General features: G+C 38.8%; 1 protein-coding gene and 1 non-coding gene across 2 annotated transcripts; one reads left to right on the plus strand and one right to left on the minus strand.

Moving 5' to 3' along the window:
• Nucleotides 1-33,799: 33,799 nt before the first annotated feature.
• On the minus strand, nt 33,800-84,511 carry MTPN (myotrophin). The gene is made up of 4 exons (XM_054495367.2): nt 84,119-84,511; nt 58,530-58,643; nt 57,612-57,695; nt 33,800-37,080 (listed from the first exon to the last, which is right to left on the minus strand). Exons 1-4 carry the CDS (start codon nt 84,188-84,190, stop codon nt 36,994-36,996), a joined length of 357 nt encoding a protein of 118 aa, XP_054351342.1. The 5' UTR covers nt 84,191-84,511; the 3' UTR covers nt 33,800-36,993.
• LOC129041755 (U6 spliceosomal RNA) lies at nt 68,341-68,447 on the plus strand. Its single transcript, XR_008503911.1, has one exon. It is a non-coding gene; the product is annotated as a U6 spliceosomal RNA (small nuclear RNA).
• Nucleotides 84,512-144,179: the final 59,668 nt, after the last annotated feature.

Here is a 144,179-nt window from a genome sequence, read left to right on the forward strand (position 1 = left end):
AACCTCAAATTGAAAAGAGCCAGCAAACCAATCCAGACTCCTCAGAGCTCAACAGTGTTTCCTTTTGCCACAATAAATACAAATCAAAATTAGCTTTACTGAAGTTAGTTACATCCTACTAGATGCTATGGACACATTCAAAAGTGTCTGCCACTGCATAACTGTTGATTCCTGTTTAAAGTAACATATGATCAGTGGTTACATTCACTTCTAGGATGGGAACTAAGCACATCAGGGATTTCAGACTCGATTAACTCAAATGTACTCAATTAACTCAAATTCTTTTCTTATAGAATACATTGTAATTTTTAGTAAAGTCACTCACATAATCCAACACCTAACTTTTTCCTTTGAATAGTTAATACTCTAATTATGTGTCAAGAATAAACTTTTCCATACCAAAGGTTCTCTGTTCCCATAGGACCTATTAGCAAACCATGCACAAGTGCTAATTAGCTCATTAACACTTCACTGTTATTCTGGGAGATGCTCTCAACTTTTTTTTTTTTGTTTGTTTTTGTTTGTTTTTTTTTTTTGCCTAAATTGCAAGGTCTGAAGCTTTCTGTTTCTCTCTCTTTTGAGACAGAGTCTCGCTCTGTTGCCCAGGCTGGAGTGCAGTGGGACAATCTCGGTTCACTACAACCTCTGCTTCCTGGGCTCAAGCGATTCTCCTGCCTCAGCCTCCCGAGTAGCTGGAATTACAGGCGTGCGCCGCCACACCCAGCTAATTTTTGTGTTTTTAGTAGACACAAGGTTTTGCCATGTTGCCCAGGCTGTCTCAAACTCCTGACCTCAAGCGATCCACCTGCCTTGGCCTCTCAAAGTGCTGGCTTACCTTACCTTTCTTATAAACGTGGACAAGTTGTACCTTACCTGAACAAACCACAAAATGGGACTAACAGTCCACTCCCTACCCAGTTCCCCAGAGCCTTCCAGGGTGATGAAGATTTAGGAATCTCAGGTGCAGGAATTCTGATGTGCATTACAGGCTTCAGTCCGCCTGGTCACTCATTGTCCCTCAGGCATGGGTGTCAACACAGAGCCCAAGGACAGCTGTGCCCGGTCAGCTTATAGTAGACAGGCAGGGACCTTCTCAGCATCTTAGGTACTCGGAATTCACTGCTGCTTGAGCTCAGAGGTTTCTCCTTCACATAAACCCCTTAAAGACTCCAGAAACCTCAATAGTCCCGTCACCTGAAGGCAGATAATCCACCTTGCTGAGAACAGCTCTCACTCCCTCCCTAGAAATCTTCAAAGAAGCAAGAAGTGGCTCTTTTTCTGTAAAACCTATGGGAAATTATCGAACTGCCTGCTTCTTAGGTTGAGGAAATGCATGGTGAAAATCAAATGATTCACGCCGGTCGCAGTGGCTCACGCCTGTAATCCTAGCACTTTGGAGGCCGAGGTGGGCAGATTGCCTGACATGGTGAAACCCTGTCTCTACTAAAAATAAAAAAATTAGCCAGGTGTGGTGGCACACACCTGTAGTCCCAGCTACTCAGGAGGCTGAGGCACGACAATTGCTTGAACCTGGGAGGCAGAGGTTGCAGGGAGCCAAGATCTTGCCACTGCATTCTAGCTGGGTGAAGAACAAGACTCCATCTCAAAAAAAAAAAGAAAAAAATCAAATATTTCATTTTTAAAATGGGAAAATTTACTGCAGGGACAGTGGAGTGAAAACAATTATTCTCTTTTGCTGTTGTTTTTGTAGAGTCTGTGTGGGATGTTGCAGAGAGCAGTGGCTAGAGATAGGGTTCTGGATCTCGTTCTCTTTGTCCATACTTGTTAGCATTACGTTCTTGTCACCTCTCTTGTCCACAGTGTTTTCACTAGATGGCCTCTAGCATCCCCTCTAATCCCATCATTTTAGGGCTCTTTATTTCTGTTTTTCCTGGTTTTTTTCTTTTGTTTTTTTTTTTTCCCAGGGAGAATTAAAAAGTGAATTAACTCGAGCTCTGACCCTCTCTGAGTATCTAAAAAATTCCAGGGATTCAGTAGCCAGTGGTGGTGTGCTGGTAAATGCTTAACCACCAGTGCTGATTTGTAATATTTGCCAATTTTTGTGGTGTAAATAATCTCATCATGGCTGATTTCAAGCTCTCAAGATGATGTTAACCTGCTCACAAAATTTCTGAAAATTTATCAGTCAGCTCTTGCAAGCTGGGATGAGCTGTCTCCAGCACACCTTTGTGAACAAGCCTCGTTGTATGTTATTCTAAAAGGAGCAGGACTTATACAGCAAAGGGCAGGGATGCTTCCCCATTGTCTTGGCTCTATGCCTGGTTATGGGGAAATTTAGGATGAGCATCAGAAAATTGCAGAAGGTTAGCACTGACATGTGTGGCCACACACCGAGAATAGGAGTGATTCCCATTTATCAGGATGTCTGACAACTCTCCGGGGCCTTCTGCCAGGAAGTCATCATACCATTCCTATATGCTTGGAAAAGGGCACGCAATGACACTCAGACACTGGATTGCCAATAAGAATTATTCAAAGTAGAGAGGTAGAGTCTTTTCCATGTGCCAGATATGAGAAGGTCTGGGAGTGGGGTGGGGCTTAATATTACCTTCAGTGTAGACTCTCCTATTTAGTTTTGGGCTCATTCCCTGAAATCAACTTGAAATTGTGGGCTGGCACTTCTTTCCTGCAGGTACACATTCATCTCTTGTTGCTATTTCTGATGACTACTACCCTAATTTTCCTACCTTTGTAAAAAAAAAAAATCATTTAGTTCCCAGGATATGTTCAGAGAAATATTCATATTTTATTTTTGTTTAACCACAATTGAAAGCATAATGGAAGGTCATAGGTTTAAGTGTGGAGTAGTGAGTGAGTTATACTGAGAATAATCTCATCCCTTGGCCATGAGGTGTGTACTGTTTCATTGTAAGAACTTCAAGTAGGAAGATGTTCTGAATATATTCTGTCTTGTAAGGGAGACACCAGCATCAGATGAGGCCCAGCCCTTAGCAAAGTTAAAATGTCAGTAGACCCAGAGCTTAGCAGATCTATAATATCAAGACAAAGCTTGGTGTTCAGATGCCAAGTGCTGATATGAATGTTTTGGTGAAGACCGGGCAGGAATCCGAGTATAGTGTATAGCGCTGAAGTTCTTTGTCTTCTTCCCAGGACAGCATGAAGCGGCCACTAGTGTTCATGATCAGGGCATACTAGAAACTAACCAGGTGAATTATGGGTCCACATCTAGGTTGATTAGGAGGCAAGGAGCAGGAACACAGGCCCAAAAGTAAAAAATCATTGACAAACCCAAAGCGTCTATCTCATAAGTGAATGTTGTTGGGCTCAAGAGAGCTATGACAAGACTAGGTGAACTGGTTCAATTATCCCATTTTCTTAGTAGACAGACACATGCCCCCAGAAAGAGCCAGGCTCAGTGAGGGAAGGTAAAGAGCAAACCCAAGGTCACATATCTAAGAAACAGCCAAATCAAATACTAAACGGGAGTTCATTTGGGATCAAAATTCTCCAGAGAAATAGAACCAGTACAATGCATACAGACACACACACGTATGTATGTACGTATGAATGTATATTTGTATGTATACACACACTCCATATATATATATATATACACACACACACACACACATGCACACATACTGTATTAGTCTGTGTTCACACTGCTATAAAGAACTTCCCTGAGACTGGTTAATTATAAAGGGAAGAGGTTCATTGACTCACCATACCCCATGGCTGGGGAGGTCTCAGAAAACTTACAACCATGGCTGGAGGGGAAGTTGGCACCATCTTCACAAGGCAGCAGGAGAGAGAAGTGAGAGTATAGGAAAAAACTCCCACCATAGGATCTCATGAGAATTCACTCATTTATCATGAGAACAGCAGGGGAGAAACTGCCCCCATGATCAAATCACCTCCCACCAGGTGCCTCCCTCAACACCTGGAAATTACAATTCAAGATGAGATTTGGGTGGGAACACAGAGCCAAACCATATCACATACTTACAAATATACGTTTATATATATACACACACACACACACACACACACACACATATATATATACATACATACATGGAATATATATACACACATATTGACCATGGGTTGCCCAGATTAAACACTGTGTGTGTGTGTGTGTGTGTGTGTGTGTGTGTGTGTGTATTTTTACTATATATGGAAATTTTTTTATATGTCATGAGAAATATATTCATATATACATACAAATATATATTTCTGTGTGTGTCAAATATATATTTGTATATATATGAATATATATCTCATGACATATAAAAAATTTCCTTATATATAGTAAAAATATATATTTCCTTATACAGTAAATATATATATATTTCCTTATAGATATATAGTAAATATATATTTATATATATTTCCTTATAGATACATAGTAAATATGTATTTATATATATTTCCTTATAGATACATGGTAAATATGTATTTTTATATATATTTCCTTATAGGTACATGGTAAATATGTATTTATATATATATTTCCTTATAGATACCTAGTAAATATGTATTTATATATATTTCCTTATAGATACCTAGTAAATATGTATTTATATATATTTCCTTATCGATACCTAGTAAATATGTATTTATATATATTTCTTTATAGATACATAGTAAATATGTATTTATATATTTCCTTATAGATACATAGTAAATATATATTTATATATATTTCCTTATAGATATATAGTAAATATATATATTTCCTATATACAGTATATATATTTTACTATATATGTAAGGAAATATATATATTTCCTCTCTACATAAGTGTATATATATTTCTGGCCAGGCACGGTGGCTGATGCCTGTAATCTCAGCACTTTGGGAGGCCAAGGTGAGTGGATCACGAGGTCAGGAGTTTGAGACCAGCCTGGCCAACATAGTGAAACTCCATCTCTACTAAAAATACAAAAGTTAGCTGGGTATGGCAGGTTCCTGTAATCCCAGCTACTCAGGAGGTTGAGGCAGGAGAATCACTTGAATCTGGGAAGCAGAGGTTGCAGTGAGCAAAGATTGTGCCACTTCACTCCAGCCTGGGCGACAGAGTGAGATGCTATCTCAAAAAAAAAAAAAAAAAGAATATATATATATTTCCTTATAGGTATAATACACATATGTTTATATATTTCATTATAGATATATAGTAAATATATTTCCTTATAGATATATAATAAATATATATTTCCTTACATATATAGTAAATATATACTTATATACTATATATAGGAAATACATATTTATACTATATAAAAATAAATTTAATACTGTATAAAAATATAAATTTATACCATATGTAAACAAATTTATACTATACCCAAATTTTTCCTGTATATTGTATATAGTATAAATTTCCTATATATAAGGCATTTATATTTGTATATTTTAAACATATATATTTATATATTTCCATATATAGTGCAAACATATATATATTTCCATATATACAGTAAATATATATATATTTCCTTATCTATGTATATATAAGGAAATTTGTCATGAGAAATTGGCTCATGGGACTATGGAGGCTGAGAAGTCCCGTAGTCTGCCATCTGCCATCTGCAAGCTGGAGGCCCAGGAAAGACAGTGGTGTAATTCAGTACAGGCATGAAGGCCTGAGAACAAGGGGAGCAGATGGTATAGATCCCAGTCTGAGGGCCGGAGAGAAGATGATATGTCCCAACTCAAGAAGTGAGGCTAGAAAGAGGAGGTGAATTCCTGCTCCCTCCACCATTTGTTCTATTCAGGCCCTCAACAGATTGGATGATGTCCATCCACATTGGAGAGGGCAATCTCCTTTATGGAGTCCACTGATTCAAATGCTAATCCCATCCAGAAACACCCTCACAGGTACACCCAGAAGCAATGCTTAATCTGGGCACCCTGTGGCCAGTCAAGTTGTCACATCAAATTTATCATCACATCCCCCACACAAAAGCACCCATTCTGCCTTTTCCGGAGCATGGGTGAGGAGTCCTGGAATAACCTGTGCAGGAAGGATGGCAGTGACGACGATTTGCCTGAATGACGGAGATGCAAATTAGCTTGTGTGTGAAGAAGCTTTTTAATGAGAAGAGGAACGCTACAAAATGGTGTCTATGTTAGGATTATAAGTGTTGCAAATATTTATACATATGGCTTATATTTGGAAAGGGATAAAGAAAAATGAAAATTAAGGTAGGCTGGTAAGGTTATGTGTGAATATTTTATAAACCTTCCTTTCTTGACTTTGTAATGTTTGAATATACTGAAATCTTTTGTGAAAAGGGTTTTCTATTTTATGGAGAACAAAATGAGCTGGAATTTTCCTGGAGGAATTGAAATCAGGCAGAAGGAAGAATTTATTTGTGGGATATTTAGACTTCAGGAAGTGCTTATGAAAGAGCTGGGACACCATCTGCAAGAACATGGAGGGCATTGGTGGCCCCTGCAGCAGGGGACAAACCAGGTTGCTGCCAAAGGATCTTCCCATCTGGAGATTCCCATATTATTCCCATTTGACAGATGGGAGGGTCTGGTTCATAGCATTAACTGAGATGCAAACGTGACTCTGTGTGTGGGTGGCATGGAGAGGCCTAAACAGCCAGGCTCATGACATAGGGAAAGTCCAACTTTGGTAACTGCTACCGATCTTCTCCAGGCGTGTTCATTCCTATAACTGATCCAAATCCTACCAGCAGCTGCAGCAGTTAGGCACCAGGTTCCCCAATTCCTCAACAGAACAAAGGTTGTTCTAACATCAGAACTTTGCATCAACTTTTGCAGTCATAAAGGTCTTAAACAGCCTTAAAAACAAAAACAAAAGCAAAACAAAACAAAACAACAAAAAGACCTGTTGAGTGCAGGGAAGACAATAGGAGCAGCTTTCTAGGTGGGAAAGTTTTCTTGACACGATGGCAGGGCTCCACCTCTGAACCCCCAACCTAGCCAGTCTTCTGCTCCGAGTCAAAGTTCTCCAACATAAACTCCTTTTTTCTAGGTAGGAAACTTGTTGTTATTGCTATTTTGGTAACTTGGATTGCACTGTGGTCATGTCTGGTTTGAAACACATTACAGTTGAGCCTTGAACAATGCGGGGTTAGGGCTGCTAACCCCTGCACAGTTGAAAATCCACATATAACTTCTGATGCCCCCAAAACTTAACTACTAGTAGCCTACTGTTGGCTGGAAGCCTTATAGATAACATAAACAGTCGATTAACAGATATTTTGTATGTGATATGTATCATATACTGTATTCTGACAGCAAAGTAAGCTAAAGAAAAGAGATTGTTATTTAGAAAATCATAAGGAAGAGGAAATACATTTACAGTACTGAACTGTATTTATCGACACTGTAAGTTTACATGGTCTGTTTACACGATAAATCATCTGTCTGAAGTGGTGGCAACTGCAGCTGCAGACCTCAGACCTCAATCTACAGTGCATATCAAGCAATGCAACTTTTTCTTGTAATGTCATGACTTTTTTCTGCTTCTTGGGAGCATTTCCAGCATCAGTCCCATCGTGTTATATGGGTCCCATCGTGGGTCCCATCGTGTTATTCAAGGTTTATGGAATTGCACTAAACATGATGAAATATACATGAGAGCCACAGAAGATCACTGTGGCCTGTGATCAGCAATCTACTGATGGAAGAAACTGCTCACGTGGAGATGATGAGTGTCACATGGTGATTTTTTTTATTTTTAGAGAGAGGGTCTCGCTCTGTCACCCAGGCTGGAGTGCAGTGGTGTGATCACCACTCACTGCAGCCTCAAATTCCCTGGCTCAAGCAATCCTCCCACCCCAACCACCTGAGTAGTGGCTGGGACCCCAGGCATGCACCACCACACCTGCCTAATTTATTTGTATTTTTCGTAGAGATGAGGTCTCCCTATGTTGCCTAGGCTGCTCAATTCATCCTCCCGCCTCGGCCTTTCGAAGTGCTGGGATTACAGGTGAATGTCATATGGTGCTTTAAGCAGAGATTCACAGCACTGGAGCTCATTGCAATGGCAACAGAGAAAGTGGTTACAAAATTATTACAGTAGTATAGTATGTACCACAGCGAATTTTATGCAATTATGATTTAATACAGCACTTCAGGAGGCTGAGGCAGGAGGATCTCTTGAGCTCAGGAGTTCAAGACCAGCCTGGGTGACATAGGGAGACCTCATCTCTGTTTAAAAGAAGAAAAAAAGAAAAAATACTGCATCTTCACATTTGTTTACATTTCTCTTGACTGCAAAGAACACCATGTACAGTATGTAAGTGTATACATATGTTTTGATAATTTTTACTTTTTATAATAGATTGTATATATTTTATGGTAGTAAATGATAAAACAGACTAATATCTACATACATTTTATATATATATAAATGACATATTTAACTTTTTCTTAGTTTTTTTTTGATATTTCTAGGCTACATGGTTCATTTGCAAGTTTTAAAACATTGTCACAAATCTCCAAAAATGTTTCTAATATGTTTATTGAAAGAAATCAGCATATAAAATGGACCTGCACAGTTCAAACCCATGCTGTTCAAGGGTCAACTGTACTTGCCTGAGATACGCATTTCTCCCAGAATTAAATAACTCTTCTCTTCCCATAAGGCCCATTTGTGTAGCGGGAGGTTCATGTCTGAGCTTAGGAAACAGACTCAGGTTGAAGCTGAGTCTTGCCATGTGCAACTCTCTGAGTCAGCGTTTTCTCATTTGCAAAGTGAGACTATCAATTCCGACCTCACATGGTTCTGAAGATGAAGGGTGTGGAAAAAGCACAGGAAAATCATAGACCCTCACCAAACCGTAGGCACATCATAGACCCATCATAGACCCTCGCCAAACCGTAGTTCCTTTTAAATTGTAGGAGACAGCGGAGATGATGCACATTTGGTGCTCCTGCATTGCTTCCTGCAATGAGCCACAGCTCCTTCTCACCGTTGACCAGCACACAGGAGGTGTCAAATGACAGACCTCACTAGCTCTGAAAAGCTGCCTTTGTTTTGATGATTGGCACCCCTCATGATGACACTTGGGTTTAGCCAACCAAACACTGTTTCAAAGTGACTGCAGTGGCCTTCTCCCCTAGAGCCACTGTGAAATCCCATAAATGCATTTATTCCTGGTCCCCAGCCAGACTCCACAGGGCTGGGTGTTGGCCCAGAGTGCTTGGCACACTCTTGGGACATGATGGCAGCTCTAGACTTCGGGGCCAGGGCACCCCAGCCCTTGCCTGCTGGTGGATGAGGATGGGCAGCATCAACACTGCCACCTGGTCTTGGAGCTCAGAGTAGAGGCTGGGGAGGAAGAGAGAATGGGAGGCCACAGTTCCCAGAGTTGAAGTCAGCTTCTCCTTATTGGGTTGGGAAGAACAAAAGAGTCCATCAGAGCAGAATACCCCAGGACAGCCCAAGGAGGGAGGGGCCTGACTATCCCAGATTGTGATAAGACCCCTTGATGATAAGTTTCATCTTTCTGGAGTAGTGGTTAGGCACAGTGGCTTTGATCCCAAATGAGCTCCAGTTTAACATTTGACTTGGCTGTTTCTTAGATATGTGACCTTGGATTTGCTATTTACCTTTTCTTGCTGAGCCTGGCTCTTTCTGTGTAAAAGGGAATAATAATAATAATAGTAGTAGTAGTAGTATTTCCCACATTAGGCGATTGGGAGGATTAAGTGAGAGAATGTCATATATGGCAGTCCAGCATATGGCACATTGGAGCAAACTCTCAATCGACGTTACCTGTTCCCATCAGAATCCAGAGCCCAAGCTGTTTTTTCTATGTCAATAGTTATTTGCATGAAATGTGCCTCATCCTCCCCACCAAGCCATTGCTGTCCTCTATTTTAATGTTCAGTCTAAAAGGCCCATCCTCTAGAAAGTGAAGTTTATCCCACCTTGCATAATGCATGGCGAAGGTGCCCAGCACTGCCTAGACATGCGTGCACATGGCAAACACAAGCTTACGGGCACAGGGTGCAGGGAGCAATGATAATACATTCATCAGAATGCCTGCTAGGTGCCAGGTTCTGCTCGAATTTGGGGGATGCAGCAATGAAATAAACAGGTAAAAATCTCCACGTTCCTGGAGTTACTATATTCTAATGGCAAAAACATAAAATACGCTAATTAAGAAAATGTGATAGTATATGAAAAATGACAGGGCCTGGTGCAGTGGCTCACCCCTGTAATCCCTGCACTTTGGGAGGCTGAGGTGGGAGGATCACTTGAGCCCAGAAGTTTGAGACCAACCTGGGTAATATGCAAAACACTATCTCTGCACATTTTTTTTTTTTTTTTAATTAGCCATGTCTGGTGGCATGCACCTGTAGTCCCAGCTACTCAGGAGGCTGAGGCAGGAGGATCACTTGAGCCCACAAGGTGAAGGCTGCAGTAAGCTATAATTATGCAACTGCACTCCAGTCTAGATGGCAGAACAAAAATAAATAAAATAAGATAGACAAGTGCTGGAGAGAAAAAATAAAGCAGGGAAGAGGAATATAAAATGTTGTAAGGGCATTTGAAATTATATGTGGAGTGGTGGATTAGTCTGCTCATGTTTCCATAACAAAATACCACAGACTGGTGGCTGAAACAACAGAAATTCATTGCCAGGCGCAAGGTGGCTCATGCCTGTAATCCCAGCACTTTGGGAGGCCGAGGCAGGTGGATCACTTAGGTCAGTAGTTTGAGACCAGGCTGGTCAACATGGTAAAATCCCATCTCTACTAAAAATACAAAAATTAGCCGGGTGTGATGGCATGTGCCCGTAGTCCCAGCTACTAGGGAGGCTGAGGCAGGAGAATTGCTTGAACCTGGGAGGTGGAGGTTGCAGTGAGCCGAGATCATGCTGTTGCACTCTAGCCTGGGTGACAAGAGCGAAATTCCATCTCAAAAAACAAACAATCAAAAAAAGAAATTCGCTGGGCTTGGTGGTTCACGCCATAATCCCAGTACTTTGGGAGGCCAAGGTGGGCAGATCACTTGAGGTCAGGAGTTCGAGACCAGACTGACCAACATGGAGAAACCCTGTCTCTACTAAAAATACAAAATTAGTCAGGCATGGTGACACATGCCTGTAATCGCAGTCACTCGGGAGGCTGAGGCAGGAGAATCGCTTGAACCTGGGAGGTGGAGGTTGCGGTGAACCGAGATCACGCCATTGCATTCCAGCCTGGGCGACAAGAGCAAAATTCCATCTCAAAAAACAAAACAAACAAACAAACAAAATTCATTGTCTCACAATTATAGAGGCCAGAATGTGAAATCAAGGTATAGACAGGGTCAGTCTCTTTTGAGATTTCTCTCCTTGGCTTGTAGATGGCTGTCTTCTCATGGTCCTTCTTCTGGGCCTGTCTGGTGCTAATGATCCCTTCTTTTAGGGACACCAGCCATATTAGAGTAGGGCCCACCCATATGACCTCATTAATTAAGATAATTAACTTTAATTACCTCTTTAAAGACCCTGTCTCTAAATACAGTGACTTTCTGCAGCACTGGCGGTTAGGACTTCAACATATGAGTTTGGAGGAGGGGACACAATTCAGCAATTCAGTCCATACATGTGGCAAGAGAAGGCTTTACTGATGTGTTACCTTTCAGTAAAGGCCTGAAGGAAGTGAGGGAACCAGTATGTGACTCTCTGGGGGAAGAGCATTCCAGGAAGAGGGAATGGCAGGTGCAAAGGCCCTGAGGTAGGAGCATGCCTGGCTTGGTTCACAAACAGGAAGCTGTGTGGCTGGAGCCATGAGAGAAAGAAAACGAGCAGTGGGAAAAGTTGGCATAGAGCCAACAAAGAACAGGTCATATAGAAGCCAGAGAGTGACAAGGTCTAACTTACAGTGTCCCCCTGGCTGCTGCATTGAAAGAGACCAAATGGGGCAAGGGCAGAAATAGAGGTGGCTGCAATGGATCAGGGTGGTGGCAGTGGGCTGGTGAGAAGGGTGTGTTTCTAGATGCGTTTTGGAGGTAGAACTGATAGGATTTGCTACTGGATCAGATGGGGTGGTGTGAGAGAAAAAGTCAAGGATGTCTGCCGGGGTTTTTGCCTGAGCAAATACATGAAAATAAGGAGTAGCCATTTATGGAGATGGCACTCCTAGCCCACTGGAGGAGAAGGAGGGTTTGGGGGGGATATCAGGAGCTCAGGTTGGGACATGTCAAGTTTGAGATGTTTATTGAAATTCCAACTGGAGATATTGACTAAACAGGCGAATATTTAAGTCTGGATTTTAGGTGAGAGGTTCAGGTATAAAGATATAAATTTGGGCACCAATGGCGTGTAGATGTTATTTAAACCATGAGACTGGATGAGGTGACAAGGGAGAGAGAGTAAATAGAAAAGATAACAGATTATCTAAGTATGAGCCCTGGGGTTCTCCAACATTTTTCTCCAACAGAAAAAAAATCCAAATTACAGACGCCTAAGACAACCCCCTTTTAGGTCTCCATGTTGAATCTTTAGCTGAGGCAGTTATTATTATGAGGCCAGGAATAATTTTTTGGTTTCTTGTTGTCTTAACATTACCACATCTCCTAGAAGCCCTCCTTGGCCTCTTGGCCAGCAGAATTTGCTCTTACCAGTATCATTGTTGGAGTGAGTCATGGAGGGCACACAATGCAAGCAACAGAGAGTCTTCGAGTCTAACACCTGGCTTAGTCTCACCAGAGAATATACTCAGTGCAGGATTAATATTTATGAAGTTGCAAATCTCGGTCAGGGTCTAGCAAGTCTTTGATTTCTGGAGGCCAGCCACTGGGGTTGTGTTAACACAGAGGAAAACCACAAATGTTGCTAGAGCCCTAGAGAGGGCCATGAAGCTACCATTTACATGTAACCCAACCCTGCAGGGAGAGGGCCTGCAGAGGCCACACTGTGGGGTGGCATGCTGAGATGATGCACGTAAACTTGGAGATGCAAATGGGGATTGGTTGAAGTAAGCCCCAGTTTGGGCCCACAAGAGGAAACCTGCCCTTCTGCAGAAAGGTTTAAAGTTTTAAACCTGCCCGTCTTTGAAGAGCAGAGATGTGCAGGTTTAAAAAAGCAAAACAGGGTTTAGTGTTCCTGTCTGGTCTTAGCTGTTGGCCTGGTGAGGTCTCAAGCTGCCTAGTGCTTTTCTCTACATAGGCACAGGCCACCCTGTTATCCCTAAGCCTCATTAGAGAGTGGGACATGGCCTCTGTGTGTCCTTACAGTGCAGAGTTTCCAAGCCGAGGAGCTGGTGGAATGACCGGGGGTGTGGGGGTGTAGGTGGTGCACTGAGGCAGCATTATGTAACGTTGACTCACACAATTAGTCCTTTCAAATCTCATTCCATCTTTCTGATGACATCAAAAGGCATATCAGGCAGTGCTGGTCTTTAACACCTCTCTTATCCTTTCTAATCTTCCTGCATGATACAGAGAAAGCAGGCTGTGAGCTCAGAGTTTTGGGAAGCAACAGGGGCCACCAGGAACTTGAGATCATTGTTTTGCTTATTTATTTTTTCACTTTATCTTTTCAGTTACTTCTTATTGATCACAAATAATAGCTGATTTTCCATAATAAATTCCATAATTTAATTAAAAACAGTGACTCAATTTAAGAAAAAAATATTAAAAAATAATAGGCTGGACACAGTGACTCACACCTGTAATCCCAGCACTTTGGGAGGCCGAGACAGGTGGATCACTTGAGCTCAGGACTTCAAAACCAGCCTGGACAAGATGGCGAAACCTCATCTCTACTAAAAATACAAAAAAATAGCCAGGCGTGGTGGCACGCACTGGCAGTCCCAGCTACTTGGAAGGCTGAGGTGGGAGGATCGCTTGAGCCCAGGGGCAGAAGCTGCAGTGAGCCAAGATCATGCCACTGCACTCCAGCCTGGGTGACAGAGCGAGACCCTGTCTCAAAAAACAACAAAACAAAACAAAAAAAAAACAAGGGCTCTGTGGTTATGGCAAAAATCCTGATGCTAATATGGGAATGACTGAAGTATTAGAAAAGTGGCTCCAGTGAAATATCACATTTGGCTGTATGGAGTACAAGTGCCTTTAATAATAGCAGAGATTTCTAGGTTGGAAATCGTTGTCCCTAGGAATTTTGAAGACATTGCTCCATTGTCTTCCAGTTTCCAGAGTTGCTGGGGAGAAGTCAGAAGTCACCCTGACCCCTGACCCTTTATCAGTAATTTTGTTCTCCTCTCTCGGGAAGCCAGGAGGGTCTTCTGCTTGTTCTCAGAGCTCCGAAGTTTCATGGTGAGGTGCCTTGGCGTGGACCTCCTTTCAGCCTTTGTGCTGTAGACTCAGTGAGCCATTTCCCATATGCACCAGCTCTGGGACATTTTCTAGAGTATAATAATAATTTATTTTTGGTTATTAATATTAATTTTATGATGATTTTCTGTTCTTATTGTTTTCTGTTTCTCTGTTATCTGCAGAGCTCCTGTTTCTTCAGATGCTAGCTCTGATCTTCAGTTTCTCTACTTTTTTCTCTTTTCCCTCCTGTTTTTCATCTGTTTGCCTTACTTTTGATTTTCTGGGTGATTTTCCTCAACTTTTTAACACTTTTATTTATTGAGCTTTTAATTTTTGTTCTTATACATTTATTTTCTAAGAATTGTTCATTTTTCTGTTTTGTGAAAATTCTTTTTTAGAGCATAGTATTCTTATTTCCTAGACAATATCTTCTTTGTATCTTTCTTAGCATGCATATATATATATATATATATATATATATATATATATATATATGCTTTCCTTAAGTGTCTGGTGATCCTTTGCTGTCACTTCATGACTGTGAGGAATTAAAAAGTGATTAGGGCTGGGTGTGGTGGCTCACACCTATAATTCCAGCACTTTGGGAGCCTGAGGCAGGCAGATCACCTAAGGTCAGGAGTTCAAGACCAGCCTGACCAACATGGTGAAACCCCATCTCTACTAAAAATACAAAAATTAGCCAGGTGTGGTGGCGGGTGCCTGTAATCCCAGCTACTCAGGAGGCTGAGGCAGGAGAATCACTTAAACCAGGGAGGTAGAGATTGCAGTGAGCCGAGATCACACCATTGCACTCTAGCCTGGAAGACAGAGTGAGACTCCATCTCAAAAAAAAAAAAAAAAAAAAAAAGATTAGAATATACAAAATAACTGAAGACAGGGACTCAGATATTTGTATGCTAATGTTCATAACAGCATTATTCGCAATAGTCTAAAGGTAGAGACAACTCAAATGTCCATCAACTGATGAATGGATAAACAAAATATATTATCTATATAAAACGGAATATTATTTAGCCATGAAAGAAACGCAATTTTTTTTTTTTTTTTTTTTGAGACAGGGTCTGTCGCCCAGGCTGGAGTGCAGTGATGTGATCATAGCTCTTGGCAGCCTCCACCTCCCTGGCTCGAGTGATCCTCCCACCTCAGCCTCTTGAGTAGCTGGGACTATAGGTGGACTCCACCATGCCCAGCTAATATTTTTGTAGAGATGGGGGTCTCACTATGTTGCCCAGGCTGGAACTCCTGGGCTCAAGCAATCCTCCCAACTCAGCCTCATGAGTAGCTGGGACTACTCATGAGGTGTGCCTCTACACCTAGCTAATTTTTGTATTTTTGTTGTTGTTATAGATATAGGTTTCCACCATGTTGTCCAGACTAGTCTTGAACTCCTGAGCTCAAGTGTTTCACTGTCCTCGGCTTCCCAGAGTGCTGGGATTATAGGCACCGTGCCCGGCCAGAAATGCAATTCTGATACAAGCTACAGTGTAGATGAACCTGGAAAACATTATGCTAAGTGAAATAAGCTAGGCACAAAAGGAAAAGTAGTGTATGATTCTGCTTACATGATGTATCTAAGATAGGCAGATTCCTGGACACAGAAAGCAGATTTAGAAGTTACCAGGGGCTTGGGGGAGAAGAGATGAAGGAGTGATTGCTTAATGGGTACAGTTTCTGTTTGGGGTAATGAAAAAGTTGCAGAAATAGATAGTGGTGATGGGTATACAACATTGTGGATATACTTAATGCCACTGAATTGTAAACTTAAAAATGGCTAAAACGGCATATTTTATGTTTTATATATTTTACCACAACAGGGAAAAAAAAAAGTGAATGGAAGCCCTGAGGTAGGAATTACTGAATATGAGGGCCACTGTGAGTTCTGGCTGGGCCACTTCCTTAGGGAATCTTGGATTTCAGAACCTTTAGACTGAGATGTCCCAATGAAGGCTCTTTCAGTGGCTTACCTGAAGCACACAAACCTGCCTACTGGTGTTTTGAGAGGCAGTGAGAGGAAGAGGCTGGGAGGAGAGCGGGCTCAACCTTTAGAACAAGTTTCTACTGAATCTGCTGTTTTCAGCATGACTAACACCTACACCCAAGCCTGGTGTTCCCTGGCCCAGAGGCCTCTGCCTTACTTGTTCCAGAAAATACACTTCCAGGCTGCCTCTGGAGAGAGGGAGAGGGGCAGTCACCTGGTTGTGCAGAGGGGAAAGGCACCTTGAGGTCAAAGTGTTTCCAGGATGAATTTCCAACTGTCAAAGGTGCTTAACCAGAGCAACTCCATCTTGAATAGGAGCTGGGTAAAATGAGGCTGAGACCTACCAGGCTGCATTTCCAGACAGTTAAAGTATTCTAAGTCACAGGATGAGATAGGAGGTTGGCACAAAATACAGGTCATAAAGACCTTACTGATAAAACAGGCTGTAGTAAAGAAGCTGGCCAAAACCCACCAAAACCAAGAGGGCCATGAGAGTGACTTCTGGTCGTCCTCATTGCTACACTCCCACCAGTACCATGACAGTTTACAAATGCCATGGCAACGTGGAGAAGTTCCCCTATATGGTCTAAAAAGGGGAGGCATGAATAATCCACCCCTTGTTTAGCGTATCATCAAGAAATAACCACAAAAATGGGCAACCAGCAGCCCTTGGGGCTGCTCTGCCTATGGAGTAGCCATTCTTTTATTCCTTTACTTTCTTAATAAACTTGCTTTTGCTTTGTACTGTGGACCTGCTCTGAATTCTTTCTTGTAAAAGATTCAAGAACCCTCTCTTGGGGTCTGGATCTGGACCCCTTTCCTGTAACACAACCACTCCTTTTATTTTCAGACCTTTCTCCATCCTCACTTCCAGAAGTTTCTGGTTCCTACAATGTTCAGATCTTTGGAAGTCCTAAAGTAAAAAAGTAGGCTGCTTCTCAGCTGCACCCACTGCAGTTTAGGGATCAGATTTTGTGGATGTATATCGTGTTTTTAAAAAATCAATTTGTTGTTTTAAAGAGACCTAATTTTTTTTAACCCAGACTTATTTATGGCCACATTGAGTTTAAAAAAAATTCAACTCTCTTTTAATAGCTGCTTTTGGACTTATTGCATTATGGCCAAAAATGTGATCTGTCTATAGCGTTTCTGACATTTTAGGAAACTTCTTTGTGATCTACTCTATCTTCAACTTCTGTAAATGTTCTCTTGTGTAATTGACTCTTTGAAGTAGGAAAAATGGGATTATTATTATCCCTGTATTTTAGGCTGGTAGTCAGGAGTCCAGAGAAGGTTCAAGACTTGCCCAAAGTCCCACAGTAAAGCTGGACCAGAACAGAGGAATAGGGAAGAAAGTATCAGAGCATGATGTGAAGCACACAGACTCCAGTCCAGTTGCCTAGGTATGCAGTTAGGCTGTGGCATGTACCAGCCAACTGACAGCTGGAGATCATGATAGTTCCTACTTGCTACCATTGTTTGGAGGGTTTCCTACGTGGCGTATAGTGAACACTCAGAATCTGTTATTATTATTCCTTTTTACTCTTCATCCAGGTTTCACAATGCTTCTTGTATAGAGGAGTCATTCCAATAAAGATGACGTCATTAGAAACTTTTGCAGCTACGCTTCAGCCCTACCATTTCTATTATATCCTGGCCACTGTGTGTAAGAGAGATTATGGCTACAAATACCACAGTCTAAGCATAGAAAAGCTTCCTGGAAGGAATCCATAGAAAGGGCACACCAGTCAATTCAGCAAACTCTGTATCGAGGGCCTACCATGTGGCTGGTGTTCCATTCTTATCAGAGTTATTTTCTGTCTTTTGGGGCTCATTTATGCCTTAAAAAATGTAAATGTTCGCCAAAACTTTTGTGTAATAAAAACAACAAAAATGCTTACAGAAAAGGTTAAAGGTAGCTGGGAAAGTGGGGCAGTGGTGATGGGAGGTAGCCGTTCATTTTATGGCAGAAGTTTTCTAAATAGAAGGAATTATCTGGGCTGCCCAGACTGTTGGGTGCTAATCCCTACAATAATTAGCCACAAAGCTTTCAGAGACACAGAATCCACCAGCTGGGAGGGAGCGCGGCCAGTGGTAGATGTCCATTGAGCTGTTTGTGTTGAAGCCGAGTTCTCTCTTTCTCTTTTGTGGACAGAAACAGCTGACAGTCTTAAAATAAAGGCACTTTGCCTGCCTCTGATCTGGATGCCTGGAAATAGGCCAGCCCCCATCTCTCTTGTTGCAGACCCTGTGCTCCACATCTGTCTCCATGAAACCAGCTTTTACATCTGTTCTTTACTTTGAGTCTTCCCAACTTCTGGGACAAAATGAAAGCACTGTTGATGACTTATTTCTCTACTCTCACCACTATTTCAGGGAATGTGATATGAAGGGACGTTTAAAAACACTTTTTATTTCGGAATAATCTTAGACTTTGAGAAAAGTTGCAAAATAGCACCAAGCAGCTTGGTGTGGTGGCTCATGCCTGTAATTCCAGCACTTTAGGAGGCCGAGGGGGCGGGTGGATCACCTGAGGTCAGGAGTTCAAGACCAGCCTGGCCAACATGGTGAAACCCTATCTCTACAAAAAATACAAAAACGAGACAGGCATGGTGGCATGTACCTGTAATCCCAGCTACTAGGGAGGCTGAGGCAGAAGAATCACTTGAATTAGGAGCCGGAGGTTGCAGTGGGCTGAGATTGCACCATTGCACTCCAGCCTGGGCAACAGAACAAGACTTAAAAAAAACAAAAAACAAAAGAAAACAAAACCAAAATTCCCCAAAACCAAAACAGCACAAAGCATTTTCCTATACCTTTCACCTGGCTGCCTTAATGTGAACAACATCTTCTAGAACCATAGTACAATGGTCAAAACCAAGAAATTATCATTGGTACAATATTAGTAACTCAACTATAGACTTTCTTTGGAATTGACCTGTTTTCCCATTCATGTCCTTTGTCTGTTACAGAATTCAATCCAGCTCCAATGTTGCATTCAGCTGTCATGTCTCCTTATCTCCTTCAATCTGTGACAGTTCTTAGGTCTTTCCTTATCTTTCATGGCCTTGACACTTTTGAAGAGTAGTGGCCAGGTGTTCTGCAGACTATCATTCAATTTGGGTTTGTCTATTGTTTTTCATGATTTGATTGTAGTTGTGTATTTTTGGCAAGAATATCTCAGAAGTGATGTGTCTTTCTCAGAGCATTATGCAAGGGGGTACATGATGTTGACAGGTCTCATTGCTGGTGCTTTTTCCTTGATCACTGGGTGACGGTATATCTGAAGGGCTTTTCCACTGTAAAGTTATTGTGTTTCCTTTTGTAATCAATAAATATCATGAGGGAGATACTTTGAGATTATGCAAATATTTTGTTTTTCCTCAAACTTTTGCCCACTAATTTTGGCGTCCTTTTTTTTTTTTTTTTTTTTTTGCTCAGGCCGGAGTGCGGTGGCACAATCTCAGCTCACTGCAACCTCTGCCTCCCAGATTCAAACAAGTCTTGTGCCTCAGCCTCCTGAGTAGCTTGGACTACACGTGTGTGCCACCATACCTGGCTAATTTTTGTATTTTTAGTAGAGATGAGGTTTCCCCATGTTGTCCAGGTTGGTCTCAAATTCCTGACCTCAAGTGATCTATCCCCCCTCAGCCTCCCAAAGTGCTGGGATTACAGGTGTGAGCCACCATGCATGGCCATTACTGTGGAGTTTTAATGGTGATTGTGTATTTCTTTCTTCTGTATTTATTAAATGAAATTATTTTGTAAGGAAGAGCTATGTCTTATTGCTAATTTTCTTACTCAGTTTTCTTATTTCTATCATAATAGATTCATGTATTCAAAAACCACAATTACTTTTGCACCTATCTAATTTTTTTTAAATACTATGTATTATAATTCAGGATTATTGTTATTTATTTTATTGTGAAAATTGTTTTACCTTTGGCCTTTATGAGCCCTTTCATTTTGGTTTTTATGCCCTTTCAAGAGGGTCTCATCCATTTTTGAGCACTTCCTTACTTTTGGGCGCAAGATACTCCAGGATCACTTTGCAGTTTTCCTGTCCAGACCTAGAATTAACCAATCCTTCAAGGAGCCTTGGTTCTTTTACTGGAGAATGATGTTCAGAAACCAAGATCAGGGTGCTGGGTGTGCTCATAGCCACTGGGGTGCCATTGATCAAGGAACGTTTTCCCCCTCTAAGTTTTTTTTTGTTGTTGTTTTTGCTTCCACCTGTCATATAGTGCCTAGAATTCTGGGTCTCCTATAAACTTGTGTGATCAAAGCCAAGTCATCCTGATATACTCCAGCTACCTCAGAGATGGACTGCTGATAGAAAGTTGTGGAGTCTCCTGTTAAAATGCAACCATGCCTGGGTTATAGGACGATGTGATGATGTAACACTAAGTGGAAGTAGGTTCCCTGTGAAGGAGGAGAGGAGCAGTCCAGGGCTGAGGACAGCCATGGCCTTGGGGGCAGGAGGGGGACATTAAAGAGGAAGTGGGTAATCATCTGCAACTGTTCTGTCTTACACACTTCCCTTTTTTACATTTCCCACACAGAGAGTAGCCTTCTTTCATTCTTTCTTTTGGGAATGTGAAAAGTGCATGAGTATTTTGGGTCGGAAAGTTGCTGAGGACAGCATATTGGCAAAAAATATCTAGGGAATCCTTCAATTACTTATTCTGAGCCCACATAGGCCTCGATACCCACTTTCCAAAATGAGTTTCCCTGTAAAAGTCTGTCCTAGACTTGACCTACTGCTATAATTCTGGTCCTTTAATTGATCTCTCCTCTTCTCGTCTTTCTCAAGTGCATTTGATCAACTATAAACTTCTGATAATCTATACTTCCTTTCTTCTTTGGCTTCTGACCACTTTCCAAGGTTGGATTCCCCCACACTGCACCCCTTTCCCCCTCCCAACCCTCCAACATCCAACGGATGGTCAGAGCATTTGTATTCTGAGGGTCCAGGTGAAAACCAAGCGAATATCCATATATCTATCAGGGAGGCTCATTCCCAGCTTTGGAGATGGAGGAAGAAGAGGTGAGGTGGGAGGAAAAGGAGCAATGACAGAATTGGAACAATGCTAACCATCTACTCTTCCCCTTGCTGAATTCTGATGCCCCAGAGTCCTGCTGCAGCCCCTGCAGGCTCTCTGGGCACTGGTACCTTGGGAATCTGAATGGCTTACCTGCTGAGCAAAGGTCCTCCACCCTGCTAAGTCTTGGGCTATTTGAAAAGCACACGGTGTGGTTCTTTTTTCTGGAGACTAGTGACAGCACATTAGTCTGTCTGACTCTGTTGGAAGGAGCTGGCACTTTGAATTATCAAGTGTCTCTATGAATAGGAGAGGACAGGGGCTCTCCCACTTGGCATTTGTAGTGGCAAATCATGTCTTGGCAAGCTGTCAGGATTCTCAGCACTGACAAAGTGCTGGGGAGGAAGACCAGCCAGCTATCATTTATTTATGCTTTCAAAGGGCTCTGGAAGCACAGGTAATGATGGGGGTGAAGGACAAGCCCTGTCATGTATTAATAAATAGGAAGCTGTTCACTGGGAGGAGGGCTCTCCTTTTGGATGGGTCATATGGACTAATAAGCCTCCCTGTGGCTCTGGGCCTGGACCTCCTAATGACTTTTTAGTCAGAGGAAGAGAATGATATTTCTCCTCCAACCGCTTTTCAGCAAACTTTGTCTGAATAACTTCAAGGATTTTCATTAGCAAGTTCTTTAAAAGAAGGCAGATATGGTGTTACCTGGGAGGGACTCAGAACTTATGCCTAGGGGCTGGATTTTAAAAGCAAACTAAATGAATTAAAAACCTTTATTGTTTGTCCATGAAATGCCAGACACTGAGCTAGGCACTGGGGACACAAAGATTAGACCAACGGTCCCTGGCGTGCAGTTTGCTGTTGACCCAGGTGTTCTGGGTCAAGGGCAACGTTTGTACAAAGGCTACTGGATCAAGTCATCTGTGAGTACTTTTAGAGTATTTGTGTACTCAGGGGAGATTGAAAATAAAAGTAATTCATAGCCCAGTTTTCAAAGGGTGTATGGATTGATAGGGAAGGCGGAAAGAAACATACTTGATATGGTGGGAAGACAGTTTAGTGGAGACTGATGCAGCAGGACTTTCAAGAAGGAGAGGCAAGTGCAGGCTGGAGTTTGGAGAAGGTCATGAGGAAATAGTGGGAGATGCATTTGTGAAGAGGGGATGAGATGGGGGAGGGCAGGGCCTCCAGAGCCAGGCCAAAGAATTGAACATGACATGATGGGGGATAGGCAGCCCCTGAAGGTTTAGAAAGGAAGGGGGATGCGTTAGTTTCCTGGGGCTGCCATAACAAAATACCACAACCTGGGTGGCTTAATACGATGGAACCGTATTGTCTCACAGTTCTGGAGGCCAGAAGTCAGGAATCAAGGTGTTGGCAGGGCCACGCTCACCGAGACTCTGGGTGGAATCCTTCTTTGCCTCTTCCTAGTTTCTGGGGGTGGCCGTCAATCCTTCACATTCCTTGGCTTGCAGTTGCATTGCTCCAGTCTCTGCCTCCATCTTTACATGGTGTCTTTCCTGTCTTCACATTGACTTCTGGTAAGAACTCAAGTTGTATTGGATTAAGAGCTCACCCTACTCCAGTATGACCTCATCTTATTAATTACATCAGCAATGACCCTGGGGCTTAGGACTTCAACACATCTTTTTTGGGGACACAATTCAACCCATAGCAAGGGTAAGTTGGTGCAAGTGGGATGTCGGTGAGATTAGTCTGAATGGAGTATGCTGATGACTGAGTGGGAAGGACTTCCTGCTGGGAATAGGGCAGCAGTGTGAATGGAGAGGTAAGATTGGCCATGGTCGGGGTGGATTATAAAAGAAATGCCTGCAGGAGAAGGTGAAACTAAGAGAGTAGTCATAGTTGAAATACAGGTTTTAAATCTCTGTGGTTAAAAGAATGATACTGTGACATACATTTAATTAATTAATTTCGTAAACATTACATTTAGAAGGAAATAAATGTTTCCTTTGTGTGAGTAGGAGGGCTGTGAAGATTGCAAGTTTAGCTTTGGATGTAGAAGGAAGCCGTGTGCGGTGGCTCACGCCTGTAATCCCAACACTTTGGGAGGCTGAGGCGGGCAGATCAGGAGGTTGGGAGATAGAGATCCTCCTGGCCAACATGCTGAAACCCCATCTCTACCAAAAATACAAAAAGTTAGCCGGGCATGGTGGCATGTGCCTGTAGTCCCAGCTACTCAGGAGGCTGAGGCAGGAGAATCGCTTGAACCCAGGAGGTGGAGGTTGCAGTGAGCGGAGATCGTGCCACTGCACTCCAGCCTGGGTGACAGAGCGAGACTCTACCTCAAAAAAAAAAAAAGGTAGTTGGAGGTAAGGGCCTAAGCATAGCGAGTTTGCAAGAAAGATGTGGATGTAGGAATCTTCCCCTGGAGGTGGTAGTTAAGCCCAGTGAGGAGCCCTTGAGTTGTTGCCTGCCTCCCTATCTGGCATTTGGGTTGCTGTTTCTAGTTTTGATTTAGAGCATCTGTGTTGGAAACTCTTCTAGTTGTGCACAACTTCTTTTTTCCAGTGGGGGCAAGACTTCTGTCATAATATGATGCACATTTGTTGAGGGTACGATGGGCTTTTTTGGTGCGGATTGTCTCCTTAAGAATTAGATAAAAATGCCTTAGGAGTTGGGATGCAGGAGGACGATTTCAGGCTGGCCTAACATTCTCGTTTCCAGGATATTCTTGTTCATGCCTCCACACTCCTTGAACCCTGTTGGGATTGGAAACAGGGTGCTTTTAGATCTCCTAAAACTTAGCACAACTGCTTTTTTGAAATAGATTACTCATCTGTTTCATACCTTTTCTTTTTGTGCTCCAAAATCGATGTGATGTCAGGGCTCTCAGCACTTTCTTCTTGCCTGATTATCTTTAAACATGCTTGACTCGTTTAGTAAGTGATATGGTTTGGCTGGGTCCCCACCCAAATCTTATCTTGAATTATAGCTCCCATAATTCCCATGTGTCCTGAGAGGGACCTGGTGGGAGATAACTGAATCATGGGGGCAGGTTTTTCCCATGCTGTTCTTGTGATAGCGAATAAGTCTCAAGAGATCTGATGGTTTTAAAAACGGGCATTCTCCTGCATATGCCCTCTTGCCTGCCGCCATGTAAGACATCCCTTTGCTTTTCCTTTGTCTTCCACCATGACTGTGAGGCATCCCCAGCCAAGTGAAACTGTGAGTTCATTAAACCTCTTTCCTTTATAAATTACCCAGTCTTGGGTATGTCTTTATTAGCAGCATAAGAGCGGACTAATACAGTAAGTCTAGTTGAAATCGGGCTCACCGATGCTGCTCATCAAACTCTTGTATTATTCTGTGGAGGTCTGGGTGGTCTTAATTATACCTTCCTTATTAGACCCATTAAGCATCCTCAGGAGAGGGAAGCAGGAGACAATGAGAATCTTTATATTTCATTTCCATTGGATGGTGATATGGTTTGGCTTGGTGTCCCCACCCAAATCTCATCTCAAATTGTAATCCCCATGTGTTGAGGGAGGGACCAGGTGGGAAGCGATTGCATCATATGGGCAGTTTCCCCCATGCTGTTCTTGTGATAAGGAGTAAGTTCTCACACGACCTGATGTTTTATGAGGGTTTGGCAGTTCCTCTTTCTCTCTCCTGCCGCCTTGTGAAGAAGGTCTTTGCTTCCCCTTCGCTTTCCACCATGATTGTAAGTTTCCCGAGGCCTCCCCAGCCATGTGGAACTGTGAGTCAATTAAACCTCTTTCCTTTATAAGTTATCCAGTCTTGGGTAGTATCTTTATAGCAGTGTGAGAACAGATTAATACAGATGGATATAGGTATAGTTACTGGTGTTAGAATTATCTCTGGGCCTCTGGGCCTCTGGGAAACACTTTACAACTTGGCCAACTGTGAGCACAAGAAACATGGACAAGTTCTTTAAGGATGCAAGTTCATCTGTGTGCTAAGGACTGATGTCTCTCAATGTGTGCAGGGGAGAACATAACACAGTGTGGAGGAAGGAAGTGCTCCTCCTCGGTGGCCAGCCCGAGCACACCTCCTGCAGCCCAGCATCCTGTATTTGGAATCTGCTTCCACACCATCCCCTTTGACGTAATGAGCCCACAGCCTTATGAAAGCATACATGTACTTTCTTGTTCACAGGCAGACAACTTCAGAGGGAAAGAGTGGGAGCAAAATACAGATGTGATTTTTGGCAAAAAGGTTGTCAAGTTCATTCACTACGTGGCAAAACTCTAAAAAAAAATCCTTTCCTAAAAATGTGTCAGGAAACACGAGGCAATCCTCAACCCAAATAAAGAACTGTGGCAAGAGAAAAATAATAATAAACAAAGATACTTTCTCTTTGTTTAATCCTTTGTAACTTAGCAGGCATATTAAGTAATGTATTTGACTCGTAATAAAAATCATGACTATTTCAGGAAAATGGAAATAAATTTCATCAAATGAGAATGTTCTGGGCCACAGGTATGTGATTTTTAAAAAAACTCCCTAATTTTTAACCAGTAAAACTTCCTTTTGAAGTCATGCCTTTTCAGCTTTCTGAAATAAAGGAGTTTAAACTTTTAAAGGGTAACCTACCTGGGTCACACAACCAAAACATTCTGCATTTGGTTTGGTTATCCTCAGAGAGGAATTCCTTGTTCTCCCCAGCACCATCAAAAACCACAGCAATACTTTTTCCCCTGGCTGTGGTCAAGGGGTGGCAGCTGTCTGGGTTTTAACTAGGGTTTTTATTGATTATTACCATTATGGAAAGAATTGCTAATAATGACATGAAATGAGATTTAAACTCAAAGCTATAGAACAAGATGAACTACAGGATTTATGCAATGGTACATTCAAAAAGAAAATGAAGGAGTGAGAAAAAAATGAAAACCAATCCCTATTACCCCTGTGCTTAGGGAGACGAGGAGATATTGGAAAACACAGCTTCTTGGTGTGATAAAGCCCAGGGACCATGTTCCTGTTCCATAAGAGAGCCAAACGCAGGTGCAGCTCTCTTCCTGGATCTAAAGTATTAGTAGGTCACTGCAGAGACCTGGGAGAGCTGCGCTTCTGTCTCCTATGTGGTCCCATGAGGATAGTCCAGTTAGAGAGCTCTGGAGTAGAACCCGTCAGGGTGGGGACCCGCTGCTGGCCCCTGATGAGTGGGTGCACCACAGCACAGAGAGATGGCTGGGGACCTCACTTCCCAGGCCACCCTGCAGGAGATGCACTAGCAAGGGCAGGCCATTCCCCAAAGACTTGCTTAACCTTTCCTCTGGTCCCAGTGCTGCTGCCATCTGTCACCTTCCCTCCCGTCGCTCAGCCTGCGTCAATGTTGCAACCCCATACATTGAAATAGGGAGAAGATCTAACCACATGGAGCTTAGCTCTCTGAGGCTACAACATTGCATTCAAATGTAAACACTGCGAGAGGCACACACCTGAGGAAGACGCAGGCACTTACCCTCCAAGAGCAGGTGGCTCCTCTCCGCCATCCCATCTAGTTTGTCTGTTTCCTTCATCTGTCTAGTTTGTCTGTTTCCTTCTAGCACACATCATGACTTGTAATTCTTTTATTTACAAATAGAAATTTTTTCCCCTCTCCTACTAGGAAATAAGCCCTACGTGGCAGGAGTCATGTCAGAAATGCTGTATTTATTGCAACATCTATAGTGCCCACAACGGGGCCTGGCACACATTTAGACACTCCATGGATATTTCTCTTTCTCTTTTTTTTTTTTTCAAGATAGAATCTCACTCTATTACCCAGGCTGGAGTGCAATGGTGCGGTCTTTGCTCACTGCAGCCTCTGCCTCTCAGGCTCAAGTGATCCTCCTCCCTTGGCCTCCCATATAGCTGAGACCAAAGGTGCACACCACCACACCCAGCTAATTGCTTTTATTTTTCATTTTGTAGAGGCTGGGTTTCACCATGTTGCCCAGGGTGGTCTTGAACTCCTGGGCTCAAATGATCCACCTGCCTTGGCCTCCCAACGTGCTGAGATTGCAGGCATGAGCCACTGCACCCAGCCATGAATATTTGTTGAATGAACGAATGAGCTTACAATGTAGAGGCTGACTTTCCTCACCATCTACCTCCATTAAATGCATTACAAGCTGAAATGGCCCAAGTTTGTTTTGTAGCTGTATTTTTTTGTAGCTGTTTGTTTTGTAGCTGTATTTGTAGCTGTATATAGTAGAAATTTTGGTTCTCTTTATTATTTATGTTCCACAAATCATGCCTCTCCTTTCCCTGCCCTTTAACTTCTCTCTTCCTTCTCAGTCCTGTACCTGGAGGCAGTTGTTAGCTTCTGGGGTGACCATGGGCTAGTATGGACCTCAAGGGAGCTGCTTTGAAATGACTGCTTGGGTCTGGGTTGAGAGAGAAAGTGCTGATATGAAGTGAAAGCATGAAGTGTGAGGGACCCCGTGCTGCTGTACTGTTCGGGACACCGCCTGCATACTCACACCTTGCTGGCCATGGACAAGGCTCCCCTTGCCTTCTCCTCCTCCAGCAGGAAGGCCAACAGGCTTGTCCTGTGGTTAGCATGGGACTCTTGGCGAGGATGTCAGCACTGTGGCTTGGCTTTGTTCCATGATGTCCTGCTCCCTCTTTGCACCCCACAACTGCTATTTAAGCCACAACCTTTTCTCATTATTATAATAATTTGCCTTAAAGTCACTGGCTTGTCAGTTACTTGGCTCATACCAGCTGTATTAGTCCATTTTCACACTGCTGATAAAGACATACCTGAGACTGGGTTATTTATAAAGATAAAGAGATTTAATGGAATCACAGTTCCATGTGGCTGGGAAAGCCTCACAATCATGGCGAAAGGTGAAAGGCACGTCTTACATGGAGGCAGGCAAGAGAGAATGAGAGCCAAATGAAAGGTGAAACCCCTTATAAAACCATCAGATCTCATGAGACTTATTCACTCCCATGAGAACAATATGGAAACCGCCCCCATGATTCAATTATCTCCCACTGGGTCCTTCCCATAACACATGGGAATTATGGGAGCTACAATTCAAGATGAGATTTGGGTGGGGACACAGCCAAGTCATATCACAAGCAAATCCCTACCAGCCTTTGAATCATCCAGCAGGCAGAAAGAAAAATCTACAAGGATTTGAGAGACTCTATTCTGTCTGGGTAGATAGAGAGGGATAAAAAGGATTCCACAGATAGAAACACAAGAGTTGATTATTTACAGGACCTAACCATTCCTAGATGGAAGGCAAAAGTTTTTGTTATTTAATCTATTTTTCTTTCCTTCAAGAGTTTAAAGAAAAGGAAATCCTGGGTCCTTAATGGTATTTGCTTGGTATCTCATGGGTATCATTTTTTGGGTCATTTTTAATATTTAGACATATTTTCCTGTCTGTAGGTGATGCTCCTAATTTCTCATCAGACGTCTGTCAGCTAGGGTGCTGTGTCAGGTATCTATTGTTGCATAAAAAACTGTGCCTAAATCTGGTGGCTTAAAGTCACCTCTCTGTATTTGTTCACGGTCTGCAGTTTGGACTGAGCTCAGCTGCTGGTTCTCCTTCTGGTCACTCATGCTGCTGCAGTTATCTGGGGATTGACTGAGGCTATCAGTCAATAGCCTCAGGACGGCCCCACTTACATGTCCGGTGGTTAGCTGGGGCTGTTGGCTGGGACACCTCAGTTCTTCATGTGGCCTCTTCTGCAGTGTGACTCCAGACTTCGTTCCATGCTAAGATCCAAGAAGGCAAGCTCTAATGAGGAAGCACTTGTCAAGCTTTTCCCGGCTTCATGCTTGATGGGCCAGGCAAGTCACACAGTCAAGATCAAGAGTGAATATACAAAGGGATTATGTAAGGACACAGATACCCATAGGCACGATTCACTGGGGACCATTATTGTAACTGTCTACTTCAGGCACAAAGAGTGGTGTGTTATTAATGGGTTTGGCCTTTCATTTGCTTCAACTAACTCGTTACATTCTTCCATGATTTTGCTAACCCCTCTGTAATGAGGTGCTGACCAATCCTTGGGAGTATTCCTCAACCTATGCCTTCTAAATATCTATATCTTGGGGTTGGCAAACTTTTTCTGTGAAGGGCCAGATAATAAATATTTTGGGCTTCATGAACTACAGTATCTGTTGCAACTGCTCACCTTTGCTGTTGAAGTGTGGAAGCAGTCATAGGTAGTATGTAAGTGAATGAGCATGGCTGTGTTCCAATAAAACTTTATTTATAAAAACAGGCAATGGGCCAGATTCGGCCTGTGGACCATGGTTTGTCAATTCTTGATTACATCACAATTTTCTAGACTGTCAAAAAAATTGTTTATTACACTAAAGTATTGTTACTTCTCAAACTTGAAAATTAAATGTCGTCTTTGTAGAATCTGATTTCATCCAGATCAATGCATAAGATTTGTAACTGTTTAAAATCATAAACAAGTCCATATAATATTTTCCAAGTTATCATTTAAAGAGTCTTAGAAAAAGCTGTGTTCATAGAATAAAATGTAATTAGTTGATTCAGTGAGAGTTGGAGAGGCAATGTAAGTGTAGAAAGCACAAACTTTACAGCCAGACTGCCTGGCTTTACCACTAACTAGTTGTAGTGACCATAAGCAAGTCACTTAACCTCTCATTTTAGTTTGATCATCTAAAAATAGGGATGGTAATATTCCCACCTCATAGGATTATTAGGAAGATCAAATTAGTCAGTTCACATAAAATATTTAGAATGGTCCCCAGATCATAGTAAATGTTCAGTTAAAATGGTGAAACAAACATCAAAATGTCATAAAACCCTAACTCCCTTAAGTGATCATTTTAAATAAGAATGGTTATATTACAGAGTTTCTAGATTCATAGTGTTGTGGTCTAATCTCATGAACTAACTATTAATTGACAAATTACCGTAAGTTAGTTTCGATCTGAAGACTTTCAAACCTAATGAAATTTGACTAGCAAATCACAAAGTAGTAGTGAGGTAGTTAGATTTGGTAGCTTGCCACAGGGGATGTGTATAAACACACAGAACATTATTAGATACTAGGAAGAGGATATATAGGTATACAAGACACTTCCAGATTTGTAAGTAAAACCTTAGAAAAATGGGCGTGGTGGCTCACGCCTGTAATCCCAGCATTTTGGGAGGCCAAAGCGGGCGGATCACCTGAGGTCAGGAGTTCGACACCAGCCTGGCCAACATGGCAAAACCCCATCTCTACTAAAAATACAAAAATTAGCTGGGCGTGATGGTGGGTGCCTGTAATCCCAGCTACTCAGGAGGCTGAGGCAGGGAGAATCACTTGAACCCGGGAGGCAGAGGTTGCAGTGAGCCAAGATTGCACCATTGCACTCCAGCCTGGGTGACAAAGCAAGACTCTGTCTCAAAATAAAAAAAAAAAAAAAAGGAAGAAAAATACAGCTTATTTTAAAAAAGTCTATCTAGTAGTATTCTCAAAACCAACATCTGGTGGCTAGGAATTGTCTATGTATTATTTTCCTTTGTGTGACAAGATGCTGTTGCTACGAGTGTTGCCAAACACGTGATCCACTGTTCTATCAAAACAGTGGAAATAAGACCATCCTTGCTGCTTCAGCTGCTGAATCATAGAAGTTGCTGGAGTGGCCTGACAGTGCTGTTTTGCTTTGTCATGTATAGCTGTGCCTGAGTATGTGTCATGATGGCTCACAGTGAGCTGCATTTGACCCCATGCTCAGCATTTCCTCAGTGAATTGTTGTGACTCTGTGATATTTGTCTTCACATCATTGATTTCGGTTTGCAATCAATTATCAGTACTACTTATGAGGCTCCATGGTCAATATTTGGGTACACGGACACAGGTAGCCTCATGGCTCTTCTAATAAGTCTTTTCTAGGGCAGGATTTACTGAATCAAAGCTGTTTTCACATTTTACTGTATAATGGTTTTACATCATCATTCAGAACAAATGCAGTGAAATGTCTATCGAGGGCCAGGTGCTATTAAAGCTGTTGTTAAATTCTCTTCTCAATCAGCAATCATATTTTAAGGAAGTAAAAGCCTTGGAGAAAAATATCCCATGGCTGATGTGTGATGATCTGGCTGGTATCTGGGTAAGATCATTGACCTGACACGGGACCTAGTGAGTTGGATAGGATGAGTGGCCACCCATAAAGAAAAACAGAGGGCAAAAGCCACTCCACTGTGTGGAGAAATTGGGACACTCCACTCCAGGGAAGCTGGCCCCAAGGCTGTTTCCAAGCCAGCAGCACACCCATTGCAGTGGGGAATCCATCTTCACAGCACACTGTGATGGCAAACGGGGCATTGGGCTGAGAAAGCAGCCTTTGGCCTCCTCCCACTGTGGCTCTGCCTGCCAGTCCTGCACCCCACAATGACCTGCATATAAAACGCATGAGACTGCAGTTCATGTCATAAGTCCCAAGAATTCTTTGCATGTCTCTCCCAGCCCTCCACTTTTTTTTTTCTGAGAGTTTCATTCTGTTGCCCAGGCTGGAGTGCAGTGGTGCGATGGCTCGGCTCACTGCAACCTCTGTCTCCTGGGTTCAAGCGATTCTTGTGCCTCAGCCTCCCAAGTAGCTGGGACTACAGGCATGCGCCATCACACTCAACTAATTTTTGTATTATTGGTAGAGATGGGGTTTTCCCGTGTTGGCCAGGCTGATCTCAAGTGATCTGCCTAACTTGGCCTCCCAAAGTGCTGGGATTACAGGCGTGAGCCACTGTGCCCGGCTTCCACCTTCCACTTTATCTTGGAATTCAAGGAAAGGTAAGGTAAGGGTAAGGCTTGAGTCTCAGGAATCCAGCTTTGGGGACATAAGGCAGAAAAACCCCCTAAGAATAACTAAGGGTCATTTTCACCAGTATTACACCTTTGGAACCATTGTTACATTTTATCCTGACTTCTTTTGGCCAGAATATACCTTTGAAACTCATTTTTAAAGATTTTCCTGGGCATCTGGAGCTTCAAAACTTGGCCAGTTTTGCTACATTTCACGTGTTAAAGGCTTCCATTTACTTTCTCTTTAGCAAGTCATGCCTGATGGCATCTATTTATAGGCTATTTGACTATTTCTTGCTCTTATGGTCTTATTCAATGGTCCTCAAACTTCAGCACGCATCAGAATCACCTAGAGGGCTTGTTACAACATAGACTGTTTGGTCCAGCCCGAGTTTGATTCAGTAGGTCTTGGCTAGGGTCCAAAAGCTTGCATTTTTATCAAGCTTCTGGGTTATGGCGATGCTGTTGGTGTGGAGACCACATTTTGAGAATCACTGATGCTACAGAAAGAGAAAAAAAAAATCTTATGGTGGTCTGGTATACTGTGCTGCGTGAAAGTTCTATGACAGCTATTCTCTAATGGCAAACTAATTTCCCTCTAAGCTCTTTCTTTCCACCAGATGTGTGCCTTCCATCCACATATGCTGGTCTGTTGTTCTTCAATCATTGTATAAGGGGACTCTATTCCCTTTAAAATGTATTTAACCAGATTTAAACTTTCTTTACAGACCCCAGTTCTTTTTTTGAGACTGGGTCTCGCTTTGTCGCCTAGAATGGAGTGCAGTGGCACAAACACAGCTCACTCACTGTAGCCTCAAACCTCTCGGTCTCAAGCAATCCTCCCACCTCAGCCTCCCAAATAGCTGGGTCTACAGGCACTTGCCACCATACCCAGCTAATTGTTTTTTAATTTTTTGTAGAGACTCAGTCTCCCTCTGTTGCCCAGGTTGGTCTCGAACTCCTGGGCTCAAGTGATCTTCCTTGCCTCAGCCTCCCAAAGTGCTGGGATTACAGGCGTGAGCCACTGCGCCGGTCCTAGATTCCAATTCTTAAAATGAGAACTTAAAAAATTTTCTGTAAACACTTCCACCTAAAGCCGCACATGGTCCCCATTTATACTTCAGTCAACAACGTGAAAGTTCTAAAATACAGCTTTTGCTGTAACTTAGTATCTGCACATATATTTTTTTTTTCTATCACTAAAAGTAAACTGCAGAATAGTCTTCTGGTGTTGACAAGATTACAACACAATGAAACTGATTTTGTATTTAATTTTGTTCAGTTTTAAGGTTCAAAGTGATCACTCATCCCGAAAATTACACTCTAATAAAGTGCTCGTAGTTGAGTTTGGGAAATGCAGATCTCCAAGAAATGTGGAGCAACTTAGATGAGCAATGAAAGGATCAGAGGTTTAACCACGACTCCATTTTCTTCAACCCCCCTGAAGATCCTGACGATCTGGGATGTGCTGGCTACACCTTGCTCCCCGCCAACCAGGAGCGTTACTGAAGTTATAGAAAAACAAAACAATGTCAGGAGACTGACACAAAAGCAAATCCTTTCAAAGACTGGTAAGGTTTATTTCAATTAAATCTTTATGTTTCATTTTCCCTCCACTCATTTTTTTCTAGAAGTGGGATAAGATTAACTAAATGTTTGAGTCAATCAAGCTTCTGGTATAGCTGTAGAGATGACTACAAAAGGAAAGTGATAATAACCGAGAAAAATGCTGCTGACACATTAGCTGTAGCACAATTCAAGTTTATTCCATTTGTTCTTGCAACACAAAACTTAAAACACAGTATTATTTAGCATTCGGATGTACATGAACTAGGATACTATGAGAAACCCAATTGCGTCAAAAGTATGACATTGTGGAAAAAATGAACTCAAATATATCAAAATGCACAATGCACTAGTCTTCCTCCATTACTGCTTAGAAAGATATGATTGTTTCTCCATTTACAAAATAGAATCAGGACAATTTAAATTTTTTATATTTTGCATGCAAAAACACTGCAATTGCTTATTTATGTAGGAGGGCACTCTCACCAGCTTCTTCTATACACAATTGAGTATACAATATTGCATGGAAGAAAACAGCAGCTCAATTGAAATATTAGAAAAAAATCAAATAGATACATATAGATTTAAAATCCAGTACTTGGGAAAAGAAATCAATGAATAAAAGGCCTACTTGTTTGCAGCTTCCACACACTGCACCTACCTACTACCTCTCTTCCATGCTTAACTGGGTTTAGAAAGGTGAGCTATGCGTAGAAGAACTACTTGGGATATTCAAGTGCTGTATTTGAACGATAAGCCTATAGATACCAGTCTGAAGCTGCAAGGGAGACTTTGTTAGTACACTACTATAAACAGGTAAACTACCTGTTTGTACTTGATATAGTGCATATGAAATGACTGATTTGATACAAAACTACAGAACATGCAAAATTTTTTCTGAGATGTTAAGTATTACTTCAGTGGAGAACGAAACTTACTTAACCTTTCGCTAATGCATGTAGTACCAGAAAGCAAACATGGTTTTAGCTTTCTTTACTCAAAATATGAACATTAAGTGTTGTGAATTTGTCTGCCAAGTGGTTCAGAAATACATTATAAATAACCTAGTTAAAAAAAGAAACCGTGAACCATCTTGGTCAGTCTATTCTATTCTATGTTTATATGTTATTTTCTCAAGCAATTGCTTCATAATTATAGGGTTTACAAAAAGGTTGAGAAAGAAGAGGGAAGGCGAAATAGCCTCTACTGCATTACAAGGAACATCAGGATAAACTGTACAAAGAATTACATGGTTTCCATACCATGAATGTAGAAAGCAGACCAGGTTTAGGAATGATAGGACAATGCACTCTCTGCAATAGCCAACTACAACAAAACACTTTGAAAGTAAAGGTGAAAATTATATAAAGGGAAAAATTCAAGCCTTTAAATAGCATTATGTCAAGAGGTGAAAACAAAGGTATCAAAACACCCTGTTGCACTACGTTGATAGTTATAGACTGATAGAGTGCCCTCCATTTTCAATGAGGATGTCTCCATATTTTAGTTCAGTGATGTAATAAAGTACTGATTACTGATTTTTAACCCAACTCTTAATAGGCTGCATTAAGACAGCAAAATTAGCCAAATACAACAAAGTATTTAAACCACTACTTTGTGATTGTTTTCTTGGATGTAGGAAAATTACAGGGTTAGGCTAGTTGTAAGTGAAAAAGCCACAGGATTAAAAAAAGGACTCATGGGGAAAAATACACACACACCCACACACACCTACACACCCACACACCCACACACCCACACACCCACATGCCAACCAACCAACCAGCAACTGATCAGTTAAACTTGTTATTAACCAGGGTGACTGTTCTTGGTACTAGTTTAACCCTGCTGTAGAATGCTATGTTGCCTTTAAAAATCAATTCAATTATTATCCACAATCTGAATATCAGTCCCTAACTCACCCTCCCCTCTCTAAAAATTTGAGGTACATTCAATTATTGCATGACTTGGCTAAGAAAAAACTCTTAATATTTTTAGCAAGCTTATATGGATGGCAAGTCAAAGGAATCTTAATATTTTAAATGTAAGATATAAAATTTAAGCTTATATATTTTAATTAGCTGTACTGCTCATGAAATAAATATTTGGAAATATGTGTAAATATTTTCTGCAGGTCATAAGAACACCATTTTAGGGCACTGTATTCCAAGAACAGAGAATACATTTTGAAGTTGTCACACTTTATGCAATGCATGATTTATAGAAGCAACAAAAATATATTATGCAGGTGGGTTGGCATATGTTCAGCAAAAGCCTATCAACAACTCTGGGAAACCTGGTTACAAGTGTATTTTTGAAGGGATGGGGCTAAATTTGTCCCAACAGTAAATCTCACCCCAGTGATAGCTTTGGTGCAATAAGTAATCAGCCTCCAAGATGGGTCTGAGAGAGGCATTCCAAAGAATGTTCCTTAATTCTCAACACATAACCAAGGTCAATCCATTCAAACAGCAAATAAAGAAAATCCATAGGTACTAAGATAACTGTTCTCTCTTTATATGATACTAACAGGCTTATGGCTATGATTCTATTTTTAAATCCCCTTTTACTACCAGCAGGAGTTTGAAAGTGTTTCAATGCTATATGAATGTATGAATCTAGAGGAGAAAAAAATATGCATACTGGAATGGTTTCTCCTTTAGACTTCCAAAACTTAAGATTTTATAAATAAAACTAGTCAGTTTTATCTAAAGAGACATGAAATCCATGTGAAAGGGGAGAGAAAATCCAAAGTTCAGTCATCCAGCAATTTAGGAGTGTGCCCCTCCTCACCTTAACTAAGCTTTCACATAAAGCTTAAAGTCACTGAGGAAAGATTTGGTCACCAACCTTATAGGCAGCGCTCTTAACTATGCCAGGAAATCCCCAGTAGAGTGCATTCTTAAGGCAGAAGGCTAGAGCTAATTGCTTATCTCAGCACCCTAAGTTTACATCACAGCAGCCACTACTGCTCAGACAGTTAGGGCTACCAAATATGTAGAGTTGGCCTTTGTAGAATCAGACCTTCAACACAATCTAATAAATTAGCTAGGGAGCTGAAAAGGTCAAATGTTACTGGTGTATTTTGTCTTTGCTCTCCCTTGGGTATAAGGTGTATATTTTATTAGAAAGGGAAGAGGCTTACTTGATCAGGAATCCCAGTAAAAGCCTGATCATGGTTCTTTTTGCCCCTCCTCCAAAACAACTTTTTTTTTTTTTCTGGTAGTCTGATTTGTTAAGAATTTCTCTCTCCCCTCACCCCTCTTAAAGTATTTAGCTGAAGAAGCTGGCAGATAGAGAGTGACAGACAAACAGGCAGCAGTGTGAGGCCACAGGAGAGTCATTCTTCCGGAGTTATCAGTCCATCCATCCATCACTGGAGAAGAGCTTTGATTGCCTGGTTGTCAGTGGCTTCAAAGGCGGTCAGTCCATCTGGGCCTTTCACAGTCTTATCAGCACCCTGGAAAAGAGAGGAAAGGGTCCTTATCATTAAATGAGACCACAACTGGGGGAAGGGAATGTAAGACTAGATCGCATGGCACAGGTTAATGTTTACATCAAGAATTAAAGTGGAGTCTATTCTACTGCAGAAAAACAAACAAGTTGGCAACGTTATGGATTAATTGTAAAAATGCCACATTATTTTTCAGGCATAAGAATTGTAAGGTACAAAATTAACCCAGGCAATCACTGGCTTTTATTTATACTATCATATATTTATCTAATTAGGCTTTAAAAATAATATCCCTATGCGCAGTATGAAATGGGGAAAAAGTAAATCACTTTGCTAAAGTATTCCTGTGACAAATTATTTTTTTCTTCTTTGAAACACTTTTTGTAGAGGGCATTCAGTATTATATACATCAAGAACATATACTGTATTTGTCATTTTACTTGTAAAAACTTCGCAGTAAATGCCTGAGATGCGGACTATAACAAGGTTCCCTGCGATATTGTAGGGAAATATTCAGTGCAGACACCAGACTGCTCTGAACACTTAACCTGGAGAGTGCTGCCTCGGAACATTTTATCTGCAACACGGCATTCTGGTTTTGAGAGTGTGTATGTGCCCTTTTGTGCCTGTATGTTGTTTTATCTGTCTGCCCTTTCTGGATGAAAGCTCCATGGGAGCAGTAATTCACCACTGTACTCCAGCACCTGGAAAAGTGCCTAGGTGCATGGTAGGTTAATCTGCTCCCAAACCAGGTCTGATTCTTAACTCCCAGAGACAACATCCTACCATCTGAGGGTTCTGTTTACCAGCTCTAGCTCCAGCCAGTATTTATTCACCACACAATCTCTAGAGTCCTGACCCGCTCCCCTTGCCAAATCTCACACATTCTTCTGCTTGTTCCTGACACCTACAGAATTGTTTAAAGTTCGCATATATGGTCCTTTAGAGGCTAACGCTGGTCAACTTTACCAGTCTCTTCTCCAGTTAACCGCTCCATGCTCTAATCCTACAGAATTTCTCACCAGTTCCTGCTGTGTTTCATGCCTTTATCCATGCAGGCTCTAGATGGGATGCCTTATCCTTTTCTCTGGCAAATCCACCCATTCACTCAACAAATATTTACTGAATGTTTAATGTGCGCATACTGTGTAAAGGACTGGAGAATCAAAGAAAAATAAGACAAGAGTCTGCCAGTCTGGCTGGTATGAGAGTCAGACAACTCAACCAACACAACACCACGGGAAGAGAACAGTAACAGGGATGAGTGGCCCGTAATCGGAACAGGATGTGGCAGGAGGGTGTTTTAAGGGAGAAAGTCTTCTGGGATGAGGTAAAATGCCTGAGCTGAGTCTTGACAAGGAAGTACAGGCTGATTAGGTAAACCAGGGAGGAGATGACATTTTAGGAAGTGTTAAATTATCACAAAGTCCTCCTCAGTATTATTATAAAAGTCTCTATTTCCTCATTTTCTAAATGAATTCAGCTGCTTCATGGAAGACATGGAATTCAGGGTCAAGTGGGAGAGACGTCAGTGCGTGAGAACTTCAGTGCTGTGAGTCCCGACACAATTCAAAAAAGTTATTTCTTATTCATTTTGATGGCTATTTTTATGACTAGCATTATCAACTATAATTCCGCATTAACAGTTACATATTATAGTGAACTTCTGTTGCTTTTTAGCTACCAGAGTTTATTTCCCTCCATTTGATGGCAGCACCCTAATTTCATCTTGGGGAATCGTTTGTCCCCTCTTGCTTTTTAAAATTTTAATTCTTAATTATTATGGGTACATAACAGTTATATATATAGGTGGGTTATGTGATGTTTTGATACAGGCATACAATGTATAATGATCAAATCAGGGCCCTTATCATTTCTTTGTGTTAGAACATTCTAATTCCGCTCTTTTACTTATTTTAAAATACACAGTAAATTGTTAACAAATGTAAACAGTAAGTTGTTAACAATAGTTAACAATTTACTGTAGCCCTGTTGTGCTACCAAATACTAGATCATATTCATTGTAACTGTATTTCTGTTCCCCTTAACCATTCCCAGTGTCCTCTATAGTCCTAGGACTATAAAACCGAGATGCTTATTTTCCTCACCAAATTTCAAAGATTTGAAAGCGGAATACTCTCTCCTAGATTTTGAATCTTGATTGAAGCGATCAAAAGAGAACATAAGAAGTTAGAACTCATTTCTGGGGCACCACCTTGATGAAACAGCTGAGAAGTTCCTGCTACCCAGGGCCCTGCAGTTGCCACAGCTCAATGTCTTCTCAACCTGGTGCCCAGCTTTTCCTGTTGATTCTGCAACTAGGCCAGTATCTTTTCAAAAATTCCTTTTCTGCTTGTTGACTATCTCTGCTATTTGCAACCAGAAGTATTTAGATAAAATATTTTTAAAATGTATGTCACCTTTTTCCTGATTATGATGCAAACTTATTGCAGAAAACTCATAATTCTATACATTAGATACAACTAATGTTAACATCTTAGTGTTTCCTTCTACTCTTCTGTTCTAAATATGTATACATATATATTTCTTTAAAAATAGTTGAGTAATTAGAAGTAGAGTGACTATATTTATATCAGACAAAAGAAGCCTTAAGATTAAAAAAAATTACTAGAGACAAAGAGGGACATTTCATAATGATAAAAGGTTCACAATTCAAACATGTAATTTAAAAATTCCATTTGTAATACCATCAAAAGGGATACAATACTGAAGAATAAATTTAGGGCCAGGCGCAGTGGCTCACAGCTGTAATCCCAACACTCTGGGAGGCCTAGGCAGGTGGATCACCTGAGGCCAGGAGTTAGAGACCAGCCTGGCCAACATGACAAAACCCCATCTCTACTAAAAACATAAAAATTAGCCTCATGTGGTGGCACACGCCTGTAATCCTAGCTACTCCGGAGGCTAAGGCATGAGAATCACTTGAACCCAGGAGGCGGAGGTTGCAGTGAGCTGAGATGAGATCGTGATGCTGCACTCCAGCCTGGGCAACTGAGCAAGACTGTCTCAAAAAAAAAAAAAAAAAAAAAAGATGAACCAGTTTTGAAGTAACTGAAGAATTTAAGTATATCTGGCCCTATCCCTTCCTTGAAGAAACCATTTTTTTAATTGTTTTTAATTATTTGATAGCTTTAAATAATATACTCATGCTGATATTTGAGCTATAACTTTAGATTTTATCTTTCGACTTCCTGCTACATACATAGGCCTTTAACTCACCACTACCACTCTTCCCCAGACCTTCTCAATTTCTTATACTTAAAATATTTTGTTCTTTATAAATGTAAACGATATTTATTGAAACCTGTATTTCTTGTTCCATCAATTCTCATGAAGTAATTTTATAAGATACTTTCTCAACTTTCCCATCACTCCCTCCACCTCCTAATTTGCCAGCTTTTCTATTTTGTCAAGATTAACTTTTATATTCTGGTCTGTAAAAACTGTGTTTTTATCAATTCTTAAGTAAGTGATGTTCAAATTACTTCTAGGTAAATACTGCTCTTGGTGGCACCTAGCAGACTAATATGACTAGTCATTTTCTCTCTGTTGTTCCAATATTGCAACCCTATGCAATCCTCACAAATGACTGAATCAGAAGGTAACACAGTAACAGCCTGAGTTTTCCCCAGTCCCACAAACTTATGAATTAAAATGGCTTGGCTCTGTGTCCCCACCCAAATCTCAAGTCAAACTATAATTCCCAGTGTTGGAGGTAGGGCCTGGTGGGAGGTGACTGGATCACGGATGCTAATGTTTAGGCACCACCCCTCACCCCCTTGTGCTGTCTTGTGATAGAGTTCTCATGAGATCTGGTTGCTTAAAAGTGTGTAGCACCTCCCCCTTCACATTCTCTCCTGCCACCATGAGAAGATATGACTGCTTCCCCTTTGCCTCCTGCCAGGATTGTAAGTTTCCTGAGGCCTCCCCAGCCTCAGGAAACTTGTACAGCCTGAGGAACTGTGAGTGAATTAAACCTCTTGTACAGCCTGAGGAACTGTGAGTGAATTAAACCTCTTGTACAGCCTGAGGAACTGTGAGTGAATTAAACCTCTTCTCTTCATAAATTACCCAGTCTCAGGTAGTTCTTTATAGCAGTAATTCATGAACCAATCTGTTACTCTTAAGGTAAATTGCTACCACAGAGAGAACCTAAAACACAATGAATTGAACTAAGTTAATTTATTTCTTGCTTATAAAACAGTCTTAGTGCCAAGCACACAGAGGTTGGCAGGGTGGCTCTGTCCTTTAAGGTCATCTAAGGACCTAAGTTCCTTCCATTCTGTTGATCTCCCATGGGTACACTCCTCATCCATATGTCTGGAGCTGGCTCGTCCTACATCTGCTTCTAGCCTTCTAGATAAGGAGATAAGTCCACAGCAAGTGGCTTCATATTTTGTAATGATTTGGAAGTGACACACATCATTTGTGCATATCCCATTAGCCTAAAAGTTAGACACACAGCCATAATTACTGCAAGGAAAGCTGAGACACAAGGATTACCTAGGCTGCCATGTGGACAACTACAACCTAGGGTTTTCTTTCTAAAGCACAAGGAAAAATCAGACATGACAGACAATTTGCAACCTGACCTATACTGTTCTGAAAACACTTTGAAATAAGTCACTAACGTCCTCTAAATGCCAAGTCTAGTCAACATATATGGTATCTGAACAGTGATATTCCTAACTCATTATGGTCCTAACTCTCAAGACAGTATTATCTCCACATTCTCCTGTCTAGGCTGCCTCTCCCTCCCACACCAACTCCTCCTACTCTCCCCTGCCTTCCTTTACTTTCTCTGGCTGTCCTTTATACAGGATTCAGGTCTTTAACACTCTTTATAACTTGCTCAACATGCTCTTCCTAATCATCTGATCCATGTCCAACCTTTATTGTCCTCATTCTGAGGACTGGCTTTGAGACTTACCTACTTTAAGTTCCATAAATACCTTGAATTCAACCTCTCCCAAAATGAATCTGTAATCTTTTCCTATAAACCTTGCTCCTTTTTCAATATTCTCCAACAAGGTGAAGAACACTACCATCTTCCAGAAGATGTGGAGACAGTATGCAGTTCTTGTTTACTTAGTCTTCAGACCATACTATTAACATTTCCCATCTGTCCTTGGTTCTCCATTGCTACCATCACTTTTTTAGTTCAGGTATAAACATTTTGATGCAATGATTTCTTTTTTTTTTTTGAGATGGAGTCTCGCTCTGTCACCCAGGCTGGAGTGCAATGGCACAACCTCGGCTCACTGCAACCTCCGCCTCTTGGGTTCAAGCAATTCTCCTGCCTCAGCCTCTGGAGTAGCTGGGATTACAGGTGCATATCACCATGCCTGACTAAATTTTTTCGTATTTTTAGTAGAGATGGGGTTTCACTGTGTTAGCCAGGCTGGCCTCGATCTCCTGACCTTGTGATCCGCCCACTTTAGCCTCCCAAAATGCTGGGATCACAGGCGTGAGCCACTGCGCCCGGCCTTTTTTATTATACAACTCTAATTCAGACTCCACATGTTTGGGTGTTCTTTCTCAAATGCCAGTCTGATCATACTGTTCATATACCTAAAAGCCTTTAATGGCATTCTCACGAAACAGAATAAAGATAAATAACATGACACATAAAGGCATAATCTGTTCACTACCTACCTCTCTAGTCATAGGCCTTGCTAAATAAATCCTTTCTACCTGACTGTGTGGCTATGCCAAACAATGTACTGTACTCGAATACATCATGGTTTCTTTCTTGTCCCTGTGACTTTTCTCGTTGTTGCTTCTGCTTGGGATGGTGTTCCCATTCTCTACTGGACTCTTAGACACTAAGTTTCTAAGGTTCAGCTCAAGTGTCAACTGCTTTATGAAATTACAATTGTGGTACCTGGAGCTGTAATGACATTCTTATTTATAACACACTATCCCCTTAACTTCCAAGACCACAATTGCCCTCTTCTTCCTTCAGGTCTTTACACATTGCATATAACTCTTGTCACAGCAACCACAATGCTTCAATGCACTGATTGTTTTACATATTTGTCTCCCTTTACCAGACTAACTATGTTGAGGGCAGGAACAAGGCTCATTAGTCTTTGCGATCCCAAAGCCTTGCACAGGCCCAATAAGAGGTAATCAATAAATGTTTATTAATTGATACAGGCCGGGCACAGCGGCTCACGCCTGTAATGTCAACACTTTGGGAGGCCAAGGTGGGCAGATCACCTGAGGTCAGGAGTTCAAGACCAGCCTGGTCAACATGGCAAAACCCCGTCTGTACTAAAAATGCAAAAATTAGCCAGGCATGGTGGCAGGCACCTGTAATCCCAGCTACTGGGGAGGCTGAGGCAGAAGAATAGCTTGAACCCAGGAGGTGGAGGTTGCAGTGAGCCTAGATTGTGCCACTGCACTCCAGCCTGGGTGACAGAGTGAGACTCTGTCTCAAACAAACAAACAAAAAAAACGGATACAAATAGGAACTAAAAATATATAATAAGGAACTTGATAAAATAATTATAGTATTAAATCAGGCAGATTTAAAGACAGACTGCTGTGAATATATCAACAAAGCATTTCCATTGTGAACAGGCTGCCTGCCTACTAGCACACTATATAACATACTCACTTGTTTTCAGGTAATTTCTACATAGAAGTCCCTTTATTGCTGACATCTGATTAGAATCAGAACTAGGTTCATTTGCCTAGAGCATGATTCTGCTGATTTTTCTGAAGTTTTCTGGAGGAGAAAAAGGTTGCTATGGCCAAGTTAAAGTGACCCAAACAGACAGGTTGGTTGTCATTCTAGGCAGTAAACGTTTTTAAGGCATTGCAAGTAATTTATTGATCTTCAAATGCCACACTTGTAGATAATCAAGTATTATTTGATAGTGTGAGGTCAAACACGGAGAATGTTTAAAAAAACTTCAAGTCATGCTATCTCCACCCATAAATAATTTACAATCTAGCTGGAAAGATAAGATATACCCACATGAAACAACAAGAACATATCTTTACCTGCTTGTCACCTTTATCTACTTCTTACTTCAGACAGCCTAATTCCCCTGTACATTATCAGTTCTTAGCATGTAAAAATAGGCCAAGAAAACTGGATTAGTAACATTTTAAGGATGAAACTCTCAAACTCCTCAGAGGTTATCTGACATTATCTTGACAAAAGGCTTTTGTCAAGGTTTTGAAGATGCTGATTATAGTTATACTGATAAATTGACAGAATAACAAACAGCTTTGTTTCCATGCAAAATTTATAAAATTCACAAAATTTATAAAATCAGGCAAAAAATTAGTACTTCTATATATATATATAGATCTCCAAGTGCTAACTGGATACACACACACACACACACACACACACACACACACACACACACACACACAACCTCTCTCTCTCAAACCAAATATAAACACAGTCAACTACAGATATAGTCATCCCTGTGTGTGTGAGGGGGATTGGTTCCTGACTCCCTCTTGGATACCCAAATCCCTTATATAAAATGGCTTAGATTTGCATATAACATACACACTTTATATACTTTTGTATACTTTAAATTATCTATAGATTACTTATAATACCTAATACAACGTAAATGCTATATAAATACACTTGACCCTTGAACGACATGGGTTTGAACAGTGCAGGTCCAATTATAAGCAGATTTTTTAAAATAAAAGTTACATGGAGTGTGCCTGCCTCTCCTGTCCCTCCTTCCACCTCTTCCTCCACTGAGAAAGCAAGACCAACCTCCAATTCCTCCTCCTCAAGCTACTTGAAGCAAAGAAAATGAGGATAAAGGTCTTTATGGTAACCTACTTCCACTTAATGAACAGTAAATGTATTTTGTCTTTGTAATGATTTTCTTAATAGTCTTTTCTCCAGCTTACTTTACTGTAACAATGCAGTATATAACTCATACAAAAAATATGTGTTGACTGTCTGTTTATGTCATCTACATGCTTCCGGTCAACAGTAAGCTATTAGTTTTTTGGGAGTCAAAAATTCTATGTGGATTTTTGACTGTGCAGGGATTGGCAACCCTAAACCCCTGCATTGTTCAAGGGTCACCCAGTTGTTATACTGTATTGCTTTTTAATTTATATTATTTTTAATTATTGTGCTATTAATTTATTTTTCTGAATCTATTTTTGATCTGTGGTTGAATCCATGGATGCAAAACCTATGGCTATGGAGGGCAAACTGTGTGTTATCTCTATATATGCATATGGACTTACCTATCTACATATACACATAGATAAACACACACATACCCTTCCCCCTTGGAATATAACCAATTACTTCAGAAAATTTTCTTTAGCAACCATGGTTTTGAATGGTCAATTCACTTTGGAAAGAAAGCAATTTAGAATCAAATACAAAACGAATGTCTGAAAGGACTAAGACTGCAGTTGAGGATTAAAGGCAATTCAAGGAATATTGGCAATGTTTCTAGTTTAACATTTTATGACAGATACTTATCAGGTCAGGATTCTAGCAACCTTCTGTTGATTTGAACTGACAGGAAGTGAATATAAAACTTTAAAAAGCCACTGAAACAGCTTTACAGAGTTCAAGCTCTTTATCATTCCATAGAAGCATGCTGATGTCCTCACTGAGAAATTTTTATTTCAAACACAGACTTTCTCAGTCAAAATCAAATCAGAAACAGAAAATAGAAAGGAGAGAAGGCCTACTGAAGACGGTCACACTAACAACAGTAACATCCGACAAGAGCTTGACATGACTATACTAAGAAAGAAACCAAGACTGAGCCCGGCTAAAGCTTAGCTAGTGTAAGGACAATTAACCAAAACTTCAACAGACCCCCGAGGGTTGGATGCCGCTAAGTCTTCAAGGAAATCATCATGTCTTGTTACTCTGCTTAAGAGAAAAGTATATAATACCCTTAAGAAATTTTCTATCCAAAATAGTTATTTTTTACCCTTATAAAGGCTTTTTTCTCCCCCCCACAGTACTTGTTACTACCTGAAATTAAGTTACATTTATTTATATACCTGTTTACTCTGTCTTCCCTCTAGAAAATGAGGTGTTACTCTGTCTTCCCTCTAGAAAATGAGGTGTCCAAGAGGGGAGGATCTGTTTACCTTGTTAAGTCCTATATCCCCAGTATTTAAATGAATACAGTGTGTACTTCCTTTTGATATTAAATGTCTCATGAAGACTTGGAAAAACGTAAAGGATCAAAGACATTCTTTGTTCTTTCCCTGGAACCACCCAATTACCTCTCATTCAATTGTTAGATTCTCTGTGAAGCCTGCTGGGATTTCCCAGGCAGCTGGTGCCCTGGAGATCACAGGTCAATACTGTAGCTCACTCAGCATCTGACACAACCCACTTCCAACCTGCTCTTCTTTGCTTTCCTCTACTACAGAGGCTGAAAATAAATGAAATCCTCAGACTCCCTTAAAGCTACAGGTGACTGACTATCTGACCTACTTTTGGCCTTAGCTCTTTCCCCCCTCTTCCTGTTGTCAACAGACACAATGCCTGGCGGTTCAGTAGTTATCTTGTGACCATAAGGATTGGGGAAAATGCGGCGGGTGCCCAGTGTGGGTTATCAACAACATACACAGTGGAGGCAGTCACTTAGCCTTGGACTGCACACCTTCAGACTTTCTTGTTTAGATCATTGTAGTAAGGGTTTTTGTTACTCATGGCTGAACTCCACCTTTCTTAGGGAACTTACCACAGTCTGTAATTAACCATTAACAGGTACGTCTTCCCCAAATTAGGCTGAGCTCCATGAAGGAAGGGGTCCTGTTGTATTTGTCCCTGTGGCTTTAATACCTAGGATAATGCCTGGTAGCCAGCAGATGCTCAATAAATATTAAATGAAAAAAATTCACATCTGGGTCATAGTAACAGAAATATTACCCTTAGTGAACACAAGCATCCAAATTAAAAGGAAAAATTATTTTTTAAAAAATACTATCTTGTCTAAGTATGTACTACTATATCATTAGAAAGAATACTGTCAATTATTTTGAATCAATTTATATGCATTTTAGAACAGTCTTGAGAAACTGTACTATACTCACAAAGAACTCCATTATCTCATGATTTGAGGCAACTGTTTGTAGCTCCATGGTACTATGAGAAAATGTTCAGAATCTGAAAACCTTACACTGTTTAAATATATACTTAAATATTACCATTACCATAGAACTTAAACATATGATTCAATTTCGGAAACTACTAAAAATGGATTTGGTATTTAGTGACATTAAAAATTATTCAAATACCTACAATTATACATACTTTGCAGTTTTATCTACTGGTGCAGTATGATTTCATAGCACATTTAATTTCATATTTAATTTACATATTGATACAGGAGACAGAGTAAAGACAATTTCTGGATACCCTATAAGGTCTTAATATAATACAAAACACAGTGATTGTTACCTCCCTTACATTTTTCGTAGCAGTTTTGAGTTTTTAATGTAACAGTAAAAATATGTAACTACATTTTTCTCACAGCAGTCCACTGAAGTAGGCATTGTTAACTCCATTTTGTAGACAGGCTCTCAAGCTCAGTTAAGAAACTTGCCCAAGGTCAGTCAACAAATACGAAAACTAGAACCATCTGACTCCAAATTTTGTATTCTATACCACATTTAGCTGAAAATTACCCATGGCCTCTCCCCCCAAAATGTTAGGGACAAGACTAGATTTTGGAATTTATTACCTTTAGATATCTGCAGCTTATTTTTATCTTACAGAAAATGAAAGAACTGTGGGATGGCACACATACGACATGTCATCTGTTGCGCACTCTGACACCACAGCATCTTTTCATAGACACTCAATTCACAAGTCCATTCCGTGAATCTTTACTGAGTTTCTGTTAAGTGGCAGATATAGCTTTGGTAAATAAAATGTTACTGGAACATAGCTAGGCTCATTCATTTACATGTTGCTTATGGCTGCTTTTGCATCACAGTAGCAGAGATGAGAAGCTGTAATGGAGACCATAAGGCACAGAAAGCCCCAAATGTTTACTACCTGGCCCTTAACAGAAAATGTTTGTTGCCCACTGTTCTAGGGCATTAGGGAGAATCAGAGACTAGTTCTCATATATTTCATAGTGTGGCAAGTACTAAAAATAGGAAAGACCATTACCTTCTTTGATTCTTAGAATAATCCTGGGGTATGAATACTATTAAACCCACTGAGTTCAGATGTCAAGTGATTTACTAGCTATGAAGTTACAGAACCAGGCCTTAAATCTAGGTTTACTAACTTCATTGCCAAGCTCCTCTATCTGCACCACTCTGCTTCTCCAACAACGTGCTAAGTATGCAATGGGGAATGTCATATGAACCAAAGCATTTGTTGAGAACTTTAATTTACCAAGTGGGCTAAGTGTTGATGCTGTTGTCTAATCTCTTTAACTTTTCCAAAAATTCAATTCTTAAAATGTCAATTAAAATCTAAAGAGGCAGGTACTTCAAGTTTTCCAAGAAGCGGCTCAAACTTACTCAAATGACAAAAACTAACAAATGAGACTCATACACACGTGAGCAATAAGACATTTTATGTTTCGTTTTATTCCTTATTTGAACACAGTTAACTATAGTTCATTTTCAGTTGCATATATAATGGTCTTGGATTTGTTCTTATGGTACCCCTAGTAAAAATATGACTTTAATATCACTATAGCAATCATATTTAACATGAATAGAAAGATCATTTCAAGGTTTCAGAGAAAAATTCATCATGGAAATAGGATGGGTTAAAGCACAAGTGAGCCTTCAAATTACTCCTCTTTAAGGACAGTCACATATTGAGCTGTTATATTACTTTTTTTTTTTGAGACGGAGTTTCATTTTTGTTGCCCAGGCTGGAGTGCAATGGCATGATCTCAGCTCACTACAAACTCCACCTCCCGGGTTCAAGCTATTCTCCTGCCTCAGCCTCCTGAGTAGCTGGGATTACAGGCACCTGCCACCATACCTGGCTAATTTTTTTTTGCATTTTTAGTAGAGATGGGGTTTAACCATGTTGGCCAGGCTGGTCTCGAACTCCTGACCTCAGGTGATCCACCCGCCTCGGCCTCCCAAAGTGCTGGGATTACAGGCATGAGCTACTGTGCCCTGCCGCTGTTATATTACTTAAGAGGTGGTACATCCTAAGTTTCAGACAAAAAAGTATGTCCACACTTGAAACAAAGTTCTTCTCATAAAGTTTTTCTTCAGGGAACCCTCACTCCTACAGCAAAGCCTTTCCTTTCCTGAGAAGCACATCAATCCTAAAGTCTTCGTACTTGCTGAGAATTCATGATGTGCTCGGCATTTCAGCGAGTGGCTTATACACATTATCTCACTTAAGTACTTGCTATACTGAGAGGCAGTATAATGTAATGGTTACAGACACAGGCTCTAGAGCAAAATTGACTGGATTTGAATTCCAACTCCCCTTCTTATTGTGTGATGCTGGGCAAATTTCCTAAATCATTTTGTGCCTCTGTTTCCCCAATGGTAAAATGGATAAAAAATATACTTACTTTATAAGACTACTGTGGTGATTAAATAAGTTAATATACACAAAGCCCTCAAAACTGTACTTGTACATAGGAAATGTCATCTAACTGTGAGCTATTTTATCCTCATATCAACTCTATGTGATAAATACAGGCCTATGTTACAGAAGAGAAAGCTTAGGCTGAGATATTAAGAAACTTGCTCAAACCCACAGAGTTATTAAGAAGCAGAACTGAGAACTAAACTTGTGTGTGTGTAGGTGTGTGGCACCCCAGCACATAGCATAGATCACTAACAGAAGCTAAAATGATGTGCTGTAGTCTAAAAGAGCTAAATAGTTAACGACAATGAACTTACACCGTGGGTATACTTGTGTATGAGATTTGTGAAACCTACAAAACAGTCTAACAATTGGTTCTTCAGTTATTTATGGGGTAAATCTTGTAGATATATCACTCTGGTAGGCCCTTTATGACACAGTTTCTTAAAAATAAGACAATTCAGTAAGGCACTGCTGAGCTCTTTGAGGAAGACCAGTCCTAAAACTTTTTTGAAACCCAACTTGACCATGTTATATGGAACAGAATTTTGGGGTTCCAAATAATCCTAAAATGTGAGTGGGGGAATATCTGAAGCTATTCAGATTTTATTGGAGGTATGTAGTAATTCAAGTAACAAATAGTAATTCAAGTAAATATTTGTTCTGCCTGCGGGCACACCAATTTGCTTATGCTGAAAAGGGCTGACTTTCAGCCCTTGTATCTTACACATTTGATTCCCAATTCAAGTAGCACATTCTGCACCACAGACACTTCCCTGAGGAGTCAACAATGCTCATACTTGAGAGGGATATTCAAGTTTTACTAACTGGCTGCGTGATTAAAAAGAAAAAGCACAGAAAATACATTTATCAAAAACATGAATGTTACCAGACAAGATGGTTTTTTCTATTTCCTCAGCAGACTGAATTTCAGTATTTTTAAATCTCTATAGCAATTATACATAAAACATAAAACATTTTGACTTCCTTTAAATAAGAATGCAGTTGAGTATACCTTTGTTCTCAAGCCAGGAATAGTTAACTTACAGAGTGGTCTGAAGCAGCTGAGTCACTAAAATTAGTGTTGCATAACCATCAGTGGTATATTATATATAGTCGTTGTTGTAAGATTAGAGTTGGCTTCCTGAGGAGATAAATTCTTTTGACACAGAAGCAGAGAAAAAAAGGAAAACAAAAAAGCAGTTCTTTTGGGCTTTCTCCTCTCAGGTATAGCTCAGTATGCTAAATATCACTAGTAACAAAATGATAGCTTATAATAACAAATTAAGTATGCTGTCAGCTTATTTTTGTAATCTAAGAATAAAATTACAATGTTTTGAAACTTTCATTAAATTCTCAACTCATGGGATTTTGATTCTCTCATGCTGGGGTACAACTTTTTCTATTTATAAGAATTCATATTTCTATAGGCGATTGAGAGGTCATTTTTAATAGCAGTATATACCATGTAAGGCATGGAGTGTAAACACACCAGCATAAATGACTGAAAGCTTATCTATCTAAATTCTAAATTATAGCAAATATAACATCTTTAAACGATTGATAAAAGTAGTAAATATTTAGGATATTTCCCCACAATACCCCATAGTTGATTATTTAGAAATAGTATTCCTTAGGATTAGGAATACTGAACTTCTTAAAATTCGTTATTAAAATTATAAGGAATTATGTACATTATATGGAATTTTAATGAGTATTACAGAAAATATAATCTTCAATATTACATGTATTATGTTAATATTAGAAATGTGCAACATGAGGCGTGGTGGCCCACGCCTGTAATCCCAGCACTTTGGGAGGCCGAGGCAGGCAGATCACCTGAGGTCAGGAGTTTGAGACCAGCCTGGTCAACATGGCAAAACCCCGTCTCTACTAAAAATATAAAAATTAGCTGAGTGTGGTAATCCCAGCTACTTGGGAGGCTGAGGCAGGAGAATTGCCTGAACCTGTGAGCTGAGATCCCGCCATTGCACTCCAGCTTGGGGCACGGAGGGAGACTCTGTCTCAAAAAAATAAATAAAATAAAATGAAAATAAATGTGCCACATGATAGTGTATTAATGCTATAGGCAAACTACTATTATTTCTCTTACAGAATTGTCAAAACTAGATTAAGATGTCCAATTATATGTAACTGTGAAAAATACAGTAGTCTCCTTTTATCTGTAGGAGACATATTTCAAGACCTCCAATGGATGCCTTGAAACCACAGACAGTAATGAACCCTAATATATACAGCCACATGTCGCTTAACAAGGGAATTTCGTCATTGTGTGAACACCACAGAGTGTCCTTACATAAACCTAGATGGTATGGCCTACTACACACGTAGGATATATGTTATAGCCTATTGCTCCTAGGCTACAAACCTATATCCAGTATGTTACTGTACTGAATATTATAGGCAGCTGTAACACGATGGTAAGTATTTGTGTATCTAAACATAGAAAAGGTATGGTAAAAATACAGTATAAAAGATAAAAATGGTACACCTGTATACGGCACTCATCATCAATGAAGCCTGCAGGACTGGAGGTTGTTCTGAGCGAGATGAGTGGTGAGTGAAGGTGAAGGCCTAGGACATTACTATACACTACTATAGACTTTACAAACACTGTATACTTAGGCTACACTAAATTTATAAGAAAAATTTTCTTTTTTCAGCAATAAATTAACCTTAGCTCACTGTAACTTTTTTACTTTATAAACTTTTAAATGTCTTTAACATTTTGACTGTTTTGTAATAAAGCTTAGCTTAAAACACAAGTACACTGCACAGCTGTAGAAAAATATTTTCTTTATATTCTTATTCTATAAGTTTTTATCTAATTAAAAATTTTTTAAAACTTTTTTGTTGAAAACTAACACACAAACACGAGCCTAGACCTAGACCTACACAGGGTCAGGATCATCAATATCACTTTTTCCACCTCCATATCTTGTCCCATTGGAAGATTTTCAGGGGCAAGAGAATACATGGAGCTGTCAACTCGTATGATAAAAATGCCTTTTTCTAGAATACCTCCTGAAGGACATGCCTGAAGTTCTTTTACATTAACTTTTTTTTTTTAATAAGTAGAAGAAACTCTAGTCTAAAATAAGAATAAAAAGCATAGTATAGTAAATACATAAACATATAACATAGTCATTACCAAGTATTATGTATGACCAGCAGTGAGGTAGGTTTGTTTACACCAGCATCTCCATAAGCACACTGTTGACTGAAACGTCATTATATGGCACATGACCGCACTATGTTTTTTTTACTATACATACATACCTATGATAAAGTTTAATTTATAAATTAGGCACAGTAAGAAATAACAATAATAATAAAATGGAACAATTATAACGTTAATAAAAGTTAACTGTAATAAAAGTTATAGGAATGTGGTGTCTCTCTCACAAAGTATCTTAGTAACGTGCTCACCATGACCATGGGTAACTGCAGAAAAGGGGGACTACTGTAAATGAATTCTGAACTTGGGAAAGTCCATCAGCTAATACTATTTAAGAATATGATTTCATGTTTAGCCCCCTTCTAATGTGTTTGTGCAACCTTGCTATTATTCAAGTGTTTAAGATTTTAATCAGAAAGACCAGTTTAGTAATGAACAGGGAAAATCCCAGATAAGTGTCCTATAAAGTCTTGTTTGGCTACATTAAACAATCTTTTCAAAAATAAGTGCTAGCACAGTCTAATAAAAGCATCCAGAAGGATACACACTCACCTTGTAGCATTTAGGGAAGCAACATCTTACCACTGAGGGTTAGGGTTTTAAAACGCTGTGCCTTATAAATTTCAAACTATTTATGAGCTAGAGCAGGGGTTGGCAAACTATGGCCTGGATATTTGTTTTTGTATATAAAGTTTTACTGGGATGCAGCCATGCCCATCCGTTTATGTATTGTCTATGGCAATGTTACATCAGTGACCATGTAGTTTACAAAGACATGCCTTTGCAAAAGTGGTATGCCTAGGAAAAAGTTTGCCAACTTTTGAACTGAAGGACTTTTTAATACCACCTTTTAAATATCCTTTTCATTCCAAAAATTTCCTGGTTAAGATTTTTTAGGGCAAATAAAGGGGAACCTTATTTCACTGAGATAATTATAATTCTAAATGACACATGATTATACAGGCTGCCTATTATTGTTTTGATAAAAACAGGCATTGGGCTTGGCCTCTCCACAGACTGCTGTACTGGTCAGTTGCCACTTTTCTATTATGAGTGTCTGTTTCATACACTCACATCAGCTTCTTCACACTCTCATTCCTCTGCTGCTGCTACCTCTTCGAGGATGCTTCTTGAGCCTGCATTAATTATCTGCCTCCTTTCCCTTGCTGCTTCTTGCTAGTTTTACCATGTTTCTCAGGTATTCTGGATTTGGTGAAAATACCAGAAGCTTTGATCATCTCATATTATTTACCTTATTTGGTTCTAGCTTATTTTTTAAAAACTTCAGTGTTAAATATTTGTTTAGAGTTATTCACATACTAATTCACACTAACTTCTTACTTATCATTCCCCTTGCATCTCAATCTTTCCTTTTGGGTTTAATTTGCTTCTTCCTGAAGTGCATCCAACTTATCACTCCATTTGTTGCTTGGGGGTACTGGGCACCTCTGGGCGTGGCCTTGGATCAGCTCTTGCCTTTTCAACAATACTCTTGCTCTTATTTGGGAATTTCTTCTTTGGTCCTACCCTGCCTGTTTTCTGTCTTTCAAGGTTTCCTTATAATTTCTTGTTTGATGGATCCAATTCTTCTGGTCCAAAGCAGATACTGATCAACTCACTTTAAAAACATCTTCTCTGTCATTGGGGGCAAAAAGGGAATACCACAGAATGTGCTCAGACCTAAACTTTGAAATGGAAGCCTCCCATCTGTTGATCTCTACATTTTTCTCATTTACCAGCTTGCCAATTAAAAATGAGGCCACAAGTCTTTTTACCTGCAGATATGTACATGTTCCATTTCTCATTAACTGACCTGACAGTACTTCTGAAAGGCAATTTCAAGTAATAGTAAGAACACAGGCTGCTGAATCCTACATCTTGGAACAAATCTTGATTCCATTACATTGTATTTGACTTTCAAGCAGTTAGCCCACCCTAGGATAAATGGTTTCCTTATCCATAAAAGACAGATAATAACACCTAAGTATTTGGGTTTATAAAAAATTATAAATGATACAGCATATCATATAAAGTTTGACTTCAAATAGTCTAGCAATCATGTTTGTTTTTCTGATTTCTCCCCTATTAGTTGTGATCATACTGAGTTTCTAAATCCCTGTTTATTATTTTGCCTTTTTTCCTATGCTAAGGATAAATCAACTGGATAATGTATTGGAAATGTCAATGAATCTGCAAAGTTCTTAAACCAAGTCTTTTCAAGTGAATTCATAATAATCCATAAGAATTCTACTTTTGATAAAAGGCAGAACAAATTAGACTTAATATAAACACTGATTATAACTTTTAAAAGATGCACTGGAACAGCTCTATTTTAGCAACTAAGAATTTTTGAAAGAGTATAATCAATTTTCAAAAAAAATCTGCCTAACAAAACTACAGGGTATCCATTAAAGAAGCTTATGCAATAATAAAATCAAAGCAATTAATTTTGAAAAAGCAGAACTAAAATGTACTATGCTGATTTCAAAAAGAAGAAAATCTCTTTCATATAAAACAAGAGCTCTACATGGTTACAAACGGTCTGCTACCAACATAGCTATCTCCAAATGTCACTTATTTGGCTAAAAAAAGTCAAGGTTCAGACACAAAAGAACAAAATGGGCATAAGCAAAAGAAAAAACAAACTAGTTAAAAGTAAGACAACTCACAATCATTAATTTAGCAACACAGTACACACACAGAGAACCTTCTGGGATGACATCTTAGGGCCTAACGTACATGCAAATCAAGCCAACTTTTCAGGAACTCATTTAATGTTTTCAACTCTTTAACAATGGAAACTTACAACCACAAGGTCTCAATGACCTGAAGCCTCATGTTTTGGGAATAAGGAATACAGAACAATGGTTTGGGTTCTCTATAGCATAAAAATTATATCCTGTTTTGTTTTTCCCAAGAGGACAGAGAGGTCTAACACAAAGAAAAATTGTTCTGATCTACAGTTTGAGATATGGTTAGAAGGAAAGAGTGCATTTAGGGCAGCTCATTTAGTAAATGACAAGGGACCTAAGCAAAAAATGATCCCATGGAGGTTTTTATTTTCAGAGAACAAAACCCTTCGCTGGGTAAAAAAAGGTCAGGGAAAAAGAGGGAAAGAAGGGTAAGGAGGGAGTCCTCCATTTCTTTTGAGAGCTAGCAGATAGGCTGAAGCCATGGAAATAAAGCCAATGCTAAGGAAGAGACCTGAGACAGACCAAAAATAAAAATAAAAAAATCAGATCATGGACATGTGTCTTAAATCCAGGGTCAAGCTGTGCTTCAACTGTACAGTTATATAAATTAATAAGATCTCTTTACTGTTTAAGCCTGTCTGAGCTGGGTTCAGTTACTTGCAAGACAGAGTCCTAACTAATACAATATTGAAATTATATAAATCTTTCATAAATAGCAAATCTGTTTTTGATACAGTAAGCAAAAATATTTCCCAGGGATGAAATTATCTAGCAGTATTCAAAGGTACTTTGTAATCCTTTCACGGATCTTGGGGAAGGATGAACAGTAAAGAGAAAGACAGTGACTGGAAATCTTTGTGAGCACACCCTATCACAGATGCTGGATCCACTAGCGTCAAAGAGTAATATTTCCATTTATTTTGGCTTTTGGACAAATGCATCATTCTTATCAGTAAGGTATAAAAATTGCTCTTGATATATAACCCAAACCCAAACAACAACAAACATATTTAAAGAAATCCAGTAATTGTGGTTAACATGAAGCTATGGGTAGAAAAAACCCTAGCTCTATTTAGAGGACCCAAATTAACTGCTTTTAGAACCATATCTTTACATAGTTGTCAATAAAGTGTTAAGAGATAAATGTGCTATCTTCTTTCCCAATTTTCTTCGTATCTTACTGAAGCTGACACTACAAAGCATTAAAATCCTCTTCAGCCTTAGTTATAATAAAAGCTACTACTTATTGAGTGCTTACTATGTATTAGGCACTGTGGCAAAATGCTTTATATACATCTACTTATTTCTGTTTTTCTCTTGCTTCTTTTAGCAGGGCTTAAGATCCCAAATGAAATATTATAAACAACACTTTCCAGAGTATGGTCATAAAATGACAAGGCTGGGATTAAATACTAGTGATAATACTGTAACTGGTAATATTTTCTGAAGATTTCTTGCTTTCCAACATCTGTAGGATCCATCTAATACAGCTAGAACGGCTGCAACTAAATGGTTAATTTCTGAGTCTGGATTTTGAACTCCATCTAAGGGCTTATAATAGCAAAGACAAAAAAGGTAGGAAAACTCCAAATTTACCACTATCTCAAGCATATCAAGAAACCAGATAACTTGGAGAGTCCTTACTTACAGCAAACTACCTCTAACCATTTTGCTCAGTATGTATTCCAGAAAATGAAACATATACATTTCAAACCAGTGCTACTCAAACATGGTGTATGAACCTGGTGCCAGTCCACAAAGTGTTACTATCCAAAATGACATTCTTCTATATCATCAAGTACAATGGTTATTTCAAGCTGGTTTGTGTGTGTGTGTGTGTAAAATATTTTCTTGACAAAGAAGACTGCTGATTTATATTCACCCAAGCTCCTTACCTACCACAAACTGGTAACAGTTTATGGGCCAGCTATTTTGAGTAACACTACACCTCAATTTTGTATATTGCTTCCAGTTTTCTGTCCCTGCTGCCACACAAAATTCAAACAAATTAACAAATACTTGGCTTAAACACAGTAATAGAAAAAGCAATACTATTAGCAATTGACCTCACCTTTGACAGAAGCAATTTCACACAGGAAACATGACCCTCATAGACAGCAGACAGAAGAGGAGTAATATGATGTTTATCTGGAGCCTATGAAATAATAAACAGAGATAACCTTATCTGTTTTTCATTTCTTCCTACTTTCTAGTTTTAACTAGAAAACTCTTTCGAGATTTACCTACTTGCCTTTCTACAAAATAAATAAATAAATCAATCCACAGAGTCAAGTGTCTAGTTTCTTAGAGCTACCACAGACCCAAGTCCACGAGCAATGTCTTTCCTTAGGAGTCAGAGTAGTAGAGCATAGGGAGCAGGGCTTTGACCTCAGCTCAAATCTTGGCTCTGCCACTTACTGTGGTACTATTATTTAGCCTCTCCAAGCCTTGATTCCCCACAACTGTAGAAATGCCAATGTGGTCCAGTAAGGGAAGACAGGGGTAAAACACAGCCAAAGAGGAGGTAAAAGGGCCGGGTAGCATGGCATCCCTTGAAATACAGAAGCTACAAAAGGCTAAAGTTGGGAGATGACTGCGCTTATCTGACCACTTGCCCATTGACCTTTGTCCAATAATCCAGTTTAGATTTAGCCTATGACTGCAGAGTCCTGTGCTGTATTACATCATAGCCATTTGTTACCCACAGATAGTGCTAACTCCCCAAGCTTTAGAACTTGAAAAGCAACAGCCACAGGGGAAACATCCTAACCTTCAATTTTTGTCAGCTTAAAAAAGTCAGCTTTTTCGGCTTATTTTTAAAAATCCCACCACTGTATTTCTAAGTTATAGGCAATTTGGCATAATTTCAGACTGTATTCTTATTTAGAATGAAGTTTCTACAAATAGCTATTTTATAATCTATAGAAAACAATTACCCATAGCATATTAACAGAAAATTTTTTCAAGAATGATCACGTCCTCTACGTACATTAATATCTGCTCCTTTCAGCAGCAGAAATTCCAGGATTTCAAGCTGCCCACAATCTGCTGCATAATGAAGAGGCTTCCTTCCACCTTCTAGTGTCCGGTTGACATCTTCTCCCTTGTAAGAAAACCAAATGAAAACAATATTTATATGAATGGAAGACTGAAGAAGTGAAATGAAGCACCTGATATTTTTACTTTCTTAAAGCTGTTAAGAGTTTCATGAAACAATTAACATTTCTTGCAAAATAAAATAACCAAAAACTTGAAATGAAATTCTGCACAAGAGTTAACATATAGTATGATGGAAATTCAAGCCACAATTAGTTAAGCTGAAGACAATATACAATAATGATAAATATAACGAAATACATTACTGTCCTCCATTTCTAAGGAGTTCAATCAGCATGTCAATATGTGACCACAAAAGACTAGTGAGTTCAAGCACTGAGATTTTACACAGTTCATATTACATGTATTTTAATTCTTCAAAGAAAGTATTCCCACTTTGATGTAGGCAACCATCAATATCACAATGTAATTTCAGTATTAGGTATTAAGAATTTATTTCATTTAACATTCAGTAGAGCCCAATTGTGTGGCAGGCACTGTGCTAGACAGTAGGAAGACAGTGGTCAGCAAAATCAGACATGACTCCCAACTGTATGAAGCTTACCATCTGGGGTTGAGGGGCAGATATTAATAATCACATAATTAAACATATAATTTCAAAATACAAGTGCTACAAAAAAAGGAACTCAGGGCTTTCAGAAGAACATGACAATGCTGGTGATGAATGGAGGTATAGTGCCAAAAAAATGAACTTAAGTCTAAAAAAGTCATTTTCATTCACTGAAGATTAAGAGAGACTAAAAATGATGACTACCTTCTCTATGGACCAGCTGCAATACATCTGGCACTGTGATACACCCATTGTTTCTAATCTTCAAACTACCCCAAGAAGAGAAAACCTCCATCTAATATATGAAAACTCTAAAGCTGAAAGAGGTTAAATAACTTTTTACTGTGGTTCAGTTAGTAACAGAGTAGAGATTTAAACCCATTCTCTTTCTGTACCAACATGCTGTTTCTAATTCAGTATTTGCCCCTTCCCTCTTAGGAGAGGTCAGATTTTACTGAGGAGCAAAACATCCTATATTCTCTCAGTCGGGTGTGGTGGCTCACACCTGTAATCCCAGCACTTTGGGAGGCCAAGACTGGTACATCACTTGAGCCTAGGAGTTCAAGACCAGCCTGGGAAACATGGCAAAACCCCATCTCTACTAAAAATATAAAATTAGCCAGGCGCGATGGCATGCTCCTGTGGTCCAGCTACTTGGGAGGTGAGGTGGGGGGATCACCTGAGCCCAGGAAGTTGAGGCTGCAGTGAGCCATGACCCTGCCACTACACTCCAGCCTGGGTGATAGGAGTGAGACCCTGGCTCAGACAAACAAAGTTTATTTTCTCAACAATTGTATTATTCACTTAGCATAGTCTGGTCAACTCGTCAAGCCATACCCTGAATCAAGATGTTCAGAGCCCTATCATTTTATAGCCACTATAAACCATTCTTTCAAACACACATACTCCAAACTCCTCCAAACTCCCCTTCCCCTTTGTCACTTATGCCTGCTCCCTCCTTCCTTCCCATTAATTTAAATACTATAGGTCCTACAAGCCTCAATCAAATTTAAGATTTACTTTGTCTACGAAATTTTCCATGATAATGGTAAGCTCTCTTTCTCATAAAACTCACAGGAATCAGTTAGTATTTAAATATATGGTACCCTTACAACTTGGTGTATGCCTTCTTTCCCAACAGAATGCAAATTCCTTGAGAGTAGAAATTATATGTTTTCCTCTTTATATTTTCCTACAGTATGATGTGGGAGTTAAGAACAGGAGCTCCACCACCATTAGACCTTGGGCAAGTTACTTACTTTCTATGTGCAGAGATGACAGTACCTACAGCTCATGGAGTTGTGGGGGTTAAACTACATGATCCATGTAAGGCACTTAAATATCACACTAGCTAATATTAATAGAAATACGGTTAGCATAAGTATTATCTATGTATATAATAGGTATACTCAATTATGAATTTACTTATTTTTAAGCATTCTGAGAGAAGGGTGATATCAACGGTCTACCATAGCAACCAATGGTGTCAGTGAAGCATTAAAGGAACTAAATTATAGAGTGTTTCCAAATTCCAGCCCACATGTGTATTTCAAATATATATATTTTTGGAGGATCAAGAGTTTCATCAGAAAGCATTTTCCTACTCTGAAATATTAGATGATAAAACAATCTTTCTAAGTTAAGACTACTTCAATAATTCAAAGCAATAATTTCTAATGGATTGTTTACTTAAGTTAATATGTGATACATGCATTACAACAGGGCCTCCTGTAAATCAGAAGGATATAGAAGGAATGTATAATGTATATATGTAACATAATGTAAATATATAGTGTCTATATAATGTCTATATAAGGATGTATAATGTGCCTAAAATTACTGGAGACCAGGTTAGCACTCCAACTCTACCACTTAGTTGTGGGACCAGAGACCAGGTACTTTCTAAATTTTAGTTTCCTTATCTGTAAAATGGGAATAGAAATGCCTACACTTCACAGGGTTTCAGTGTGTCACTGGAAGAGATAACCCATGCAAAGTGTTTAGCATAGTGTCTGACACATTGTTTAATAAATGTTTAATGAAGGCTATTATATTTAATAAGGGTTCACTATTATTTTTGTGGATTCCTGGTACTGGCTTATACTAGACAAAAGATTATTCAAAATAGGATGAAGGCAGGTTTCTGCATAATGGTTGAAATATGAATAATTGAAGACATTTATTGTAACATGCTTTATATTCAAAATCAAATTTAAATAGTAAGGGTGAACTGGCATACCACCTTAGTCTTTATTCACAACTACAAAAATGTCGTTGAGACAAAGAATGCTTAACAATTCAGATAAAATTAGTTTTCCTCCCATTATTAACATGTCCTTTCTATTAATATTAGCTAGACAGGATTAACCAGACGAGTCTTTAGAGTGAGACAAAGCAAATAAATAAGTGCAATAAATCATCAATAAGATCTTTGTCAAAGATACTTCCGTAAACCAAAAATGTTACATCCTTCAGGGCTGGGCACGGTGGCTCACGCCTGTAATCCCAGCACTTTGGGAGGCTGAGGCGGGAGGATCACGAGGTCAGGAGATCGAGACCGTCCTTGCTAACACGGTGAAACCCCGTCTCAACCAAAAAACACAAAAAATTAGCCGGGCGTGGTGGCGGGCACCTATAGTCCCAGCTACTTGGGAGGCTGAGGCAGGAGAATGGCATGAACCCCGGAGGCAGAGCTTGCAGTGAGCCGAGATTGTGCCACTGCACTCCAGCCTGGGCGACAGAGCGAGACTCCATCTCAAAAAATAAAAAATGTTATACCCTCCCTTGCACTCTTAATACGAGTGCAAAATGCCTATGAAATGGAGTTGTGAGTTTAAACTTTCTCCTTTATTCCTTCAGACATTTACATTACAATTCTTATTTTAGCAGACAAAAAGATGATGAGACTGAAAAGGCTTTGTGTGACTGACAGAAAAAAATCCTTGTCAGCAGGGCCTTAGCAAAGCAGTACTTATAGAGAAATTTATAGCACTAAATGCCTATACTGGAAAAATAGAAAGATTTCAAATGAATAATCTTTGTATTTCCATCATAAGAAACTGAAAAAAAATTAAATCCAAAATAAGCATGAAAAAGAATAAAGATCAGGGTAAAAATCAAAGAAACAGAAAACAGAAAAATGAGAGGAATCAAAAGCTGATTCTTCAAGATCAATACAACTGATTAGCCTCTAGCAAACGTCATCAGGAAAAGAGCGAAGATACAAAGTGCCAATATCGGACAACAGATTACCTCCCCACAAAGAAACCTTCAGACTCCAGATGGCACCACTGTAAATTCTACCAGACATTTAAGGGAAGAAATAATACCAATTCTACCCACTCTTCCCGAAAATGGAAGAGATGGGATGTTATCTCAACTCATTTTATGAGTTCAGCATTACTGTGATTCTAAAACAAGACAAAGATGTTATAAGAAAATACTGTATGCCAATATTCCTCATGAAAAGTGATGGAAAAATTTTACACAAAATTTTAGCAAACGTAATCCAACACTACGTAAAAAGGATAATATACCATGACCCAGTGGGGTTTATCCCAGGAATAACGTTGATTTAATATTCGAAAAGTCAGTGAATATAATTTACCATTTTAATAAACAGAGAAAGCCACATGATTGATCATCTCAATGGATTATAAAAAAAAAAAACACCCAATATTCATTTGTCATCAGAATTTAGCAAACTAGGATAAGAAGGAAACTTCCTTGGCCTACAAAAAACCTACATTTAAGATCATACTTAATTGTTGAAAGACTGAATGCTTTCCTCCTAAGATCAGGAACAAGACAAGGATGTCTGTTCTTACCACTTCAATGTTGCACTAGCGGTTCTAATCAGTACAACCAGGCATGAAAAGAAATAAAAGGCATCCATTTCGAGAAGGAAGAATTAAAGCTGTCTTTATCTGCAGATCCCGTGGTTAGGGGGGTGCTGAATGACAATTTCACCAGGTTTTCAGCAGTCTTGATGGGTGGTAGGTCCAACAGTGGTGATGAAATACGAAAGGAAGATAGTGCTCTATATAGTTCCTTTCTTCCCTGCCTCCAGTCTATACTCTAGGCCTTAGTGACATCAGCAGAGATAAAGATACCTATTCTGTAATCTTCATTCTAACTTCATAAAACGTTACCAGCTACAGAGAAAAATGAAACCCTAATTTTCTTTCCCAAATTCTGGGGATAGAGAAGAGAGATACACAATATTAACACGTTCCTTAGCTCACATGGAAATGTTACCATGTTTTCCTTTTCCTCTGGCTCTTCCACTTTCCACAGATACTATTTTAAACCTCTTCTACTTATTATAGACCTTAGGCTTTTCTGTCTCTTCCTTCCCCTTCATTCTCAGCAGATAAGCCCATATCCTTCTTTATACAGAAGATTGCCTACAGACATGATCTCCCTCAGGAACTTCTATCACACCTTCTTGGAACTGACTCATCCTCTCATCCTATCAAAAGCCATCCCTCACCTATGTTCTGTATATCATCCCTTCTTTCTTTTTTGGGGGAAAACTTCATGTTTGTTTCTTTTCTTGACTGTGTTTTCAGCCTTTCCTGTTTTATTGGCTCCTTCTCACCAGCATGTGCCATTCACAGCTCTTCCATTATAAAAGCAAACAGCAGCAACCTCTTGTTGGACTTGACATCTGCCCTTCAGTTACTGTTCTCTTTCCTCCCTTCCAGGGCTAAACTTTACAAAAGGATTGTCTATATTTGCTGTCTCCAGTGTTTCACCGTCCACTCTAATTTGGCTTCCACCCTCAACACTATTACCATAACCATTTTTGCCGAGGTCAAGGGTCTTCATGTTGCAAATACAAAGCTTCCCTTTACTCTTAAAACTTTCTTTTCATTGCAACATGAAGTCTGTCAGTTATTAAATTCACAACCTAGATTGTATTACATTAAAACATACTAAGTTGTTTTGAAGCTATTATTTTCTCTAAATATGGTATATTCCATATATGTAATCTAAGTAACATATGTAATGTATATACATAATACACATATGAAACACTACTACTTCATAGTATATTCTGGTGAGTAGTTTAAATTAAATACATACACTATCCGGAACCACCATAGAAACCATAACATGCTTTAGGATGGGTTGACTTCTGGTGCTTCTAAGAGTTAAGATGAGGATTTAGATTACAGTGGAAAGGAGAAAGTCTATGTGAAATTCTAAACCAAATGGAACCCAAGAAAGGTCTTAAGATTACATTCTGGCAACCCGAGATTAGCTTCTCTGAGTCTTCCTTGGTCCTAACCTGAATTCTTCTTAGTGTTAAAAAATTGGAAAGAAAAAAAAAAAGTGACAATGCATGACCAGTTTACATCAATAAGTTGGTGAGTTCCATGTCAGAGGAGAACCTAATTATTGTATCATTTATTCCAATGCCAAAGCATAGTGCTATAATTTTGATGTGTGTCCAGGAAAATCTCATGTTGAAATTTGATCCCAATATTAGAGGTGGGGGCCTAAAGAGAGGTGTTTGGGTCATGGGAGCGGGATCTCTGATGAACAGATTAATGTTCTCACTGGGTGTGGGATAAGTGAGTTCTTATCCCATTAGTTCTTTTGAGAGCTGGTGTTAATAAGAGCCTGGCACCTCCTCCCTTCCTTGCTTCCTCTCTCACCATGTGATCTCTCTACACCTGGCTCCCCTTCACTTTCTGCCATGAGTGGAGGCAGCCTGTGATCCTTCACAGATGCAGGTGCCCAATCTTAAACTTTCCTAGACAACAGATAAACCTTGTTCTTTATAAAGTACTCAGCCTCAGATATTCCTTTGTAACAACCCTAAATGGAATAAAACACGTGGCATTTTAGGACTGGGCACTGGACAGGTTTTTCAACCTAAAAAAATTAAATATTATTGGTATTTTCCTGATATTCTTGATATATAATTCCGTTCCTTTAATCCTCATAGTTCTTGTTTATATGTCTTTCATTACATTTACCTCTATTCGATCAGGTATGTTATTTATATACTTTAATAAAAACTTCATTAAAGAAAGGACAATGAAAGAACAATGTCTTACTTGTTTATATACTGCCTACAATGTCTGTGGGTGACTTGTGCATAGCAGTCTTATTTTAATAGTTCCTACAGTCATTTATTAACAGCTTTGTCACAGTGCAACCTGTTGCCTACCAAACAGCTACTACTTCACAAAGTGGTATTTTTAAAACCTTATTAGGGTCTCTGAAAGTTATACAATCTCAGTGTTGGAAGGGGCTCTGAATGTCATCTAATTCAGCCACCCATTCTATGTTTTAATCCTTGCTTGTGTCTGCCCAACCTATAACTGAGTATCTCTAATGAAAGGCAATTCAGAACCTTGCTGATCAGTCCATTCCTGCTCTCAGTACTGGAAAATTCACTGTTTACTAGTTATGGTTCTATCCCTTGCAGACACATGGCACAAGCAATTCTTATTTTTACATTAGGTTATTACTTGTGTTTAGCAGTCACAACACACTGTAACTACAACTAAATATTTTCATTGATTTGCTGTTATCCTGAATTTGAGTCACTAATGGGTCAGAGAGACCTACCATCTGCTGATCCCTAATCTAGTTCATGACACTTTCATCCAATCATCCTTCCCCATCATTCCCTCAAGGATATCTTTGAAACATTAACATTTCAGTAAAGTATTTCAGATTATCTTTATAACAGTCTAGAAACTTCAAAGAAAGGAAATTAGTACAGCATGATTTCTAACTGATCCCCTGTTAAGTGTTATAAACCACCCCATTGCCACCACATACATATTTATAAAATAAAATCTGGAAATTAAAAAATATTTTAGCAAGGCCTACCATCCAAAATACAACCATTGTTACCACTCTGCTATAATTCCGTTTAATCCTTTTCTATGAAAATAATTGCTTTAAAAAGTTGTGATCACACTATGTATTCTTTCACGAGACATCATTCTTTTTTTTTTTATTATTATTATAAGTTTTAGGGTACATGTGCACAATGTGCAGTTAGTTACATATGTCTACATGTGCCATGCTGGTGTGCTGCACCCATTAACTCGTCATTTAGCATTAGGTATATCTAATGCTATCCCTCCCCCCACCCCACAACAGTCCCCAGAGTGTGATGTTCCCCTTCCTGTGTCCATGTGTTCTCATTGTTCAATTCCCATCTATGAGTGAGGACATGTGGTGTTTGGTTTTTTGTCCTTGTGATAGTTTACTGAGAATGATGATTTCCAATTTCATCCATGTCCCTACAAAGGACATGAACTCATCATTTTTTATGGCTGCACAGTATTCCATGGTGTACATGTGCCACATTTTCTTAATCCAGTCTATCATTGTTGGATATTTCGGTTGGTTCCAAGTCTTTGCTATTGTGAATAGTGCCGCAATAAACATATGTGTGCATGTGTCTTTATAGCAGCATGATTTATAGTCCTTTGGGTATATACCCAGTAAAGGGATGGCTGGGTCAAATGGTATTTCTAGTTCTAGATCCCTGAGGAATCGCCACACTGACTTCCACAACGGTTGAACTAGAGACATCATTCTTGAAAGATACATACATCCTATCAAGTGGATGTACCATAGTTTACTTATTCTAATTCTAGACATGCAATAAATATCAAATACCCTGTAACACTAAAATTCTTATTTGATAGAACATAACAGTTACATTATTTCATTGATTCCTAAGCACACATTTTTCTGTATTTTAATGTCCCTAAAACTGGTCACAGACACCCTTTGCCTTGGAGATTGGCGGAAAAGTACTCATGGGTTGATTATGTACTTTGTGTAAACACTAACCATCATTGCCTATGCCTGGCTTTGCTACTGAAACCTGTACATGGGTGGGTCAAGACATTTAGAGTGTAAAGTATAGAATTAGATTAAGCTGACTCTGAAGAACACAAACGGTGAAATTCACTGATTTGACCTGATGATATTATTCTCATGAAAATTTGGTGAGTGTGCCATCAACTATTTTTAATCCAGAGAAGAGAAATTAAATATTAAATAGAACATGTCTTAGATCTAATTTCTGAGAGCAATATTATTGGCTGTATAGGAAATATCCCTGGAGTTTAATATATGCCACCTGGCTATCCCCACTGAGTTATTTGCTTTTTTAACAGTACTACAAGCAAGGGAAGATTTGTCTAGTTTGTTAGTATTATTCAGGAGGAACATCTGCTTGTTTTTTTTTTAATGGAACATCTGCTTTTTTAAGATCAAGATAAACTAAGTGTATTGCCTCCTGCTTTACTGCAACAACAGAATGAAATCAAACTTACATAGTATACTTTCCTCTTTACAATGCCAAGTTGTTTTTTCCTTCTAGTATTTTATGCTTATTAAATGGTTTATTCTAATATTTTCCCAAAGACATCAATTTGGTTACTCAATCACTCATGAAACATTTACTGATAGCTTATAAAGTTTTGGGAACTGTGGCAAGCATCTGAGATAGTGATGAAAAAGGAGTCATTCCCCACAAGGAATCTGTAGCCATAAAAGGCAAGACAACAAGTAAACCATTCATATAATGTGATTAAATTATATCATGTGATTAAAGCTGCAGTACAGGCTATGAGTTTGTTTTGGGAATACAGAAAAGGAGATGTAGCTCAGCCTGGGAGGGGTCTAATCAAGCTACCATGAAGAGATAATTAAGCTTGGGCTAAGCCTAACATTTTTTTCTTTAAAAAAGAAAAAAAAAAGATTCTCTTTTCCAGTCTTCATGATTTCATGTTTTTTTAAACAATGTAATGAAGTTATGCCTTAGGCAATAGGGAATATAAAAGATCGGGTGAACAAAACCACCAGCACTAGGATTCTTCTAGTACATAAGTAGGTTTTAAGTGTGGTCAGAGGCAATCCTCACATCCTAACTGCTAGCACACCCTAAATCTGAATAGTATTTCCCCTTTAAAGGATAGGTAACAAAGAAAACCAATATGGAGGTAAGTGTATAAAAATTAATCATATGGCAAAAGAAATATATTGAAAATTCTTTCCTCTAAAATGTAGTAGAAAAAGAAAATAAAGAAAAAAAACTCTAAGGAAATACATACCTCTGAAATGATTCAATATAAGAAACTTAACTTTAGTGTTTGCCTCGGCAGCACATATACTAAAATTGGAATGATACACAGAAGATTAGCACGGCCTCTCTGCAAGAGTGACATGCAAATTCATGAAGCAGTCCATATTTTTTTGGTTTTTAATTAAAAAAAAAAAGAAAAACTTAACTTTAGAAAACATCTACAGAGTAATCAAAATGGAATCCAAAAGACATGGGCTCAATAAGTAAGGTGTCTTAAGAAGAGAAGAGGCAAACACACAAAGTAAACAAACTGAGGTGCAGGCTGATAAGAAAGGGAAGCTGCAGAGAAAGTGACATATAGCAAGGAAATTAAAACTGCAATTGCAAAATTAAAATTTGTACCGAAGTCAGTAGAGTTGGGAAACACTATTCAAATTAAGAAAACTCAATTAAGTAAAGACTTGAGAACAAACTTAAGAAATTTTCCCAGAATACCGAGGTAATAAAGTAGTACAAATGTTTAAAGAAAAAGATGATTGGTATTAGGAGTATAAAGTTCTAACTTATAAATGATACATAACCAGAACGGGAACAGAAAGTTTTAAAAAGTTTTCTGAACTCAGGAAAGACCTGAGCCTATAGATTATAAGAACTCACTGTATGGTAGGGAAAAATTCAGTTGATTTCCCCCCCTCCCAAAAATAGTTTTAGAATTTCTTTAGATAAAGCAAAAAGACCCCCAAAATTAAAAAGTCAAAATCACATTAACACCAAAAAAATTAAATTAGATTGGTCTCATATTTGTGGCCTCCTTAGAACACCGAATTCCAGACGACTACAGAGAGAAACTATCTATAGCAATGATATTTGGAGAGAGTTTGAGATATATACCTTTTTTTTCTTTCTTTCTTTCCTTTTTGAGACAACATCTCACTGCCTTGTCCAGGCTGGATTTGAACTCCTGGGCTCAAGCAACCCAGCCTCCCCAGTAGCTGGGATTACAGGTTCAATGTGCTAGGCTCTTAACATCAAATTTAAGGATAAAGAATCTTGAATTTTGTTAAACAACAACAAAAAGAAAAGTAAACAAATTTCCAACCAGAAGCTGCTACTGAGATACCTAAAAGCAAAATATGAAAATGTGAAAAAAATTTGTTTAATGGTCAAAAATATACTAGGCACATACATCTAAAAAGCTAGGAAGAGTAATATTAGTACATGACAAAGTAGAATCAAAGCAAAAAAAGTAAATGGGAAAGATGTTCATTTTACATGAAAAAAAGTAAAAGCTAGTTATGAATTATCTGAAGAACGGCAAGAAAACAACTGACAAAAATAGCACTGTACAGAGAGACTATCATAATCATCTCAGTCTTTGGCAGGTAAGGACACAGCAGGCATGATTAATAATTAATGAGATTGTTAATGTATATCAAACTTTGTACTCTATGGAAATTGTACGTTACTATTTCACTGAATATCAACAAAATATAATTATAACAGAACAAAGAAAATTTCAATACATTCCAAACTCTAAAACCTTACAGAACCCATTATCTAATCCCAATGCAATAAAGCAAAATACCAAAAGCATTAGCACAAAGTAAACATAAAAAAAAAAAAGAATAAATGAACAAAAATAACACACAAAACACATACACACAACCAAACCAATACTAAATCTCCTAAATTACTGATGGAGCAAAGAAGAACTCAATACTAGAATTGCAGACCATTTTGAAAATAAATGTTAAAATATTAAAGTATTCTATTAACGGCAAGAATATTACTTATGGACAGAACCAAATCTGTGAAAAACCAATCTGGAGGTGGTTAAATTAATATGAAATTACATGGTTTAAAAGACTGCCACTGTTCACTAGATTTTTTCCCAGCTGTTTTCAATTTTTTCTCCCTTACTCTCCTAACTGGTTTTAATATGAAACATAAACATATTAATAAATAAGCGGTATGTTTTTAGTAGTTTCAGATTTTCCCTTCAACAGCAAAATCTTTTACATGCTCCTCCACAGTGTGGCTTGGTGGGGGTTATTCACTAGATTAGTACTTCTTACAGGCCTCTATTACATAGCATTTGGTTTATTTGAATAATAAACACTACAATAAAATAGTACTCTTTATGCTATTTCTAAGTGAAATGGCCGACTCCTACAGAGAATTTTTTTTAGACCTTTCTTCGGGTGAAAAGAAACAAATAATACTCTTTCTTTGATCTGTAATATATGTACACATTGCTGCCACTGAGTTCCAAGGTATAGGTACATGCTGTACTGTCACAAGAGATCAGTGTCCCAAAAGCTACCTAATAAATAGTAGACTAAATTAGCATATGTGTCACCACTTTGTACCACAGCATGTAAACTAAATATTGGACACTTGACAGTAGAAAGCAGCAAAAGTATTAAATTTACAAAATTCTATATAGTTGAGTCGATGTCCCCAATAATTTCAGTTACAGTTACATATTATCCTTCCCCACTGGGAATTCAGAATTCCTTAAGACTGCAGTGTTTAATATTTAAAAAATGACAGATCCATTTGAGATGAATGTTATAATATAGTCCCTCCTTTCCTAATACTCTCTCTCTGTCCTCCTCCCTACCCAATCCCCCAGGTTAAAAGTCCTTATTTAGGATATAACTTTGCAAAAAACAATCACCTATTACTGTACTGGTGACTGATATCAGTGTGTCAAACAATACCACAATTATAAATTACAACACAGCAATGGGTTTATATGTAAACTCTACCACTGAGGGGGCAAAGCAAACAAGAAAGGTGTTAATACATTAATACTTTATTTGGAACTTTACAATACAGAAAAACAGACAGATGGCACAATAGAAAGAAAGGTCTAAAAGGACGGAAGTATAACATCAACCTGCTCTTACTTGACATATTTTCTGAAGTGTTAACGTCACACCAAATGAACTTTCTCTTGCTGATGTCATCCTCCCAAATGCATCAAACTTTCAATGATATAAATATGAACTCATTTTAAATAATGAATAACAATACATTTGTTATGTATTCTTATCCCACTTATACATTTACTTGGAACCTTCAACTAAGGCATTTTTTTCTTTCAAAAATGACTACTTCAGTCAAATTATAGAAATTTTAGTTTTAGTTTTCAGCTGATTTACTTATTAAATACACACAATTTTTCTTCTTTGGAAGGTTTAGAAGCAATTAATTACACTTAGACATTTTCTAATTGAAAATGGTGAAGTATTTTTTAAAAGCTTACTTGTGGGAAATTAAAATTTTAATAACAAAACATGTTTATATAAAGAAAGACTATCAAAATTAAGAAAACCCATTTAAAACATTATGTTATAATATGTCAATTTGGAAAAAATTGTCAATTTGGAAAAAAGACTGACAATCAAAAAGTAGCTTCATTTATAAGATTCTAATTCATGGCTCCACAGCTGGAGGGGAGGGAGGGAAGAGAGGAGAAAGGAACCAAATAGAACTTTATCTTAACAAACTGTAGAGCTGCTTTCTAAGTGTTATCCATATTTCATGTATTAAATAAGGGAAATAATGTATTCAGAACTCATACGACCATCTTATTTGCTGTTTGTTTTCTAAGCTTTTAAGTAAACCTACCAAAGAAAACTCATCTCAGTGGCTGACACTGTAGGTGCTCAAATGGTATTTGCTGCATGAATTATGAATGAACCAGTGAAAACTGCTAATTAGCATTCTCTTTCACTTCTGGAGTTGGAAATCAAGCCAGGGACAGGACTCACATTAGGGCTGGGAAGAAAATTCTGGAACGTTTTTGGTGAAGGATGATCTCATGCACTGAAAAGATTTCGCAGAATCTACTTTCAGTTTAAGAATCTAAATTAGTTCCTATTTGTATATTACAAGTAATAATTCCTCATTTTCAGAAATCTAGGCCTCTTGCCTAAGGTTCAAATTTAGTATAGAAATTCTATGCTTTTTCTTTTAGAGAATTTCGTTCAAACTCCCTCTCTTCTCTCTATCCACAAGCACCTTTCCATGCCTTGCTTTTCCAGTCCAACATCTTTGAATCATAAAGATTCCTGAATAATGTTTTTGAAAATGCTGACCCCCAAAATAAGTTTTATATTATACATTTTAATTTTTTTATATCTCAAAAACTTGAGAATAAAGTGAAACATATTAGACAAAGTAGTTTTACTAACTTCAATGTTATGTAGAGGTGTGCAAACTACGGCTCATGGGTCAAAGCCAGCATGCTGTTTTTGTAAATAAAGTTTTACTTGAACTCAGACAGACTCATTTATTGATGTATCATCTATGACTGCTTTTGCACAACAGCAGAGATGAATAGTTATGATAGAGACTGTGTGACTGCCAAGGCCTAAAATATTTACTAGCTGCCCCTTTACAAAAAATGTCTCCCAACTCTTGCTATTAAACATTGGCCTCTCTAAATCTCCTCTTAGATCTATACAGACAATAATACAAACAGCAAATACTTACTACAGAATTTCAGTGTATTAAGCACTGCTTTGCAAATTTTACATTTACATTATTTTTTGAAACTTGTATACAACATGAATTGAGTATTATCACAATCCCTATTTACAGATACAAAACTGAGGTTTGATGAAATTAAATAACATGGTCAAGGTTAGTAAGTGGACAGGGCTGGGAATCAAACCAGGTCTACTGAAATCCAAAATGAAAGTGTAATATCTCTTACAGAGAACTTCAAAATAATAAATAATCAAAAATGTTTTCTAAGGACTTAGTTTTAGGGTCCATATGCTTTTATATTGTTATAAGTAATGTGGCATTAAGTATAGGTTTTAACATGTTTCTTAATACCAAGGTAAAAGTACTGATGATTCTTATTTTTCACAAGGAAGCATGCACAAAACTATCTTTACTTTTAGTGAGATTGTATAAACAATTCTTGACTGAAATTCTAAAATTATAGTCATGAAAGGTTACAAGTGGAAGTTGCTGTTATACTAATAGAACTGTTGATACTACAACAGTGTGGAAAGTTGGACAAAGTTCATTGGGTTTAAAACAATAAAGAGCTTGAAAATTTAGAGCTCTTTCTAAGAGAGGAAATGAAAGAACATCATTTACACTAAGAACATCTGTTAACATACAAAGTGGTATATGGTAAACCAACTTTGAAAACAACAAAGGAAGGGATAATTTCTGCAAATACCAATTAAATACAAATGAAACTGTATGGCAGATAACAGGCAATGTGATAACTGTTGAGGATACAAAGATAATTGCTATCTTCAACAAACCCACAGAATATTAGGTGAGATAAATAGGTAAAAATTAATATAGGGTTCTTAATTTTAGCAACAGAAATCAAATCAGACTGATTAATAGACATGTAATACATTAACAGATATTAAAAGTAGCTCCCAGAACTGCTAGGAGGATTGAAGAACAAAGCTCAGTAAATGGACAGAAAACAAGGATGCTTCAAAGCAAGAAATACAAGTGCTCCTCTACTTATGATTGGGTTACACTGAAAATGCATTTAATACACCTAACCTGCCATCACAGCTTAGCCTAGCCTGCCTTGAATGTGCTCAGAACACTTACCTTAGCCTACCATTGGGCAAAAACAGCTGGCATTACAATACACAGCAGAGTACCAGTTATTTACCCTCATGATTGAGTGGCTGGCTGGGAGCTGCGGCTCCCTGCACCATGAGAGTACCATCATGCATATCCCTAAGCAGTGATATGATTTTGACTTTGAAAGCTTTGATTTTGAAAGATCAAAATTCAAAATTCAAAGTACAGTTTCTACTGAATGTGTATCACTTTTGCATCATTGCAACGTCAAAAAAAAATTAAGTTCGGGACTGTCTGTGAAATCAAAATCTGTCACAAGAACCACCTGGGCACAGAAGAGATGCTACAAGTGGCACATAACGACTTCTGCTGTTTTTGGAAAGTGGTGTTTTACTGTTGCCACTACATCTTTTATTGTGCCCGAGCATTTGTATCAGCTCTAGATAGATGCATCCAATTAGTCATGTTTGGGTTATGAGCTCTTTTCCTGTGTGAGCAAGAGAAAGCAATTTATTTGCCCTTTTTGGCTTTTGTTGCGGTGAGCACCAGACCTTGCCTTTGATCAAGATTCATACTATGTAAGTAGGGAACTCCTCAAGCACAGGAAGAACCTTCAAGTGCTATGACCCCTGTCAACAGAAAAATGCCCCACTATAAGCACTGTAGCTTAAAGATCTGAAGACATTTTTTAGGGGGCTGGAGGGGGCGGTGGAGAAGAGCCTCTGAATTCTCAAGTTTGTGAGCCACTATTCAAGTGACTAAATGGTAATAACTGATTCATATTTATAAATGCACCTTGGTTTTTTCTTAACCAGTCATTAAGACAAAACTCATTTTAGCAGTTCAAAAATTAAAGACATACCCCACAGAACAAGATTTAAGTTTCTTAAGCTGCTGTTTTTCAAATTCAAGTCTAATAACTTGTTAGTCAAGCCAGAAGCCCATAAGCTCTCAAATTCAAGAAACCACAACAGAACATAAACACAACAAAAAAGTTCTATATTAGATGTCACCAAGAAACAATAAACTGCACAAGCAGTCAGGGAATGCTATACAGAACAAAACAGACATGAATATAAAACTTCAGGAAGAAGAAGAAATTTGCCAAGCAGATGTTGTGGGACAAAAAAGAATAATGTATTAGAGGTAACAGCTAGCATAAGATGACTTCATTAGCAAACACAATGGTGTAGTGGAAAACCAACCAACCAACCAACCAACCAACCAACCCACCCACCCTCATCCAAGTTCAGGAAAACTGAATTTAAATTTCAATCTCAATTAGCAGTATGATACTGGTCAAGGGCTTTCACACCTAATTTTTCCTTATCTATAAAATAAAGGAGCTGGACTAGTTGCTCTGTAAGTAATCTTGTTTCTAAACAAATTTATGAGGATGCTGATTAGTAACAACAGCTAATATTTACTAGCACTCACCATATGCCAGGCACAATGGTAAACAGTTTACACTTATTATGTAGGTATTACAATCATTCCCATTTTCACCAATTGAAGAAACTTAAGTTCTGAGTTCTTAATTCACCCAAAGTGTCCAGTTAGTAAGAAGGTCAGACCTGGAAGATCTAATTCCAAAGCCAACACATTTAGCCTCTATGCTATGGTTTCACCAATAATGCAATTCCAAATCCCTAAAGGATAGTGCCATAATGAGCGTCTATTGTACTATGTTTAAAGAGTTTACTATCTACAATTTTTTTGTGGTTGAGATGGAAGTCTTGCTATGTTGCCCAGGCTGGTCTTGAACTCCTGGGCTCAAGTGATAGATCCTCCTGCCTTGGCCTCCCAAAATGCTGGGATTACAGACATGAGTCATCATGCCTGGCTTACAATTTTTTTTTTAAATATCTCCATTTTTCAGTATTTTTCAGATACTTACTTTAGGCCTAGTATCAAAATGCTCATTATTTTTTATATGTCAAATTGAAATCTTCCTAAAATATGTTATACATGTCTCTGACTTTGTAAATAAGGGAAAAGTAACCAAGTTTAAACTTTTCGAGAAGCTCAAGGTTACGCTTATACATATTCATTATTGCCTGGGGCCTCTGAAACTTCAAGGTAAATATGGCTCTTTGCCCTTCACTTTCTTGGGTCAGCTTCTTAAATTTTGGTTTCTTTTCTTTCAGTAATCACAGCTCCTCTTTACACTGGTAATTTTCTGTGGACTGAAAAAAAAAATCAAGCTTCTAAGCTTATCAGAATTATTTAGTAAAGATATAGCTGCAAAAAAAATTACTTTCAGCCATTTTTCTTATTACAAGGTGGCCTGTGATGTAATACCATGAAATAACTTTAATTACCAATTTTGCTGTGATTTGATTATCTAAACACACTTACTCTGTTTTGAATCTTTGATATGGCACATTCTCACAGTGCGTGACATCCTCCTATCCTAAGATGATTCATAAAGAATTAAAAGTTAAAATATTATGTTCCACAGATCACACGATCCCAGCATTCCAGAAAAAAAAAAAAAAAAAAAGCTTAATGCTTATTAAAAGATACACGTTAAGTTTTAGGTAGGTTCAAATCATCCTAATATTTTTCTTGAGATTATGGGAAAAAAAATTTTCAGGAATCACCTGCAAAAATCCTAAAGAGAATGTGAGAGGGAGATACTAAAACATATTTTGAAATTTTGAAACTACACATCATTAAATCAGTTTGGTATCGATAGAAAAAGAGCAAGAAATCTGTTTATGATAAAGATGATGGTTCAAATTATTAGTAAAGAGGAACTATAATAATAAATGGTATGAGAACTGTCAAAAAAAAAACTATATACTTATTTCATGCCTTACTTCAAAATAAATAATGGAAAGGTCAAATATCCAAAATGGAAGAAAAAATGAAGTTCCAGAAGAGTAAATTTATTTGTAATTTTACAGAGGAGAATAGGTCTTTGTAAACAGGATACAAAATCCAAGTCACAAAAGAGAAAAAAAGTGACACATTTAACCCCACAAAAAGTAAAAGACCATTGTAGAACAAGAAAATAAATGAAGTCAAGAGACTAACTGGGAACAATATTTGCAAAACATGATAAAAAACTGATTTCCCTAATTTACAGAGTTTATACAAACCAATAAAAAACAGACCAACTAAAAGAAAAATAAACAAAAGACATAAACAATCATTTTTCACCTATCCAAATGGCAAAATCTAAAAAGTCTGATGATGCCCAGTGCTGTCGATGGTGTGAGGGAACCATCGGTCTCGTGTCTGCCAATGTGTGCCTAAGCTGACGAAACTCATGAAGAGAGTAATGCAGATATAGTCTCAAAAGTTGTCAAGGTATATGTACAAAGGTGATCACTACAATCCTGTTTAATTGCAAAGATGCACTGGAAACAAAATGTTTATCATACAGGAATAGTTAAATAAACATCCAGAAAATGGAATACTATTCACCATTTAAAAAGGGAAGAATAAATACATTTCAATGTGGAAAGCAAAGTGCATAAGTGTTTACAAAACTTTTTAAGCGGGAAAAACAGATAAGTAAGTAAATTTTCAATGTTTTTCTGAAATTAATTACATGGACCTGTTGAGAATGGCTGATTTGTTCACAGGCATTGGGGAGGGGAGATCTTTACCTTTCAGTCCTAACTGTGACATTTTAAAATCCACATCTGAATTAATTTAATTTTACTTTTTAAAAGTTAGGAGTTACCTAAATAGTAAAATTTTGGCCAATTTTTGTCTTCTTTATTCTTTTGTTTTAAAAACACCTAATCAATTTTATATTTTAAAGAGAGGAACCACATAGGTAGGAAAAATAGTCAACGGGATATTTTACTTTATTCAATACAGCTTTGCTTTTTTAAATAACAAGCACATAATATTGTTATAATTTCAATCAGCTTTAATTCATTAAATTTTTAATTATCTGCACTAATAAAAGGAAAATGTTTAGAATTTCAAACCAAAACACTTTATATAGCCTATGTACATCTGAATGAACATTTATGTTCCAATGTAAAAAAAGATCTTCCTCTATTTTATATATTTTTAAAAATGACTAAAAGCATTAATAATTAGAAAAGAATCTATACTAATGTTTCTTTGTCTACTGAGGGCACCTGTATCTTATACAAGCTGACATATGCTTTCTGAATGGGTCACCAGCCATTCTGTAGAAAGGGCAACACATAGTGATACATTTTTATAAGAAAGAAACTAATAATTTAAAGAAGAAAAAAAAAGGAAGCTGCCTAAAACCAACAAATGCAAAGTGGATTGAATCAGGGCCTCTTTTAAATTGGCTATTTTATTAGGAAAGTGAAAAGTGATCTCAATAAGTCTTGGAATTTCTAAAGATTAGAGTTGATATCTTTCTCAGGTTCAAGAGATTCTATCCTTTCACATGGTGCACAACTGTTGCTTTTCAAACCTATTAGAGTGTCAACGGCAGATGTAGTTAGAATGGAGGCTGGAGGGAAAGGAAACCACAGAGAAAGGGAAGTTAGAGACCAGGCTTCTATTTCACAGCAAGTGAAATAGAAGTACATGTAAACAAGAGAGTACATATATCAGACCTGCTGAAGATTAAAAGGGGCTATTTATCAATGCAACTCACAAGCACTCACCTGTAAGCATGTTGGATCCTCAAAATCCACCAGAAAGCTCACCTTTTAGTCGTCTCAATGGATAATTATCATCCTGCTATGATTATTTTTACTATTTACTCAATAATATAGTACCCCCCTAGTTTCTGGCCTTATTGAGAAATGAAGGTCAAGGGTATGCTGAAGTAGTTAACAGCATGGGGCTTTGAAACTCCTTCAGAACCCAAGGAAGTGAGTTCAAATCTCAGCTTCACCACTTAAGAACTTTATGATCTTGAGCAAGTTATTTAATCTCTGCCTCTAAAATCTCTAAAATGGGGTTAACATTATTAATAATGCTCATGGCTTACTGTTGATAAGTAAATGAAATAATACCTGTATACTGCATCACAATCCTCAAATACATAAAATTTTATAAACATACTTTTTTCAAAGTGTTACTTGTTTTATTTAAATAATTATGAATAGAAATCTCAATAATTTAGTTATTTTTGTTTCTTCCTAAGGCAAACAAACAAAATTTAACTTTTTCTGGACTGTGTAGGATCACAATTAGGAACATAAATTTTAAGGTTAGATTATATGTGACTATAAATACAACAAAACATTCTACAGGCTATCAGTCACTCTTATGGCACGTCTTGAGCAATGACAGTCTCTGATGAGAGTTTAAGTTTACAGAGATGTTTGTCTCCATACTAATTATTTCTGAATTGTTATATTTACAATTTTTAAAATATGGTTGCCATTTTTGTCTTCATTCACAGTCAGAGCTAATTAGTTGTACCTGCTTCTTACAAGCCTCTTTCTTGTTTTCTTAATTCTAAAGTGTTGTTAGCTAAAAAAAAAAATTTTTAAAGCAAACTGATATGGTTATAAATACACACACACACACAAACACACACACACACACACACACACACAGAGCATGTAGATTCAGACAGTTCTGGGTTTAAATTCCAGTTACGCTACTTAGTTTGTGACCTTGTCAAGTTACTTCAGTTCTCTAAGCCTCAGGTTCTTCATCCTTAAAATGAGATTATTACCTATACTGAAACACTGTGGTAAGAAGCAAATAAAAACTTAGGTAAAACATCTTGCAGAGTGCTTTCCAGTACCTGACAATGTAAGTCATCCAGTCAATGGTAATTATTATTCTGTAATTAATGAAGTATGTTGAAATTATTTCTAAGTTAAGAATAAAATGAATTTCTTACCAGAAACATGATTTTAATGTGTAAAATTCCTTGGTGCTATGTTGGAGGCAGAAAGATGAAAAAGAATATATTATCTACCCTCCAGGAGTTCAGAGCCTAATGAAGACACATGTAAACAAAATCACAGCAATCTGATGAGCAAAACAGTAAAAGAAGCAGCACTCTATGTGAAGTCAAAATGTTTTTCTGTTAGAGGTGATACTTACCCTAGGAGGGTAAACAGGAGTTTAACAGGTTGGGGGTTAGGGATTGAGGTGAGCAGACTTGGTCGGGGAGGATGAAAGAACACATGTAAAGATCTACAAGGAAGAAACAGGATGGTAGGATCTGGAGCAGAGTGCTTACAGAGAGGCAAGTGTAGAAAAGCAAGCCCAGATAACAGTGGCCTAGTACACCATACCAATGAGGAGTTGGCCCTTTTAAAATAAGCAATGAGAAATCACAAAAGTATTAATATTTTAAGGGCAGTGAAGGAGACTGGCTGAAAAAGATTACATGCTTACATTCATGTTATAGAGAGATCCCTCTACCTAAACTGTGTAAACTGACCAGGAAGGGGTCAATTTTTGCTGTTTCTTTCCAGCCTGGACTATATTTTCTTTCTTGACTATTTTCTTATAGTCAAGAAAGAAAATATAGTCCAGGCTAGTCAAGAAAGAAAATATAGTCCAGGCTGGAAAGAAGCAGCAACTGATCTAAAGTAGTGAGAAGAAGAAAGGAGAGTGAGGAATGGATGAGGGAGACTAAGAAGGTAGTCTTGGTAACACTCAGAAATCTAGGAAAATTTCCCAGTTTCCAGTTTGGAAAAATGATTGGGTCATGATGCCATTAGTCAAAATGGAGACACAATAGGAATAAAAACAGTTTTTGAGAGGAAAATGGCTCAATTTGGAATTTGTCTGAACAGAGCTTATGCAGTCTGAAATTCAGGTGAGGCTAGAATTAACTCCAACAAGAGAACATAAAGGCAGAAATGTAAGACAAAGTCAAAAATAATGTCACCCAAAAGAAACATCCATATCAAAAATGGGGCTATGAATATCCCTTATAGCTGCTCATGAATACCTTATTTTCTGGCTTTCACTTGTTTTCCAGCTGGACAACTGAATTTTAGGAAAATAAGATGTTATTTATAATTTGCATACTACTATAAAAGTATGAATTTTTTTTCACGATGGTCTGCTAAATATAGATGCTTACGTTTCCTGAAAACTGTGTCCAACTTCTTTACTATCATCCCAGGACTACTAAAGAGTTTAAGACCTGAAAGATGCCTAGCAAAAATGAATGAATTAACTAAATGTGGTCCTTAAGTCAGTCAAGAAGCCAAATGTAGTGTTGAAAGACTTTAAAATTGCTTCAGATATTGTCTTAAAGTTATACATGAAACATTTAATGTAATAAGCTAAATTTTTCTCTAAATAATCTAAATTTTTCTCTCAATACTCTAAATTTTTCTCTCAATACTGTCTTTTCCATTTCAAAATACAATTTTCAGTGGTTTGGGGACTGCGAACTGACTTTTCTAAGTTCAAGAACTCACCTAAAACCAATGATTTAGGGATATTCACACTTCAAACTTTAATAGAGAAGTCAGAGGCAGGTAGAAAAGTGTAATGACTGATTTTTAAAAATACTAATTTATAAAGGAAAAACGGGCTGGACCCAGTGGTTCACACCTGTAATCCCAGTGCTTTGGGAGGCCGAGGCCAGAAGATCGCTTGAGGCTAGGAGTTTGAGACCAGCTTGTACAACAAAGTGAGATCCAGTCTCTACAAAAAATAAAATTTGCTGGGTGTCGTGGTGTACACCTATGGTCCCAGCTGCTCAGGAGGCTGAGGCAGGAGGACCACTTGAGCCCAGGAGTCTGAAGTTACAGTGAGCTATGATCATGAGACTGCACTCTAGCCTGGGCGACAAAGCAAAGACCCTGTCTCCGAAAAACAAAAACAAAAAAACCCTGTTTCCAAAAAAAAAGAGAAGGAGGAGGGGAATACTAAAATGCTTATCTTACTCTTACAGGTAGATTCTTAGGTTAACAATATGAGAGATCTTCACAGGAATGTTGAGGAGAGTTTTTAAAATAGACTCTCACCCCTGAGAATGAAGACTAGATAGGTCTAAGTGTTTCTTTAGTATTTCCTTTGTACACACCTACTCAGATAGATGCACATTACAGAAACTCAAAAAGTGAGTGTTCACAAATTGGTAGATGAAAAAGGTGAGTCAATAAATAAGCAGGGAAGACAGCTGTGGGGCAGAAGAAACTGTAATAAGGACCTGAAAGTATAAATGGGCACCATAAGGGAGCTGAGTCAGTACAAACTTCAGTGCTTGTTATTATTTCTCATTAACAAAGTGAAAGATACTTTATGAAATCTTCAAAACTAAGAAAGGATAAAGCTCAATGCTCTGTACATCAGATTACATTACAGTTACAGTCATATCTTTTTGGATAGTCCAACTTTCAATACTTCCTTTTGCTTTTTCCGAATGTCTACCCTCCCTCTTATGCAAATTTTTTACATTAATGAAGAACAGGCTATGGCAGTAATATAGGGAAAATAATCAAATTGAACATGATAACCTAACCTAATTATAAAACTAATTGGAAATAAATTAATCCATCTTTATTGGCACATATTTTCATATAAATATTTTTGTGTAGTTGAAAATTCTTTGGGCACAATTTACCTGCCTGAATGTGGACTCTGGGAATGTCCTGCTAGAAATCTTGGTATGATACACTTTCACAATTAGATCTTAGACTGAGAGATAGTGCATAGAGCAGTTAAAGAATTTCAGTTTTGGACTCAGCAGTTTAGTTCTTGCTTCACAATTTACCATCTCCATAACCTTTCTTAAGTATCCTGCACCTCAGTAATCTGTAAAATGGGACCAATAATAGGAATTACTTCCCAGTATTCACAAGGATGACATAAAATAACGTGTCCGGAAAAAACTAAATAAATTGTGTTATTTTGGTAGCTGTAAGTTCAGTTAGTACTTACTCAACTTTTTGTATTTCAAGTATATCAAACAACCTAGGTTCCACCATGACAGGAAAACAAAAGCCCACTCACTTCCAGAGTATTGCAGTGTCCCACCACTGGTAAGTGTACCAAATAATTTCTTCCTTTTAGCTTTATATTGAAATAGCCAATAAGTCAAGTTTCAGTCGGCTACCAGCTGAGAAGACAGTGACTAGAAGACAGCCTGTCCTAAAACTCCACTGCAAAAAACTAAGCAGGTAAGCAGCATCCAAAAAGTCTAAATTGTAATGGCATTAAATAAAGTAAAAACCTGCAGCAGTTTGCCTTGCACAATCCTGTAAGTTTTAAGAAACTGCTTCTGCTTACTTGCTTCCTAACACAGCCTCTGAAGCAAAAACCCAGGTCAGGTCCTATTCTTTGAAGAGTTAAAATCTAGACTGGGTTCTCACACTTTTAGAAGGTGAGCAAGATGCCATCCGTGGTTGTCATAAAATTTTACTTGTTTTGGAAGATTCGTTTTAGATTATCACTAAATTAAAATCACATGTTAAGTTCTCTCATAATTACAAAGGCAGAGTTTCAGGATGGAAAGGCAGGCTAGCTTGGAATTTTAAGTTTCTCACTCTGCCACAATGTGGATTCAGTTTTATATTTGGGGCTGAGGTTTGAGTTTGTCTTTCTTCATCATGATTTTACCCCCCAAATACACTGCCACTAAACTGCATTGCTATTTACTACACATGTAAGCATTTCAGGTGAAATCAGGGAGAAGAATGGAATAACTGAAGTTAACATGCTTGTTTAAAAACTATTCAGATATCTTAAACATTCCCAGATGCCAGTTGACAACCTTACCACTTGAAGCAAATATGTATTTGTTGTGGTGGGGGAAAGGAGAAAGGCCACACCCAAAGTTAAGACACCACAGCGAAGTGATACTCAGTTTCAGAATTTTAACTATTTCTATTTTCGGTACTCTTTTCACGGTCAATAAATTCTTTAACTTCACACCAGGCCCAGCGTTAAAAAAAATGTTCCTCTGATCCTAATTACTTAGGTTACTTCATTTAGTAATGGGTAAGTCCAAGATGGAGAATTACCTCATTCAAAGAAAGGTTTAAGTAACTTTGGTGTAGAAGAGGGCCAAACTCAAATGATCAGTGCGCAGAAGAAACTCTGGATGAGCCAGACACCACTCCTCCCCTCCCCCAAGAGGCCAGGAAGTCAGGTAGAGCCTGACTGTATTAACGCAGCAGTTACCTGACACAGAACGCTACCAAGTTACCTGGACCCTTCTTTCAGTTTAGCTCCTCCCTAGACGCCCCTCTCTCCTTGGTGCCGCCTCCACCCAGGAAGTCTCTCCTCCCGCCCACCCCCATCCCCGCAGTCCAGCTCCCATCAGCTTCCTCAGCCTCATCTCCAGCCTACCTCCGTGTTCTCGCCTACTCTTCTCATCCCCGCTTACCTTGGCCACATAATCTTTCACCTCATCCAAGTCTCCGTTTTTCAGGGCCCACATGAACTCCTTGTCGCACATCACTGCAGCGGGGCAGGCCGGTTGGCCGGGCAGAAGATGAGGAGGCGGTGGCAGCAGCAAGCGGATGCCGCCGGGCGAGAGGGAGGCAGGGCCGCGCGAAGCCGGAGAGGAGAAGAAGAGAAGGCGGGTTAGGCTGCCAGGCAGGCGAGGCAGTTGGCCGCGGCGACCGTTCGGGCGGGAGAAAGAAAGTTCTTTTGCGGCCACCGGGCCCAGCAGAGCAGGTTCCGCCTGGCCGAGGAGAGGCAGGAACGTTTACACTTCCGGTTCACTCCCCGCTAGGACCCTCCCCCAACTTCCTCTTCCTCTTCTCCTCCGCGGAACGCCCTCTCTGGGTCCGCGGCGCGAACGCCACTAGTACGCATGCGCAATGTACAGGCTGCGGGGAGGCTAGAGTGGAGGGTAGGAGCCGAAGACAAGTGGGCGGGAATGGGAGGCTGAATGAAGGAGGCCCAGGGGGAGGTCAAGACAGCGAATGGAGGAAGAGTGAGAGTACTTTCGATGGGATTAGGACGCTTCTGCACTACCATTAATGGGGAAAACTTTACTTTTTAAAAAACATAATCTTGGAGGGCATCTTGCTCAGCTTCTAAAAATGTATAGTAAGACTGTTTAATTTGAATTCCTTCTTCCTTGCCTTTTCCTCTTCCCTCCCTCCCTTTCACCCTCCCTCTCTCCGTCATCCAGTATTACTGGGCTAAAAACGATGGAATAACGCTGTTCCTGCCCTCCAGGAAATCTTCAACACTAAAACTACAATGTAAATTGAGTGTGTTAACACTATGTATAATGTTCCCTGGAGCAAAAAACTTTAGTGTGTGGCAGGAAAAAAAAAAAATAACTCATCTTCCTGACCAGCAAATGACGTCCAGGCATTCAGTTTGATGCCATAAAGTGGAGCAAACCAAACTGTCTAGTACAATTTACGTTTTTTAAATTTACTGTTTGTTTTTAATGGTTTGAAACTTCAAGACTGTTCTGGTGAAGTCAGTTCTGTTCTTCCTAGGGTTTAGTTGTAATACCATAGTGCACAGCTACCACTTGAATTGTTCCTCACAACCCTAATGACCCGGGAAGGGGAAAAGGAACATAGATCCAATAAAAGCTCTTATTGGAGCTAGAAATATACATATAATATATATACATATATAATTATTACTATATATAAAACTCATATATATAATCTATTATTTGTAACGCACTAAACACATTAACTAAGCTACTTTACCACCATTGCCATACGGTGTAGGGGTTCCGAACAGACTCTGGAGACAAATTGTTTAGTTTGCGATACAGGTCCGACTTCTTGCTAATTTTGTGTCATCTTGGGCAAGTTACTGAACCCCCTTCTGCTTCAGTTTTCCACATGTGTAAAATGGGGATGTCAATAGTGTTTGGAAATGTATTTTTTTTTTTGCTATCATTTAGAATAGATAGCAAATGGGTTTCAAATCAAAAGAAATCCCTCCAAATATTAACATCTACCTAGATTGTCATTTGTTAATTTTACTCCCTGATAATTAGAAATACAAGTCCACATACACAATAGTGATATGATTTCTGGAAACAAATCTCAAAGGGGAGTTTGTTAGGCAAGTCCTAGAATCTCCATCTCTTCTCCAACACACTCCCACCTGTGTGATTTCTGAGTTACATCATGCTGAGCTCTTGATTTATATCTTTGGCCGGGTGCAGTGGCTCATGCCTGTAATCCTACCACTTTGGGAGGACAAGGCTGGAAGATCGCTTGAAGCCAGGAGTTGGAGACCAGCCAGGGCAACAAAATGAGACACCCTCTCTACAAAACACAAAGATTAAAAAAATTAGCTGGGTACAGTGGTAGTCATCTGCCTTCCCAGCTACTTGGGAAGCTGAGGCAGGAGGATTACTTGAGCCCTGGAGTTTGAGACCACAGTAAGCTATGATGGCACCACTGCATTCCAGCCTGGGTGACAGAGCAAGATCATCTAAAAAAAAAAAAAAAAATCTTTAACCAGACTTTTCCTATGTGATCTATTCTTATATTTAACTTCTTACTCACTTGGATTTCTCAAAGTTAACATGTCCAGAATAGGATCTGGTCTCCTGTAGATGTTAAACCTAGTTGTCCCCCACATATCTCTGTAAATGGTGCTGCCAACCACCCTATCACTAAAACCAGAAACTTGGGAGTCATAATTGCTCTTCCCATTCTCAACTTTTCTCTTATTCAGTCTATCAGTAAATCTTTCAAAATATGTCTTAAATTTGTTCGTTTCTTGCCATCTTCACTATTACTACTCCCTGCACCCTCACATATCCCTCATCCCTGCCACTGTCATCTCTGTCTACACTGCTATGATGCTATGTGCTATGATAGCCTCCCTGTTGGTGTCCTATTTTCACTCATCCTTTTCTAGATAATTCCCCACTTTAGGAGTTACTCTTTTAAAACTTAAACATGCGCTTGTTGTCCTAAGACCTTTCAAAGGCTTCCTATTGCAGGTAGGTTAAAATCCTAACTACTTGATATGGGCTTCAGGGCCTTCTTTGCACTGACTGCTGACGGTAGGTGATAGTATCTCCTATCTCATGACAGTCCCTTGCCACCCCCATTGTTTCTTTCATTTTGAAATATGTTGTCTTCTGTCAGTTTCAAGCTAAGCCAAGCTCATTCCACCCTAAGGCCTTTATGCTTCTTGTTTCTTCTCTGGAATGTTCTTCATCTAAGTCTTGTTCACTCCTTCTGACTTTTGAGGTTTCAATGCAAACCTTCAGAGAGACCTCCCAGACCACCCACTTTAAATAGGTCCTTCAATTACTTACAGAGCCCAGCTTTTCCCCCATTTACAGCACATGTCACAAGTATTTTAATTATCTTTTTTGTTTACCTATTTTGGTAAGTATTCATGGTGTTAAACAAATAATTCCTTTGTCTGCCATTCTGGGCACAAGAGAGAATTGCTCTTCCTGGCTTGTAGTTGAATAATATCATGTAACTAATTTTGGCCTATTAGTTATGAGCAGACGTGAAATGAGTCACTTCCAGGCTTGTCATTGTAAGACCCTTCAGAACTCTTTCCTTCTACTACAGCAACTAGCAACATGCAAGATAGTGGCTGCACAGTCAGTCTGGGTTCCTGTGTAACTACAATGAGCAGAGCTCCCTCACCATCCCATAATGGATATATAGGATGAATATGAATTAAACTTTTATTGTTTTCAGCCATTGAAATTGTGGTGTTTATTACTAGAGGAACACTGAACCAATCTTGACTAACACAGAAATTAGTATCAGAATGGGAATGTTACTAGAACAAAACCTTTAAATAAATGGCATTGGCTTAGTGGCTGGGGAGTACACAACAAAGGAAGTGATAGGAGAAGCCATAAAGACGGTGATTCATACTCACAGGAGTGAAACCTTTGGCAAAACTGTAATAATATGGGGAAGCTCTAGTAGTTCTAGAGGAAAAGGCCAGAAAATGGAAAGCTAGTGGCATGTATCAGTAACTATTGACTATATAAAATACTGTTACTGGTGGAGGGTGTCCAGGTTCTTGGCATTGTGAACAAAGAATTGGACAAAATGCACAAAGCAAGGAAAGAATGAAGCAACAAAAGCAGAGATTTATTGAAAATGAAAGCACACTCTGTAGCGTGGGAACATGCTGGAGAAAGTGGCTCAAGGACCTGGTTACAGAATTTTCCGGGGTTTAAATACCCTCTAGAGGTTTCCCATTGGTTACTTGGTGTACACCCTATGTAAATGAAGTAGTGGCCCGCAGTCAGTCTGATTGGTTGCAGGAGGGGACTAATCAGAGACTGAAGCAAAGTTACAGTTACACCCTATGCAAACCACTAATTGGTTGCAGAAAGTGACGAGTCAGAGGCTGAAGTGAAGTTACAAAGTTATACTCATATGCAAAGGAAGACTTGGCCTGTGACCAGCCTGATTGGCTGCAGGAGGGGACCAGTCACAGGTACTTACAATTTTTTATCTGCCACCCAGAAAAGATGGGGGTTGCAAAGGCTGCCTTGAGTCCATTTGTTACTTGGGCATGGGAAGTTGGGGTTTTCCTTTTGATTTAGTTTTAGGAAGTCAGTGTGAATCGGCCTTAGATAATTAAAAAAAGATTTAATTAATCTCCCTGCCTCCAGACCCTATTCTCCTGTCTCAATATTACAGGAAATGATGAGATTAGAAAATAATTATCCAGCTTGCAGTTAGGAATGAAAGTGATTATAGGGAGCTATAAACTTGGAGACATGTACGTTTAGAAGATGCAAGTGATTCTCATTATTATTCATTAAAAACAAAACTGAGATGAACAACAAAGGTTGATTAGAACTCAACCTCTTGGCAAGGATCAAATTACAGGTGTGACAGTCACACCCATGACTAAAACCTCCGAATAGCTTAAAGTAGTACCCCATGAATCTTTTCAGTTGAACAATGGCACAGGTCTTCCCATGACAGAGTTGGATAGATTCAAGGTACCTACAAGAAAGAAGTAAAAGAGAAAGTTGTGACTTAGTGCAGTGGAGACACACACAATCACGGTATGTGGAGCTAGCTGGAATCAAATATGGAAGAAGCTGGCTAAATTTTTGAGAGACATGCCAAAATAGCTATTAGTCAAGACTAAAGGAAACTGTAAATAGACTCCAAGTGGGAGTGGGACTTCAGCCTTCTGTGGACAGAGTTGTCTGAGAACGCTGCTCAGACTCTTAAGGAGAACACATTTTCCAGTGCTCACTTAAGGACAAGGAGGCCGGCTCACACCTGTAATACCAGCACTTTGGGAGGTCGAGGCGGGTGAATCACGAGGTCAGGAGTTTGAGACCAGCCTGGCCAACATGGTGAAACCCTATCTCTACTAAAAATACAAAAAATTAGCCGGGCATGGTGGCAGGTGTCTGTAAAATCTCAGCTACTCTGGAGGCTGAGGCAAGAGAATCGCTTGAACCTGGGAGGTGGAAGTGGCAGTGAGCCGAGATCACGCTGCTGCACTCCAGCCCAGGCGACAGTGCAAGACTCTGTCTTCAAAAAAAAAAAAAAAAAAAAAAGATAAGGACAGGGATAATGTGGTGTAAACCCAAAAGTATCTGAGACAGGTCCTCAATCAATTTAGGAGTTTATTTTTCCAAGATTAAGGACATACCTGGAACAAATGAACATGGAATCGCAGAAACAGTCTGTGGTCTGTGCCTTTCTTCAAAGATGATTTTGAGAGTTTCAGTATTTAAAGGGGAAAAGTGGGCTGGAGGAGAGAAAGGGAGGGTATGATAATCCACATGTTGCCAGAGAAAAGGAGCAGATAGAGAAATAGTCAATTGTGTATTTGTCTCATACTCAGTAAACCAGCATACTTTACATAAGGTGAACCTAGAGAAGCTACCTGTGGAGATGTTTAACCTTTTATCTCTTGCTATCTGCTTAGGAACAAAAAGGAAAGTCAGCTTCTTGCATGACTCAGCTTTCAGCTTAATTTTGTTTTTTTTGTTTTTTTTAACATTGTGAACTGGAGTTGTTTTTATTTTCCTTTCACATTTCGCTGCCCTTTTCTTTTTAAAATCTTTCAGAGAAAGCATTTTAGAAGAAAATGAGTCTCTGGTTTTGTCTGATCTCTCGTGCCTAGGACAGTTTATTCCTAGAAAGACAGGTCCCACATTGTTAGGAAAGCTCATTTTTAGCAGGTTGTAAGGTCTCGCATCCCACAAAGAAAAAAAAAATGGGAGAGGAAGAGAGAGAAAGAAAACAACAAACAAACAAAAAGTGAAAACAGTCTTGGAAAACTGATATAGGCCATATTACTCTGAAGTCCATACATCAGTAGGCAGGTATAAAAGTGGTTTATGTATATAAATAGGTTGCTGTTATTCTCTTGCAAAGTTTAAGTTGTCTAGCTTCAGTTTGCATGGCTTTAAGAAGAGCACAGCTTAATTCTTAGTGATTTCAAGTCAGGAAAAGTGGACAAAAAAGGAAAAAAGAAGGCAAAAAATTGAAAACATTAGTTTGGAGACTTGTAGTCAGGAAAAATTTTAGAATTCAGTCTAAATTGTGGAAAATAATAAAAATCAGAAACATTAGGCAAGACTAGAATCTAATAACAGGTGTACTATAGTTTACTTTGAAAAGTAATTTTTCTGTCTCCAATTTTCAAATTTTATTAAAGACAAAATCATAGTAGGACCAATTTATGTTTCAAATAAGTTTTAGTTCTATTTACTTGGCTTGATTATTTGCATAAAGTTCAGCAAGAATAATCATTTGCCATGCAGGCTCTCTCTTTCTCTTTATAAAATTGGCTTTGCTGGAAGCTTTTCGTAAGGAATCTAAGATTTGAGCTTTTTAAAAGCCTTGAGCCCAGCTAAGAATTTATTGTGCCTGCAGATACCTGTGTGAATTGGGTGAATTCCTCTTTTTTCAAGGTCCCAAGAAAACTTGAGTTTCCTGGGCCTGTCAGAAAGTGACATTCTTTACTTACCACAAGTCAGGATTCTGCAAATAACAATGTATGATCCCAGGTTTTCCAAGGGGCTTTTATTGGTTTTATAGGTCAGCCTCATTTTCTCAAGGCCATCTGAAAATGTCATTACAATCAAAGTCTTGATAAAATCACCAGTGTCTCCAATTATGTCCTTTTAAAAGAAAATAGATTCTTATTGAATTTATGCAAAGAACTATATTGTCATAAACTAAGGATATTCACCAAATAGTTTCCAAATTCTGAAGCAATTGCAATGGAATTGTTTTAAATTTTTCTTATTAGAGTATAATTTACTCAATTGTTAAAAGCTGTAAACAGCTTAAAGAAGAGAAAACTTTCTTGACTCTAGAAAACAAAACAGAAAGAATCAGCAAGTGTTTTAGACAAAAAGCCGTAAAAGAGGATTTCAATCTTTTGTTAGTTCAGTCCATGCAATTAATTCCTGTTCTGCTCGATATTGGATCAGCAATCCTGAATACATCAGCTCTCCATGAGAGTTCTGGGAGTTTTCTTTCTCTTTATTCCAATGGCATATTTTCTAAAGACATTAGAAACCTATATTTAAGAGTACTCCTCAGAGTTCTATAGCTGATTATAAACCACCCTATAAAAGGATGAAGTAAAACAATCACGGATGACAAAAATCTTAGAATAGCCATGGGTAAAGATACAAATGACAAGGAAGTTTGGTTACTTCTGTGGCATACAACAGTTTTACATAGCAATTATAATTATTACTGATAATACATACTAAGACATATCAGAACCTCAGGAATCTCATACAATTTTGGAACACTTGCTAATGACACATTTATATAAATATAATCAAGCCAGTTGCAGTGGCTCACGCCTGTGATCCCAACACTTTGGGAGGCCAAGGCAGGTAGATCACTTGAGGTCAGGAGTTTGAGACCAGCCTGGCCAACATGGTGAAACCCCTCTCTGCTACAAATACAAAAATTAGCCAGGCATGGTGGCGGACACCTGTAGTCCTAGCTACTCAGGAGGCTGAGGCAGGAGAATTGCTGGAACCCAGGAGGCAGAGGTTGCAGTGAGTTGAGATCATGCCGCTGCACTCAAGCCTGGGTGACAGAGTGAGTGAGACTGTATCTCATAAATAAGTCAATAAATAAATAAATATTATCCAAAGAAGTTTAAACACCATTTTATATTTGACAATGCCTCCTGTATGATTTTATTATACCAAATAAGCTGAATGTGTCTCTTTTGGACTTCAGGGGACCTAATATCAAAACATTAATGAAGCCAAAAGGATTGAATTTATCATTTGATTTTGGAAAGTCTGTCAGATATTAAAAGTTTAAAACTCTTGGTATCACAAAATAGAGTCACAAGTCTTGTAAAATAAGTCATTTATTTAGCCAAAGTGATAACTCACAGATTTCAAAAGAAAAAGGCAAAAACTTTTATTCTTTGAGAAAGGAAATTTTACTTTCCCAAACAATAAGCCCTAATAAAGACAGCATGAGGCGATTAAATCTGTCTCTCAAATTTCATAAACAAATCTATTAAATTTTATTTTTTGGTGTTTTTTTGTCTTTGTTTTTTTTGGTGAGACAAGGTCTTTCTCTGTTGTCCAGGCTGGAATGCAGTGGCATGATCTCAGCTCACTGCAACCTCCACTTCTTGGGCTCAAGTGATCCTCCTGCCTTAGCCTCCTGCGTAGCTTAGTCCTGAATAGCCGGAACTACAGGTGTGTGCCACCCCACCAGGCTAATCCATTACATTTTAATCATCTTGATCATAAGATATAATTTCTATAAACCTTTTAATAACCTTTTATTTTTTTTTAAAGAGTGGGTTAATGCTCCAAGAAAACCTTGTTAATCTGACACAGAGGCTCAGATGCTCATCTTGCATAGTTTGCCATTGATATTAATTTTTAATTTACAGAGAAACTTTGAACTAATTTTCTCTACCAAAATCAGCCATATAATCTCACACACTCAGTGTGAGATTTCACACTAGTTCCTGGGCCTAGAGGGGTTGAATAGTTTTAACTTCTGACCCTGTGTCTCATGAATGCAGTTTACTTTGATTGTCATATTCTCTCAGGTCTGAAGATAAGGCTTTAGCTGATGTCAGTGCTTAAGAATTAGCAAGATGTGGTGTCCATTTTAGATCCAGGAGTCAAAGCCCTGTAACTTAACAGCACAAAGACTTTAAAAAGAATACAGAAAATTACATGGATGTAATAACCTTAAGTTTTTAAAATCTCAGTTTTCTAGGACTTGAATAATTCAGAAGAGTGTGGCCTAGGTCATAAGTGGAAGTTTTTTATTTAATAGAAGAGTTTAAAGCTAAGAGCACAGAATGTTATGTTGGAAGAAAACATTTTCATTAGACCTTTGGGATAAAACATTTTTAGCATCAGGCCACAACTACAGTTAGAACCTGAGGAAAAAACTTATAAGAGCTTATGAAAAAGGCCTTCTCAAAGGGGATAGAAAGCCGAAAACAGCGAGACACAATAAAAGTTGAGCTTTTGGGTTAAAAATGTTAAAATCTCTTATAATTTTATAAGAATAAATTAATACTTTAAGAAAATTTTGTTTTTCTAAACTTCAGTTTATTAATATATATTTTTAATATTAAAGGCCAATCTCTAGAAAGACTAGTATAAATATTTCCTTTTAATTATAGCCAACTTGATCACATAAAGTTTTTTTTCATAATTTCTTTATACAAACCTTATTATGACTTACACAAACCATTTATAACATGGTTGGACTTCTGGTTTCATCCCACTTTCTTTAATAACCAGTCATTTTATTTTGGGACAAAAAATTCATCACACAAGATTCTTTCTCATATAGAATTTTTTTCCTTTTAACTTTTCTTACCAAAAAACTCCTTTTATATTCATAATTTTCTTTACATTTCTCTTATTTACTGGTTCTGTTTACCTTGTTTGATAAATAACCTTTAAATAATGTTTGACTTAGACAAAAATTATTTTTTTAATAAGAACACCTCTTTTTTTTTTTTTTCTGAGATGGAGTCTTGCTCTGTAACCCAGGCTAGAGTGTAGTGGCATGATCTCAGCTCACTGCAACCTCCGCCTCCTGGGTTCAAGCAATTCTCCTGCCTCAGCCTCCCAAGTAGCTGGAATTATAGGTGTCTGCCACCATGCCCAGCTAATTGTTTTTTGTATTTTTAGTACAGACGGGGTTTCACCATGTTGGCCAAGCTAGTCTCGAACCCCTGACCTTGTGATCTGCCCACCTTGGCCTCCCAAAGTGTTGGGATTATAGGTGTGAACCACCGCGCCCAGCCAATAAGAACACTTCTTTTAGAAAAATGGTTTCCTATAATGTAATTTTTTAAAAAATCAGAAATGACCCAGACATTTAATACGTATTTATTATTTAATTTCAGATTCTAAGGTATATTACAAGTTTATTTACAAGCATTTATTCCATTACATTTGCCTAATTAATTTTTTAGTAGTTTACCTAGATTACTTATGAAAATTGTGATAGTCATCATTTAAAATTATTTCTCTGTTAACCATTTTTATAACCTGTGAATTTCAGGTGTTTATACCTAAGTAAGAACCTTAAAGTTAAATAAATGTGTGTGTGTGTTTTGCGAACAACTCAGGATTTAGCTGTTTTCATTAATCCAACAATATTAAATGCCTTATTTATCAAAAAATTGCACAAAGATAATCCCCTTTTGGGCTGCATTTATAACTTTATAAGCATCATGCAAAATCTTGACACCTTATAATATTTAGCAGAGATAAATACACAACCACTTGACCAAAAAATCTAAACAATAATGCAAGATTGTCCAATCTTTTGGCTTTCCTGAGTCACATTGGAAGAAGAAAAATTATCTTAGGCCACACATAAAATGCACTAACTCTAGTGATAGCTGATGAGCTAAAAAAAAAAAAAACACACACACACAAGATAATCTCATAATGTTTTAAGAAAGTTTACGAATTTGTGTTGGGCCATACACAAAGCCATTATGGGCCACATGCAGCCCAGGGGCTGTGGGTTGGACAAGCTTGCAATAATGTATGTAGATAATTCTGAAGACATTTCTAATATTATTTTACTACTAATTTTAAAGCCTGCCTATTTATTAAAGATTTACTTAAGTTATATAAATTTGAGAATCCTTTGGGCTTATTTACTTAATGAATATTCCTTTATTTTTAAACCAATTTGGTACCTTATGGCCACAACACATAACAAAACACGTGTATGTACATGTAAACACACCTAAGCACACATACACACCCATACAAATAAAGATCCTATAGCCTTGACTTTGGAATTCTAACCATGAAATAGCAATACAAACTCACCAGTTTACAAAAAAAAAAAAAAACGGTTGGATGTGAACAGTGGTTTTTATCTCCACACCAGTAGCAATGCAATCAAGGACCTCCATTTTTCTAAGAAAAAGAGAATGAATTATTATTGTGTTTTATTTTTTTCTCTTCTTTTATCTTTTCTCCATTTTCCCCACCCTCTACTTTCTGCTTAGCCCTTTAGAAATGCAATTATAACCTTTTACCTTCCTTTCACCAGACACTCCCTACAGGAAAAGTTCATCTAACTATGTGCTTAGAAGCTTCAGGGTGGAACTCTCACCCATGAGGAGGTTGCCTGGAGAGACAATGGTCAATCTACAACCCAAAGTATACCTGCTATGAAAATCTCTCTCACTTGAAGAGTTTTGGGCACCTTTACAACCTAGTTCTGTCCAGGAAGGTACCAGCAGTTGTCAGCTCAACCACCCAGCAGATAAGGCACTGAAGAGAGTTATGTGGATCCCCACCTGCTCACTTTCTTCCCTGTGTGCCATTCATGTCAAGCCCCCTTTAAAAAGTGTCTGCGTTCTGCCTCCAAAAGCAAAGTGGTACCCTTAAGGCAGGAAGCTTATTCCCCTAAGCTTGCTTTGGAATAAAAAGTCACTTTCTTTATACCAGACCTTGCTCTTGTTAATTGGACTCTGTAAGCAGTGAACAACTGAAGTGGTGTTTTGGTTATCGAAAAGTTCTCTAAACTAGAAAAAATTACATTTTCTTAAGCAAAAACCACATATTCATGTTTTTTGTAAACTTCACCAAAAACATCCTGCTCTCCTGCTATGCTCTTTTTTTTTTTTTTTTTTTTTTTGAGATGAGTCTCGCTCTGTCGTCAGGCTGGAGTGCAGTAATATGATCTCAGCTCACTGCAACCTCCACCTCCCAGGTTTAAGCAATTCCCCTGCCTCAGCCTCCTGAGTAGCTGGGACTACAGGTGCGTGCCACCCCGCCTGGCTATTTTTTTTTTGGTATTTTAGTAGAGATGGGGTTTCACCATGTTGGCCAGGCTGGTCTCGATCTCCTGAACTCATGATCTGCCTGCCTCAGTCTCCCAAAGTGCTGGGATAACAGGTGTGAGCCACCACGCCTGGTCTATTCTAACTCTTAGTAACCCTACTCCCAGTAAAAAACCTAGGATTACTTAATTTAACATGACATGAGTTTAAGATTTTAAATTATTGGAGAGAATTTTGAGACTATATTTACCAAATTAATCTTACCAAAGATTACTAAAGTCATGTGAACTGAAAAGCCTCTGAATTAGTTTCTATTAGTCTGATAAATGCTTACTTTTCTTTAGGCTAATTAATTAGAGCTCTTTTATATAATTGGTAGTGAAATATTATTTCCACATGCTGTACATGAACATATAGGCATATCAGACTCAGACAGACAGATCTTATGGATTTAAAGTTTTTCATTTGCCTGTTTTCAAAAATTTTCTCTTCCCTACTTTAGACTATTAATTTATTGATTATCTCTTCCGTATCCTACACAATTGTTAACGAAATTTGGATCTCCAAAGACCTAACTTTAGGTAAAACAAGGTAGACAATGTACATCTCAAAAGCACATTCTTAGATCTAAACAAAGGCAAAGTCTTTTATATAAACTTTAAGCCACTGTTTTCCCCTTAGTTAAAATTCCTAGTGGTTTAGGTGCAGAGACATAGATACTCTTAAAAAGAGATTTTGGCTGGGTGCAGTGCCTCATGCCTGTAATCCCAGCACTTTGGGAGGCTGATGTGGGTGGATCATTTGAGCTCAGGAGTTCTAGAGCAGCCTGGGCAACATGGCAAAACCCCGTCTCTACAAAAATACAAAAATTAGCTGGGTCTGGTGGCTCATCCCTGCAGTCCCAGCTACTTGGGAGGCTGAGGCAGGAGGATCACTTGAGCCCAGGAGGTGGAGGTTGCAGTGAGTGGAGATTTGCCACTGTACTCCAGCCTGGGTAACTGAGCTGGACTCTGTCTTGAAAAAAGAGATTTCCCTTAATTATGTAAATTTCCTTTATTAAAATAACTTAGTTTGATAGGTGATATTTTAACTGTAGCTTCATTAGATTACTGGCTTTAGGGTGGAGCCTTTTAAGGAATAGGGCCAAGAAAGCATGTACAACTTCCTTATATTCAAGAATGTTCAAAAAAACAAGTAGTCCGCTGTAGTAATGGTCATTTTCTGTAAAATCCTCAGCTATTCCCAACATTGTAGCTGTTGTCCACTGTTAAACACACCAAGGTCAAATCCTCTTACCGTACAGGGTAATCTCTGGTATCCCCCAAAAGCCAAAGAGGTCAAGTAATGCCATACAAGAAAGCAAAACCTTAGACCTGAGAATAATCTGTCCATGACTCTTGAAACTCCACAAAGAAAGCGGAACACCTCAGAAAAGGGTGAGTGGCACGTTTATTCTGAGTTCTTTAAGAGGTCCAAGTCATTAGGAGCCTTATCTAGATTTTTTTTTCCACTTCATACCGAAGATGACAAAAGAGGAAGAAGGAATAGGGTTGAAGAAAAGTAAACAAAAGAACAATTTCTTAAGAAAGGAAGCAAACAGAGAAACAAAGTGATTTTTTTTTCAGCTGTGAGGAATTTTAGCTAATTCGGAGGACTTGTTCCCATAATTTGTAATTCTCATTCCGATTTGACCAAGTCAGGTAAAGGTGGTCAAATCTGATGGGAGAAAGACTGAAGCAACAATAACAAACCAAAGAATATAATTACTGAGCGCTGTAATGGTAAAGAGGAATTAAGACTAGCTGGTTGTCAATCTCAACTTTTAGTCATTAAGGAGAATTTTCAAGACAAAATCCCAATTCAGCTACTTACTAGGAGTGCGGCTCAGGCTCAAGGCTGCTTTCTACCATCTTAGAAGCAGAAAAAAACCTCAAACTTGCCTTTCCTCTTGGAAGCAAGCTGAAAATCCAGAAAGGAGTTGCCTGCACTCCATCAACATGGAAACAGAAAAACTTTCCTTGTTGGAAGTGAGTGAAACTCCAGAAAAGGAGTTGTACAGCAAGATAAACCTTAGATCTCAACCAAATTTGGGGAGATCAGGGATTCTCTGGAGAGGAAAACTCTGCACCTCAGCAAATTGTCCCATTGGTTTGAGCAATAAAGATAGTTCAAGCTGGTACCAAGCATTGATAGATTTGTCAGAGGTCAGGGCCACCTCCAGAGTTCCCCGTATTGGTCACCAATTTGTAAACCAAAATGTATCTGAGACAGGTCTCAATCAATTTAGAATTTAGTTTGCCAAGATTAAGGACATACCTGGAACAAATAAACGTGGAATCACAGGAAGTCTGTGGTCTGTGCCTTTCTTCAAAGATGACTTTGAGGGCTTCAGTATTTAAAGGCGAAAAGTGGCTGGAGGGGAAAGAGGGAGTGTGTGATAGTACACATGCTGCAAGAGAAAAGAAGCAGGTAGGGCAATAGTTAATTGTGTATTTGTCTTGTGGTCAGTAAATCAGCACTTTATATAAGATATGGTGAACATAGAGTGGCTACCTGTGGAGATGTTCAACCTTTTGTCTGTAGCTATCGGTTTAGGAACAACAGGAAAGGCAGCTTCTTGCATGACTCAGCTTTCAGCTTAAGATTTTTTTTTTCTTTTGGCATAGTAAATCAGGCCCCACGTTTTATTTTTTTTCATAGTGGAAAAGAACCCCTCTACACTTTGGGAGGCTGAGGTGGGTGGATCACCTGAGGTCAGGTATTCGAGACCATCCTGTCCAATATGGTGAAACCCAGTCTCCACTAAAAATACAAAAAATTAGCTGGGCGTGGTGGTGGGTGCCTGTAATCCCAGCTACTTGGGAGACAGGCAGGAGAATCACTTGAACCCAGGAGGCAGAGGTTGCAGTGAGCCAAGATTGTCCCACTGCACTCTAGCCTGGGCACGACAGAGTGAGACTCTGTCTCAAAAACAAACAAACAAACAAAAACCCTCTAGAAGGTAGAGCTAAGACCACAGGAAACAATGTGCTAGTGATGGGGGTGGGGGTGGGGGGGTACCATGGATCAGGATTGAGGCCTAATCAAGGAACATTCACACCCTGGTTGAGAGGACCCTTGCAATGTCTGCTGGGCAGGATTCCGAGAGTGCCACAGACTAATGATGGCTGTCTGTGTCTCATTCTTTCCATTTTTGAATGGGAGTGCTTATTGTAGGTATCCTGGGAGAATTCCGTCAGCGTAATTAAGAATGTGAATTAATCAAGATTCATGCCTGAATATTCAGTCACTTCACCTTTACATGGCAATGGGCCAAGACAACACCTACAAACAGGGTCTACATATTACTCAAACCCAAAGAATTTTGAGGTCTGCTTCAAAACACCAAAAAAAGAGAATTATCTTAAAAGATGGCCATGGCAGTTATAGCTGGGATCACGTTCTTTTATTTTCATACTACGAAAGTAATGCATGAATGCATGCTTATTTTTTTTAAAATTTAGGAAAACATCATTGTACACCGAGTAAAAAGTGAAAATATCGTTTATTGCAGTCCGCAATCTCTTCCTTGCACGACCCCACTTATCTCTCCATAGATAGCCACTGAAATCGTTCAGCAGAACTGATGAACTATGGTATAACTCTTAATGTGAGATAGGAAAAACATAACAAAAATGGTTTTATAAATGTATTGTGTAGACATGTGTACTTAAGAAAGTGCTAGAAGGAATCAAATATTAATCATGGCATTCACTGAATTGTAGGATTATGCTTGTTATTTGCTTTCTTCCTGATGTTTTTCTAAGTTTTCTAATTTTCTATATAAAAATGCCAATTTTATATTTATGTAGAGCAGGATTTATGTCCAATTCAATTGAAGGAATTTCAAGTCATTGCAGTAAAAAGTTTTATAAAAGTCGGGTGCAAAGAAAGAGTAATGAGGTAGGCCTACAAGACAGTCAACACAAGAAGAATTTACAAGTAATTCAATAAATACCTATTCAGTGCTAACATTGTTTTAGGAGTTAAGAAGAAAATGGTGATTAAGACAGGTAAGATCCTTCTTCTCATGGACATAAGTATGTCACAAAGGAGGCAGATTATGAACAATACATCAATAAGATAATTCAGGTAATATCTAGTGCTATGAAGAAACTAAAGAAGGGCATGGTAATAGCACATGCTGTCAGGGAGCAATATCTGCGAGACAGGGCAGTCAAAGAAGGCCTCTCTGGGGCCTTTGGAGCTGAGACTTGGATGCGAAGGACCAACCTACTCAACGCTCTGCAGCCAGAGCATTTGAGGCAGAAGAAACAGCAGTTGCAAATACCAAGGCAGGTATAGGCTTGGTTGATTCGGGGAGTGGGTGGACTCAGCTGGTACAAATCTGTGAAGGCAAGTCCTGATAGTAATGTGAACCTGTTGAATGGATGGTAGTTACACACATTGAAATGTCTGCACTTTTGGCAGGGATTTTCTTGAGAGGAAAAAGTATGACCTATAAAATATTATTGACAAAGTTTTCAAATGTGGCAAGAGCAACTGCAGTGCTAAAATGGTATTAAAACCACACAGAAGCTAGGCACGGTGGCTCACGCCTGTAATCCCAGTATTTTGGGAGGCCGATGTGAACAGATCACCCGAGGTCAGGAGTTCGACACCAGCCTGGCTAACGTGGGTGAAATCCCATCTCTACTAAAAATACAAAATTAGCCAGGAGTGGTGGCACACGCTTGTAGTCCCAGCTGTTTGGGAGACTGAGGCAGGAGAATCACTTGATGCCAGGAGGTGAAGGTTGCAGTGGGCAGAGATCATGCAACTGCTCTCCAGCTTGGGCAACAGAGCGAGACTCCGTCTAAAAAACCAAAACCAAACCAAAACAAAACAAAAAACCCACACAGAAAGCCTACATGAGTATAAAAGTCAGTTTTCTGTTTTCCTTTTTTTGTTTGCTAATACTCTAAATGTAGATTCAGTGTCACGAACAGCTAAGACACTTATAGTTACTTTTTTTATTTTTATTTTTTGAGACAGGGCCTCTCTCTGTCACCCAGGTTGGAGTGTAGTGGTGTGATCATGACTCACTGCAACCTCAATATCCCCGGCCCAAGCCATCCTCCTGCCTAAGCCTCCCGAGTAGCTGGGACTACAGGTGCACACCACCGCACCCAGCTTCTTTTTTTAAAAAAATTATTTTTAGTAGAGATGAGGTCTTAATATGTTGCCCAAGCTGGTCTTGAACTCCTGAGCTCAAGGGATCCTCCTGTCTAGGCCTCCCAAAGTGCTGGGATTACAGGTGTGAGCCACCACACCTGGCCATAGTTAGTTAAACAATTTCAAGATGAGATCTCAAAGAGCCCTTTTCTTCACCATGGCTGATTAAGCTCTCTAAAAGTAAGGTACAGTGTCAGCACTGAGTTCTAGGCAGCAGATGCTGAGTCAGCGAGCAGTACTTGTCTAAGACCTGAGTGGATTCAGAGATCTTAGCATACAGGCCATGTTGTGTGTGCGTTTGTTGGGGGTGGGATGAGGTGGGGTGTGGTGTGGCTACGAATCTGGAAGGCCACAGCAGTTGGGCTGGACATACAACTGGAAGGCAGCTATGCTCACCACTATACCACCAACGCTGGACATACAACTGGAATGATCAAATGTGGAGCTAGAGCTGCCTAGGTACCTCTGCTTCAAAGGATCCAGCTTCATTTTTAAAACAAGAGTAGGCTGTGCTTCAGTGGCCTAATTTATGGAAGATGGAGACCGTGAGGGGCCTTGAAATTATAGCTCTGATCCTTCAGAAACTACCTACCAAGGATTGGGTCCTGGTGGCAGCAGCAGACTCAGAGCGTGGCTGGCTTAGCTGAGAGAGGATGAATCATTTTAGGAAGACGGTGAGTGAACTTGATGAAACGGAGATGTTTAGTTTAAAGATAAGGGGGATCCTGACTTTTTGTAAAGTTTATTATGAGCAGAACATTACCGAGATGTTTGAATTTCTTCATTTTTGTAAATTATATTTCACTTTTTTGGTGTTTTAAAGTTTTAATTATTTTTAAATTAATACGTATTTGTACATGGAACATGTGAAATTTTGATACATGTATGCAGTGTGATTTAATGTGATTAAATCAAGGTATTTAGGATATCCATTGCCTGGAACATTGATCATTTCTTATTGTTTTATTCTTATTGCCTTTGTTTATAGAGGCAAATGTATTGTCACAGACAGAATAGAACCAACTGGAAAGTGTGCTGGTTTTTCTTTTATTAACCACAGCTATGTGGATTCTGGTGCCAGGCACCACTAGTCACTTTTGGCAGTACCTGAATTTTAGGGCACATCTTTGGTTGAGATGAATAGTCTTTGAAATGTTAGCTTTGCATTCCTAAATATATAATAGAAAAGGCAAATGTCAGTCTGACACAGGTGACAGCAGTTGCTGAAATGGACCCTGGATTCATTGTAAAACCAGATGGTTTAGGAGACAGAGATTTAGATGGCAAAGTCTGCCATATTGAGTTGAACAAATAAAACCTTAAAGGAAGAGCCAAAATCTTGATGGACTATTAAACAACAACCTGTCTTAATGAGCAGGCATCAATAACCTGTCAGTGCTGGTTACAGTAACAATGAGAAGACAATATAACCTCTACTCAGATGCATCAAGGATAACTTCCAAAAACATGCCTGTAGCTGGAGGGAAATGGATTTTCAGTTCAAGTTACACACATTGAAATGTCTGCATTTGTAACACGTCTGACTAATAATTCTGAAATGTCTTGCTTTGTATTTACTTAAGAATACATTTGGGGCAAAGGAATCAAATTCTGTAAAATGGAAAGATGGGTTACTAGGAAACATACATAAATATACACAAAGAGATACTAATGTATGTAACTGAGCAATTAACACCTATAATTTACTTTCTTCCAAATAGGTTAATTCCAGTCTCTGAAGCAGTTCACGCTGTTGACTCTGGGCAGTAGCATCTTTTCCTCACCTCGTATTGCCAGTAACTGGAGCAATATGAGGTAGGGAGAAGATGTCTCCATGACCTGCTCCTTCAGAAGCTCTGTGCTTTATCAATAGTCAACTGATAAACACTTTCCAGTGCCCAAAGCCAAAGGACTGCGGTTGTTCTTTATGTCACTTATTTCTTTATAGCTTTCCTTATGTGGCTTTTTTTCCCACCCAATGCTGGAGGATAAAGGAATGAGGAATTACAGTTCTTTGGGAAACTTCAAATGTTCAGATCCAGCAGTGAACTCTATGAATAATTATCTCGGTGTTGCAAGGTCCTCCAGTAGAAAGAGAATGAATATTTCTGCCAGCTTTAGGGTAATTTACTAAGGGAAAAAGAAGGCAATTCCAACTTCCATGAGCTGTGTCTTTGTACAACATAAAATATCTAAGTCATAAATAAACGTCTTATAAATGTTAAGACTAATGAAAATATCATGTATCAATATGTTCAACACATTTCTCTAGATTGAATAAGGCTTGGAGTATAATATTTCTGTTTTAAAGATTATAGACATTTGTTCTTTCTTTGATCTATTTTATGTCAAATTTTTGTTCAGTAACAAATCGTAAGATTGTTCTTATGAGAAAATGTGATATTTTATGATGATTCATTTCATTTTCTATCCCTAGGCACTGTATAGTAAAAATTTGGAAGCACATATATGTATATTTTCTTTCCTTTTCTGTTTTTTTTGAGACAGAGTCTCGCTGTGTCACCAGGCTGGAGTGCAGTGGCAGGATCTCGGCTCACTGCAACCTCTGCCTCCGGGGTTCGAGCAATTCTCCTGCCTCAGCCTCTCGAGTAGCTGAGACTATAGGCGCATGCCACTATGCCAGCTAATTTTTGTACTTTTTGTAGAGATGGGGTTTCACCATGTTGGCCAGGATGGTTTTGATCCCTTGACCTTGTGATCCACCCACCTTGGCCTCCCAAAGTGCTGGGATTACAGGTGTGAGCCACCACACCCAGCCTATGTGTATGTTTTCTAGTAAATTTGGGGAGGGTGCAATTGTAGTATGACCCCTTCTCTACCCTTCAAAATATGTAACTATGCAGATTCACTCTCTGGGTAGGAGCAAGTGTAATACAGATTGCATGTTATAGATATGCTGATTTTGTAGCTTAAAGTGAATGCTTAACTGGCATGCAGGCCATGAGACAGCCTTGTCACGGAGGCCTATACTTATTAACCACAGGACAGTAGATTGTGGAAAGGAGTTAGGAAGGAAAAGAATAATGGTAAAAACAAACATCCTATTGTTTTATAGATTGTCAAATGCTTTTACATGATTTCACGTGCACATCAAACTTACCCTATGAAGTTGGCTTTGTTTTAAGTCATTTTGCGGTTGTGGAAATCAAACAGAGAGAGATTCTGTGACTTTCCAAGGCCATATAAGCCTTGGAAGAGGTGGAAGAGCTGGATGCCCATGATGGCTTCAGGACTATACTATTTAGAAAAATCAGGGGAAGACATACATGGGTTGGTAAGCACTGGAGTTGTGTTCATTAAAATCCCCAGTTTCAATGCACATAATTGAGTAAATATGTTTCAGAATTTTCAGAACAGGAGATCTGGGTGTGGCTTCATCTTCTACAGTCCACGTTTGAGGATGAGATCAGAAAGAATCTTGCTTCTTTAATGACCTGGCAGCCAGAAAAGATGTCACTAGGCCTGAAGTTGAGGAGGAAGAGTTATGGAGTGAGAAAGGAAAACTGGAAATGCCTATGAAAGTCATTGTATTCCTATCAGAGTGCTCAAACTCCAAAGTATTGACATTTTGGGTCAGATAATATTTTGTGGGGAGCTGTCCTGTGCATTACAGGGTGTTGAGCACCATCCCTAGCTTCTACCCACTAAGTGCCAGTAACATTGCACCTCCTCATCCCCAGTTGCATCAGCCAGAAAAGTCTCCAGGCATTGCCAAATGTCCCTCAAGGTACAAGACCACCCCTGGTTGAGAACCATTGTTTAAGATGACTCAAACTGAATTAAGTAACCAAGATTGTATGCTTCAACTTTACCTACTGCACATGGATCGCACATGGAAATCTTTTTCCCCCTCACACTGTTGTAAAGTATTTTTTAAAGCAATGAGATAAACTTACCAAATGTATGCTTATTGGACAACTTTCTACAGATGGATAGCATTAGGGAAAATAAGAAGGGCCATTATGGTGTTAAGGAAAAAGACTTTGGGGGAAAATTCCAAATTCTTGAGACACTGGCAGTAGAATATTACCCAAGGCAGAAACTTCCTGAGTCTCCTGCTTTTACATCAAATGAGGCTGTTGGTAGGCATGTAAAATGGTGTAATCTTTTTGGAAGTCCATTTGGCCTTGACCCTGCTGTCAGGGACTCCTTCTCTGATGTATGGAAGAGCCTCTACTTCATATCAGTCTCACTGGTACTTTTGTGATTGGTACCAGTCACAAAAGCCCAGAACCACTCATTCTGAAGTTTCTATTGAGAGAAACTGTCATAACTGTCCCCTAGAAAAATAAAATAAAAATACCACAAGCAATAAGATTTTGAACCTCTTCTAAGGAGGTCATGAATAGAGACAACTTAATTTTTAAAGGGTAAGAGGCTTGTAATATTACAGCTTCCGAGTGTGGAAAGGGCACAAGGCTTAATGGAGAAATATAATATGCAATTAATGATTTGCTGGCGAAGGAATCCATCAGTGTAAAAATAAGGACACCAAATACATAAACCAAACAACTAGTATCTTGACTGTTGTTTTATCCCAGCTTCAAAACTACCTTGTAGACCTAGAAAGGAATATAATGAGAGATATAAATCCTTGCCTTGAGAGAACTTACCTGCAGGAACTTATTGATTTTTAAATATGTGGATTAAAAAATCATGTTCAACAAGGAGAAATCATTAATGGCTATTCTAGTGGACATTTGCTTTTAAAATTATTTTGGCTGTCCAGCATGTGAATGCTCATCTTATGTTTTGGAAATTACCCTTCCAATGAGTCTTGGAAGGAGGCAGACTTGCCTGTAACCATAGAAGAAGACAATGCCAAATACCAGCTCTTCAGGCATATCTCTGAGACCTAGCCTTCATCAGTGTGATGGAGCCAGCTGAGAACCCAGCAGTGTTCTTACAGCCCACCAGTGACATGCGAGCTGGAAGAATCACATTCCGTAGGAGCAGCAGCTGGAGGAGAACTGAGTTCCTTAGGGTAGCTGGCCGTGTGCAGCATCTGGGACTAGGGGCGTTGGCAGAGCAAGGGGACAGAGGGTTCTACCTTGTGATTTTGGGTGTTGTTATCAGCTGCACAACTCCCTGTCCATTTTCCAGTTCTTTCAGTGATTCTGGGAGCCACCCACTATGTTTTTAATAGATTCCATTTTCTGCTTAAGTCAGCTGGAGTTGATTTTTCTTGCCTGAAACTAAGAACCCAGAGTGATACAATCACTAGCTTGTAAGAATTACATTAACAGCCTTAGAAGCGGAAAATTTGTTTTCAAAACAAAATTCGGTTATTATAGTAGTGATAATAATAATAATAGCTAACATTTCTTAAGTATGTACTGTGTGCCAGGTGCTGTTCTATAAAATGTTCACTGCACTTATTAACTCATTAAATCCTGACAATAATCCTATAAGCAAACTGAAACACAAAGTAGTTCAAGTACACAAATGGTAAAAATGCAGACTTAGGCTTTACATCTGAGCATTTTGACTTCAGAGCCCATACTTTTTTTTTTTTTTTTGAGTTGGGGTCTCTCTCTCTGTTGCCCACACTGGATTGCAGTGGCTTTATCCTAGCTCACTGTAGTCCTGAACTCCTAGGCTCAAGTGATCCTCCCACCTCAGCCTCCTGAGTAGCTAGATAGGACTACAGGTATGAGCCATCATGCCTGGCTATTTTTTTTCTATACATATTTTTTTATTTTTAGAGATGAAGTCTTGCTATGTTGCCCAGGCTTGTCCATGCTCTTAACAGTTATCAAGTAAGAATCTGTTTACTTTGCTAAGAAACTTCCTTTTCCATAGCTTTAAATTTTTTTTCAGATTTCATTAGAGAAAGAATCTCAGTTTCTTCTTTGATAATTTCTAACACAAGACTTTATCTTCCACAGTGAGGAAAAAAGGGGCTACATTGGCATAACTCAGCCAGAGTAGAGTAGGGTCTTCATCCTTTCACTCATTCATCCACTCAGCAAATATGTAATAGCTGCCTGGGGTAGGCAGACGCCAATGATCTTTGCCTTCTGGTGTTTATGTTGTTGAATCATCCTCTCTCCTTGAGTGTGTGCTGGTCTAGTGACTTGTTTCTAACCAGTAGAATGCAGCAAAGGTGATGAGATATTACTTCTATGATAGTTTATATAAGATTGTAACTCCTCTCTTGCTGTTTCCTTCTTGGCTTGCACACATTGATAAAGCAAGCTGCCACAAAATGAGCTGCTATGTTGGGGTGGCAAAGGACTGGTGGCAGCTTTTAGCCAATAGCCAGCTGGGTGCTGAGGATCTCCTTCAAATAGCCCTTGAAGAACTGACCTCTGCCAACAACCACGTGAGCTTGGAAGCAGATCCTTTCCCAGTTGAGCTTTCAGATGAGATCCCAGCCCTGGCCAATACCTCGATTGCTGATCTGTAAGAGACACTGAAGCCGGGCACGTGCCCAGCTAAGCCATGCCCAGGGCTCCTGACCCCACAAAAACTGTGAGATAAGAATTGTGTGGTGTTTTAAGCTGCTACATTTATAGTAATTTGTTATGCAGAAATACATAATGTATGTAGTACTTTTTTTTTGTGTGTAGCAGTTTTTCTAGATAGACCAGGTCCCTGACCTCACGGAACTTTTGAAAGAAATGAACATGATAACTTCAGGTAGTTATTAGAGCTTTGAGGAGAATAAAACATGGTGATGCTATAGAGCTATTCTGTCTAATGGGGTAGGCCCTACCCATACACAGGGCTTTTCACATAAATTAAAATGAAATAAAATTAGAAATTCAGTTCCTCAGCCACAATTACTTGGTTTTAAGAACTCAGTAGCCACATGTGCCTGGCTGGTGGCTACTGTATGGAACAGCACTTTAGAACATTTCCATCATCACAGGAAGTTCTACCATGCAGAGCTATTGCAGAGAATGACTTGAGGAATGAGTGGCTTCTCTAAAATGAGAAGCCAGGGGCCAGGCGCAGTGGCTCACACCTGTAATCCAGGCACTTTGAGAGGCTGAGGAGAGTGGATCACTTGAGATCAGGAGTTTGAGACCAGCCTGGTCAACATGGTGAAACCCTGTCTCTACTAAAAATACAAAAATTATCTAGGTGTGGTGATGGGCACCTGTAATCCCAGCTACTTGGGAGGCTGAGGCAGGAGAATCACTTGAACCTGGGAGGTGGAGGTTGCAGTGAGCTGAGATCGCACCAGTGCACTCCAGCCTGGGTGACAGAGTGAGACTCCATCTCAAAAAAAATTAAAAAAGATGAAAAAAAAAATGAGAAGGTAGGGAAGGCTTCTCTGAAGGGGAATTATTTGAGGCAAGACCTAAACGATAAGAAAAAGCCAGACTTTCCAAGCACAGCTGCATTGTAAATTAAAAATAAATAAAATAAAGAAAAAGCCAGACCTGCAAAGATCTGGAGATGGGATGTGTTTGGCGGAGGGAACAAGATGCATGAAGATGTACGGCAAAAACCCTCAGGGTGTATTTGAAGACAGTGTGGTTGGAACTTAGGTGAAACAGGAGAAAAGGAATAGCAGTGAGGCAGGAATGGGAAGCTAAGGGGCCAGGTGGTGTAGGTTCTTGTGTCCAGGTTAAGGGTCTTGAGTTGTACTCCATGTACAATGGGAAGTCACTGGAGGTTTTAAACACAGGAGTAACGTTATGCTATTTACGTTTATGTTCTCAACAGATCACTTTTTCTGGTATTTGCATAGATTGTTGGAGATAACATTCAACAAGTGACTGCTTTTTTTGGAAAATATATTTATCATTTAGAAGACTATTTCAGTAGCCCAGGCTGACCTGAGCAGTGGCCATTGAGTTAGAGAAATAGACAGATAAATGATCTATTTTAGATATGTGACTGGCAAAACTTGATACATTGGATGCAAGAGAGCAGGAGAAAGGGAGGAATCAAAGATTATATTTACAATTTTGATTTGAACAAAAGGTTGGATGGTGATAGGAAGAGGAAAGACTGGGAGAAGTACAGGTTTGGAGGGCAAAAGTGAAGGGTTCTTTTCCAGCTGTGTTAAATCTGAGATGCTTTTTAGATACCCAAGTAGTCAGGTAAAGTGGGCCATTAGATATGCACCCAGAGTGCAGAAAGGTCACAGCTGGAGATATAAACTGGGAGTCATTGGGTTACAAATGCCACATAAAGCCACAGGACTGAAGGACATTTCCAGGGAAAGCACAGAGATGGAAGTGAGTCTCAGGGCTCTGTTGGAAAAGGAGGGAGAAAACAGAAGAACATTATATATACTACATAATCTCTCTCTCCCTTGAACCTCATTATTCCATAAAGAACTGGGTTAGTAATAAAAAGATTAACTCCCAGGATGGAGCTCAACTAGGTTTTTGTATAGCAATAGCTGTCTGGTATTTAAAACACAAAACTGGGGCCTGGAGGTGGTATAGAAGGGAGAGGAATTAAATTGCAAGTAAACTCCTAACCATTTACCATGGAGGCCTAGAAGGGTCATCTCTTCAACCCCATCTGTGTCTCTTCACCCTGATTCCTCATGTTCTAGCCACAGTGGTCTTTCAGGTGCTCAAATATGCTAATCTTTCTACCTCAGGACCTTTGCACAAACATCTTCCTTTGGCTGCTTTTTTTCTCCCCGTTTCTTGGCCACTTGAACTCTAGTGTGTCTCTCTTGTTTTTCTGTCTCAGGAATTTTTATTGTTTCCTATATGGTTCTCATTACAATTTATAGTCTTTCAACTTTTGGCTGCCTCTCCTAATAGAATTAGAGTTTTCACAAATGAAATGATTTATATATTTTTTTAAACTGTTAAAATCCTATGTGCTTGGGGATAAATACTTGTTAGATGCATAACCTCACTGCCTGGGGATGAATATTGTTGTGTGAGTGAACTTATTCATTGAGTGTTAGACACTATAAGTTGTATAAGAGGTTTTATCTTATTTAAGCCTCTCAGTTCTGTGGTGTAGATATTTTTATACCCATTTTACAGATGAAATGATAGGTTGAGTAACTTGGTAAAATTCACACACCTGGTAAGTATTAATAGCAGAGGCAGCATTTGAAGCCAGAGCCAGGTATTCTAAAGTACGTATACTAGAAGGGAACAGGAATATGAGGGCAAGCTCGGAGATGCAAATGGAATAATACGCCATACAAGAAGACTCACTGCCACCCAAGTCCAAGGGGACTGCTGATTTAAAGAAATCAGGGTAAAGGCAGAGTTTCAAAGGGGCAGTGTTGTGGTGGTGAAGCACGAGATGTGGGGTATATTGTTCAACATAGTGGTTCAAGAACAGGATGGGGAAGAGTGGGAAACAGGCCTTTTCTTGGAAATAGGGCACAAAAGAATCAGAAAACCAAGTCAGTACTAGTGCATTGACTGTGGTAACCAGGCCACTTCTTTCTGCCACCTGGGAAAAATAGAGGAACTATGAGCATTAAGAAATCTGGTAGATAGGCCCGAGATTTTTAGGGGGTAGTCATCTTTCAGGCATTTATATCATTTATTATCATACATTTGTAAGATTATTTGATTAACGTTTGTCTCTCTGTAGATTTCATAAGGGCTATTTATTATTTTTTGCTTCACTCACTGTGGTATAATAATGCCTAGCAGAACAGCATTAATGGAGATCAGTAAATCTTTTATGAATGAATAATAGACAAATAATAGTAATAATAGGAAACACAATGCATATATGCTATGCTCCAGGCACTGTTTAAACACTACACATATTAATTCAGTCCCTTCTTACAATAACTCTGTGAGATGGGTACAATTATTTTCTATATTTTATAGATGTGGAAACTGAGGCACAGAGAGGTTAAGTCAGTCATCCAAGGTCACACAGTGAGTCAGTGGCAGAGCTGGAATGGAACATTGTTCTGGAGACCATGCTTTTACCATTTTGCTACACCACCTGTGAACAAATGAACACATGCCCAGATGGCTGTTCTAAGGGCCACTTGGCACCTCTGCTTTTGGACAGAGACCGTTCTAAGACTATTACAAAGCCAGATTTTTCTTTTAAGGATGAATTTTGCTAATATCCTGTCTGTCTTGTCTCTTATAAGATCTATAAAGGGAACAGTTGGCCTGCAGAGAATTGGATGTATAAAGTAACCAGCTGAAATGCAGCAGGACAGGATAGAGACTGGCGGGAGGGGGACACAGCAAATAACAGCTGACTTTGGAGTAAGGAAATTCCAAGATTAGAACTTAGTACCAGTGTAAAGGCAGAGGAAATGGAAATGGAGCCCCCCTCAACTGTAAGTCAGACATGTAGAGCTGGGAAGGGCTTTGCAGGAGTAAATGGAATAGCAGCATTTCCTAAACACGCAGGTTTTTTTTGTTTGTTTGTTTTTTAATTCAGACATAAAGTTAAAAAGGTACGGAATAAGAGAAATTCAGTTTTAAGTTAGCATCAGAATGAACACATATGTACTTTGTTTCTTGGTTATAAAAAAGAAAACTCTGGAATAAAATCTATTTTTAAATGTTATAATAACTGGCCAGGTATGATGGCTCACGCCTGTAATTCCAGCACTTTGGGAAGCCAAGGCAGGTGAATCACTTGAAGCCAGGAGTTCGAGACCAGCCTGGCCAACATGGCAAAACCCTGTCTCTACTAAAAATGCAAAAAATTAGCCAGATGTGGTGCACACCTGTAGTCCCAGCTACTAAAGAGGCTGAAGCAGGAGAATTGCTTGAGCCTGGGAGGTGGAGGTTGCAGTGAGCCAAGATTGCAGCACTGCACTCCAGCCTGGGTGACAGAGACTCCATCTCAAAAAACAATAAAATAAAATAAAATAAAATAAAATAAAATAAAATAAAATAAAATAAAATGTTATAATAACAGAGTATGTGTAATTATATATAGAAATACTATGAAATGTGATTGTTAATCTTATTTCAATACTAGACTGTTGTGTTCATTATATGAAAGAATGATCGAGTTTGAGGTCTAATGCTTTTAAAAATTCATTTTCCTTTTTCCATGACTATGCTTCCATTTCCCAATCTATTATTGATACTGAGAGTTTTACCTGACTGAGGCCATTTAAAATAATATAATTTAGTCTTCCACCTTACTCTGAAACCTACACTGAAAACAAATATTTCTTAAAAAGCAATTACACATTTATGCGCTTATTACTTGCCACACATATATTATAAAAGTTGATTGCTTTATGTAAGAGAAGTTAATCTGAAATCATTCTTAGCTAAATGTAATATTCTCTGTACTTGTTAAAACATGCAAAATAAAATGGCAGGAGCAATATAGTTTAAGTATTTTTTTATTGTATGTTTGGCAAACTATGAAAATTCACATTTAGAAATTCTTTTGCTCTATTGAAACCTTGTTATTGCCTAACCATAATAAAGGTAGAAATATGAAAATATTCTAGATTGTTACATTTTATGACTAAAGTACAAAATTATAGAAATAAATAGAAAGGTACACTTTGGGAGGCTGAGGTGGGCGGATCATGAGGTCAGGAGATCGAGACCATCCTGGCTAACACAGTGAAACCCCATCTCTACTAAAAATACAAAAAAAAAAATTAGCCGGGTATGGTGGTGGACGCCTGTAGTCCCAGCTACTCGGGAGGCTGAGGCGGGAGAATGGTGGGTGAACCCAGGAGGTGGAGCTTGCAGTGAGCTGAGATTGTGCCACTGCACTCCAGCCTGGGTGACAGAGCAAGACTCCATTTCAAAAAAAAAAAAAAGAAATAAATAGAAAGGTAATAATAATAACAATATTTGTAGAGAATTTTGTAAAATATTTTTCACATCTGATGTGGTTTGGCTGTGTCCTCACTCAAATCTCATTTTGAATTGTAGCTCCCATAATTCCCATGTGTTGTGGGAGGGACCCCATGGGAGATAATTGAGTCGTGAGGGGAGGTCTTTCTCGTGCTGTTCTCATGACAGTGAATAGGTCTCACTAGATCTGATGGTTTTATAAAGAGGAGTTCCCTGCACATGCTCTCTCATTTCTCTCTTGCCTGCCTCCATGTAAGACATGCCTTCCACCTGCCACCATGATTGTGAGACCTCCCTCGTGGAACTGTGAGTCCACTAAACCTCTTTTTCTTTATAAATTACCCAGTTTTGGGTATGTCTTTATCAGCAGCATAAAAATGGACTAATACAACATCTATTATTCTTATTTAATACTTAGAACAGCTTCAGGGAGTTGGTAATATTATTTTTATCCCAGAGTTGAGGGAGTAGAGTTCCAGAGAATAACTTATGCACACTAGTATCTGGTGAGGTTGAAGTTTTTTGACTTCAGCTCTGTATAATTTCATTGCATGAAACCACCTCTGTGCAGGAAAACTAACGGATTTGGATCTCAATATTGACTTTAAGGAGATTTTAGGATTTTCAAAAATAAATGTTAAGAAAGTAGTTATTTATATTGGGTTTGGTGTTTAAAGGAATTGTCAAAGGTGGAAAAGAGTCCTTTCCACCCCAGATAGTTTTTATTCTTTCCAGGTAGAAGACACAGAGCATCATCCAGATCCTCTCTTCCTTAGTGAGAGGCACACTCTGTAAAGAGTGGTGTTCAGCAGAAACTGTAGAGGCAGACCTGGAATCAAATCCGAGTTCTGCCATCTCTTCTTAGCTAAGTGGCCTTGGGTGAGTGAATTCACTTCTCTAAAACTCAGTTTCTTCATCTGAAGAATGCAGATGAGTAAAGTACCTATGTGAAAAGATTTGTTACAAACACAAAATAAAATAGTTTATGTAAGACACTCAGTAGATTGCACTAGATATACAATGAGCTATCATCTTTATGTCCCATGCCTTCAAAGACAGTAAATTGAGTATGCATGCAATATTTTAATGACTTATGCCTTAAGGATCTTAGTAAACTTAACATGCCTAAGTTTAAATTGGCATACGTGTTAAAACCTGACTTTTAAATTTTCTGAGGATACTAATTCAAATATATTATTACACTGTTCCCATAAGTTAGCTTATTTTTGACCCAGTGAATATGGTCCCCGTATGCCTGTGAAACTCTCTCCTGATACACTGACAGTAGGTGAGCCTGTGGCTGGTTTCTGCCTGAAAGGATGCATGATCCATGTAGGTTGTTAGAGGCTCGTGTTAAACTCTGAGCATCTGCCCATCTTGACATTCTGGCCTCCAATCTGGGGCTATTTTGAGTGACTACTGAGCTGCTTAAAGTGTCATAAAGAGTTTCAGCAGGATTGAGGACAATACATTAGTTTTTACTGTGTTTAACTAGCTAAAACTAATTTTAGGAAGTGGACATTTTTTGGAAATTATTGCAATGGGTATTTTTCACTCATTGATTTGCATAAACACATCCAAATAGTGTTTATTAATAGAAGCAATTTTCATTGTTGACTCCTTGGTGGATTTCTAGGTAGGCCTATTGTTTGAACCCAAAGATCCCTTATTGTTATTTCTCTAGAGACGGAGCACATGTGCTTGATGACAAGGGCGAATTTTTAAGAGAACACTGAACTTCTAAGTATTTATTGATCCATTTGGACCCAGTTAATCCCGAGCCCAGTACCTGGAACTTGGGGTGGGAAGATGGTGGTGTTTGGAATTTCTGGGTTGATTTGTATTGCTATCATATGGATGAAATGTCTTTTTTTTTTTAGTTTGTGTTTTTTATATATACTTATTGTTTAGATTCAAGAACTGGCTAAACTGAAAAAGTCTTTGATGAGTTGAAATGGCATGAGAGACAGTTTTTCTTTTAGTTGCTCAGGGGTACTCTTTATTTTCTCATCCCTAGGTAGAATATGTTTTCTGAGGAATGAATGTTCTTTGTATCTTTGTACATCCCACTGCACTCAATGCTTGTCAGATTCATCTGTAGTAACACCACATTACGAATCAAATTTTAAGAGCTGGATGAAATTTAGTTAAGGATGTCAAGAGAAACTATAGCACTTAGAAAATGGCTGAAAAAATGAGAATGTTTTACTTAGAAAAGAGAACAGCATTTATGATGGTTATTCTTAAATAATTACAGTGCAGCTTTTTATGTAGATCCAGACAACAAAACTAGAAACAATGAGAAGTTATCTTTGGGCCTGATGTAAGACTTTCATAATGCTGAGAGCTTCTTATGAAAGAAATGGGTCCCTTTGAGGGGTGGAAGGCAGTCAGCTCTCTGTCACTGCATTGGATGACATCCTTTCATCCTTCAGCTACTGAAGTGACTTTCACTTTGGGCAGAAGATTGGATTGGTTGACTTCCCAAGATTCACTTTAACTCTAAGATGCTACGACTTCACAATCTTTAAAAAATGAGCCTAAAATATAAAATGTTTTGAGAACTTACTCTGTGACATGGACAAGTCCTGCATCCCCTCTGGGCTCTAGATGTCTAATCTGCAAAATGAGATGGCTGGGCACTAGATCAATAACATACATCCTCTGGCCCTTAAGTTGCATCGAACCTGAAATGTAAAGAAGAAAGACTGGAAGCTGCCATCATGCTTTAACTCTTGAATGTGCCCAGGTGTCGATGTTTTAGTGGTTTATTAAACAACATTTTCATTCACATTTTAAAGTTTATTAAAGTGGATGATCTACGTTTTAAGACTTCTTCTCCCCCATAAGGCACAATGATGTTATTTTGATTTGGAAGGAAAACAAACATGTGATCTGAAAAATTTTGATTTTTCTTAAATTGCTTCTTGAACCACCGTTGTATTAGGTGATGTTTTTAGTCCCTGTGTCTTGCATATTGTTTTTAATTCCCTCATCACTCTTAGAATAATAGATTCTAAGTCTAGAAATGTGAAATTATTGGTCCAGGAAGCTTCTACCCCTCGATTAGTCACTGCTTTTTGGAACCCAGCATTGGCTGGATCTGAGAAGGGGCTATCCAGGGAACAGAGACAATTTCTCTTCTAGTTGTAGGACAGAGTACATTTCTCAGAGCACAAAGGAGAATAGAGTCAGATGTAATGTGTACTCAAAGCCTTTTCCAAAGTACTTACCTTCTCAGCAACCAAAATCACCCCCTCCCCAAACGAATGTTCTAGGAATAACAACTTTTACTTAAAAAAAGATCATTTATAGTGGAGGTGGCCAAAAATGAAATACCAGATTCTAAGTTCCATGACAACAAAGTCTTCCCTACTATATTCCTAGAAAATATCACAAAATCTGGCAATTAGTGAGAACTCATTTTGTTGAATGAGTAAATGAATGAATGAACAAATAATTTTCCTAAACTTTCCCCATCTGTACTTCTAATGGTGAGAGAGCCCCCTGCTGGAAGAATGAATATTACATTATGAATAGCAACATGCAGTTTACTGAAAATATTTCAATTAATCACTCTTGTTTCTAGACCAGGTCATGCCTTATTGGATAATATCTTGTAAAAAGCTCTGTGAAGAATCACTGACTAGCAAAGGACTCAGTTGGCACTAATTAGATATACTGGAAATCAAACAATAGACTTTAAAACTGAACCTCATGCTCTGAAAATTCTGAATGATATTAAAAGCCTTACCCTACATTTGGACATTGGTATTATAAATTATTATGGATATGTTAAATTAACATTCCCTATTAGTTCTGTAAGTTGTTAGTAGATGACTATAGCCTGAGTACCAAATTGTGAATATGTAATATGAACAATATAAGCAACAGTAAGCATCACCTCAAATGAAATTGACAAGTTAATCTGATTTTTTTTTTTTTTTTTTTTTTTTTTTGCTCTGTGGCTGAGGCTGGAGTGCAGTGGCACAATCTTGGTCAACTGCAACCTCTGCCTCCCAGCTTCCGGTGATTCTCCTGCCTCAGCATCCTGAGTAGCTGGGACCACAGGTGCACACCACCACGCCTGGCTAATTTTTATATTTTTAGTAGAAACAGGGTTTTACCATGTTGGCCAGGCTGGTCTTGAACTCCTGACCTCAAGTGATCCGCCTGTCTTGGCCTCCCAAAGTGCTGGGATTACAGGTGTGAGCCACCGTACCCTGCCAATCTGATGTTTATTGATACACACACACACACACACACACACACACATTCATGTGACAGAAAAATTATCTTTGTGCTGCTTAATAATTTGGTAAATAACCAGTAGTTCATGAAAATTACTTGGTGGTATTTGTTACAGAGTTGGGACAAAATGTTAGCTTTTCTATGAGTTCTTCAATAATGAAAATGATTTCCACTTTTCACCCATGTAGTTTAACAGACGCACACAAACACACTAAGTCTGTAACTGACTGCTCAATTTTTATAGCTCCCTCTGCACCTGTCTTCCATCTTCCATTCCTTGTCCTCATTTCCACCTCGGGGTCTGCAGGCATCTGTACGTTTCTTACTTCTGTCCTGTTTTGGGTATCCTGGATGCTGGAGGGGCAAAAGGGAGACAGGGTCGAGGAGGTGAGAATGGCCTTTCCGGAAAACCAGAACACTGCTACTACCCTTTGGAAGCAGGTTTGGGAAGGTGGTAGAAGGGTCTTAGGTAGCAGTGTACATCATGAGATAGGGGTGAGAATTCAATAAGATGGTGTGCTGGATCCTGATGGCCTGGAGACATGGGTGTGACCAAGGAGAAGGAAGAGCTTGGAGGGAATGAATGGTAGAGTGACCTTTCCTACGGAGTGGAGGAAGCAGTATTGGGTTGAAAACATCCAAAGTAGGACTCAGACAACCAGGAGAGCTGCAGGCCCCGTCACCAACTAGGAGCACTTCCTCTTTAATAATAAAAACCCCAAAGGCAGAGGCCTTCAGCAAGCACTAAGTGGATACTCCAGGGCTTTTCGAACTTGACTGCATATTGAAATCACCTGAGGAGCATTAAAAAGTCTTGATGCTTCCTAGTCAGAGATTCTGACTTAATTGGTCCAGGGTGTTGGCTGGATAGTGGGGCTGTTTTAAAGCTTCTCAGGTGACTCCAGGATGCAGCCAATGTTGAGAATTGCTGGTCGGCACTCTGGGAAAACATGGAATTTTTGACTTCAGGTGAGGCATGCTATTCTCTCTGGTTCTTGATGCATTCTTTTCTTGCTGTATATTATTCTTTTCCCCTTCATCACTGTGGTAGGCAGAATAATCACTCTTCCCTGAGCCCCAAAGATGTCCACTCCCTAAACCTTGGAACAAGAGAATATCTTACCTTATCTGGCAAAAGAGACTTTGCAGGTGTGATTAAATTAAGAATTTTGAGATGGGGAGGTTATTCTGGATTATCTGACTAGCCTCAGGTGTAATCACAGGGTCCTTTTAAATAAAAGATGGGATGACAAAAGCAGAAGTAAGGCGATTGCTGTCTTTGAAGATGGAAGGTGAACATGAGCCAAGGGTTGCTGGTGGCATCTAGAAGCAGGAAACGACAAAGAATGAATTTTCCTTTAGACCCTCCAAAAAGAATATAGACCATGATTTAACACCATGATTTGCGCTTGTTTTGGATCTCTGGCCTCTGGAACTGTAAGCAAATAAATTTGTGGTAATTTATTATAGCAGCAATAGAAAATTGATACAGTCACCAATCCCATTTTTATTTATTTATTTAGAGACGTAGTCCCGCTCTGTTGCCCAGGCTGGAGTGCAGTGGCGCTATCTCGGCTCACTCCAACCTCCGCCTCCCAGGTTCAAGGGATTATCCTGCCTCAGCCTCTAGAGTAGCTGGGATTACAGGCATGCGCCACTATGCCCCACTAATTATTTTATTATTTTTTGAGACGGAGTCTCACTCTGTCGCCCAGGCTGGAGTGCAGTGGCGCGGTCTCGGCTCACTGCAAGCTCCGCCTCCTGGGTTCACGCCATTCTCCTGTCTCAGCCTCCCAAGCAGCTGGGATTACAGGCGCCCGCCAGCACCCCCGGCTAACTTTTTGTATGTTTAGTAGAGACCGGGTTTCACTGTGTTAGCCGGGACGGTCTTGATTTCCTGACCTCATGATCCGCAATTTTCGTATTTTTAGTAGAGACGGGGCTTCGCCATGTTGGCCAGGCTGGTCTGGAATGCCTGATCTCAAGTGATCCGCCCGCCTTGGCCTCCCACAGTGTTGGGATTACAGGCGTGAGTCACTGCGCCCAGCCTCCAATCCCATTGTTAATACTTACCTCCTCCACCCCCGTAATCAGCCACTGTAAACGGATTATTGTATATAATGGAAATGTATGCATCCTTAAAGAATATATATGATTTTTCTAAAGGAAATAAACTAATGTGATTATGGAGGCTTTTCCTAGGCTTCCCAGTTTCCCAAAACCTTTAACAGGAAACAAAGCGTTTCTCTTCTTAACTCTTATATAAACACTTTAAAATATGAAGGCTTGCAAAGAACCTTGGCTCATTTTTGGTAATGTATACGAAGAAGTGTAAAGGAATGCTACCAAGTGACTTCCTGTTCTACTGTGGTCGTGGGATGGAAGACCCTTCAGCCGTGGAAGGACAGGAACATGAAGGGCTGTGAGACAGACAGTAAGGGAAGGAATAAGAAGGGAGGCACTTGAACCACAAAACAAACCTCCGCTGCTTCCCAGTTGCTTGCTAATGATCAGAAGCCGTGTGTGGAAGCATTCCTCCGAGCACGGCTGCTGCATATACGCAGGTTTAGCAGGGCTGTTGAATGATTACTCTCTTATTCAAAATTTAGTTTTTGTTTGCTCTGCTTGTTTCGCTAAATATAAGGTCAAGAAAATTGTGTGTGCATTTGGTGGGGTGTTGAATATCAGTGATAGAAGAATTTAGCTTTAGTGCCAAAGACAAGTATTGTTTAATTACAATGCTAGTTATAAATTAAAGAACAAATTAGACAATACAAATAATTTGGAGAATAAATTACAGAGAACTAATATTTCTTTTCTTTTCTTTTTTTTTTTTTTTGGAGACGGAGTCTTGCTCTGTCGCCCAGGCTGGAGTGCAGTGGAGCTGTCTCAGCTCACTGCAACCTCCGCCTCCCGGGTTCAAGCAATTCTCTTGCCTCAGCTAACTGAGTAGCTGGCACTACAGGTGCCCGCCACCACGCCCTGCTAATTTTTTTGTATGTTTGGTAGAGACGGGGCTTCACCATGTTGGCCAGGATAGTCTCCATCTCTTGACCTCGTGATCCGCCTGCCTCGGCCTCCCAAAGTGCTGAGATTACAGGCGCGAGCCATCGCACCCAGCTAGAAAGAACTTAGTTCTTTTTTTTTTTTTTTTAAAGAACGTATATTTCTATAGTATTGTCTTCCTACCAAAAATCTAAGCATGTCTCATTTAATATTATGTTACTATATATGTTATACATGTTCTTCTACATAGGATCTGTTTTTTAAAAAAGATTTCTATATGTTTCATTATTTTCTCTATTTTGGTAACTTAACTCTCATTTGTAAGTAGCTTTTTAATTCATTCTTGGGGCTCACTGTATACAATCATATTATTTGCGAATATTTGTCTTTTCCCTTTCTAAATTTATACTACTTATTTAATGTTTTTAGTTACTGCACCTTTATAATATGTTTTAACATCTGCTAAAGCTATTCTTTTTCAGTTATTCAACTTTGAAAATGATCTTGGCTGTTCTAGTTACACCTCCCCTCCACCCCACCCCCAAATCCTTTGAAATTTCTACAGAAACTAGAAGTGAGTTACTATTTTTAAATGATTTTCACTCTTCCATAGCAAGAAAATTGTTCTGTATTTTAAGACAGTTTTTACTCTTGAAAATATTTTTAAAGACCTCTTCATGTATTAAGGTAACAAGATCTCTGGGTGTTGCAAATGATTTTTCCCACTTTGTCCTTTGACTTTTTATGGCAGTTTTTTCCCACAAATGAATGGGGAATCAGGGGAGGAGATTTGAGTCAAAGTGAGGAAATATTCAAAGGCCTCTGGGTCAGAGGATTGGAACTTGTGATGGAAGAAGAGTGTGGGATGAGTGAGCTTGGAGGAGCTAGTGGGAGTCCTCCCGGGGAAGGTTTTGTGGGCCATGGTGAAGAGTTTAGACTTCATGCTACTTTCAAAGGGAAGCCATGGGAGGACTTTAAGCAGAAGAATTACAAGATGTGATTTAGGCTTTAAGACAATCATTCTGGCTGCTGTATAGAGAATAGAAATAGAATGTGATGAGGGCTACAACCAGAGAAGAAACAAGAAGACCTGTCAGGAAGCTGCTACAGTGGTCCAGGTTAGACATGATGGTGGCTTGTTCTAGGATAGAAAGGAATAAATTGCAGAGAATTTTGGAGATATCACCATAAGGACTGGACAACAAATTGGATAAGAGGGATGAGGGAATGGGAAGAATTAAGAATAATTCAGCTCTTGACTTAAGCAACTGGGTGTTTAGTGATGCCATTTACTGAGACAAAGAGTATCAGATGAGTGATTGGGGGCAGAGAGAATAAAGAGTTCTGTCTTGGACATAATTAGTTTTGAGATGCTATTTGACATGCAAATGGAGATGTCAGTAAGGCAACTGGATATAAAGAAGGAGCTTGAGAGAAAGACTCAGGCAGGCTATTTTAATTTGGGATTACCTATATGAACTGAGTGAGTTTACAAGGACAAGAGTTTAGATATAGAGAAGTTCTGATGCATCTCCCACCTTAAAAAAATTTCTCATTCTTGCTGTCATCTTAATCTCCAACTTTTAGATGTCAGATGAAAGGTATAGATAGCAAAGGGGGACAGTGGAGGGGAGGCAGGGGGTTCTAATGGTTCCATTAGAAGCCACAGGAACACAGTGGAGAGATAAGTTGTGTTCACTGTTTTTAAGAAGTTCAGTAAAATGAGAACAAGGAAGTGTTGAGTTTATTTAATATAACTAAAAAATTACTGACACGGTGAAATCCCGTCTCTACTAAAAATACAAAAAAAATTAGCTGGGCGTGGTGGCGGGTGCCTGTAGTCCCAGCTGCTTGGGAGGCTGAGGCAGGAGAATGGCGTGAACCCAGGAGGTGGAGCTTGCAGTGAGCCGAGATCGTGCCATTGCGCTCCAGCCTGGATGACAGAGTGAGACTCAGCCTCAAAAAAAAAAAAAAAAAAAAAAATTACTTGTATGGGTGTGGGTATCATCAAATGCCAGCATAATTACTAATGGTGAAAAGTGTCTCAACTAAAAGTCAAAAGTGAGACAATAACAACTCTCACCATTATTATTTAATTTTGTTCTGAAAGGATTCACCAATGAAATCATACAAAAGAAAAAATTGCAATTTCACAAGATTAAAAAGCTTTCAGTAATTTTTTTGGTCTCACTAAATTTATAGATTAAATGGAATTGACATCTTTAAGCTTTTTATCCATGAATAGGGCAGGTTTTTCTATTTAAGTCTTTTATAAATCTCAGCAGAGATATACCTTTTTGTTTTTCAGTAAAGATCTGCCGACTTTTAGTTAAATTTATTCTAGATGTTTAAATCTTTCTCTTGCTACTGTAAATATATAGGTTTATTTAAAAGATGGTTTTTAGAATATATAATATGTATTTAAATGATACACAGAAATGATGCACTGTCCATCTAATTTTTGCATATAGAAAATCTATTGAATTTTAGATATTAATGTAACTTGTCACTTTACTGAATATTCTTATTCTAATAGCTTAGAATAGCTTTTGATTGATTTTGTGTTTTTCAAATGTAAAATCTTATACAGTTTTGTCTCTGCCTTTCCAATTTTCATCACCTGTTTCTTTACACTGTGAACATAGTAGAAGACAATAGAGTTATATTTAAGATCATGAACCTGCAGTAAGTCTAGATTCAGGTCCTGACTGCCACTTTTTCTCTTTCTGACCCCAGACAAGTTACTTAACCACTCTACATTTTAGTTTCCCTGTCAGTAAACTGGGGATAGGGTTATTGTGGCATAAAATGAGATAATAAGAACCTTACAATTGTGCCTGGTGTCAGGATTCAATAAATGTTAACTATTATTATGAATTGGATTGGCTAGCACTTACAGGAAATTCTTACCAGTGAAGCTAGTGAACATAATGATTTTGTTCCTTTTTGACTTAAATGGAAATACTCATAACATTTCACTGTTTAGCATAGCAAATATTTAACTTACTTTTGGAGATACGTGTAGATCAGTTTTAATTATATTTTGCCATATTCTTGAGTGTCATCCATTTGATCTAGATTTTTAGATAGTAGGTTGAGCCATATGAAATTGTCAATATGTGACTATACTTGACCCATAAAAATGACAATTGCATATATTACAGCCTAATAGCCTGTATTCATGAAGCGGAATAAAGTATTCCTTTTTTTTTGAGTCAGGGTCTCATTCCTGTCCCCCAGGCTCAGGCAATCCTCCCAATCTCAGCCTCCTGAGTAGCTGGGCTTATAGGCATGTGACACCAAACATGGATAGTATTCTATAATTCTCTTAATTTATTCTGTATTTTTGGTTATTTGGGGGCTGTTTTCCCAATATCCAATTTTACATATTTGTGCTTTTTCTCTCCTCACTTTTTTTTGATTAGGTATTTTAACTTCTATGTTCAAATAACTAGTTCTTCATTATGTGTATTGATTCTATCATTTCTCCTTTCTAATTCATTATTTTGCTATTATCTTCATTAATTTCTTCTCTTATTTTCTAAGTTTTAATGTGTAGCATTTTCTAATTTCCTTAGAATGAATAATTTTTACCTTTTGTCTAACAATTATTTATAGTTAATGAGTTTTCCTCTCAATGCTGCTTTAATCATCTGTTTTCATTATCACTATTTTCTGCCTACCTAGTTGAAATATTTGCTTTGACTTCTTGTTCATCTAAGAGAGAATTTAAGCACTTCTAGATGATGTGGGTTTTTGTTCTGTTTTTGTTATCCATTTCCAGACTTATCACACTGTGATTAGAGAATTTCACGTGTATGATTTTTAACCTTTTGGAATTAATTGAGATTTTCTTTGTTGCCTAATATGTGGTCTATTTTTGTGTAAATGAATGGACACTTAAATAGCAGGTAGAGTTTCTATTTTATCATGGTGAGTTCCCTACTTACATCTGTTAGATCCATGTGATTGGTTATGTCAGTTATTAGCATAAATACTGATACTGCATAGGTTTACTTAAATCTGTCTCTGGCCGAAGCTGCCATGCCTTGAGCTCTCTGGGTGAGTTTTTGTTTTTCTGTCTAACATTGCTATGTCTAATTTTCTATATGAAGCTCATTGTGCACAAATAAGGAAAATACTGAGAAACACAGTTGGATGTTTCTTGACATGCCTGCACTCTTAAAGAAGGTGTGAAGACCATCTTCTCCCAGGACCCTTGGGAAAGGGAGTATGAACAAGGAGGGAAGCTTGTGATGGACCAGTGAGGGGATTAGCGTATGGTCATCAGAATTTATTATCATATTTTCAGTCATGACTAAAACTTGAATAAGGGTCTTAATCTTGTAAACTATGATATTAAATTACATTTTAATTGTAATTCAAAGTTTCTTTTAAATTCTACTCCTTTAGTAATATCTCATTCTTTTTAATAAAACCTCCTTTTAAGAGCAACTAAACTGCCACAGCTCTTCAAAATCCTTATAGAAAATGTTTTAAGTAAACATAAAAAAATATAGTTCTATTATTTAGCTCTTACCTCAGGTGTCTGAACAATTCCTATGAGCTTTCTACTGGTCTGTTTAGTCTCATTCAATTCAAAACAGGAAATCAATTACTACAAACCCTCTCCTAAATGAGTGCAAAACAGATGCTTCATTTAAAGTACATGTAAGCCTTAATTGCATTTGGTAAATATCTGGATATTTTAAAACAACAGTAATCAGCATATTAAAATAGAATTTGACATGTATTTTGATGATGTTATATATTAATATAATATTTGGCTGCTTCTCTATACACAAATCAACTACTATAAATAAACAACAGTGGATTAAATATTGTCATCTCCTGGAACTTTGACTTAATAAGTTAGTTCTCTGGAAGAATGTATATATAGGTAGGACACAGGGTGAACACAGCATGCCAAGAGATGATCAATAGTGAGATCTGATATCTTCAGAACATCGCTATGTCAGCTTATTCAACTATAGATTTAAAATTATATTGAGAACCTCAATAACACATGCATTTATGAATTATGCTTGCTGAAAAACTTAAAAGCTCGAATGGTTTATGGAAAAACAAATGAGAGAAGAACTCAATTTATCTTGAGAAGAGGTGCAGTGATTATAGCTTCATTTCCAAGTGATTACATGCTTATCAAGAGCCTCCTAAAGGCCAAGGGAGAAGTAGAAAGGGGACCAAGGGTTGTAGATTTGACAAATAAACTCTAATAAAGGAAAAAACCTGAAGGCCTCCAGAGACTCTATCTTTTATCTTTATACTCCTTGGTTTGGTTCTAGTGTCTAATGTAACTTTCACTGTTCTAGGTTTCTTCAGTGAAATCAATGTTGGCATCACAGAATGGACCTGGGACTGCTTGATTCCGTAAAGAAACTCGGAATCTTTTTCAGTATTGTATTAGTCTGTTTTCACATTGCTATAAAGATTCTACCTGAGACTGGGTAATTCGTAAATGAGAGGTGTAATTGGCTCAGAGTTCTGCATGGCTGGAGAGGTCTCAGGAAACTTACAATCATGGTGGAAGGGGAAGTGGAAGAAAGGTATGTCTTACGGTGGCAGGAGAGAGAAAGTGACAGAGAAGGGGGAAGCACCAGACATTTATCAGACAATCAGATCTCATGAAAACTCACTATCATGAGAACAGCATGGAGGAAACTGGCTCCATGATCCAATCACTTCCCTCCAGGTCCCTCCCTTGACACAAGAGGGTGATAATTCAGATTACAATTCGAGATGAGACTTGGGTGGGGACACAGCCAAACCATATCAGTCATCCAGTAATGATGTAGGCTTGTAGTATGTCTATTCCTTTCCCATGTTCCAGGTGAACCTGTAAATCTCCTAAGGTCAGAATTTGCCCAAGTAGTTTGGATGTGAGAAAAGTTTTGTCTCAAGGGGTTCCCCCATCAATCTCTAGGAGCACCAAGTGGGTACAAGTGACTCAGTACAATTCATGACCACAGAGGGAAAGTCAGTTCAATAACTTCTCATATTGGGTGATGAATAACATCCTCCTAATACAGGCTTCCTCATGCTCAAATGTTCAGAGTGCTACTTAGGCAATAACCATTGTTGTACAATAGAAACTTATTTTTACTTAGATGTAACATCTTAGATTATTCTTACCATGGATAAACAAAATGTTTTTGCTGAAATCTTAGAGTTACTAACCTGAACTTGAGCAGAGACCAGAACTTATGAACAGAACAATGTCTTCTAACCTCTGGTATTACTTAAAGTGTTTTGTTAAGACATTGATTAAATGTCAATAAATAGAGAACTAGGTATGAATACTTTGTGCTTATAGCTCTTATACAATTATAGCCCAAATCAAAGTTACAAGCTAAATATATCCCCTTTAAAACCAATAGAATCCAAATCTACAACTTTTACTTAATATTGGCTTGTTGAAAATTGAATTACCTTTCGTCATGTGAATATGGTACTTGTGCTGAATAAATGTCTTTTTTGCTATCACCTGTCATTCAGGATGAGTCCTATCATGATTACTATCTGTCCTGCAATAGGGCTCAAAAATAATTTCACAACACCAGCTAGGATGAATAGGAAATAGGCTTCATTGGAGAAACTTACAAGGAAAGAGTCAGCAAGGAGGAAAGCCTATGGTTGTCCACGGAGGGAGATGTGTTATGGATAGCAGACTTTGCTGGACATGCTGCGGATGTATGTTTTAATAAAGGTTCTTTGCTCTTTATTGCTTTACTTTTTTATGGTATAAACATGAAGTCACCATGTCAGAAGCCAAGTACACTACTCAAACAATTAGGATATCTGGACTTGGATCCAGTACTATAAGAGTTATCTGGGAAATCAGCTGCCTAGGGCCATTGGGGGCTATTGTGGAGTTGGGTTTGGGTACAGACCTTCCTGCTGCGGGAGGCTAGTCACCGAACTGGGTTTGGTACAGTTCCAGCTGACTCATAACTTGTAATCCAGGCAACCTAGTGAGCTCCTGGGACCATTTTTAGACAATGCTGCTTGATGCACCACAATACTAGATACTATGATGCAGGTTCATTTGAGTTTGGTATGTTTAAATCAGTGTGAGTCATGTGGTAATTCAATTTTCCTCATCTTTTTTTTTTTCTGTTTGAGCTATTATAAAACTTTTGTTTCCTACAATATATCATGACATCATTTATTCTTGAGGAAAAGCCTCATTGATGTATTTGCTTAGACAGTGTTAACCTATTTGCAAACTTTAGATGTAAGCCCTAAAATCTTGTAGCAATATTCATTTACAAGGTGATAAGGTGATCTATATTATTTAAACATGCCTGCTTTTCTATTTTAGATTATCATAAAAACAAAAACAGAAAACTGAAAACAATGCTTATGCCCTCTACTCTGTAGACTTAAGAAACACTGGAAAAAATATGTATGTTGGGGCTAGGCAACCTTGGACTTGAATTCCTGGTTCAATGGGTGTGGCCTTGGGCAAGTCATCAAACCTCTCTGGGCCTTGGTTTCTGTATTTGTAAAGTGGAAATGACATTCATTCACTCAACAAATATTAACTAAGCAGGCATTTTTTTTTTTTTTTTTTTTTTTTTTTTTTTTTTTTTTTTGAGATGGAGTCTCATTCTTTCACCCAGGCCGGACTGCAGTGGCGCTATCTCACTGCAAGCTCCGCCTCCCAGGTTCACGCCATTCTCCTGCCTCAGCCTCCCGAGTAGCTGGGACTACAGGTGCCCACCAACACACCCGGCTAATTTTTTGTATTTTTAGTAGAGACAGGGTTTCACCGTGTTAGCCACGATGGTCTCGATCTCCTGACGTGATCTGCCTGCCTTGGCCTCCCAAAGTGCTGGGATTACAGGCTTGAGCCACCGCGCCTGGCCACAGGCACTGTTTTAAGTGCTGGGAACATAGCCATGTGTAGGCTAAGTACCTGCCTTCCTGGAGCTGACATTGTAGAGAGATTGGGGAATGGAGAGAGAGAAAAATATGCATGCAAACAAAGTAATTTCACATAGTGATTTGTGGTGTGAAGAATAGAGGGCAATGGGATAGAAAGTGACTGGGGGTAAAGGCAGAGTTGGTACATTAGCCAGGGAAACCAGGGAAAAGAGGATATGTGATATTTGAGCTGAGTCCCAAATGAGGAAAGGAAGCCAGTTAGGAGGTGTGGGGGTGAGCTTGGTGCATATGAGGCTCTGGTAGGAGGTCAGTGTGACTGGAACACAGAGAAGGAAATGATGAGGTCTGCTTTGCAGAGTTGTTTAAGGATTACATGAGCTAAGTCTATAAAGTGCCTAGCATAGAGTAGGCACCCAACAAATGGCAAGCATTATTTTTATTGTAGATTATACATTATTTCATAGGTTAAAGAGTTAATTTTTTCCAAATGGAAAAGTTTTGTTCTCACTTCATTCCTTCCCTTTAGAAATAAAAAGATAAACTAGCAAGATGACTATTTCACTTATCTGCTTTGTTCACAGTCAATTCTTTTTTTTATTATTATTTTTTTGAGATGAAGTCTAGCTCTGTCACCAGGCTGGAGTGCAGTAGTGCAATCTTGGCTCACTGCAACCTCTGCCTCCCAGGTTCAAGTGATTCTCCTGCCTTAGCCTCCTGAGTAGCTGGGATTACAAGTGTGTGCTACCATGCCTGGCTAATTTTTATATTTTTAGTACAGACAGGGTTGTACCATGTTGGCCAGGCTGGTCTTGAACTCCTGGCCTCAAGTGATCCGCCCGCCTCAGCTTCCCAAAGTGTTGGGATTACAGGCATGAGCCACTGGTGCCTGGCCGCAGTCAATTCTTCGTAAAGTTTTTTCAATCATGTTCATGGTATGTTTTCTTAATAATTTCAGGATATACATTTTCAGACAATCATAGAATCTTCATTTATTAAAATTAGTGATACTTTGGAGGTCATCCTGCTCCACTCATTTTTCTGGTAGGCAAGATGCAGCCCAAGTAAAAGATGTAGTTTAAGAGTACAGAATTTGTGGCAGAGCTTTTATAAGATTCCAGGTCCCTGGACTTAGACTTTGTCTATTTTTTAAATGATCCTAATGCATTTTCTTTTTCTACCCTTCCTCTCCAATCTTACCGTGGCTTTTTGTTGACACTGTGATTAGCAAAGTGATACTCACGTATGTTTAAGGTTGTGCACAAGCCAGTAATATTGCCAGTAATTTAAAACCTTTTAGACGGATTATAGCATAGTTTATAAGGGCATTATTATGGACTGAATGCTTGTGTCCCCTCCAAATTCATATGTTGAAGACCTAACTTGGAAGTAATGGTATTTGAGATGGGATCTTTGGGAGGTAATTGGGTTTAGATGAAGTTGTGAGGGTAGGGTCCTCATGATGGGATTATTGCCTTTATAAGAGGAGACCAGAGAGCTTGCATGCTTGCTCGCTCTCTCTCTCTCTCTCTCTCTCTCGCTTACTCTCTTTCTCTTCCATGTGAAAACACAGCAAGAATGAGGCCACCTGTAGGGCAGGAAGAGAGCCCTCACCAGAACTTGACCATGCTGGAACCCTGATCTCAGACTTCTAGCCTCCAGAACTGTAAGACATAAATGTCTGTTGTTTAAGCCACCTAGTCTGTAGTACTCTGTTACAGAGCCCTCAGAAGACTAAGACAGGCATTTATATTGTGATGTTTTAGATATGCTACATTGTTGGATGTTTACTAGGGTGGGAGAGAATAAAATAGTAGGTTATTGCCACAGGAAACCTGACTGATGAAATTTTGGTAATTTTCTTTCCAAGTTTGCTAAGGTCTTCCCATCTTTGTAGTGAGGTGTCAATGTCAAAGTTACATACCCTTTAAAAAAATCTGCTTTAAAACTGGTCACTACTGATTTTATGACATGAGGCACAAATTGAAGATTGAAGAGAACAATACCAGCTAATAATATGTTAGGGGAACTTGCAAGGTCTCCAATAACTTGAGTTGTCCAGATGAAATACATCAGTGCTAGAGAATAGTTGTTAAGATAGATGGGCTTGCTGTATGCTAAAATGTAGCACTATTTTGTGCTTGTAATTGAGAATTGGATCTTTGCTAGCAATTTTATTAGTGATGTATGAGTCAGAGGAGACTACAATTCTCTTCTAAAGCTATACTAAAGATATAATGCTGACAGTAGGGGGAAAGGGCTTCATCAGTAAATAAATACAATGTAGACACGAAGAATTGATGTATATGGTTATAATTGTACTCTATTACTTTTACAAAGTCCTCTGGCCTACCCATGCTTAAGAAGATTTAAGACTAAATGGCATCTTGAAAAAGGTAAATTAATTGAGGTATTGCTTTTCAAAATTTAGACTCAACTGTTCCCTGTAGAATAGTAGATGTCCAAGTGCTTAGGAGCACATTTCTAACAAAAGAAAAATAAAGGGAATTCTAGTGAATGTATCAGTCAGGCAATTGCATGTATTGCTTTTATATCCGATTAAATTTGTGAAATGGCTTGTAGAGTATTTGTGGTAATTCTTCAATATTGGGGTAATGAAAAGAGCATTTGGAGTTGAAACCCTTCCTGCATATTAATTATTCTAATATTTGTTGTTTATTTATTTCGAATTTTTATTTTTTTACCACAGGACAGCAGCCAGATAGGTTAATATCTGTTTTTTTCTTAAATTTTCAAAATAGGAGTAATAATACCTACATCTCAGGGTTGTCAAAAGAGTTTAATGAGATAATGCATATGAAATGTATTTGGTGGCCTAAAAAAAATCCATTAACAGATGTTATATACCCATAAAGTTAATTCATTTATACATTGGAAAATTCAACATAAAGGAAATAATAAAGAAAAAGGGTTTGTCATCAATACTAAATGGAGAAATGCGTGGCAAAATAAGTAATGAAAATGTGAGTAGAAGGTAGAGTTGAGTGGTAATCGGTTGAAGGAAGTTGCTTTAGGGGTCTTGTCATCAACAGCCAGGCAGAGAAGTTTATTACCAGGGAAACTAGTTGTCTTCCTGGGAGCCAGTATAGAAGGAGAGCTGGGGACTCTGGACAGGGATGTGGGAAGTGGTGGAGCCTTCTTTTCTCCTGGTTTATCAGTCAGGACAGGCTAAAACTCAGCAGTGCAAGGGAGAAGGTCTGCAGTGGCCTGGACTATTTAGGTCTAGGCAGAAGGAGGTACTCTCTACCAAAAGAGTTGGCCGATGGGCCCACCCGTCCCATGTACATAGATTCTTAGTAAAAAATCTAGCTTGCTTTTCAAATACAGCCTTAATGCAAGTCTCCATTCCATCCAGATGGCCTCTAAGCCCTTCTTATTTAGAAATTTTGAAGCTGTCACTTTCTGCTCTATTTTAAAAGTAGAAAAATGTTGAGCTCTCTTTATATTTATTTGCATAGAGTTTATCTGCTCCAGACAACTCCATGGAATGTGCTTCCTCCCTGACAGTTTGTTTCCCACTGTTTCCTCACAGCCTAGCATGTAAAATAGGTGCTCACTAAATTATAATGAATGAATATACAACAGAATATAAATAAGGAGCACATGTAAATAAGAAAGAGATAGGTATTGGAGAAGTAAGATTATTGGCTGCCTCTTTGCATACTTTCAGTAACTTGTTTGAGCCTTTGAACAACGCTGTAAGATAGATGTGATTGTCCTATTTGGTAAATGAGTGAATGGAGACTTGAAGAATTTATAAAATGTGTTTCTGTTCTTACATCTGGTAAGTGGGATAAATGTGGGTCAGATTTGACCAATGCCAAAATCCATAATCCTCCAACTGTTGAGTTCTCCTTGAACAGCAGGGATGATGACATAAGGAGGGCGCAGAGCTAGACTCCATTCTAAGGAGGCTCCAAGGGGGAACTCAAAAGTCAACTGGGATTCTGGGGAAAAATAGAACTGAATTTTCCATTCATTGTTAAATGAAAAATTAGGGTCTGTTTGAAGTGATTTCAGTGTTCCCAGTGAGTTAGTAACACAGATAAACATACTTAGCAGGACCTGGGCTGTGGTAGGGACTCAATACATGTTTATAGCACAAATGAATGAAAAAAAAATGAATGAAAGAACAGGGTAAGTCAACTAGAGGGCAGCTGGTTTCAACATAGAAGCCACACAGATTACCATGACTAGCACCAGGGAAATGGAAATAAGTTAACAGGGAGATAAGCATAAAGATGGTGAATTTGAGCAGTCTCTGAGTCTAATAAGTAAATGAGAAACCAGGCAAACACATTGAAAACTCACATATAAAGGTTTTTGTGTCTTCTATTGAGTTCTCTAAGCAATCATAATGGGTTTCTTCTTGAGTTCATTAAATGATCTATTAAAAAAAAAACCCAACCACAGCATTTGGAAAGTCAACAAAGCTTACAGGATGGGCTCTCCAGAATCAGGAAAGTAAATACTATGAACCTCTTGGGACCTTGGGTGAGTTACCACACTCGGGTTGCAAATTATTCCTCCAGCTGTAATTATAACATTAATTGTGAGCTTTATTTATTTAGTGTTACTCATGAGGCAAGAGGTTTGCTATTCTGCACGGTTGGTGAAGGGGCAATTCTGGACCACAGTGCGGAGTAGCTGGTGGTATTTGGGTCTGGGATGCCATCTTCTATCTGCCCTCAGCTGTGGCCAGTGTTGGGGAGGCAAATTTCTACTTCCTTTCTCTTAGGGTCTGGCTGGGCCCAAGAATTAAGTTGACATAAGCTAGATTAATAGATGAAAAGTACAGACATTTATTTTATACAAGCTTTATGTGGCACAGGAGCCCTCATAAGGAAATGAAGATCCAAAGGAGCAGTTAGAGCCCATTGTTTACGTACTGAATTGGACAAAGAAAAGCAAGTTGTGAAAATGTGCTAAGTAAAGGGGCTTGGGCTAGGTTAGCTAATTGGGTAGAGAAGTGACCAGGAAAATAAGAGTTAGTTTAACAAGGTTTGCTTGTATAAACTTCCCTAGGCTTCAACTTTCTATTCTTGATGATAAGACTGTTGCTTTCTTTCTGGTATAGGGAGGACCTCCTTCACAAGGGAATTTTGTCTCTTGCTTTTAAGAAACAGAATGGAGATTAGAGTGATCTTTTTGTACTTGCTATTTTCTTTAAGTGCCTTTATTTCAAAATAGTCAATATGCTAGAGCAGCGTATTTTGGGGTGTCATAGTCTTAACTCCTTCACTAGAATAAGGCCTTGCTCACTAAATGATGATGTGTTAGGATGAGGAAGCATCACTGTTTCCTGACAAATAAGAAGAAATAAGCTCATGGAGAATACTAATGTTCCTCAGGAAAGCTACAGTGCTTGGAGTTGTCTTCTAACACTTTCTGAGGCTATGCCTTGGGGTCCCAAACACGACTTCTTGGTACCATTCCTAGAGGCAGAATCCTAAATTGAAAGGACCACTGACCTTAAGTGATAAGATACTTTTTATATCCTTTTGCTCTGTCCCCTTTCCTGTGAAAGCAATGGAGAGGGTAGTGCTGTCCTGTAACAGCTCAGGCAGTGGCTCAACAGTGGTCTGCTTTGGTGAATTGGTTTAGGAGAAGCCAGTGTCACTTCAGACCTGAGGGAAGGAACTGGGCTCCTCATGAACCCTAACTGCAAGTTGTTTTCCCACTTATTACTATTATTACAAATGCTTCCATGAATTTAAAGATGCAAAAACAAAGTACATGTGAATAGCGATTAACCCAAGTTGTACCAGGAATGATATTGACATGTACAGTAGTTACTGTGGTAGCCTTGTCCACATTTCTTGGAAAAACAGCCCTAGCTCAGTTAATTGAATAACAGCAAAGCATATTCATTTATGTTACTAATGTTATAGTTTATCTTATTAATTAATCTTAATGACTGTCTATTACACAGTTAATTAAGACTCATTTGTATATACTGATTAAACAAACACACGGGACTTGGCATCAGATAGGATGAGCTCATATTCTGGCTCTATTACTGACTAGCTGGTTGGTCTTAGAGAAATTACTTAATCTTACAACCTCAGTTTCCTCATTTACAAAATGGGTATAAGAGCCATTTTGTTTGTCAGACTGTTGTGAGAATTAAATGAATTAAACCATGTGACACACTTAGTTAAAAAAAAAGTGTAGCATGCATTCCTTCTCAATAAAAGAAAGTGACATATTTGCTTGATTGCAAGATGCACATTTTCCATATCTTGGTATGTCTGAAATCAGGATGGGTCTTAAGAGCTTTCAAAAGAGGCTCTGCAGGTGCTAGCCAGGGAAACTAACAAGTTGCTTTTGCTTGCATGTGTGCATGTGGCAACTTTACCAGGCACAGAAGGGAGGTGTTCACTTCATTTGATTTAGTATCACTGGGAGCACCACTGGTGCACACTATCTAAATTTAATTTAGAAGTGTCATTGTAAAACAGCAACAAAAATATTTTCAAATGGGTTTCTACCATAGTGCAGCATTGAAACAGAGTTACTGTGAATACAGAAGACTGTCTATCCCACAGCAGGCAATGCAATTAAAGACTTCAGAGAATGCCAAATTTTTCAGAATGCATCATAGAATTTTCAAAGCTGTAAGAAAGAGGTGAGTATAACCAATTTTTTGAAGTTCTATCACTGAAGCTCAGAATATCAGATAAAAGCTTCTAGCTGACTTTCAAGAAAGGCAGTTTAAAGTCCAGCGATACATAATTCACTTAGAAAATTCTATAATTAAAGAGGAAACGTAGACAAAATAGCAGATTCTTTAATGTGCCGTTAAATTATATTACCAATACTAAAATTGCTACATCTGTCAAGACAATAAGCATTGCTAATGAAAATCAGAATATCATTATGATCTAGAAGAGACTCAGAATTATTTTTATACTTTGTAAAAGAAGCTTAGAACCAAATTTTGATGGTCATATTGATATTGGCAAAGAAAGTGGTATGTAATGGTATGAATAAATGTAAACTTTTATAGGTTCTTAAAATATGTAATTTAATAATACAAGGGTAATTTAATGCAAAGGACCCCAGGAACAGAATACAGGAACAGAATTATATAATATATTAATATAATTAATATAGTATTTGCTTTTTCTGGAAGATTGTCAGTAAATTGGTGCTTTTTTTTTTTTTTTTTTTACAATGGCTGATGTGTCAGAATCAAGGGGACATAATATAATCAAGATGACTGAAAGTGTCCTGTTGAATATAGCAATATCTTTTAGGTGTGTGTGCTCAGTGCACAGTGTCTTTCTGGCAGCCATTTTATGCAAAGTAGCTCCTCTGGCCTCAGTTGTTTAGACCAGGCATGCACCCCTGATTCAAGCTGGGCCAAAGTCTCCTCCTCAGGAATCTGGAATTGGGACAGAGAGAAAGAGTCTCTGAACCTGGGAGGGATGACAACATACCGTGTGTACGGAGTATCAGAGAGCGCTAGTATGGTGAGAAAGAAGAGTGCAGCAGGCTGCAGAGAGAAGCTGCCATGAGAGGTGCCTGGGAGGAACCCATGTTGTCGATGGCTTGCCATTTCTTGGTTCCAGTCTGTCCCCAGACAAGGCTGTATTCTGTTCCTGGGGTCCCTTGCATTAAATTACCCTTGTATTATTAAAATAAATTCTCTACATTTTTGCTTACGTTAGCTTGGCTTTTTTAAATTTTATTTTATTTTTTATTCTCTGTATCTGAGAGAGGCCTAACTGATACATTCATCTTGTCACAGACTAAGCCAAAAGCATGGTATTGTTGTCATTTGAGATTTCATAGCTGGTGACCCCAGGCCATGGGCAGCCTCAGCAAGACCCCAAATACCCTCCATTTCCCACATGATGCCATAAAGCATGTTATCATTTTCTACATGACCTTGATGTGTAAAAGGTTGGAAAGCACTGGTTTAAGGTACGTTTTAAGTCAAATCAACATTGGGGGTAATGACAAACAGATGTGCCTGAGCAAATGGACATTCTACCTGAGGCTTCTTAGAGTATCAGTTAGAGCTAAAAGATACCTCAGAAATCTTGCTGTTCAGGCCCTTTATTTTACAGGTGAGGATGCTGAGATGTAGAGAGATTGATTTGCTCAAGATAACAAAGAGTTTTATTGATTTGGGAACCCATGGGAGGGGGTCAGCTGTGAGATATCACATGATCAGACTGACTGCCTGACCAGACTGACTGCCATCCCGTTAAAGGTCAGCCCTTCCCTGTGTGCTCTGGATCCTATGCCAGCTCACCTTATTGAGAACTTTGTTTCTTTATGTTCTCTTCCTCCTGCTTTAGTCATCTTTTCCTTTCAATCAGATCATCTCAGCTGCACACAAACATTTTCTAGGCTCTCTGAGCAAACAAGCAAGGACTTGAACCAACTCCTTGATCTTTCGGGCTGGGGGGTTTCTTTGCATTTTTTCCCAGTCAGACTTCAACAGTTGTCTATGCAGCCATTATAGAAATTTCTTCTTCATTTCTCATCTCCTCCCTGAGCCATTATAGTTGGCTTCTACCATGACCACCAATTCGCTGAAACTGTTGTCAAAATCAAGGTAGAAAGTGATTTTCATTTTGCTAAATCTAGTAGACATTTCTCTATTCTTATCTAACATGATTGTTTTTAGCAGCATCTAATCCACTTGACCACATCTTGAAGAATTCTCCTTTTTTAATGCTCCTCATGCCTCTGGCTTTCTCCTATTTCACCTGCGCCCCCTGCTCAGACTCCCTTGCCTGCTTCCTCTGCTCAACTAATCCTCTAAATGATTGTTTTCTGGGGAGCTCTTACGGACCCTTTTCCCTTTTCTGATTTTTCTCCCTAGATGGATTTCATCTATTCTATGGATTCAAATACCAAACAAATTTTGTCCTAATGTTAAAGACTACCAAACATACCTTCTGCCCTGATCCCTCATCAGAACTCCATTCTTGCAGATCCAGTTGCCTACTTGACATTTCCACTTGAGTGTCTCACAGATATGGCAAAATTTATAAATTCAAAATGGATTGTTAACACTTTCCACAAATCTCAATCTCAGCAAATGGCCTCACAATCCTCTTGGCTACTCCAAGAATCCCAGGAATGATATTTGATTCCTTCCTCTCTCTTCTTGCACGAATCTCATCTATCAGAAGATTATGTTTGTTGTATTTCTTAAATATGCCCTAATCTCCCTTTTTTTGAACTCCATTGCTACTATTTATTCCAGATCAATATCTTTTAGTCTTCCCACACTAATTTATTCTTCTCATATTATTAAAGGTAATGTGCTTAAAACAGAAATTGTATGAGGTCACCCCCAGCTCTGCTTAAAACTCTCCAGGGACTTGCCATTGTACCTAGAACAAGGTCTGAGGTTTAAACCATGATCTCTAGGATTTGCATAATCTCATCCCTTCTTCAATCATATGTCTTAACTTTCTTTTCCCTAGTGGATGGACTTGATCCATTCTTCTTTTTCCTTTCTCAAAAATGCCATGCTCTGTCTTGTTTCATAGTCTTTGAACATGTTCTTTTCTCATCTGTAGAATCTTTTTCTCATTCTATGTATGTCTACAGCTCTTCTTAACAATCTTTGTCTTAGCTTAAGTAACACTTTTTTAGAAAGATCTTCCTTGACTATTCTAAACTTAAGAATCTTGTCTCCACAATAGCATTAAACATAACATATAACCATTTAAACCATTTTATTTATTTGACTTTTTGCCTCCTTATCTTGTTCTCTTTCAAATTGCAAACTCCCTGATGTTAGGGATGTCTTTTCTACTTCTAGCACCTATTACAGTGCCTGGCTCAATTTGCTTTATAAAGGAATGAGACATATGAAGAAATTAGTTTATATAAAAGCAGTAGGTCAGCAATCTTTTCCTTTCTGTACTAGGCTATACTGTGATCATTTGAGTAGAATGGAAAGCAGTGATAAAATTTTCATGAAGGAAATAGTTGGGTATATCTGGCTCCCTGAGTTTTGCAATTGCTAAACTTTTGTTTTTCTCCCCGTGAATATGGATGGGAGGCAGAAGGTTAATTACTATGACATTTTTTTTTCTAATATATCTCAAACCCAGTTGTTAAAACAAGCATGTGTTGGCTTTTAGTCATTGTTTCAGAGGGCACATTACTATTTTGTGCCTCTGGGTATAAGGCATTTCTCTTCTTTCTGAGTTCACTGTTTTTAATTATTATTATTCTTTGGTTTTACAAAGTGTGAAATTCACCCCATGTATAATGCTCTTTCTGGACACTTTAATTCATGGAAGAACATTTTCTCCAGTGATTTTTAGGGAAAAACAGTACTTATGCTAATATTATCCAACAGCAGGGGTTCCTAATTTTGTCTTAAGTCACAGATTCCCTTGAGTATCTACTCCAAGCTATGTAATAATTGCATTGAAAAATGCATCTACACACACAAACATGTTTTGGGTACATGTTAATGAACTGGCTAAAGCCCACTCATGAGCCCTACACACTAAGAACCATTATTCTGCAATGCTCACACACAACTTGGGGAATTCCCTTATTTTCCACCCATGAATTTGACAAACCAAACATTTTTGATGGAGGGGGCACATTTAGGTCCAGAGCATGAGAATTCAGTTCCCCTTACCCCTCACAATAAGAGCTGAAGGTCTTCCTCCACCCTGAGATTGTCTAGTCTTAATAGTTATGTTATATAATACCTTCCATTATTGAAGTGCTCTCTTTTTTTTGGTGATAACCAAATATTTTTGTATGAGGTATTTGGTTATCACCAAAAAATGTTTATTTCTTCAAAGAACTCATGATACCATTAGGCAGGTAAGACAGATGGAAACAGTTTATTAATCTACACACTGAATTCCTTGCTCTAGATGACATCAAAATAAGTAAGACTTATTTTTATACTCAAAACACATATGATCTGCTTAGAGGGATGTTGGAAATAGACAAATGGCATTGACACAAAGGTAAATAAAATAAGGGTTGGAAGAGTCATTTGAAACTGCTGAGACAGGTAGGTTTCATGATAAAGGGAGAGGATGAGGGTGGCAGCTTGGACCTCTATGCCTGCTCTCTGTTAAGTTTCCCAGGGGTTCCATGGGGACCTAGGCTAGCAGCAGACAGAATGTCTGTATTTGTAGCACTGCCAAAATTGAAAGACCTATGAGATCCTTGAATACAGGGTTTGAGCCTTACTCGTGTTTAAAATGTTTCTTTAGGGCATAGCTCAATATTTGCCAAACAGGAGCTGCTAGTAAATGTTGGTTGCATAGAGTTTGAAACAAAACAAACAAAACAAAACAAAACAGCACCCCTTTCCAAAATAACAACAACAACCAACAAAGAAACAGAAAAGCCTATTGACACACACTGTAGTCATAAATGCTAACCAAGGAGTTACTTAGGTCTTGACCACGAGGATTTGACTGCCTAATACAGACACGCTGTGGTACACATGGGAAATGCTTTGTACATATCGTGGTCCACCTTAGTGAGCCTACTATGTCTTTGTGGAGAAATAATCCAATTCATTTCAGAAAACACTGTAAAGAGGAGAATCTCTAATTGGTTATTTCTATTTATGACTTTTTGTTTTTTTTAATTTCCTATTTGGTACATGATAATTTGGCTGATAATCATCTGAAAAATGTTGAGTTGCTTGTGAGCTGTTATAAATTACTTCTTTATACACAGCCCATCTTTTATTATAATATAGAGATATAATACTTAGATATAGCTGCTTTTATTTGTTCTTTGCCATAACATTTGCTAGTAATTTTTTTTCATTATTGGCAATGCTTACATAATGACATACTAACACCTACAGGAATGAATCACAGTTCATCTTGCAGATTTATGGCATGCCTACAGAAAAAGTACCTTATGATGCAAACCTGAAAGTTTAAATTATCTCCTGAAAGTTCAACAATCAGGCAAGCAAGCAAATGTGGTTTAGAGGTCAAAAGAAAAAATGAATCAGTTTAAACTCTTTTCTTCTTTATTTAAGTAATGAAACAAGAAGGATTGGGAAATGCTGTTAGCAAGCAGATAAATCATTTCTTCATAACACAGTCGAAATAGAAAGCTTCCACACATGGGAGGGTTCATGTATACCTTTTGCACGTACGCTCTCTCTTCTTCCTACACTTGGGCTAGCAACAAGAGTGCAGTTCTACAGATCTGCTTGGATTCTAGGCAGAGTTTTTCAAAGCATCCCCTTTGCTTTTCAGCCACTTACGTTTGTCATGGTCCTTGGTTGTGTTGGCCAGTTTTCTCCCATTCATAGCTATCCTTAGAGTTCAGTAAGACCTTGGCAAGTATTTTGGTAGGAGAAGGGAGGCTATGTGGTTATGACTTTATTTTTTTTTTCTTCCTTTCTTTTTACCCCCCTGCATGCCTATTCTCCACCTTTCTGGTCCCTCTGTGTGTGTCTTTATCCCTGTTTCTCTCTTTTTGTCTTCTATCTGGCTCTCTGTATCTGTGCCCATGTCTCTGTCTCTTTTCTTCTTTTACCTGCCTCTCACTCCTCACATATTTATTATGCATTACCATATGCCAGGCACTGAGTTAGGGGTTGGGGATGATAAAGATGATATAAAAGATGGTTATGCTTTCCAGAGTTCTCAGTGTAATGGTGCAGGTGTTGAGAGGAGGGAAAGACGCGAAAAAAGTGAGGGCCTGCAATCCCAGCACTTTGGGAGGCCAAGGCAGAAGGATCACTTGAGCCCAGGAGTTTGAGACCAGCTTGGGCAACATAGGGAGACCCCATCTCTACCAAAACCAAAACCAAAACAGAAAACAGAAAAAAAAAATTAGCTGGATGTGGCAGCATGCACCTGTGGTCCCAGCTACTAGGGAGGCTGAGGTGGAAGGATCTCTTGAACCCAGGAGGTTGAGGCTGCTGAGCCATGATTGTGCCACTGCACTCCAGCCTGAATGACAGAGCAGGACTCTCTCTCTCTCTCTCTCTGTCACACACACACACACACACAGAGTTATAAATGAGATGCTATAGTAAGACAAAAAAGTATTTAACTCTGTTTGAAAAGATCAGGATGAGTTAAAATCTGAAATAAGTTCTGAAGGATAAGCAGGGATTTTCCACATGAACAATCGTGGCCCCAACAGAGGCCATTCCACGGGTGATGGTGTGTACGAAGGTGTGGAGGTGAGAAAATGCAAACATTATGGAAATGGCAAACAGAGCACCTATATTTAGTCCACTCACAACAAAAAATAAAGGGTAGATCACAGAGCAATAGTGTCTACAATGGAATAGTAATTTTTACCTACATACCTACACAAGTCCTGTGCAACTGGCACATTTTTTGGTTTGTTTTTGTTTTTCTACCAATAATCACCCTCAAATGCATGTAATGTAGCTGTGTTAGGAGATGATTCTCCTCCACAGTCTGAATTATTGGCATTAGGCTGAGAGGAGCCCCTTTATTCCTCTAACCAAAAGGGTTTAGGCGGAGTCTTTCCTAAACCGAAAGTATAATAGAAGCCAAATGTTGGAGACTTGAAGGCAACCTATATACTACTCCACTTTCTTTCTACCTAGTTCTGAACCAATTATGAGAGAGATAACGAGTAAGGCAGATGAAATTCCAAATAGCCTCTTTATTAGTAATAAAGGCTAATTTGGAGAATGTGGGTCAGACATATGGCAATAATAATTTCCTGGCTCCTTTCTCCAATTTGGGGAGACTCACCTACCTAGGTAGGGCTAGAAAACCATGGACATCTCTGCAATCCTGTTGAAACAGAGCATCAGACCAGAGGTGTCTTCCGGCAAGCAGAGAAATGGGAAAATGAGGCTGAAGAATGCCTGCTTTGTTTCTTTTCCAAACTCACTCATCATATAGATCATTCCACTTACCATGGAATAAAACAAGTGAGTGTGTGGGGAGAGGTCATGTGTGTTATATTGATGATGTCCCATGGAAACTTGAAGAGAGGTAAAAGAAGGTTCCTATCACCAACTCCTTGACTAATATTTATCACCCCTCTTCCCCACCGCAGGAGGTTGACATTTGGGTGAGAGTGTGTGAGAAATGTCATCTTTTCAAATAAAAATGTGAGCATTTTAATTCGAATCCCTGGCATGAACTAGTAGGACAAGCAGAGATACCTTTTGTAAACACAGTGTTTGTAGCTGTGCTCTTTCTTAAGGTAGAGGCATAGCAAGTTGACCTCTGAGGAACCTTCTGGATGTGTGGCTCTGGAGTACTCTATTAAAATGAGTAGATTGAGAAACACTAATGTTATAGTTCAGAAAGCAGGAGAGACCCAGGCCTTTAGAAGATATCTAGAATTGAGCAGGAGATTGGAGATATGCGGCAGTCTGACCTTTTGAGTAGGCTTTAAATTTGAAAAGCAGGCTGTCAGATTGTTACTGAAACTTTGTTTAGTACATAGTGTTCCGGTAACATTTAACTGCACTCTATCAAGCTCACCCCTCCCATCTCCAGCTCCCAGGGACTCTTTGCTTTCCCTCTGATGTAGATTCTGCTGGGGTGCTGTGTTCTTTCAAGATAAGACAGCTGCTCTACTCTAGCTTAGAGATGCCTGCATTTTAGTGTCCTTAATTTTCTGAAACAGTTGAAACAAGATTTACAATTTAATTAGCAAGGAGCTGTAATCTGTCAGAGTACCATGCCTTTAATAGCTGCAGAGGCATGCCTGTAGGGGCAAGGGGACTGTAGCTTTTCCAGTGAAGTCCTACTTAAGTACAGGAAATTTACTGGGACCTGTCGCATTGCTTTTCTGCTTCTGTGGCTTTGTCTCCTTTTGTCCCTGCTGTTGCTGTTGGATGCTCCCCCAGTTTTTTCTCCTTGTTCCTGCCCCAACTAGGCTTGGCTGCTCGCGCCGAGGTTACCCTGATTCCACTTTCCCTTAATGACAATACATCTCTAAAGTTGTAGAGCATACCAGTCATTTGTGGTGGGAGGTGAGGGGAGGGTCTTCTTTAAAATGCAGATTCCTGGGCTGTACCTCCAAGATGCTGACTTGTGAGGTCTGTGATGTGGTCCAGGAATCTCACTTTGACCTAGCACCCCTAGAGATTCTGAGGGAAGGTCGTCCACCAACCTAACTTTGAAAAACGCTGCCAAGTACGATGCTCTAGTGTCCTGCTTATGCTGTCTCCAGTATGCGACCTTGGTCCACCTCTCATCTTAGTCCTCACTACTGTCATTTAGGTGCTAAAAACCGGAAGGGCCTTGGCTTCTGTAGCTTGAGAAGCTTGAGATAAGACATATTCTAGGCTGTATGTTGAGGAAGAGAATCAAATTGGTGAGGTGTTTTGAGATTAAAGGGACGGGCTGATGACACTGTTAGCATGCACTTTCCATAAAGCTGGAGGTCTCTGGTAGAGTTCAGCTCCGTTCAGTTCAATAGCCAGTTACTCCCAGTCTCTGTGCTTCATGCTGGTGACCCAGCTCTCTAGGAGCATAGGGTTTTAAGCAGGTCCCTGTTAGAGCCCAGTTTTTCCTCCCCAAAAAGCCTATTAAGAAGTTGGTGGCCAGCCGGGCGTGGTGGCTCATGCCTGTAATCCCAGCACTTTGGGAAGCTGAGGCAGTCAGATCACCTGAGGTCAGGAGTTCAAGACCAACCTGACCAACATGGAGAAACCCCATCTCTACTAAAAATACAAAAATTAGCTGGGCGTGGTGGCGCATGTCTGTAATCCCAGCTACTCGGGAGGCTGAGGCAGGAGAATCGCTTGGACCTGGAAGGCGGAGGTTGTGGTGAGCTGAGATTGCGCCATTGCACTCCAGCCTGGGCAACAAGAGCGAAACTCCCTCTAAAAAAAAAAAAAAAAAAAAAAGAAGTTAGTTGCCTTCAATGTATGTGCTATTTGTAATGTGATTTATTTTCTTCTTGTTTTTGTTTTGAGTAGTAGTTGGGAATGTGGTCTACATTTCTTTGTATTTATTTTTAAAATTCTTTTGAACTTTTAGTTTTAGTATGGACATGTGTGCAGGTTTGTTACATGGGTAATTGCATGTTATGGTGGTTTGGTGTACAGATTATTTTGTTACCCAG

The sequence above is a fragment of the Pongo pygmaeus genome, chromosome 6 (genome assembly GCF_028885625.2).
Source record: "Pongo pygmaeus isolate AG05252 chromosome 6, NHGRI_mPonPyg2-v2.0_pri, whole genome shotgun sequence".
NCBI classification, from domain to species: Eukaryota; Metazoa; Chordata; class Mammalia; order Primates; family Hominidae; genus Pongo; species Pongo pygmaeus.

Coding starts and splice junctions, on each gene's coding strand:
- MTPN (XM_054495367.2), bottom strand. CDS start 84,190: ATGTGCGACAAGGAGTTCATGTGGGCCCTGAAAAACGGAGACTTGGAT. Junction 57,696..58,529: donor TGAAAGGAGCAGATATTAAT/GTACGTAGAGGA, acceptor ATTATTTCATAG/GCTCCAGATAAACATCATAT. Junction 37,081..57,611: donor TGAAATTGCTTCTGTCAAAG/GTGAGGTCAATT, acceptor TCTCTTTTCCAG/GGTGCTGATAAGACTGTGAA.